Consider the following 144,179-nt stretch of genomic DNA (forward strand, 5'->3'; position numbering starts at 1 on the left):
ACCCTACCTCATACATGCCCTGTCTCAGTGCTGTTCTTCGCCGATTGTGCCGAATGGTGCTTGTCTTTTCTTCAGCAGTGTGGTGCCGTTGGATTTACCACGCGAAGTATAAGGTGGAGTTTGCAAAAAGGTTTCGTAACGATTTCACTTTATGCTTTTGGGTCTGATCGCAAAAAATAGGTTCGAAATAAGAAAAAAACTGTATATGAACACTGTTGCTTGTTTTGTGGTGCATGTGCCATTTATTACCGAGCTGAGGTTAAAATAGCATTCATCTGTATACAGGTATTCAAGAATTGGCATCTTAGGAGCTGGTTTGGTATGCTGCCTTGGGAAGCTACGGCAGCTGCACATATTTTGGACGACTGCAAACTAAGCAGATGAAAATTCCTGACAGTTGGTGTTCTTGAAATACAAATCTATTTTTTTTTAGTAAAATAGAGCATTGTTTGCAAATTGGTATTAATTTCAACAAAAGACTTTATCATGTTTTATAATCAACTTAAAACATATTTATGTTTGCTTTATAATGATTTATTTTTATATATTCTACAAGCTATATCAACTATATAATAGTATGTTTGATTTGGAATTGACTATGAAAATTGTAATAATTTGGTTGGATCTTTTTTGTAGCTCTTTTGTCGTTTATCATTCTTTTATGTAATATGTAAATTGCTAAACAGTAATTGACGTGTTTTGCGCAATAATCTCTGAACTTAATGAAATATTCAAAACAGAGTTTTTTTTTCATTCCTGAATAGGGTTTATTTCTAATTTCCGTCGTAGTATGGAAGGCCACTCTAATTTTCATCATTTTTTAGGGGGATTTAATGAATACTCCGAAAGTGCTTGTGCTTATTTGACTCAAACACACTTACCTTCCGATCCATGCACTTTGAATTCACTAAAAAGCGATTATTAAAGCATTTTATTGAAATTTCGCAACTGACTGTGTTTCCTAAATTCGTCGTACCGTTTTATAATCCGTCCATCAAAAATTTTCATCGTCCGAACTAAAAATCATAATAATGTTTACGAAGCTAGCGAGCGCGCATGTATTTGTGTAGGACGGCATGACAAATTTTATTGCAGATCATGCAAGTTTTCCCGGCTGCAGAATAACGACAATGCGTTGCGTGAGTTATTTTCATTTTATGAATGACGGAAATTGAGACGATTAGTCGACATGTTCTTCTTCGTCGCACGAAAAAACGTTGGAAATTTGGCTGCTAGGAACTCTTTAATGAAAAAAAGCATTTAAATAGATCTCAGCTCACTTTGATTGATCGCGTATGATAGTCAACAAACTGAAATATTAGGGAATAACTAATTTTGCATTGTGTGTCATAAAAACCGCTGATATTTTTAATAATTCGTGTTGGATAGGACGGGAATAGGTGATTACAACGAAGCAGCAACATACCCTATAGTCGAAAAGAATTTCTTTCAAATTTTCTTGTTTTAATTTACAGTAGGTAAACATTTCAGTATAGTGTTTTGTTAAATAATTTAATGTACTTTCATGAATTTTTCATTTCGGATTGCGGATTGGGAGAGAGGAGGCTCCCATATGAAAACAAAATTGTTGATATTAGTCTAAAGTGCAATGTTTAGAATGCAAAAAATACAAATCGATTCATCTTTCGGGTTATTGCGAAAAAAATGTTTGGAACTAGCTGATTGCCTGATCTTACTCGGGTCGCCTTTGTCTCATAGTCACTTGTACATTTGTCTTCTCCTTTTATCAACCCACCAGTGCTGATTCCCTTACATCAAAGAACATGTGTGCCAAATTTGGTGGAGAACGGTTACGACGGTCTGGAGTTATGGTGGAACATACAAACAACAAACTCACGCTCACTTTTATATAAATAGATAGATAGATGAGGCAAAAAATATGGTGTAAAAGGTACTACACTCAGTCCACAATAATGGGTCACACACAATAGTGGGTCATTTTAGCTTTATCTATTAATATGCATAAATATTATAATAATTAATTGATAAAATTATTACTCATAGGTAGCACCAGGGATGGCACGATCATTTTGACTCAATTCACATTAATTTGACAATGCCATCTCAGCCAAGCAAAATTTGACAAAGTTTTATATGGCACAAAGTCTTGTAGTTGACAAAGTTTTGTAGTTACGGCGCTGCATTGCTAGAAACTCATTAGTGACTAAATGAACGTTCACTTAGTCACTAAAGAAGTACTAGCATTGTAGCACCGTAAATACAAAAGATACAGCAATATTTTATTCAGAAAAGTTGTAGAGAATAACTAGTTCTTCAATCGTCCCATATATAAATTTTTCAAATTCTGCATGACTGAGACGGTATTGTCAAATGAATGTGAATTGAGTCGAGTCAAAGTGATTGTGCCATCCCTGGGTAGCACTATTAATTTGATCAATCATTAGGCGATATTTAAGCGGAAATTGGCAGTTAAAGCTAAAATGACCCATGGTTGTGGACTGACTGTCTGTATGTCTTCTTAAGTTCAAGTTTGAATTCAATTCTAATTTCATTTCAAATTTAAGTCTAGTTTCAAGCCCAATCTAAATACAATTTCAAGTGCAATTTAAAGTTCAATTCGTATCGATTTTAAAACGCAATTTTAAGGTGTGGTAGAAAACTCCAAAGAAAAGCCGGAAAATTATGTTATGTCACATGACAAGTTTTTGAATTTTTTGTTTGTTTGTCAAATTCTAAACTTTTAATGATAACACTTTTATTTTCGTAGAGCAGGCAATTTCTTATTCTTGGCACATTCACAGATGGAAAAAATGAGATAGAAGAAAACACGGAAAAGAGCACGAAGGAAAAAGTGACAAAATCTTATCAAACGGGACAGAAAAGGGAAAACACACGAGAAAAAAAAAAAGAATAAAAACTGAAATGAAGGAAAAACGAAGCAGACAGGGAAGGAAAATGAGAAAAATACAAGGAAACCGGACAGAAAAAGATGAAGAACGTTTCTTTTCAAAAAATGAACGAAAAGAAGGAAAACGAAGAATATGAGTATAAACTGGACTTGAATGTAGAAAAAAGGGCACAAAAAGGAGAAAAAATAAGATAGAAATGGAGAAACGAGAAAAAGATGAAAACGAGACAGAAAAAAATGAAAACGGAAGACAAAAGGGAAACGAAAAGAACAGAACGTGACAAAAAGGGTGGAAAAGCAGGACATAATAAGAAGAAGAACGGAACAGATGAAATTGAAAAACGGGATAAAAATCTATTGAAAGCGAAAATCGTGACCGAAAAAACTAAAAAAGTTGAAACGGGACAGAAAATGACAAAAAAGGAGTAAGGAAGAGAAAAAGCAGCCCCAAAAAAAAAAAAACGATGCAAGCCGGAAGAAAAAAGAATAAAAACGGAAAAAGGAAATCAGCACTCAGTAAAAGAGCAAAAAAACGTGACAGGCAAAGAAAACAGAAGCAGAGAAAGAGGAAACAGCGGCAGAAAAAAGGTAAACGGAGAGATGAAAAAACGGAAAACACGACAGGAGACACGAAAGAGAAATGGGACAAAAAAAAACAAAAAACGTGGAAGCGGGGGATCAAAAAGAGGAAAACTGGAACAGGCGAAGACCAAAAACGAGAAGTAAGGGAGACAAAAGAGTTAGAAAACGATGAAAACTTGATAGTAAAAAGAGAAAATAGCAAAAACCAACTGAATAACATGATTAAAAACAGGACTGAAAATAAGAAAAAATGGGACAGCAAACGAAGAAAAACGGAACAATCCAACAAAAAATGCGGGACAAAAACGGAGCAAAAAGTGGATAAACAGACCTGGAAAAGAAAAGCAAAACGTTACAGAAAAGAGATAAAACCTGTGAGAGCATAATACCACAGGCGTGAAATACCATTCCTAATTTCAAGTAAAACTTCTTGTCTGATTTCGTGACTAATTTCAAGTAAAACTTTGTGTCTAATTTCGTGACCGTATCCAGGTTGAAGCAAAACGTCAGCTTCAAATTAGTCTGAATGTGCTCTTTATGTAGCGCATCCAAATTTTTTGAAATATTGGTAAACAAAGAACTTTTTAGAGCTTCTTACATGCTTCCAGAGCAACACGGATTTTTTCCTGGTTAGTCTACTGTAACCAATCCATTCTCACCACTGTGCCTCACCTCTATGCAGGCTTCATTCTCGGTTTTTTGCTCAGTAGATGTTCATTTGACTGCAGCATCTCAACGAAGCAGAACTCGAAAAAGTAGTATAAAGGGCAATTGTAGAGCTAATTATTATCTACATTATTGTTGAAGAAAGTATAGTTCTATTTTTTGTATTTAAGGAGCTATGCGATTGCTACCCCCGTTGGTAGCCAATTGAGCGCTCTTTTTGCTACCAACGGGGTAGTAATCGCATAGCGCCGTAAATACAAAAGACATTACTATACTTTCTTCAACAATAATGTAGATAATAATTAGCTCTACAATTGCCCTTTGTACTACTTTTTCGAATTCTTTTTCGTTGAGGCGCTGCAGTCAAATGAGCATCTACTGAGCAAAAAACCGAGAATGAAGCCTGCCTCTATAGATTGAGAACTTCAAGTCGACGCTATACCCAAGTAACACACAAAACAAGTTAGAAAATAATCTTCATGGAAAGTAGTCGTTTAAGAGTACTATAAACGTACTTTGAAAGTATCTGTCGTTATTATTAAGGTTTTGAGATGTTTTGTGATGACATGAATTTATTTGACAGCTAATATCATGTGAATAATGTTTGTTTTCGTCAACATGTCAACACGAAGTTTTTATTATGTCTTAATTACTAAATTTAAACTACTGGAAGAACAAGTTGCAGCTTATGCTACATTAACGTTTTAAAATGGTATGTAATAACCTGATACATACTACTTTCAATTGTGGTTTCATTGGACTTAAATTTTTTGCGCTTTTCTAGTAATAGAGAAGTTCTGATGTATGTAATGTTATGCTATACTATAACAAGCTGTGTTGCTTGGGTATACACCGACCTGAAAGCAGCCTGTGATAGAGTCAACCACCATATTCTGCTTACCAAACTCGATCGTCTGGGTATCAAACCTTGTCTGGTGGTTCGAATCGTATCTGACTAATCGTCAGTTGTGCGTTAAATGAGGATCCACGGAATCAGATGAATTTCATAATCCCTCAGGTGTCCCACAAGACAGCAATTTCGGACCATTGTTGTTTATCATATTCTTTAATGACGTCTGCCATGTGTTACCGAAAGGTTGCAAACTTTTATATGCTGACGATCTCAAAATCTTCTGGACTATCAGTGCTCCACAGACTGTCAGTTATTGCAAAAAGTGATTGACATTGAAGTCATTACACGAGTGGTGGTTGAAACTATCAATGTTTCTCTGTTGAATACAATAGATGTCATTACTTTGTAACGCATATTGTACATTTCGGAAACAGGTGAATATTGCGCGACCATAAATTTACTCAACCCAAAAACTTTAGTCTCTCATGCATCTCAGTTTCTTTTGTGTTCATCACTAATCGCAATTGTATAACGTTTGACATCTGTACCAATAAATAGTTGGTAAATATTGTTTTTATTTATTGCGTTCATGTTGTGAAATTTAATTTTTTCGAATTGAAATGTCGCGAACATATTCAGCTCCTGGCTCTCGTACGGTATCAAATCACTTTTCCGGGCTCCCGGATGGATAGTAGTAAGATGCTATGGAGAGGTATAGGAAAAGTTTGTTTTTTTTATCAAAATTGGGCAGAAGTCTTCAAATTTATGTATAATAGAGTAACTGTACCGCAAATAAAATGAGATTAATGATTGTTTTTCAGTTAGGTAACATAGATAAGTGAGAAATTTTTATTTTACTACCACTAGAAAAGCGCCATCTTTTGAAAAGCAACAGCTTGGCGAACAGAATCGAAAAGCCCCTAAAAATTAAAATTGTTATTTAAGAATTATTATTGTAGAAAATAATCAAAAGGGGTATTGTAAGCTTCTTAGTAGAATCTCAAATAATAGTTAACGAGATTTTTTAAAATTGAACTATTGAATTTAAAGCTTTCTCTCTACGAATGTTTTGTGCACAAAATATTCACTATAAAATAATTTGTAGCGCAAATAGTTAGTGGGAGTTCATAATAGCTTCCTGAAGTTAAATAAAAAAGAAAACTTTCCAATAAAATTCTACTATTTATATTTACTCGTGACAAATATGTGATGAAGCCTGCAAGTCGTAGGTGAAATACGTATCTGTCACGAATAAATATAAATAGTAGAATATAATTGGAAAGTTTTCTTTTTTATTTATTTTCAGAATTCGTATTCTACCAAGACGCTTCACAAACCTCAGGAATAATAGTTTCACAAATATTCCGCAGACACGCATTTCGATTGTTTTACAATTACTTGGCGAAGATTCTCGAAGCATTCAGGAAAAGAACATATTGAGTAGGTAATTTTCGCTGAAACGGGGTTATGTTTATGATTTTATTTGAAAAATAGGGAATTGTTTGTTTCAAAATACTATATCTCGAGAACGGGACGGAACACCTCGTGGTTTTGAGTGATTCTTATATAAAAAGTCTGAGGAACACGATGGTGTTGAAATTTTTAAGTTCAAATTGTACCCATTGAGAGAAAAATACAAATTTAGTTTTCAGATCGAAAATAAAAGTATTTGGCAGTGCTGCCGCAAAAAAACTAATATTTTTTTCGGATTCCTCAGATGATTTCCCATTAAAATGTAGAACAAAGTTTTTTTTCTAAATTGAATATTTACGAAGATATAAGCAAAAGAAAATAAGCGAATTTGACGAAAATGATGCTTTTTCTAATAAAAGAGGGGGTTCCCAAAAATGGAGGGAAAGTCCAATCGGCACCACACTTGGGGATTTTGCTTCTGGACCCAAAACGAACAATCTGGCCGAGTTTGGTGAAAATCCGAGAAGGTCGATTACAAGTTTGTACTTTTTCTCGGTCACTTGACGTGGAATGACCCCTATATCATGTGATATTTCATAAATAACAACTGTTGGGAAGAATAAATGCTTAATGCGAGAAATGTAGATTCAGGCAAACTGAAAATTCTTGATATTAGGCCAAAAATATAGACTTAGCGAAGGTGATAACAACTAACAAATGGCCCGATTCTGTAATCCATTACGAGTGCGTAATAAAACATTCCCAGTCCCAGTCTCAGTCCCAGTCCCAGTTCCAGTTCCAGTTCCAGTTCCAGTTCCAGTCCCAGTCCCAGTCCCAGTCCCAGTCCCAGTCCCAGTCCCAGTCCCAGTCCCAGTCCCAGTCCCAGTCCCAGTCCCAGTCCCAGTCCCAGTCCCAGTCCCAGTCCCAGTCCCAGTCCCAGTCCCAGTCCCAGTCCCAGTCCCAGTCCCAGTCCCAATATTTCTTATAGCACTTTTTCTCGGCTTTCCGATGGTGGTCTTAAAATTAAAATCGGTTGAGGGGATCTTGACGAAAACGGCAATTTTTTGATAAAATCCAATCTGGCGACCAAATTCAAGATGGCCGCCAAAAAGTTTTTTACTCCATTTGAAAACCCTGTTCTTCTTTACAGAACCGGGCCATTTGTTAGTTGCTTCATGGCAAATTTATGAAATATCACATGATGTAGATTTCAAGGTTGGCTCAAAATTCAACTTTTTTTGAACCTGTTAGGCCTCTTGGCGAACGAGGGGTCCACTATTTCGAGGTATCAAAAGTGTAATTCTTATTTTTTTAACCATTTTCAATCAATTAAGCGCAAAAGTTCCAATATTTGAAGACGTCGTGGCAGCAGTTGCCCCGAAACTGATATAGTTTTATTAGTGTTTTGCAAAACATAATGTCCAATCGATTAGGGGTATTAGGGGCATAATGAGCACCCTAACTTGTTGGCTGATTTAAGCACCAAAAATGACTGAATTTTTAAAGGGTCGTCATTGCAAAACATACATTCACTATCGATAATTAAAGGCATACTGTCGACAAATTGAAAAATAATTGATTTGATGACGAAAATTGCAATTTAAACTTATGCGTCAAAAACTAAAAATCGGTCAGTGTGTGGGGCAAAATGAGCACCCCCTGGGGCATAATGAGCACCCTTATAAACACATGCTTGAAGGGTGTATATAAGTACAACTACACACACACACTCACACACATGCATATACACATACATACACACATACATATACATATACACATACACACACACACACCCATACATACACAAACATAAAACGTGTCAAAACGTCGAAAAAACTATTGACCGTAAGCCGCTTGAAGTCAATTGAGCCGCGGAGGTTGCCTCTGGAGCACACAAAGAATGTTTCGGATGACGCTAAAGCTAGCTGTGTTTTAGTGTTGAAGACATATGCTTTTCCATTTCCCTTTGCCAGCTGGTATACGAGGATTCTGATTTCACGGGTAGTAATACCGTAGCATCGAACCTCCATTTACAAAATATGGACCACCAGTTCTTGTTCTGCAGCGGGAGTGAAAACAGACAGTTTTGAAGGAATCAATTTGGTCTACCTCCTGCCCCGAGATTGCCCTTTCGTATGGCCTCACATACCGAGCTAACGTCTGCCGCAGAATGCCGTGGAACTTGGCGACATATTTTGTGGATATTCCGATTCGCCTTATAGTGGTCAAGGTCGCTTGCAAGGCCTTTTTTGACCAATTATGTCTTCTGGATTCTCTTGGCATATTCATACCATCACTGTAAACAAGCATAGACACGATAAACAAAGAAACTGACAGGTTAGTTAATGCGACATAGTGCTCGTTTCACCCCACCTAAGGGTGCTCATTTCGCCCCCAGTCAAGTAGTTAAAGTAAAAATAGGTTTTAACACTAATTATAGTATAAAATCAAAACTTCAAAAAAGGTGAAATTTGAGATACAATGTATACATCATGTCGCAGTGTGCACTTGATAGTTTAAGATATTTAAATGATCGTAAAAGCTTATTTGGTAGTGCACCAAAATTATAATTTTTTCAGCGTCTGAGAACCAAGTTGAGTTTTTTAATATAACTCCGTGTTTTAAAAGCAGCGATCACTCATTTTTTGATAAATAGATACTGTAGTACCTACAGCAGTGTTTCGCATGCCGTATGATATTACAAAATACGTACTTTCGTAGAAAGGAGGGGTGCCCATTTCGCCCCGTGTGCTCATTATGCCCCTAATCCCCCTATTTGTAACTCCATGGTTCTCTATAACCTTTTCTAAGCCTGGAATTTCGAAAAAAAAACTTTATTTTATTTAATGTTTTATTCAAATCGGAGAGAGTTACACAAGATTTTTCATTTTTCTAGCAGATTTCCCTTGGAAATGCTCAGTAGGATTAAGCGAAATATTCTCATCACTTCCTCGTTGATGTTGCTGTTTCAGTGTCTTTGACCAATCAAGAGATACAAGTTTGACCATTAATTTTAGTAATGACATCAGCATTGTTATTTTCTAAATCACCACTAATACTGCGGTAAAGAAGTCCTTCATGCGCAAAACCCCAGGCCTGCAGTAAAAGATAAAATTAGCAAGAGCCATGTAAAGTAAATAAAATGTAAATCCCTTGAATCACACCGGTACAGACACATCCTAAGTAGAACCGGAGAGTAATACCTTTCGCTTTTCCAACACTATATCAATGTCAACCGAGCTGATTTGCTACCTAACATCTAAATTATCTGACTCCAGTATCACCGCAACTGAGGCTGAAAACTAATTACCCACCATGACAGGTCGAAAATTCCAGGAAATTAGAACCGGTCACAACACTCATCGCCGAGTGCACGAAGAACTTACACGAATGTGAGACAAAAACTTCCTTCCCGGCGCCGGCCGCAAGCCCTCGCCGCGGATCATGATCACCGTGAAGTCCCATCGAATAAATTGCCCCCGTCATATGATTGTGCATCGAAGACATCGCGCAACTCATCGCACAAGCTGATTCTATTTTTCCTATGCCATACCTGTAGTTTAAGCACCGTGCGGCTGCGGATGTCCTTGGCATCGATACGACGAAGGAAGGTACATTTATAATGATATTTATTATTCAACCAAGAAAAACCCGCCAGAAATCTTCGAGAATTGCAAGCAGTAACAATCTTACGCGCCAAGATGGAAGGCGAACCGCAGCGCAGGCATCCTCTTGCGTTCACTGGAGTAAGAAATCATACAGACTTGAAGCGGTTGATGATCAATCGAATCGCTCTCGGTGGTGGTTATAAAATGGAATTTAACGCTTTACTCTGCGAGCTGCGATTGCGGCGTTGCGCCGGGCACACTTGTGAACGCGATTCTTACTCCGATCGAATGACAAAGCACAAACTATGGAACTCCAATTAGTATGGCACAAAGATCTGTCGTCTAGCTCTGTGTTTAGCTATGTGCACAACAGCTCTGTGAATACGGGGATATTTTGCAACATGGGAAAACCCAGTCAATGATGGTTGATGGTTGAATGCGAAAAATTTACTGTGTTGAAGGATTATAAAGATTATCTAAACCTTGTGGTTCAGTTGTTTTCGAAGGAGAAATGTAGCCCACTCATAACACGCCGATCTAGATTCAGTTCCACTATTTACATATTTACATCCACAAAATTTTATTGGTGGTTGAGAGGATGCTGCCAACAAACAAACTGAATTCAAATTTATTTTATTACTGCTTTAATTTATTACAAATCTCGTCCGAGATGCACCCTTATCGGTTTCGACGAAAAACACTAAACCGTAGTTGCGCCACCGCAGTTAATTAGCATCAATTTTGTCGTTGACCTTGCACCGCACAATCGATGACTGGTTTTCACTTTGGAACTGTAGCATAGCATACAGTACGGTAACAGGCTAGTGCAAGGCCATTCGAACTCTGAAAGTTGCGTTTTAGGCAAAGAGCAGCAACGAGATAAATCAATGTCGGCATTGGGCGTAAGCGCAGCGCTGCCAGAGCACAGCAAACGAACAAACGAAAGCTTGCACCCAAAGTGACGCCCGCAGATCGACCGTGACATTTGGTACGATCTACTAAACATCTAGAAAGAAGATCACAACTGCATATGTATCTACTCGCCCCAAGGGTAAAACTATTGCATGTTTCTTGCTCAAACTAGAACTGACCGTCGTTCTTGCCGATGCTTTGAAGATATGCTAATTTGTTGCGATATGCTTTGTTCAGAGTACTGACTGTTGAAGTGAGCCATCGTATTTATTCAAACTTTTTTTTAGATCCACCAAGTGATGGCAGAACTATCATCGGACTAGTTTGATTCGGAATAGAAAGGAATAGTAAATTATTCAAATCGTTTCTAAATCACCAAGTTGAACTTGAATTGAAAGCATCTGTAGAAAAAGAATCTATTATTCAAATTCGTTAATTTAAATATTGAAACTTGTATTAAGGATTAGCAGGCGTCAGCATGACAAGCCACAACGCTTGTTGACAAAGCAAAGCACACCATTCACTTTTCAATTTTATTGCAATTGTGGTTGAAAGAAATCATTTTTCTTTCACTCCACACGTCACTTTATTTCTTTGCAAATACCTACTAATCGAATCGCGATTGTGCTGCATTTTCCTTTTTATTGACTACAATTTGTAACAGTGCCGCCAGGGCACCATAATACCAATGGCTCGCTAAAAGCTTACATTTCACAATGAAAGCATGTATAACTTGAAAAGAGACAATACCGATAGATCAATGTCAGAGTCTTACAAACGTCAGTGAATAACCTTTATCGCGCCAGACATCATACCATGCCATTGACTTTGATGCTACAGCGAGGAGAGTGTAAATTTGATCCTAATTAATTCGCATCAATTTCATAACTGCCTGCAAAAATGCAGCTCATTGTGAAGGTTTACCGGCGCCGCACACACAAATTATGGGACGAAAATTCGATAACGCGATAGCACATTGTCTGGCAGAAAATCTCAAGGATAACTTCTGCAAGATAATGAGTGATCTTGTGATTTCGAAAAATGCGTTCAAACCACAAGGTGACTGGTGAATATTCACTGGAAAAACTACTTTTGCTTAGTTTAAGGGGCTGAGTATACTCGTGATTAAAAAATTGAGTTTATGTGTTTTATTTAAAACTTTCTGAAATTTTTTACCAATAATGTTTTAAAATTCAAAAATCAAGATATTATGAAAATGGAAATTTATGAATTTTACGGATTAGATGTTTACCCTACGTCAAGTTCCGGGAGCACAACTTGGCAGATTTATCATCTGTTTGTGGACTTTAAGACAGCATACGATTCAGTCAAACGAAGAACGTGGTTTTCCGACGAAACTAGTTAAGCAGATTCGTGCGACGCTGGATGGGTTAAAATCATGCGTCAGAACAGCGGGTGAGACCGTTGGATGCAAGAAACCGTGCGAAAACAGACACTGATGAAGCCTGCAAGTGACGAAATACGTATCTGTTAGGAATAAATATAAATAGTAGAAATAAATTTGGAAAAAGGTTTCTTCTTTTCTTTAATTTCAGGTTGGAATGTATAATACGAAGAGCAAGTGTTGAAAGAAATGGCACTATCATCACGAAAACTCTCATGCATCTTGGTTTTGCGGGTGATGTCGATATCATCGGGATAAACCGCAGGGCAATATAAGAGGCTTTTAAGACTTTTATATTAGCAGCAGCGCGATTGGGACATACCATTAACAGTTTCAAAATGAAGTACATGGTTGCTTCTCGATCGTGGGAGTCCAAGTGGTGTTGATAATGTGGTGGAGCTGGGTGGGGTACGATACAAAGTAGTGTAGGAATTCATATTCCTAGGTACGCTCGAGACATTTGACAAACGATGTACAGTCAATCCACAATCATGGGTCATTTTATTTTTTGCTGCTAATTTCCGTTTAAATGTGACTTAATAATTGATTAAATTTTTAGTGCTTCCTATGAGTAACAATTTTGTAAATTAATTAGTATAACATGCATGCATTAATCGGTATTTAAAGTTAAAATGACTCATAATTGTGTGTGACTCATGATTGTGGACTGACTGTAAGCCGCGAAACGGACTTTCTACGTAATCCAGCCAGCTCAAGTCCCGTAGTTTAAAAATTCACTCAAAACAGATGCTCAATAAAATACTAATTTTCTCGGCGACCAAGGACATGATTCATGGATGCTGAAGGAAGCTGATCCAGGAAAAGGGTGTAGACCTCGGGTCAAAAGTTTGAAAGTCCAGATTGTCGGTAGCAACTTTCCACGAAGCGTAGTGTCTTGTGCAATAAGTCTTTTTTTTGTTATTTATTATTTATTAGGGTATTTCATCTGACTATAAACTATCTACACGAATAAAATTGATTACAGATTATAGCAAATTGGATCTTATCTTTTGCCCGAATAGGTGCGAAGGCAAACCGAAGTCAAACAGTTCTTCGACGTTTGAGAACATCCTGCTGCATTCCGTGATCGGTTTTTTTTAGCTCCAAACCTGGTCCGATGAAGCGGTATTTGCAACCGTTTGCAACTTAGTTTGCAACTAGTTAACCGTAATGTCTGCTGCGATGCTCGGAAGTTTAGCATAGATAGCAATTTTGGAGAATCTATTTCGCCGTTGATGAGTTTAGCCAGGAATATAGCGTGATGCATTTTGTGTCTGTGTTCGAGTATATCGAGGCCAAGTAGATGATACATATTCGGGCAAGCTGGCAGGTTATCACCCCAACGTTTAGGATGAGCTAGTCATCCGCAAAACCATATTGCGGATAGTCTAGATTATTGAGTTCCCTCAATAGGCTATTTGCACAATTTTTCATAAAAGAGGTGGTCACCTTGTGGACATCCACGAACATTTTGCTTCCAAATGCCTGCTTACCGTAACGACGAACAAAGCAATCGGTTACTAAGCATTTGTTATATGCAATTTATGATTATTGAATGTACACTATGAAGACGAACAGACTTCAAAATGAAGGCCAAATATATGTTATCAAAAGCGTCTACAATATCCAAAAAAGCCCCTAAGCAATTTTATTCACTTCAGTAAGCAATAAAGTGGTTGTAGACTTGCCACTTTGATAAGCATGTTTTTTTGTTTGAATTTTTTTTTAAAGAAACGTTTTAGAGGATAAGCATGTTGTGCTGAATGAAGAGGAACTTCTACTAAGCTTGTTTTGCGGGTATGATGGTCAACAATTCACTCAAGCAAGGATGATCTTACACTGATTGGTCTAAAACCTTTTGCTTGCTCGTATGTCGCGCGTCCGCTATTAGGAACAAACATCAAGGATGGTCCGATCACTTTAACTCAGTTTTGATTCATTTGACAGTACCGTCTCAGCCGAGCAAAATTTGTTAAAGTGATATATTGTACATTTGTAGAACTTGTTATTATCTAAAATTTTGCTGAATACAGTTCATCTAGTCACTAAAGAGTTACTAGCATTGTAGCGCTGTAACTACAAAAGATACAGCAAAACTTAGGCTATTAGGCTTTTTTTATGGTGAAAGAATATAGTGAAGCATTTTGAGATGCTGACGGTAAGCAGCAATCGAGCACCAATCTTCAAATTTGTCCACAAAGTGCTGCAGCTCAATGCAGTCGCAGTCTGTTTTAATTACCCTGAAGATTTTTACATCGTCAGCATTAAATATCGACAACCTGGTGCCAAAAAAGCAAAGCCTTGGGCTTAAACGTCTTTCTAAGACTTGACTCTTCCTATCGACATATTACGGAGCCATGCTGTTGGAGTACAGGATAGTTACGGGGCAGGTGCAACGATGCTACTGACTCTATTTAGCAGCACCGCCTAGCCGAGATTCGAACATACGATGACTGGCTTGTTAGACCTGCATCGTACTTCAAAGCTAGCTGGGCGGTCCACCTGGTGCCAGGTGAGCTGATAGTTCATTTATAAAAAGAGAAAACAGCAAGGGTCCAAGGTTGCTGCCCTATGGTACACCAAAAATGTTGCTGGACGAGTCGGAAAGCTCGGATCCGATCTTCACACTCAGCCTACGGTGTATTAGGTACGAGTGCAGCCACTTGCAGAACGGTACGCAGATTCCCAGCTTCTCCAGCCTAGCAAGGAAGATACCGTGATCCACCCGATCAAACGCTGTTTTCAGGTCCGTGTCACTGCATCAATTTGCACCCTTCATTCAAGTTGCGCAGGCAGAACGAGACGAAATCAACGAGATTCGTGGAGACTGAATGTTTTGGTTGATTTTAGTAGTGTTGATAGCTAGCGAATAAAGCGTTCACGATTATCTCGTGCACTTTAGAACTGGAGCAAAACGATGAGATCTCTCGATAGTTTTGAACGTCACGCTTTTCACCTTTCTTGTGTACAGGGAACATGGAACTGGATAGAAGCATTGAATAATACTGAAAGAGGTTTAGCGAGAACAGTAGAACACTTTTTCAGGATGAAAGAGGGAATACCGTCCGGTCCAGCCGTTAATGAATATTTTAATTTTTAACTGCATATCTGTTAGTCAATTGGCATCTAGATTTCTATTTTAATTCTTTTTTTGTTGGAATTAGTTCAGGTATCAGGTATCAGCATCTTTGGCAAGAGCAGCACGTTTCTCATAATCATGTGGAAGATTTGTGCCTTGCCCATCTTGCCCGTGTCATCATTTACCTGATGAGGACGGGAAGGAAAACAGGAGGAATAGGAAGGGCGAGATGAAAAATTTGGACAGACACAAACACATACATACCGAGAGATTTTTATACCCCCGAGGGGATACTGCAATGCTTGGTAGTTAACTTATCAATAGTAGACCCCCAGGGGGGTATACTCATCTATATATACAAGAGCCTTGTCTGTAGCTAAAACCAGGGGTGCGATATGTATTTTCGTGGTAATAATCGCCCACATTAAGCAAAGACTCAAACCAATCATACCAGATTGCATTCAAGACGAGCAAAAGTAACGTAGTTGCATTTCATAGAGTTACATAACGTTAGAGTTACATAGCGTACCTCCAATTTGCTCTCAATTAAACGCGAGGCGACGCGCGCGGGTTACAGCTGGTGATAAATAAGAGCCTATAGAATAAAAGATATAGAGCAAATGCCCCCTACGATTTAAACGGAAAAACCGAAGCAAACTGTTTTATTCATACGGCCTTATAGCTCAATACCGCTTTCCTAAAATCCGCTTCATTTAAAACGTAGGATCCATATGACGCAATTGTGCTACTGTAGGACAGTTGCAAATTACGCGTAATTCACATAAATTACAAGCCATATGGTAATTAAGTTTGCAGTGACCAGTCAGTGATCTGACAAGAATACTTCAAGTTACCTTAGAGTGCTGCAAAAGAAATTTCGCAACCTTCTCACAAGGCATAACAATGAAACTTTTCGTTTGACGACAAGTTTCAAGATTTTCCCAATAACTTTCATGTTCAGATGAAAACCAAGATCGAATCTTTTGTTTTATCCAACATGCCGCAATTGGTAAAGCAGATTCCGGTCCGAAAACCGACTTTTCTGCTCCAGATCTTGCCAGTTCATCAGCCCATTCATTTCCGGTTATACCAGAATGGCCAGAATCAGATGAACGGCATTCAGAATGCTTAGTTCTTCTAATTGAGTGTAGCAGGCGATGACTGCTTTAGATTTTGAATTAGCCGCACAAAGTGCTTTTATTGCGGCTTGACTATCAGAACAGAAGTAGTTAATCTTGCCTATCAGTTCTTTCTGAAATGCAAAGTGAGCTCCGCACATAATTGCAAAGATTTCAGCTTGAAAAACGGTGCAGTAACTACCCAATTAATAGGATTCTTCCAATTCCAGCTCACGGGAGTAAACACCAGCACCCGCGCGACCTTCCTACAAGGAACCATCGGTGTAACAGACCATATAGTCGGAAATTTTCCTTTCCATGTAGCCTGACATCCACTCCTCTCTAGGAGGAAAGTCACTTGAGAAATTCCTATATGGAAAAGTACGCATGAGCGTTACATCGCTAGGAGCACTGTAGAGGTTTGAAGTGGAAGTGTAGAGGTTTAATATTGAAAATAGCTTCTAGGACGGCAGTAGTAGGAGTTGTAGTAAATGCACCAGACAGAATCCGTAAATCCTTTGAAGATTTAGTTTTGTCTGGACAGTCACAACTTCCCATCTCTGCCACCATACAAGCATGTGCCAGTATTGGTCTAACAACGACCGTGTACAACCAGTGTATGTATTTGGGTTTAACCCCCCAGAGTTGCCAATTGCTCGTCAACATTGCCCAAAGGACTTGCACGCTTTTTTAATTCGGAAATCAATATTTGTGGACCAGTCAAGCTTGGAGTACCTCCCAGTTGGCCTCGAGGTTAGACGCTGGTCTAATTAGCCAGTCGTCGTATGTTCGAATCTCGGCTGGGAGAGGCTGTTAGAGTCAATAGGATCGTAGTACTGACCCCGCCTTGTCTGTATTCTAACAGCTGGTTGCGAAGTCTGTCGTATAAAAACAGAAGCTCAAATTTCGATAACGGAATTAGCGCCCAGGCTTTGCTTTGCAAGCTTGGAGTTGGGAATCGACCCCACGTACTTCACCTCGTTCACAACATCAACATCCGAATCGTAGAAGAGCAGAGTGTGAGCTCCCTTGTTATTTCTACATCTTGAAAATAAGACGATAGATGTTTTGCTCGGATTTACCGAAAGTGTAGTTTCTCGGCACCAAGTTTCCACGACGCGTAATGCCTGCTGCATTAAGTCAAATAATGTGCTTATGTACTTTCCAATTACTAGGATTAGATAGTCATCCGCAAAACCATCTGACGGATAGCCCAAACCATTGAGTTTCTTTAGTAGGCCATCCGCCACAAGGTTCCATAAAAGAGGCGAGAGAACGCCACCTTGTGGACATCCACAAACACTTTGCTTCCAAATGCTTCCTTGCCGTAACAACGAAAAAAGCAATCAGTTGCTAAGAATTTGTTCTATCCAATTTATGATTATTGAAGGCATATTATGATAACGACCAGCCTTCAAAATGGAAGCGAAAGATACGTTATCAAACGCGCCTTCAATATCCAATATATAGTTCTTAAGCAAGATTCCTTTCGTGAAAAAGCAACCTCAATTTTATTCACCAGAACTTGTAATAAAGTGGTTGAAGACTTGCCAGTTTGATAAGCATGTTGTGCTGAATTAAGAGGAACTTCTACTAAGCTTGTTTCGCGGATGTGGTGATCAACAAACCCATGAGTCTACGCCACCTAAAACGATTTCTTGATCGTTTCGAACTTCAGGTTCCACACAGCCTGGAAAGTGACTATAAAAGAGACATTCCAGGATTTCATTATCATTCGAACAGTATTCGCCGTTCGAACTTCGAATGTTATTAACCTTATAATCATTCGCTTTTGAGTTTGACAGTATTTTATTAAGTCGACTTACCTCGCCGAAACTGGAAACGTTGCTGCAGAACCTGTGCCAGCTCGTGCGTGCTGAAGATCGTAAAGCCTTTGCATAGGCTTTCCGGGCCTCTTTGTAAGGCGCCACGCTACAAGAAGGTTAGCAGTAAAGTAACCGTATACCGTGGACCGTGGTAATATGTAATGTAGAATCTTCTTACCACCAGAAGGTTAATCGTCATCATCACTATCATAGAGCTCATACCGTTTTAAGCAGTCGTCTCCATCCAACTAGATCGTCGTCAATTTCCCATTCGTCTCAGAATTCGCTCTGGTCGAACCATCTTGTGCGTAGAGCTCCTCTGTTCCTGATGCCGGAGGAGTGGTGAAGTGTATCCTTTCAACGTGTCTAGCCCACCGTAGCCTACAGACTTTCGCCAGATGTACGATGGGAATATATCCAAGCAGTGCATGTAGCTCGTGATTCATACGTCACCGCCACTCTTCGCTTTCAGTTTGTACTCCGCGTCAACTCCTTCCGCTCGAACACGGCAAGGGCACGTAGTGCGTCACGGTTTCAAGTCCGTAAAGAACTACCAGCTTCGTCAGCTTCGTACGGTGGTGTATGCTTCTTGATCGTAGCGTTTTGCGAAAGGTAAAGTAGGTCCGATTTCTCGCTTGAATGCTCTGTTGGATCTCCTTACTTGTGTTGTTGTCCGCGTTGAACAGCGATCTTAGGGCTGTACACCTTGTAGTTTTAAGCCCAATCCTCATAGACTCCGCTTTCAGCCTGGCTTAGATTGTTTCCGCCATTGCAAAGTTCCTAGGAGTTGAGTACCTTTAGTGAAAATCGTGCATTTCGTTTCGATTCCCGCTCGTCGGATCACAGGTTAAGTCGCATCAGTTTGTCCGGAAAATTGAGCTCGTGCATTATCAGCCATAAATGGTCTCGATGGACTGTGTCGTATATTGCTTGCAAATCAATAAAGACAAGATGCGGACGGGTAAAATTTGGTTCGTAGTGGCGTGAACCCCCGTGAAACCCGTCTGGTAATTCCCTACGAAACCTTGAGCCTCTTGACTAAAAGGGAGGTACGTGGGCAAGTGGGCAAACAAGGAAGGAAAAGGAGAAATTAGATGCCATACTGAATGCCGTAAACGTATTCTGACGACCTTGTCATTAGGGAAAATTTGGCATAAAAATTCAAAGAACTAATTTTGCAATTCTTGTTCGGGTTCATTCTTTGATCTTGTTGCGCCTCTACTAACTAATGGTTGATTAAGCCTAAAATTTGCATAGGGGTTTTTTGAAGCAACATTATGCATAGCGAAATGTTCATTTTAAGTGTCGTCCTAGCGAAAATTATATAACTTGATGATATAATGCGTGGCTAACTACTAATCCTTAGCTGAATGTGAGTAGTCGTTGTCGTGGAGGTAAGAACAGAAATGGGGTGAACAGGGTAAAAAGGTTTCTCCTCATACGATAATATACGATAATACTGAAAAAGTAATCAAACATTCCAGTGATTTTCGGCAAATTTAACCCTAACATCGACCAGACAGACAATTTTTTGATTTGCCACTTTGTTGAAGACAGCATATCATGGCAGTTCTTTCTGTTTGAAGGATTGAGTAGAACCAGAATCTGTAGTACCTACTGACTTGATCCCTGTAAAATATAAGAATAGCGGAGAACTCGAATTGTGTGTTATCAAACGTTCGATATTATCTGTTACGAAATTTCCGCGTCTGGGACTAGATGAAATATAATTCTTTCAAATATATTCACAAATATATGAATATTTGTGCTAACAATCTAAACTAGTAACGGCTATACCTAGCATAAATGTCTAGGTTCGCCAGGTGACAGTGACATTTATCCGCCACGGATGAACCATAACCGGCTTCCATGGAACACTGACTCAGATTGCCACTCACGGAGACGTCACCAATGAATATGCATATCAGCAAGTAATAATTTAGCCTGATATTATATTACCAGCCATTTGACATTCTCCGGTCCGAATAGATTTGCAACTAATCTCACTTTCATATAGACCCAAATACCAAACTATTTCGTAGGCGTTCGTGATGCCTTGGCGACCCAATTTGGGGTGCCCAGGATTTGACAGAAAATTCCGCACCGCCACAGATCATATATGCTTATCGTGCGGCCGGTCGTCGTAACAGCCAACTTACACAGCGATCATTAACATCGATTATGCGAGAGCTCTCCAGCTCAGCGGCTCAGCGACGCGCGCGGACGTCTTGATTGGTGTCCATACGTAAGAAAAGTGATTACACTGCGTGTGCTCGGACTGCGATCACCGGATGCGACACCTGCATATCGGTCCATGCCCCGCTGCTGCTGCTGCTTCGGCAGAAGGAAACTGCGGTTGGCTCGATGATATCAGCAGCTACCTGCATGCATCTGAAGCCCGTGAGTTATAGATCGAACCGCGCGATTACCCAATTGATTGTGAGCCACTCCGAAAGCATGTGGGCAGTCAGTCGGTCGGTCGGTTGGTCTGTCGGCCGCCGGTCGGATGGGTGCAACGGGTAGGAGGTAGTCAAATTGAGCTAAATGAGCTTGTTTACTGTTTGTTTCCTTTGATGTTATGGACAATTACATAAAACCGCCAGGAGTCTTATCGGCGCGCTGCGAATGGGCGGAGAGTTTTGTTTCTTTCGAAAGCTGTGACGGAACACGAGGAAATTAATCATTGAAAATTGCCGGGAAATTAGCCGTTTTGATACGTTATGAGCTGGTGCACTTTATGCCATTTTTAGTTATTCTTATCTAAGAAGTTAGTTCCACGCTGGTGATTATGGGGACGGGTTGCGCAAGTACTTATCGGCAGGATGAGTGCTTTGGAATGTTTTACCAATCAGCTGATCGGTTCATTTGCGGGATCTTTTATGAATTAATTTAGAAAGCTCGATGCTACTGTTTAGGAAAATATGTGTTTGAGAAAATGTTCGAATAATATGATATTTATGTCAATTAATATGATATATCGGAAGATGATTGCTGAATCGGTCACCCAACTCATTCCCGAGTGTATGCTTTCGACTAAAATGAACACCACTTTGCTAGAAAACCCTACGAACTGATCGGCAGTGCGATACGAGGATAGCATAATACTTTCCCCGGTTTGCCATAAAACATGGTAGGTACTGTTAGTCAGTCAAACCGTCATCAATCCAATGTTTAGTTTCCTGCTTTTTCGAATGTGCTGAATTTTTTTTATTGTTGCTCCCTGGCCTTTTTTTATTTTTTATTAATGGCGCATCAATTACCTCTGCCCCTACACCAAACGGCTTGTGACCGGATATGTGACTAGTAAAATGCATAAGGAACGCGAAACACTTACGGTTGCGCTATCACGAGGGCTAATGTATTCGTACACTGAAATTGAATGTGGCGGTATAATTTGCTTGAAAATTAATTTTTCAAACAGGGAACAAATTAAAATTATATTTATTTGAAGTCGGTGGTGGTTGGACCCTGCCGACATACAGAAAATTTAGATGTTAAGCCATATGTCACTGCGTCGTTTTTATAGTTCTCATTAGTTTTGACAGTTCTGTAATGGAAACACAAACAAATATTTATAATTCACATTTCAACAAATGAAGCTCGTAAATTTTTTGATTTGAATCTGTACGAGAGACCATTTCGAAAAAAAATATAATCATAAACCTATCAGCTGGATTGCGGGCGACCTGAAAAAAAAGTCATCTTTACCAACTTCCCTCAGTGTGGCAAGCTGACGGATTGGTTGCACTGTGACAAAAAGAAAGCGGAAACCTGGGATTCCGGTATCGGTTGTTGGCTGCTGTGCCGATTGGTCGGTCAGTTGATTACGACAACAATCTTAGTGAACCAGGCCAAAGCACCTCGGCTTGGCCTGGCCTGGCCTGGCACATGGCATACCTACGTACGGACACAAACACGGAGCAGACACACACTCTCTCTCTGCTCGCTCGGTCGGCCGGTCGACGCATTTGCACCCTACAGCACAAGACGGGCTCGATCACCGCCGAGCGACACAGCCCCGATAGGCCTGGCAACAGACGCGCGCGCGGCCATTTGCGATAAACAACGCATTTCTCCCCGCGCGAGCGCATGGGATTATGCAATGTGATTAATTTAAATGATTACAGCATCGGATATATCTCGGTTACGGATCGGATTGCTCGGAGAGTTCGAACCGGGCACTCACCGGGCCTCGGATAGGCGATAGTGCAGAGAAAAGTGGACACGTCGTCATTTTTGGTCTTTTATTTGGGTCGATTCGCGTAGTACTGGGTCAGCTGTGGTCGCTGCTTGTGTAATGCAATAGTTATCATTTTTTGTATGCAAAGTTGGCCTACAGTCCATCGGTATGATGAGTCGGGTAACATTTTTTCCAACTTAACCCTTGTTTTTGCAAACAGTGGATCTGAAAGTTATTCGTAGCCACTAGCGTGCCCAGACATAAACAATAGGACCTTTCAGAAGAATGTTTTGGCCTGAAACATTGAGAAAAATTGAACACTCCGAACTTTCGAGTGCAAGAGTTTAGACTAAAAAAATTAGAGTTAACATTAGACTTGAAATCGGACCTAAAATTGGATTTGAAATAGGACTTAAATTTGGAGTAATTTGGGCTGGAAGTTTTGCTTGGAATTAGACCTGATATCGGACTTAAAAGAGAATTTGAAGTTTTTATTTGAAATTGGAGTTGTTTTTGCAATTGAAATAAACTTGGAATTGGATTTGAAATTAAAGTTGAAATCGGACTTGAAAATGAATTTGAAATTGCTCGAAAATTAAATTAAAAGTAGAACTGAAATTAGACGTGGATTTAGATTGGACTTGAGATTAAGTTTGCAATTACATTTGAAATTAGGCTTCAAATTGGATTTTTTTTATTAGATTATATTCACTTTAACGGCTTGGGTCATTCGTGACTTCTGCGGATTCTCGGCGTGAGAGGCGTAGATGCTTACCACTACACCGGGACTGACCCCTAAATTGGAATCATTATTTTACTAGAAATTGGACCTGAAATCAGTTTTAAGGCGACATAATACTTTTTCATTTCTAAAAAATCAATTTTTTTATTGTTTATATCGAAAGATTATTTTTATCATACGTTTTTGAAACCGTTTGAAAGAATTCGAAAAATTGACAAAGTTACAGCTATTTGTAACTTCGACGCCGGCCTTGAAATCAGGTCTTCAAGTCGGTACCATAAATATCTCAAGAACGGCTCAAGCAATTCACTTGATTTTTTTTGTTTGAAAACTCATAAAATTATCTAGTCTTTGACCCATCATTTGTTCGATATTGCAATTTATGTATTTTTTAGAAACGTTTAAAATCAATTTTACGACTAAAGCATAGTATACAGTTCCAAGCGAAGTGAAAATCGAAGCAAGTGAAAAAGCGTGTCTTTTCGCTCGCGGGAAATAGAGATTGTGGATCTCTTCATAATTTCATGTGCTTTCGGTTTACAGTTCATGCGAAGTGAATTGAAGGGTTTACAGTTCGAGCGAAGTGAAAATAAATTTAAAGTCAATGCGGTATTTACAAGTGGGGCAATGGTGCTACAGTAATTAAGTGTAGCGCAAAACATTATCATTACGTTTTTAAAACCAAAAAACCAGTAATAACGGTTTGGCGTGACGTCTAATTCTACAAAAAATCCGTATTGCTCGTTGCGGTATGTTTTTGGAGTCATGAAGTTTTTTTTGCCAATATTAATAAATATTTTCCTTTTCCACACCTCTACACACTCATTGGCTTGAAATGTCAAGTTTTCGCTAGCTGCAGCCTTGTTCACGAACGTAGACACGCGCGAAAGAAAAGTACCCAAGTGAAGAAGATGTCATCCACAATCTTTAATTTCGGTGGATCACGTTTGTTTACAGTTCCGAGTGAAGCGAAATGCAGTTTTTGCGCTAGTGAAAAAGTTGAACGTTTTGTATGGGATTTTCACTTCGCTCGGAACTCTATACAGGGCTTAACAACTGACTTTTATGTTTGACTCTCCGCCATTTTGTTATGTGTTCGAATTTAAAAAAAAGGATGGGTCAAGGACAAAATAATTTAATATACTTTCATGCCATTTTGGAATTTTTCGTTTCGGATGAGCCCCCTAGCGCCAATCCATAGTACCGCAATTCATGTTTGTTTTCGAATGATCATGCTCAAGAAGCCGTAGGGGAGGGGGGGGGAAGAGGTTCCTATATGTAAACAAAATTGCAAATATTAGTATAAAATGCATTGCTCAGAATGCAAAAAACCCGAATTGATTCGCCTTTCGTGCTGTCGAAAAAAAAATTTTGAGATAAGGCAATAAGGCCATTACAAATATTTTTTAAAGTTTTTGTCCTTCCGATGCTAGACAACTGAAGGGGGGGGGGGGGGGCAAAAAAACAAAAAGATTTTTTTAATCAAGCGAAAAAAATAAAATTTTTAAAAATTTTTGCTTGAAGTTTAATCGTGAAACCCGAATTTATTCTTGCTTTTGATATATACGTTGTTATTTTCTATGAAAAAATCTTCCAAAATAAAGTCAAAATCGAAAAAAAAATTTTTTGCCGGTTTTCGGAAGCTACATTATTTGTACTTCCATTTTTGTTTCGTGCTAGAAACGTTAACACTCCCCGTACACTCTTTTTTCGAGTTTTTAGGCTGTAAAACCCACAGATAAATGATTTTATACAAAAATTTTTTACTCAAGTTTTACAATTTTTTTTGACCCACCCCCCCCCCATTTTAAGAGTCAATTTTGAAGGGCGGGAGAAAAACTTTGAAAATAATTTGCAATGGCCTAAATATGGTGTAAAAGGCTGATATGAAATTGGGTTTACAATTGGATTTGAAACTGAACTTGACATTGGACATTAAATTAGACTTTAATTTGGATATGGATACGGATCCCGTTTTTCCACTTTTGTCTCGTTTTGTCAGCTTTTATGTACTGTTGTTATGGTTTTGGCTCTGGGTTATCACTTTTTTCTTTTTCTTTCCGTTTTTCACTTTATCTGTTTTTTTATTGTTCCGTGTTTTCTGTTTCATTGTTCCGTTTTTTGCTCCCTTTTTAATTTTTTGCTCATTACCAGTCATATTTCTTCTTGTTTTTACTATTTTTTGTCATTTTCTTTCACGGTGTCCGCCTTTTCTCTTCCCTTTTTTCGTTTCTAGTTTTTGTTTTGTTTTTTCTAATTCTGTTTGTTCTGGTTTTTCCCCTTCAGTTATTCCGTTTTTCCTCTCTCTCTTTTTTTATCTTTCCATTCGCGTTTATTCTGTTTCCTTCCTTTTTCCCTGCGCTTTCTGGTTTATCTTTTTTATTTCCCGTTTTTTGTCTTTTCTCTACAATTTTACTCTTCTGTGGTCAGTGTTTCCTATGTTGTTTTCTTCTTTTTCTATCCCATTCCCCATTCTTATTTCCCATTTTATCCACTCCATTCCCATGTTGTCCCATGTTTCTCGTTTTATTTCCTGTTTCCCCGTTTTCCCAGTCTTCGATTTCTTCTCCAGCTATTCTTCTGTTCCTTTTTGGTTTTCCCTTTCTTGTTTCGTTTTTCGTCTTCTTATTTTTCATTTTCCAACCTTTTCAGTCACGTTTTTTTTCTTTTTCTGTCCCTCTTCCCCCTATTTGTCTCGTTTTCCTTTTTATTTCTCTTATTTTTCCTGTTTTCTACCCGCTCTTTCCTCTTCCTTTTCTTTTCCTGACTTGTTTTTCGACCTTTTGAGTCTCGATTTTCCTCTTGTTTTTATTTTTCGTCCTATTTTTATCTTTGTCTTTCATTTTACAGGCCCGTTTTTATTCTTTTCTCTTTTTCTGTCCCGGTAACTCTTTTTCTAGTTTTTGTTTTCGTCAGTTCCATCTTTCTCTTAGTATGCTTTGCTCTACCTCGTTTCCTGTCACATTCTGGTTTTCGTTTAACGCCGTTTATTTTGCGTTATTATTTTTTTCTATTTTAGCTTTTCAATTTTCCGGTTTCCGTGTTTTCTTTTTTTCTATCCCGCTTTTTTTCTTTTGGTTTCGTTTTTATCCTTTTCTGCCCAGTTTCTTATCTTTTTTTCTCGTTTACTATTCAAAAATGGAAAAGGAGCCATTTTTCTTCCAATTTTTTTTACGTTCAGTTTTCCCTCCTATTGTATCACCATTTTTCTTTCGTTCCTCTTTTTTATGCCAGTTTTTCTTCTGTTTTTCTCTCGTGTTGTCCTCTTTTCATATGAAGCCCGATTTCATATGAAATTACAGGTAAAGTATAGTTTGATGTCTGATCTCAAGTTTAATTTATTTCCAATTTTGAATTGACTTTTCAGTTTGACAATTGAATTTCGAATTCACGCTAGATTCGTAAATTTCGACTAGAAGCTTCTGTTTTTGAGTTTTGAATTTAGGGTTTTCAATTTTTACTTTTACCTCTTTCCATTTTTCATTTCTGACTTGAGCAAAATTTTGATTTGACTTTTGGTTTTTAACTTTTGGATTTTGACTTTTGCTTTGGCTTTTGACTTAGACTTGACTTTGATTATAACTTTTGGCTCTAAATTTCTGACTTCTGATCTTTGACTTGTGACTTTTGACACATTCCAGCGTTACGAGACACCATGAGCAACCGTTTTTTCGTAGCAAAATTGTTCATATTTTACCAACAGCCTGACGAAAATCTTTCAAAATAGGTGTTTTGAGCTGCTATTTAGTAGTACTTTCTCAATACGAGGGCAAAATATTTATTATAATAAGCATCATTGAATAGTGGCGGAATACTTTTCGTTGCGGGACACCATCGCAGAAAATGCGTATTCTGAACATGATTCAAACATTTGCAAAACTCTGCTCTGTTTCAAGTTTTTCAAAGTCGACATGTTCCAAAAATTTTTAGCGGAAGGCAGCCTGAAACTCAAAATGTAAAGGTATATTCAGGTTTTGTGTTTAGTTTTTAAGATATAATAAAAATCATTTCGTTACGGGACACAATGCGCTGTTGGGCAAACGGTATTCTGCAAATGGTGTCCCGTAACAAAAAAGTAAACTGCATTATATGGTTTATTTTCTCTAGATTTCTGTTCAGGCCGTCATATTTTCTGTGTCTGGTCTATATTCACTATATTTTGTAACAATAGTGTACTGATTTGGTGTGTTATAGTCTGGTAATAAGACATACGTAACGAAGTATATGTAAGGTAAAGTTTACTTTCAGGTAAAAAGAAATACCCATGGGAGAACTATACTGAAGTATCATAATGAAATGCTTGCCTAATCTTAGGGTTTGGACACATTAGTAATTAAAATGTAGGGGCTGTGCATTAATTATGTAACGAGTTTTCCCCATTGTTGACTAATCGCCCCCTCCCCCTATGTAAGATTTTGCATGATTTTGGCCAAAATAACAAAATTCAAAAATTTTATTTGAAAAAATTTAAAACGGTAAATAAGGTTCGTCTTGATGCGAAAGGTATGCTTTATTTGCGCTGCACGCCAAAATAGTATTAAATAGCAAATATTCGAAAAATTAGGTATTTTGTTTTACTTCAGACGTATCAGTTAACGTATCATAACGCATAAATTTAAAAGTTTTTAAGCAACTCTACTATTTCATGCAACATTAACAACTCATGTTGCGAACTATAACGATAACATAAGTTGCTATAAAAGACTAAGTTTGCCTATTCTTTAAAATAACTTTGTTGAGAACTTGCAAATTATTATACAGTCATAAAACAGTTAAATAAAATATAAAAAAAAATAAAACAGTTGAAAAGGGTCATGAAAACTTTCAAAAAAGAAACGCTATAAAAAGTAGCTGAAAATGATGCCGTTCGAAGTACGACACTTACTATGCATCTTGCAAGCTAAAAATTGTTCTCTGGGCTAGGCTTTCTTGCTAGTGTGCTTAGCGAAGCCACTATAATTGCTAAAAAAGCTGACTTTCAGAAACGGAATTCCAAATTTTTAGACTATTCAAGTATTTTAATGATAAAGTATTGAAGTAAGTCGAAATCGGCGTTAGGTATAAATATCTTTAAGGCTTAACCCTTCTTCTTTATCGAGAGACTTTCTTTCTTTTTTTTTGTTTTCGGGTACAGTGGGTTGTTAGCCTCAGGTCCCTATCTCACTGACGTGGCTGCCACCTTAAGGTGGGAGGAAGCCACTCTGTCCCCTTCACTGTTAGCCTACAGCAACCGAGATTGCGTACCCCAGCCGGCAACACGTGGACGTAGGATTAGAAGTTAGTAAACAGAGGTTATGGAATGCATATGTTCACCCTTTGCCTGGAGCCACCCTTTGTCGAGCAGCTAGTTATTAGAGTACAAAACAATTAGGTTGATTTGTCTATTTTGGATAGGCTTTACGCGTACTTTATTCTGGTCACTTCTATTTGATTTTGCCGTAAATGTCCAAAATAACGTACGCGCAACGTCTGCCCAAAATAGATAAATCACTCTACGGGGCTTGTTCAACGATCCTACTGACTTTGGCAGCACCATCCAGTCGAGATTCGAACATACGACGACTGGTATCATACCTTGTTAGCCATTACTCATCAGGCATTACACCTTTTTTTGCGGTGTCCACCTTTCATATAATGTGTCCGTTTTTCTGTACAATGTCTAAAAAATATGATTACTAGGTAATTTTTTTGATGTCAAAGCATAAGTTTTGAACAAAATTTAGTAGTATATGGCTATATCAAACAGAGATACTTGTGATGATATTGAATTTTAATCTTGAGGTGCCCGTCTTTACCGCACATTCTTTAATATTACAATATATTATTATATTGTAATAATATTTATACATACTTATAATAAATACATATTTACTTGCATTTGGTCATCAAAATAACAGATTTGTTATCGTCGATAAAGATTAGTTGAAATATGATGTGATAAGTGCTTTTTCATTCAATTACTTTTTGCGTTAAACAAAACGTTACGGGACACCATTTTGAAGCACCTATTTTATTTTACATAGAAATGCTTATCAAAAGTCAAGCACAGCGCGATTTTGATTGTACATATAGAATTAAAGAAAACCCATAGTTTCAAAAAATTCGGAATTATAATCTCTGGTATATGGAAATAAATGCAAAATTTTCGTTACGGGACACCATTATAAAAGTATCTGTTTTTAAAGGCCGCTTATCTGGAAAATGCTTTCATTTTTTAAAAAACTCTGTATGAACAAAATGTTACCCTAGTAATGAAACATGTTTTGACGATATACAGTTTTAAATTATTTTGGCTTAAAACTATTGACAGAGAATTAATTGCAGCCTTGCCTAAATGATGAAAAAATCTATATTGTTAACCTCCCACTTGTAAGGTGCATTTTAGCATGAATTGTCAATAAACAGTATGACAATTCAGGATTTTTGTAAGCTTTATAGTATGTTTGAACATACTACATACAAATATTTTTAATATTACTACTTTCAAAATTTGCTCTCATGGGATAGATGCGCTTGGAATGTGTCTTTTGATTTTCTGAGGTTCGAATTTTAAATTTTGAATTGACGTTGGTTTTTGAATCTGCTTGGAGTAACAGTAAACTGCGCAGATTGAAACGGCATCGTAACGCTAAACAGAGGCTACTTCGTAAGCAACGAACACCGCTAAATAAATGCGCTTTCAAAGATGCCAGTGACGCTTACCGTAGGTTGAATAGTTCTCTTTACAAATCCTATGTACTGCGGGTGCAATTTGGTTTGCGAAATAATCTTAAAAGCTTTTGGACATTCGTAACCTCCAAGAGGAAAAACTCTTCCATTCATTCCATTCCTAGTGTGATCCTGGGTGGAATGGAATCCTCGACAATTACCGAATCTTGCGGATTGTTTGCCGATCATTTTTCTTCTGTGTTCGCGAGTGGCTGTACTACACAATCTGATGCTGAAATAGCTGCGTCGGATGTCCCTGATGGTGCAGTTGATCTGGATGTTTTTGACATCACTCCAGATATGGTTATTGCTGGTGCCAAGAAACTGAAGAGCTCCTACCCAAGTAACACACAAAACATGTTAGAAAATAATATTCATGGAAAATAGTCGTTTAAGAGTACTATAAACGTACTTTGAAAACATATGTCGTTGTTATTAAGGTTTTGAGGTGTTTAGTGATAACATGAATTTATTTGACAGTTCATATCAAACGAATAATGTTTGTTTTGGTCAACATGTCAACATGAAGTTTTTATTATGTCAACATTACTAAATTTAAACTAGTGGAAGAACAAGTTTTAACTTATGCTATAATAACGTTTTAAATTGGTACGAAATAACCTGATACATACTTTTTTCAATTGTTGTTTCATTAGACTTCAATTTTTTGCGCTTTTCTGGTAATAGAGAAGTTCCGATATATATAATGCTATACTGTTTTATAACAAGCTGTGTTGCTTGGGTATTCACCTGGTTCCAATGGTATTCCAGCTATTATTCTCTGTCGCTGCGCTACTGCTCTTGCCCTGCCCTTCAGTCGGATTTTTAACAAATCGTTTGATCAGCGGAAGTTTCCTACGCTGTGGAAACAGTCCTATATGTTTCCCGTATTCAAGAAGGGAGGAAAGCGAGACGTAAGGAACTACAGAGGCATTACAAGTCTTTCTGCTGGATCAAAGCTTTTTGAAATCATCGTCAGTAGTGTAATCCTGAACAGCACCAGAAACTATATTTCAGTTGACCAGCATGGCATTATGCCGGGTCGTTCTGTGTCGACTAACTTGATCGAATTCACCAGTACCTGCATCTCACAAATGGAAGCCGGAACGCAAATCGATGCTGTGTACACATATATTAAGGCAGCGTTCGACACAGTAGATCATCAAATACTCTTGCACAAGCGCTCTAAATTGGGTGTTTCTGATAGACTGACTTCGTGGTTGAGCTCATATCTTACAGACCGTACTTTACGTGTCAAGCTGAATTCGACAGTGTCACGTGAATTTTGTAATACTTCTGGTGTCCCACAAGGTAGTAACTTGGGGCCTTTGCTTTTCGCCTTGTACTTTAACGATATTGCTATTCTGCTGGGTTCGGAAGCGTACTGGTATATGCCGATAACCTAAAGATCTATCTAGTTGTGAAATCTGTTGACGATTACTGCCGATTGCAAACACAGCTGGACATCTTCGCTGATTGGTGCAACAGAAACAAGCTAACAATCAGCATTGCCAAATGTGTTGCAATATCATTTCATCGTTGTACTGTGCCTATCTCATTTGACTATCAGATAAACGGAGATGTTCTACAACGCGTCGATCAGATTAATGATCTTAGAGTTCTGTTGGATAGCAAGCTCATGTTCAACCAACAATATGCTACTGTCATCTCAAGAGCTTCGCAACAACTGGGATTTATCACAAAAATCGCTCGTGACTTTAAAGATCCGCATTGCTTGAAAGCACTGTACTGCGCATTAATACGACCAATACTTGAAAACGCCTGTATCATCTGGAATCCCCATAACTTGTGCTGGACAGCTAGAATAGAACGTGTGCAACGAAGATTTGTCCGTATCGCTCTAAGACATTTGCCGTGGCGTCTACCTAATAATCTTCCCCGCTACGAAGACCGTTGCCAGCTTTTAGACTTGGATACGCTAGAGAGTCGTCAGAAGAATTAACAAGCGACTTTTGTAGCCAAGCTTCTCAATAATGAGCTTGATGCCCCGGTTTTACTGTCTCAAATTGATTTTAGAGCTACATGTAGACAGCTTCGTTCATTGAGTTTCCTAACAACTAGATTCCATCGGACCATGTACGGATTTTATGAACCATTGACGTCATGCACTCGCATCTTCACGTTAGTCGAAAACTTATTTGACTTCAGAAAGGTTACCTCTCGCGCTTTCAGTAGAAGAATAACAAGGTCCAGGATGCTGCATTAGGCTTAGTTTTAGATTTAATTTTCATGTAGATAATATCAATTGTCAGATGATTCGACCAATATACAATACAATATACAACTAAATTAGACATGAAATCGGATTAAAATAAAACATTAAATTGGCCTTGAGGACGGCGGCGTAACTGGAATTAAATTAGACTAGAAGTTGGCTTTAAAATGAAACATTGAAATTAGATCTCAATTGCACTTTGAGTTGCACTTAAAATAAGATTGGTCTTAAAATACGATATTAAATAGGACTTGGGATTGGACCTGAAATTGGAGATGAAATGGGAAGAAAAATTAATGTGAATTTAGACCTAAAATAAGACATTAAATTTAATTTTTGATTGCATATGAAAATGAATTTGAAGTTGAACCTCTAATTGTACTTGAAAATTGATTCAAAAACTTAAAATTGGGCTTGAGATTGAATCCATTTTTACGGAATTATTTTACTTATTGCTTATTTTGTAATAACGGGCTATTGGACTGACCACTCCGAATTGCGCGGTTGCACATTGAGAAATTTTTACAGAACGTGGAGCACGTGTCCCAGTGTGCCTCAGCCTGGGCACGCCAGTGCCTCGGACTCTCCCAGTTTGCCCAGGTGACACTAGTCTAACAAGACAGTAGTCGTATGTTCGAATCTCGACTGGGAGAGGCTGTAAGAGTCAATAGCATCGTAGCACGAAACGGAATGTAGCACCTAGGCTTTGCTTTGATTTTTTATGTCGGACTCGATTATTCGGAGATTCACATATCCAGGAATTCGGTTATCCGGATGAAAAGGGCAATGTTTTTAGTGATTCTTATTAACTGTAAATATCATTCCAGTTAATATACACTTTTCAGTTCACTTTTCAGGAAAATACCATGGATCATGAAAGTTTGGTGGCGAAGCTATTTCCGTTCACTCATTATCCTTGCTGTCTCATTGTTGACTACTCTTCCCTACAAATTACTTAAAAACTTTATTGCTGGTTATAGTACCAAAAGTCATGAATCTCCGGGGTACCATGGGACAGAGAGGGTTAATATCTAAATATCGTTCTGTAAAATAAAATTTATTGAAAAGGTACCAGTACCAAGTTTTTTGTCACTATTTAATATGTGATTTATGTCATCCGGAATTTTTAATGCACAACACAAAGTTTTTAATTTTTAGGAGAAGGCGTGCCACATGACCCAGTATGCTCCATCATGCCCCCCCCCTGATGCAGCGGTCGTACCGCAACAACACGCAGAGCGGATTGAACTTTCTAGGGAAACCCACCGTAAAAATGGGTTTCAATTGTTTGACGCTCAATAAAATATCTGTCGCTGGCCGTGGACTTGATTATAATATTGACTTCATGTGACCAACTAACCGTAACGAGTTTCCTACAAGTACAAGTAGCCGCAACGAATTTCCTGCAATATAATGCTACTGGTTGCTGATTAGATTTTTCATTTGATTTATGGTACTGGTCAATGTTTAGGGCTTTATTGTTATGCTAATTGTAATTCACCGACATGACGTATCACATTAAGTTTTGTAATTTATAATAATAATTCATCATGCTTGACAGTCAATTGTTTTTTCATTAATTTTAGCTCAGTGATTTTAATATGCTTATGACCATTTACGACTGTTGTTTATGGGTCGCGGTCTTGTTGGGTCACCATTACAAGCCACCTACCGTATACATATGAATTTGTCCGTCGGTCCATTCGGCCGAACGCATTAGCCGTCCATCGGCATTGTTGTGGATGTCTTTGGAGTGTGCACAAAATGTGTAATGAGCTGAGCTGACGACGGTCGGTGACAGTGTTGGCATTTCAGTTTGTGATTGCCTGCCGGTGACGGGTGGGCTGGGCACCTCTCACCACGGATGTGGCTGGAATGAATGTATTTATGACTACTGACTGGTAAGCACCCGGGTTGATGACCCGATAAAAGTGTGAAAAGCGTTCGTTACCGCAAACGGGCTAGAATGCAGCTGCTGTTGGAGCATATAATAATGTAGCCGTATTTGAACTTTTTTTGGAACTGTTAGGACTTAGTGAAAGTGAAAGTTATTATTTACTGTACAATATTTGCCTATGAAGATACATAATGGGTATGCGTATAAGCACCAGTTGAGTTTTCACTAATTAGAAAATTAAACACTATTAAACATGAGTTTGTTTTTATGATTAACGCGCTAAAATTTTCAGTCAAATTTTTAATTGTTATATGGCCATGCTTGTACATTTCTATTGCTGTCACCAAGAGTTTATCTCACTGTAACTGAAGGGCGTACTTCTCAAATACTCTGCTGCATAGTTGCAAACCATTGACGCAGTTTGTTAGGTATCAGGTATGCTCAACTGTAGCTTCAGTGTAGGTATAGATTTCAAGTCTATTTATAAACATACATATTTTATTTTGACTCGAGTGCTTGCTTACAGCATTAACAGTAAAGTTACGCGATGTGGCACAAAAAAATGGCGTCAGGACGGGACAGAGTGCCAGCCAGTGCCTGTCGTGTGTTGGCCCATTACGGTTGCCTGAAAGTGCATGCAGCACACTGCATACAGACGAGTACGACCGACGGCATAAAAAGGGTGTTTTGAATGAGTGCTGTGGCCGCTATAAATTTTTGATAAAGGAGATTTACTGGTAGGTACGACCTGGCAAAACTAAACTGCGTACATTCTTGTCCTGAACGTTCGAGCTCAATTTGTTGACTAACTTGCTTTGAGCCTATGACAGCTAGTTCGTACGGTTCGACTGGCTGCCGTAATAACGCAAACAAGTGGTCAACCAACAGCCGCGTGGTCGCTTGGAATTGGTTCATTCTATTGCATTGGATACTAACGGATTAGTGACCGGTGAGCTACAAATTACTGTCAGACGAGGAACACATGTCTTTGCGTGGAGTGGAGCGATTGCGGTCGATTCGGAGAATGTGGCTTGTTGACTAGTTACCGGTATGTGGAGGAATTCTATCAGATTGCTAATTCGCTGCGGTTGCTGCGTTTGTGGATGTGGGTTGATGGAATTCGTGTTTTTTCTGTATTTTGTTTTTTCTGTCTGCATTTTATTGACTACTTTCAAATATATTTTTGGTTTCTTCTTAGAAACTGAAAATTTCAACAGTAGGGGGAAAATTGCTTAAATAAAACTAATAAAATAAATAAGGTTAAAAGCATTTAAAAAGAAATACTAGATGTTTACCATACTTTGCAGAGTTTTGAATGTGGCGTTCTGGACGTTCCTTTATCGATCTGAACGTTGTCCAAAATTTTAGTCGGTTTATCTGCATGCGCCTTTTTTGTGTACATACTCATCACCGCTACCAAAATTTAGATCTATTGTGATATCACTCGGGTGTTTGCTGCATTTTGTTTTGCTATAACCACTATTAGTGATCTATGTGAGCTAATACTACTAACACTACTTAAAAATTTATCACCTTTCGTTAAAAGAAGCACCGCAGATAGTGACGCTTGGCATTTATATCTTCTTTTTAAAGAGGTCTTTACTAATTTAGTTTTGTGTGCGTTCCTGGTGGCGGTGGCAACTTCCGGCCAGCATTGCCTTTCAAAGCCTGGAAGCTGTTTCTGAAAGTTCCGGCAAACTAAAGCAACCGCTCACAGAGCAGAACGAAGATGACACCGAAGACAAATCCAGTGACGATGAAAGCTCCAGCGAATCCAAATGGCGGTAAAAAGCGGGGTGATAAAGAAACTACCCCTTTTCTCAGGAAAACTGGAGGTATAACCGCTGTTTTATATTTCTTTCCAAGTCTCCAACGAAGCGTGTGGGTTCAGCGACGTTGAAAACCTGGTTTGACTTCACGAGTACTTGAAGGGTTCGTTCTTGGAATTGGTCTGCGGAAAATTACTTTTGCCAAAATCCGTCCGAAGCATGTCGAGAAGTTACGTACTTTGAACGGTCGTTCGAAACAACCTCTCCAATGTTGTCTGGAGGAAGTGCGTTCTGCAGTGTGTATGCAAAGAGTTCAAAAAGTTGCCGTATGCTGACCGTATGAAGATAATCGATCGTTTTAAGCTATGTCAGGTATGCCTTAATGAGCACGGAACAGCTCAATGCAAGTTTAAGCCGCGTCGGCAAGTGCAGAAAAGTCCGCAATCCTCTCGTAAAACCGGTGCAGGGCGTAGTCAGCGATCGTATCCGGACCGGACAGTGTTCCGTTGTTTCGGATGATTCCTGTGAACCTTCACTGCGGCGAACGGACGATTACAATTCCAGCGTTCCATCAGTGACATCTGATATTAGTGGAGAAAAGCCTGGTTGATCGACTGGGAGCTGTCATCGTCGTGGAGAAGTCCACGATTAAATGGACGGCCGATATTGCACGAGTAAAAAAGAAATCCTGACGGTTGAATCTCTGGGCGTCGGCGCTAGGTGCGGATGAAAATTGTTGCTGAAAACCGTCCGTACGGTTGGGAAACTAATGCTGCTCCGACAAAAGCTAAATGCTAAAGAGCTGTTGGACCAGTACGTCTACATGCGCGGACTACCAATCTCGTCGTACAACGGACGGCTTATCGGGTGGAACAATATCCTCAAGTCCACCCCGATCGAAGTAAAGATCAGCTCCGTAGCGGATCCGATTGCAGTCCAGTTGCGGCTAAACAGTCTACGGTTCGAGGCTAGCAAACGCAGTTGAAGCAAGTACATCTTACCTAGCTTTTCACCATGAAGTCACCAACGAAAGCCTGCACGACATCCTCAAAAATCATTACGCGTTGAAGGAATTCATGGTTAGCGTGTCGTAAGAGTCAGCGGAAGACGAAAGTGCGCGCGAAATATTGGAGCCAACTACTAAACGAATCGTTGATCGTTTCGAGACCCGACTTCTGTGGAATGATCCGCAGTTTCCCGATAGTCATCTGATGGCCTTGAAGACACTGAAGCAACTGGAAAAAATACTGGAGAAGGACACGGGGCTAAGTCAAAACGTCTACGGACAAATCAACGAGTACCAGGAGATGGGGTACGCACACCTGGCAACGGCCAGGAGCCCACCAGATAGCGGAACTGGTTGTCCTAATCTCCCGAACTGCTGCACAGGCCGGGTGAGCTTAGTATAGCACCGTCGGTGCACTTCAGCCAGAATAAAACGATTAATTATTCTCCACGCAGCTTCATGATGAGTTTCTTTCATATTTACGTGAAGATAAACGGCCTACTAAACGAACCGTCCTCAGCTGCGTCATGAACTTTTTCGATTCGCTGGGCATGCTTTCACCGTTCATTATCCACGGGAAGTTCCTTGTCCAACAGCTATGGCGTGGCTGTGACTGGGAGGAAGAGATCGGGAGCGACTGCTGGGATATGTGGAAGCATTGGACCGCCCTGTTGTCGGACTTAGAGAACGTTCGCATTCCCTGATGCTATCTTGGACGGAGATTTTCTTTCCTCTATGGTAGGGTCAATCGAGCTGCATGTCTTCACCGATGCCGGCGAACACGTGCACGGACGTGTTGCGTACTTGCCTGTCGTAGTCGAGGGTGTGGTAGTGGTGTCGATCCAAGGTAGTCCCGCTGCAACGCCAGGCGGTTCTCCGGCTGGAGCTGATGGCCGCCGTCCTAGGTGCGCGGTTGAACGAAACCATCCTGACAACGCATATACTCAAAATCGATCGGTGTGTTTTCTGGACAGACTCCAGAACCGAGTGCAGTTGGATTCGCTCTGATCAGCACGAATTCAAGCAGTTCGATGCATTCAAGGTCGAAGAAATCTTGGGTGGCGGATTACTGCAGAGTGATAGTGAGTGGTACACCCGTCCATCTTTCCTGCACCAGTCCGAAGATCAACGGCCACCTACGAACACGCAGATCGGTGACACTGTCGAAAAAACAAGGGTGCTGGTGCTGTAGCTCCGCGAATGAGTCCGCTTCCGATTCAACGAATGACTCCCTGCCGTCGACCATTTAGCCCCATCGAAGTGATCGTCTTCCAGAAGAAGATAAAAAGGTGGGTCGTAGTTTTCACCTGCCTAGCCATACCCTCAGTACCCAGTCTTGCATGATGGTCATCCGGAAGTTTTGCCAGGCCCCTGCACAGATCTTTGCGGACAATGCCACGTGCAGTAGGCAGCGCATCGACAGCATGGCATTTCAATTCGCCAGTCACACCGCACATGGGTGGATTATGGGAGCGCATGGTGCGGTCGTTGAAGGTATGAAAGCATTGGACGATGGAATGAAGTCGCGAATGAAGAGCTGCTAACGCTCCTAGTGGACATGAAAGTAGAAAGTTTCATTGATGCTGCTGAAGCTCTATGAGACACCTACAAGCTGTCCCAGGATTTAGCTAATCACACTTGTGACAGGTAGATCAAGGGATCCAACCGTCAATAAGCGTACGAAGTGGTTTGAAGACCAGAAACCTTTGCAGGGAACGATCTGGTGTTCATCGTCGACGGGAAGAACCGGAAGGGATCATTCATCTCAACCGCGGCACCTTTTGGACGTAACCTGAAAAGAAAACATTAGTAAAATATACAAATAATCGATTCAGATAGCAGGTAAAAACAGTGCGTGGAGATTGTAGAATCGAGTTACCATTGAGGCTAATAAGCATTCATGCTGTTTCCAACGGTCACTACATTTGGCGACGACAGGAAAAATTTGTTAGAGAAAAGGAAGATTTTCACAGCGGAAAAAAATTTTTAAGCTCTGGTCGAGTTTTGTGGATTATAATGATATTTAATACGGTACGTATATCGTAATACGGAAAAAGGAAGATTGACTACTTCCTGAACTGCCCATAAATGCATAACAGTCCCACCTGAGTTTTCACCACTTTTGAGATAAACCTGGGAATCATCTTTAAATTAACTGTTCTTTCAATATTTCAAACAAAAAAGTTATGTTTGTTTCTAAGGCGGCATGCATTTAGTACGTCACGCCAAAATTTCACCAAAATCAACCCCCCCCTCTCCCCATTGTCACAGTTTGTCACACATTCATGACCCCCTCCCCCCTCTGAGAAAGTACGTCACGTCACGCAAACCCGTTCACAACAAAAAAAAATAAATATACATTCCAACCTTTTTACTTTAGCTTTAGCTATCAATATAATTAACTTCAATCAATTTATCAAACACCAAAAATGAATTTCAGCAAATAAAAAAAATTGTTTAAGCTTATAAGTCATCGATTCACGGATTTCGAAGATGACCTCCAATTGTTGTGATCGAATATGCTGATGTGTCGTGTCAATTAATGCATCGCGCATATCCACGTCATTTACATATATCCACTCAAATTCGTCTGATCTAGTTCAAAGAATCAGGACTTCCTGCTGACGTCTTGCAGCAACACGCGGAAGAACTTTTATGGCGGATTTTATCATTTTGTGTGTAGGGGAATTATGTATAACGTGCCCCCCGTGGCCAATGTGCCCCCCCTTCGTTTTTCGCTAAACAAGCGAAATTAAAATGCAAAACCACCCAGAAACCATAGTATTTGATGGAACTAGCCTACTATGCAAGTATGACAGTTGTCACATGGTGTAAAAACAAAACAAAAATAAATTTGTTTTTGAGCAGCTTCCGATGTAACTTTTGGCGTCATTTCCATAAGCTATTTTCTTGTCAAAATCTGTAAATAACCGGTTGTTGCGATTCGATTGCGTAAAGTGAACTTCAAAATGACATCCCTGCTAAAAATAACGAAATGAAACGCTTGACTTGCTTTAACATTTAATATTTTTTCAAATAAGTAAAAGCAGGCCAAAATGCCCCACTTGCGGTGGTGCAATTTGCCCCCCTTGCAAATGTGGCTTTAAAACTATGTAAACAGATCTAAGTTGAAGTCGATTGCCATTATTTAATTCAATTAGTATTGTAGAGTAACCGTGGTGGGAATAATTTATTACCAACGTCCAAATTCTAGGTAATTCAACTACCCGGTACAAAACGCCACAGCTGCGTATAATGTGCCCCATGCAGAAAAGAAAAAGTGCACCAGAAGGCCGAAACTAGGTTTATTTTACATAAAATAACGATATTTTGCAAAACAAAGGAAATAGTTTTACTTTCTACAAAATAGAGTTGGTCTGTCACTGGTAGGAATACTCAAATTACCGCATTGGGCATATTATACCGCAGGTGGGGCATTTTACCCCGCGCAGACGAGAAACACAACATTTAGGTGCTTTTATTAAATAATTCCTAGCATGTTTATTCCACAATACTAAATGAAATAAACAATTGCAATTGGTTGTCAGCTTAAGTACCAACATATACACGTAGTTGTAACGTTAATTTGGGGAAGTATAACGGAGATATATCCATTTATTCTTAGGGGGGGCACATTATACACTTTTCCCCTAATCCGGCAGTGGCACAAACTCTATCCTTCAGGGAGCTTTTGAGTGAGTATAGGTTATACAGAAGAACCCTAAAACCAGCCGTGGAACTGCGGTATGAGTTTATGTTCATCGAATGAGCTCAGCACGAATATCAAGGGGCAACATTGCCATTGGTCTTTGGTAGCTCCCGTAGTCCCTCAGGAGTTTGTGCGAATGCTATTTGCGGTTGCAAAAATGTTTTAGGCAGGACGGTACTCAAAGAGCTCTGCAGTGGTGCACAGCATATTACGTCAACCCCCCTCCCCCTATAAGCGTGACGTACTTTATGGATGGCCCCTAAGATATTGAAAAAAATATCAAACTATGTCAGTCCCATATTACAAATAATATCAATAAACTTTTGTTTTTTGGAAATGCCTGGACCGATTCGACTGCAGCAAACACCAAACGGAAGATTTTATGGCCTAGAAGAACACTATTTACGAGAATTTGGATCGGATGTACGATTCCGAAGTTACAGTGGGAACAAGCTCCGGAATATATGAGACTTGAACATAGAAGCACCTTGAATCACAACAAACCCATCAACAGACACCTATGAATACACGGATTTGCAAATCTAGATTATTGGTAGTCGTATAAAGTGTTCAAGACGTCATTGGCCACATCTAAACATGTCCGTGAATGTTACAGATACCTCTACGGGGATCAGCTTCTGAATTTAACTAAAATACAACATGTGACATCTCTAAGTCGGCACTCGAAATTGCAAAACTAGTTTGAAATAGTTCACTTGTTGTCACATATAGTGTCCAGGATGACATTGGTCATACTCGGACACGTTCTGGGAGTGTTCCGGACACACAGGAAAGCGACCAGCTTCTGAGTCAAACAAACTCCATCATGCGACCTTACTATAAACTCAAGATAACAAATTACAATAAAAAGGAGAAATTGCCAGGAACAGATTTAAGTCAAAAAGGACATTTTGAACAATTGAATTGAATGAGCACATGAATTATCAAAACAACAATGACACGTGGTCTTGAAAATACTGCCGAGTCACCGACAACGCAAGGATCAAGGCATGCTGTGACTGTTATGCGATTATTCTTTCTCATTCAAGCACGTCAGTAAAGTCGTCCACAAAAGAAGAAGCGATTTGTTCGCGAAATCAGTGAAAGTGAGACTCATCAAAATGAAGAGAAACATCTATTCGTTTTGTTTCACCTTAGTTCACGAAAGCGGTTTGTGTCAGCAACAGTAGGTGGAGTTTATTAAGAATGATTTATTGATACTGTGGCTGACGACGACATACTCAGTGAAAATGATTGGTAAAAGCTGAAATCTACAAGATTAGAAGCATACAATAAAGGAAGCAATAAATTGTTCAGCGCCTAATGAGCAGAATCTCCTTTGGAAGTCCTCGGTGAAGTAAATACGGATGTTGCCTTTGAAAGGAAAATTATAGATATAACGTTGTATCTCATCCGAAGAGAAAAGTGTCTGGACCGGAATTGAAGCCAATATTGAAATCAATGAAGGGTGTCCCACATCAAATTGCACCACGAAAGAAACGGAAGAAACGTAAGAAAAGAAGGGATCGAGTTACCATTGAAGCTAACAAACATTCATGCTGTTTCCAACGGTTGTCTTATAGCGTTTTTGTTTTTGTTCAGGTCCAATCTAGGTTCGCCCTAGTTCCAATCGAACGGCTGTCAAAACGTTTGTTTTTTCACTCTGGTTGGATTTAGTTTCATTCTAGGTTGAACTTTTTAGACTTCAGGTTCGCCCTGGGTCTTTCTACAGTTTCAACCCCGCTATTAGCAATAAACTGACAACCCGAAAACGTTTGTTTATTCTCCCGAAAATGTTTGTTTATTCAGTGGTCGGATTGGAACTAACCCAGGTTAAAAAACAAAAACGGTATTAGTCACTACAGAGATAGGAAAATTTCGGACGAGCAAAGTTTGGTAGAGAAATCGTCAGTGTACGGAGGGAGAAACACGAGCGAAAACTATTTACTGTAAGTTGTAAAAAGTTCGCGGAGATCTTCTACCACTGTAGAAGATGCTCTAAGTAGCTATACGTAAATATAAGTTTAAGTTGTATGAAAATGAACTTTTTCATAGCTCAAATTTGCAACTTCTAGAAAATGTGACTCAGATTTGCCACCGTAGGAGAGATCAGAGAGTATGAGTGCCTAGGTTTTCTGACAAAATTTTATTTTGGGGCAGCCTATATCTGGCATCGCTGGCAGGGGCATCGTAGTTTAAGCGATACTCGCCATTCCTATGCAACCACCCGGTTACGATCTAAAGATCATTTTTTCATTAAGCACTGTAAACTTTTCGCGTTATATATGTTTAGATAACGTTCGGTTTTATCCTATTCCAAATAAATACCATAAAATCAATTAGTAAATTTAATAAAATGATATTCCAAAATGAAGTTATTAGACCGTACGATACGAGTATTCATTTCAATCAAATGGGCGGTACATCTCCTCCTACAGAATTTCATCAATTCATTAATTTGTGTCATGGTACTTGTGTCGTAAGTCAGCAGTTTGTAAATGTTTGTTATTTGGCTCTGTTAGTATGGTGTACGTTCAGTCAGGATAGAGCCTCTTTGTGTTAATTTGTCATGGTTACATTTGGTAAAATCAGTCCGAAGAATGCCTGCGCTGCCGAACATACCCAATAGATGCCATCAGCCGACCGACCGACCGACCGAGACGTTGAGAGCGCACGGTATAGATCACTTGAATCGTCGCCGATGACACCGGCGCGCCGCAACCGCTCGCTATATGCCAAGTTCGTGAGTTTGAAACTTTTTTAGTCAAACCCGCATGCAGGCTGTTTTGAAATACCGATTTGCTTGCCGTCCGATCGGCGGATGGATGGATCGATCGAACGATCGATCGATCACGATGCCGCTTTCAGTAGCGGTCATCCTGCTTCAGCGGCTATTGTAGCACAAGTGGTAATTTCTCGGTTTTGATAGTTGATTATCAACTTTTCATCGTCACCGTCGTCATCGTTGTCTTGATCGTCCTTCTCACCGGTGATGACATTTCGCAGGAATTTGCACAACTTTGACCTTTGCTCACAAATGAGGGTGGTTGGAGCGGGCGACTGAATTGATTTTACAGTTCCAGATAGGCAGGTTGCTCTTTTCGAACCAAACGAGCGCCAGCTTGTTACATTATATTTTGTGGCTCCGTCGTTTTCGTCGTTTTTTTATCGTACAAGCAACTGTATTTTTTTTTACAAAAATACAAACAGAAGTTAAAACACATCAGCATCGTTACTGAAACAAGTTACTTGTCTAAGCTAAGGACTTTGAACAGCGAAAAAAAAAGAAGGGCGACCGCTCGATTGGCGGCGCGACTACCGGAATATGAGCCTCATCGAATGCCTGTGATATTTTTTCCTGCCCCACATAACTTACACGGTCGGTCCACCAGGAAGTAGGACCGAATCGCTGAACCATTAGGGGACAACCTTTCATTCGGACCGGTCCCTCTAGCCATACCTTGCTTGAATGAATAAATTCGATCCATTCGTTGGCAGCCGCTATATTAGTAATTCCTTTTACAATTCTTTAACAAAACCAGTTCCCGCTCGCCGATAGAGAGCCGAAGCTTTTAGCACTTGTTAGCGTGCTAGAATTATAGGTAGGGTAGTTGATCCAATAGTTGTGGTAGTACCAATAGTTGCGCTACTATTCATTATTAATGCATATTTTCGTCACCGTAGCATTTTAGATGAAACAATTACATTCATTATATAAAACAGGTTTTTAGAAGTATTGGTAGTTAGACTACACCATTTAAAATTAAAGCATTATTTGCTAAAATGCCAATTTTCCAAAATCCAACGCGCAGTTGGAGCGCACAACTATAGGCGCTCATCTATAGTTTTGCTACGATGTTTTTTCACTTAGCAACCTAGCAATGTATATGGAATACCACAATTAAAGGAACATCAAACTTAATTAAGGAAACATTAGCGCAACTGTTGGTACAATATTATTGAATCGGAAAATTCATTATTTCTTTATAAAGCTTCTCGTACAATGAAAGCAATTGTCTTGCCTTGTGACAAGTACCTTGTATTTGATAAATTTATTACCCACAAGCATTAATTGAAGCATATACCTCAATAAACAAGCAAAATGAAGTTATATTGTGCTTAGTGGCGCAACTAATGGATCATCTACCCTATACATATTTTTTTCATTCAGTATCTCTTACTGTAAGAACTCGTACGTTCTCTAATCGGTCGGCCGCACCGGTAGTCCCCACTCGGCGATGGCAATCGCATCCACGGATCAATTAAGTCGTGCGCACATAACTGTGCTTGATGGCGTTATTATTATTTTTATTTTGTACATACAGTTATTATTGGGCTGACGATTCCGTTCGGTCGTTACACAATTGGTGAGGTTTTGATTACTCATTATGGATGTATGTACGCACTGTTCAGCGCGCTGGAGATTGGCATGGCGGATGTGTTTTTGTTTGCAGATTCGACGTTATTTGATTCAGTTTATAGTTGATCTACGAATCCGAGTGGAATATCATTTAAAAAATTATTCTTAAATTTGTTTTACCGAAGCTAGCATTTAGTGACGCGTTGAAGAAATATCAATGCGCTATTAACTATTAGACTAGATCTATGATTCATGATTCAGTAGAAGCACGACCTTTTTATTGACAGCATTCTACCGTTAATGTAAACTATCACGAGTTTGATCGTTCATCTTAATAGATTATGCAATTGTACCAAAAAATCGAGTTTAAAATCTTTTTGCATCCTTGCTAAAACATCTCATCTGTAGCTTTTGACATGCCGAAGAGTGACGTGCGAGGGGATGGCACACCTTACTGCCAAAAATTCTTTCCTGTGATATTCGTGAACGATGCAGAGAACATTCCTTTTTCTCTCAATTTAACCTGCATTGGACGTGGGCAGCTTTGTTATTCATTATCATAAAGGTTTGAATCATCAGCAAATACACATTGGGAAGGATCTCCTACTCGCAATAATAATTTTGCAGGTTCTTTGTGCATTTGCAGTTGACCTGGATCAGTCGCGGGCAATACACGGACGGAAATAATCGAATTTATTATTTTAATTTGTTCATAATTTCATGAAATTTCAAAAAATTTTTGCCCATTTTTACGGTAATTTTAAAAACTTTTCAATAGCATGAGCAAGAAAAAGATGACGCATGGTAATTTGTTGAACTAGGTTTGTAGCTTTGAAAGCATTCAAATCCTTTGTCATCCGAGCGGTACTGTGCGCTCGCATATTTACGAATAAAATGGAAACGCATGGTCATTTGAAAAGTTCTTACGATTTATAAATGAAACTTGCTTTTTCCATATTTTGTATATCGGTACAGCAATCCCCCGAATAAAACGGTTTCCAATAAAAACTTTTTCAATTTTTCAATGATTCCATCAAGGCGTTCGAACGTGCTTATTGGGGTTAGTTGGATTTTCTCGCTACGTGGCGCTAGTGCATATGTTATATTCTTGTATAACTATACATATCTTGCATCGTTACAGTCTTCGGGAAGCTCGTATAAAATATAAAACGTATAAAGCTGGTATAACAAATATTTTTTCATCGGGCGGCACTAGAGTAAGTGCGTATCCAGCTTTCCACGAGCGATAATGGCGGATATTGGGCACAAGTGGGCACAATTTTTTGACATTCATTGGAGGAGCGTCGAGTTCGCCCTGACGGAGTTACTATGGATACATTCATGATTGTTTGTTGTTCGAATGTAAAAATGTAAACATTGTTCAATTTTGCAGATCAGCTAAAGAAGAACATGATTGAACGGACAACAAGTTTCATGGATTGTGGCTTTCTAGTTTTCGCAAATTCCAGGGAGAATGTCCAAATATGCAACGGAAAGTTTCTTATCAAGTCGAGACGCTGTTCGAGAGCAACCTTGACAACGGCTCGACCAACATGAAGTTAATGTTTGCGTTAATGTGTAATGTTTCGAATGTTTAATTCGCACGATTGCCTTCAGCAAATTATGGCCACAAACCACTATAAAAGTTTGAATCCGTTTAGTTATGTTCCACTTCAGCTGATCTGCAAAATTAAACAATGTTTACATTTTTACACTCGAACAACAAACAATCATGAATGTATCCATAGTAACTCCGTCAGAGCGAACTCGACGCTTCTCCAATGAATGTCAAAAGATTGTGCCAATTGTGCTTAATATCCGCCATTATCGCTCGTGGAAAGCTGGTTACGTTAAGGCCCAGACACAATGCATACGGCTTTGAATACGTAGCGGCAATTTGACAGAAAATCCATGGAAAAACTATCAAATTTCCGCAACGTAGTAAAATCCGTATGCATTGTATCTGGGCCTTTATTGTTAATATGGTGCGATAATACGATCGCAGTAGGTGTCGATGTGTAACAAATGTTCATTAATTTTTTTTTCACTGTCAACTGAATAATTTGTTCTCAGGCTCTAACCAATTCGCAAGAGGTTCTAGATCCAGCCTCAGTGAAATAAAGTTTTAAGCTATTTAAACGAGCATCGTGTCTCCAACAACAAGTTCCTAGAAGATACTGCACCGTTGCGGATGTATAGTTCGTCAAGTCTGCCGTCCATTCTACTTCTGCTAGGCCGCGAGAACTGATCTACGTGATAATTTGTGGTCCAGACGTTTTTAGAACTGGAAGGTCTTTGGCAAGCAGTCAAGCCGAAGCTGAATGAAGACTAAGCTCCGACGGTCGTGGATGCATTGAAGAACCGAAAAGCAAAACAAAAATCATCCTTCTTCTGGATCCAGCGAATTACATACATGTGATTGAAGCTTCCTGTGCGAAGGACGCCTGGTCGAAGCGTTCGAGAACACCCGTGTAACCCGGAAAGTCGGTCTGATGAGAAAACTATCCGAGCAGGAGCGAAGAGCAAAATAATATAAAAACAATATCAAACTGTGTTATAATGGTATATTTTGTTATTGTATAGATATGGAGATACATTGATAACACATTTTGTTATTGAGTAGATATTTAAAACAGTGGTTGTAAGATGAGTTTAATAACTGATTTTGTTATCATATCTTATATATGTTATTCTAAAATATGTTATTCTAAACTCTGAGTACAGTCATGTTATTGCTTTGTTATTCAAATAACACAAATAGTTATTCTTTTGGCCTTAAAAGAGTAAAATTTTGATATTATTTTTTGTTATTTTACCAACTATGTCAGCCAAAACAAGACCAAATTTTGATATGAGGTATTCGATTTCCAATAACACATTTTGATATTATTTTGCTTTTCGCTCCTGCTCGGGTAATAACAATGTCCCTAATTACCAGCGACTCCATGGAAACGGTTTTACAATCAGCGATGAGTTAATCGGGACTCTACTACTGGCCGGATTGCCTGAAGAATACCGACCAATGATAATAGCGCTCGAGAATTCCGAAGTGGCAATTACCGGAGACATCTTGAAAACTACACTGCTACAGGTAATCCGAGTATCTTCGTCGTGAGCTGCATGCGCAAGTAACATGCCCTTAGCAGAAACCAGTCAAGCAAAATAAAGAACCGACTCCGTCATTGAGGATTGGGCCACAATGTAGGCGGTGCCATTAATTTGGCCACAATACGAAGGAATGTTTTTCATAAATATCTTAATTAGATAAATCCGCTCGTCCCGCTCAAACCGTTGTAGGGGTATGAGGTGGAACCATCATCATCATTATCATCATCAATCCTGTCAAAAAGGATAATGCGTGGTGTACATGTGTGGGCATCCGAGGAAGACGACAGCGACTGATATTTTGATTCAGGTGCTTCTAATCATTTTGTCAAGTCGGAACGGTTCTGGGAGATCTCCTCGAGTAATTGTGATACAATCTATGCCGCCAACAAAGGAACACTAAAGATAATCGCCAAAAGAAACAAAAAAATTGAAGCCCGAATGCTGTCCAGATGATATGAAAGTGGTGCACGATGTGCAGGTGATTCCGGAGTTTTCCCAAAAATTTGCTTTCGGTGAATCAGATCAGATCAGATGAGAAATTTTGAATCAGCCTATGGGTTCATTTATCATGCTCGGCATTGTCCCATTCCCTCTGTCACCTATTTATAGAGTTCGGCCCCGACTCTACAGGGTGCGTGACGAATTTTTGCAGTAAGTTTCAAATAGCAATTTCTCATGCTTGCGAACAAAATTCAGATATATCTGGCAGCACTGAATAGCTTATACTGTTGGGTATCAGATGTAAACAAACAGTGTCGAGTAAACTGAAAGATGTCAAAACAAGAAAATAATCGGTCAGCAGTTGTCGTTTTATCGCGCGGGAGCAAGCGTAAAGGAGAGAGTTCGGAAGGTAAAAGTGTCGGAAAGAACAGTGTACTATATAAAGAAGGCTTGGGAAAGTGATAAGCTATCTTACCCACCTACCCGGAAGGCATAAAAGGGCCGTTCCATTACCGCTGAACGGAACAGGGTCAAAAAAGTAGAAAGAATGATTAAAAAGAATCCAGCGAGGTCAATGAGGTCCATGGCTCGAGAAATCGGGTGTTCGGACTTCTCAATCTGGCGAGTTATGTCCAAAAACGTTGGTTATAAGTCGTATGCACTACGCAGAGGTCGATTTATGAATGCTGCGACTAAATCATGGCGATTGGAGAAAGCTAAAAAAATCAGAGGGGTTGTGCACAAGACACGACCGCATAAGTGACGTAGGACCACGTAAGTCTCTTTGTAGCGATAGTAGGATGTATCCATGTATGTAGTTGTTGTGAAACCTTAGTTCTTCGCAACAAAATTGCTTAAAATAATACATACATTTATATTATTTCGATTCTCATTTATATTCAATGCAAAATTATACCAAATGTAATTTCCTATATTTATAAATATTACGTTACGCACTTTGCGCACTACCCATAATGCCCACCAAACATCTACCAACTGTAACAAATTGAACAATTGAACAACTATCAAAATCACAACTGTGACAAAATGTATAACCCGATAGCAAAGGGAGTATATAAAAGTCAGTCGCACTGAACACAAGGAAAAACTCTCTCATCATTCGTTTCGCTTTTTCGATAAAAAGAATTCCGTTTGGATCGGTTCCGTTCCGTCTCTGTGGCCGCTGTAATACGTTCTCCCGGTAAACATTTTGGTGCCGAAACCCGGGACCGAAGTTGCAGTCATCGTTCGTCGTTCATCATTCGTCGGAGGTATATATTAACCTCAACCACCACGTGGTTTCCAAGTGCAAGTCGACCAAGTCCTTGCCCAGCGGTTCAACGGTTCCGAATCAATCTGGCACAACGCTGTAGTGGACACGGCCATTCACCGTAGTACTATACGGTCTCTTCGCATCGATCCGGATCAAATCCGGCAACAAGCATTCGTCGTTCGTTTAAGGTACTAACCTAAACCACCACGTGGATTCAGTTCATCGCAACCGGAATAGTTCCTTGCACAACGGTCCGGAGCACGTCCGGCAGAAAGCTACAAGTATCGTCGTTCGTCGAGGTGCTAATCTCCATCACCACGTGTCGTTCTGGTGTAAGTAGACAAGGTCCTTACCCACGTTCCGGAATTGATCCAGTAGAAGCTGTAGCGTCATCAGCAGCGGCAAGTTTGTGTTTCGACGAAGTTCACCAGTCGCTGCAAGCAATCGGCCAGTACAACAGCTGCAGTCTCGTGTTTTCCCGTCGGCAGTCATCTAGAACCGACAGCACCCAGAATACGGTTGAGGTTAGGTGGTAAGAAGCAGTAAACCAGGTAATTGCTTTATCTTTCTAAAACAATGACACCCAAGAAGAAGACACAGAAAATAACAAAATTGAAAATTTTGTACCGTCGGCGGACCAATATTTTGGGTTCCGCTAATTTGATTAAAATATTTGACGAGTCTTTCGATCCCACTAAAATCGATCAATTGCCCATTCGCATTCAACGTCTTGATGCATTATGGCGCGAGTTCGAAGAGACTCAAGACGAAATAGAAGTCCTAGAAGACACCGACGATGAATTTTCGCAAGAGAGGCTAGAATTTCAAACACTCTATTATGAGCTGAAAGGATCTTTGCAAAGCAAGATTCCTTTGCAGCAATCCCAACCACCACCACCTCCTCAAGTACAATCTGTTCCTTCATTCAATCCTGTTCAATCGAACATTCGTCTTCCTGAAATGAAATTGAAGGAATTTTCTGGGGATCTCGATGATTGGGTTACTTTTCGCGATCTTTTTGTCTCGCTTATTCATTCAAATCTGCAACTTACGGCAGTGCAAAAAATGCATTATTTGCGAGCTACACTTACAGGAGACGCGGCTCGTATTATATCCGCTCTCGAGATCTCGGCCAATAATTATCTCGTGGCGTGGAATTTATTAAAAGAACGATACGAGAACTCGAACATGTTAGTAAAGCGTCACACGGGTGCATTGTTGACTATTTCTCCTCTCAAAAAGGAATCTGCACAGGGGCTTGCAGACCTCGCTGACGAATTCGATCGTCACGTTCAATTGTTGGATAAACTCGAAGGGACTGAGAACCACTGGAATGCTTTTTTGGTAGAACGACTTAGTCAATGCTTAGACGCCGTTAGTCTTCGTGAGTGGGAAACCGACGTTTCCAGAACAGATGAAAATCCTACATATAAAAACCTTCTCGAGTTTATCCACAAAAGATCGCGAATTGTACAGACATTAAAGCTCTCCCAATCGGCAAACATTAACACCCAATCCGAGATCAAGTCATTTAAAGCACGATCTGCTGTCGCCCATGTTGCTTCCGATAATGCGCCAAGGTGCGCTAGCTGTAAGCAAGCTCACTTCTTGTTCCAGTGTGAGCAATTTAGAACATTGTCTCCTCAGCAACGATTCGAGTTCGTTAAGCAGCATGGGCTATGCATCAACTGCATAAAGGGAAAACACCAAGCGAAGAATTGCTCCAGCGGGTCCTGCAAAAGCTGCTTTAAGAAACATCATTCGATGCTGCATCTACCACCATTGCCGTCGGCCTCTGGTTCACAACCAATGATAACTAAACCATCGGTGTCATCAAGCAAACCCGCTGAAGCAAACTTTTCGCAATCGTATCAAGTATCGCAATTCGTGCCGAATCTTATCGCGACCGCGTCTGTCTCACCACCTGTCGTATCGTCGGGTCGTACGCAGTCGTCGCGCGGTATTACTCTCCCCTCATCGTCGTGTTCGTCGGATGGTATCGTTTACAGTCCTCCATCAACCTCTTTTCAAAGTGCAGAAGTGACCACACAACCTCGGCAGTCGACAGTGCTACTTTCGACGGTAGTGATTAAAGTGAAAGACGCTGATAACAATTACACCTTTGCTAGAGCCCTCTTGGACAGTGGATCAGAGCCAAACTTTATATCGGAAAACCTGTGTCAAAAGCTCCGCCTGAAGCGGACAAAGCTTAATTCACCGGTCAGTGGGATCGGGCAATCCGCCGTCAATGTTCGCTTCGGAGTAACACTGTCAATTGGCTCTCGTTTCGCAAACTACACAACCAATTTGGACTGTCTTGTGCTGCCGAAGCTTACCGTCTCGTTGCCGGGTCAACACCTCGACGTCACTCAATGGAAGTTACCACGTAATCTTCCACTCGCTGATCCACAGTTCAACGTAAGTCAATGTGTGGATATTATCGTCGGTGCTGAACTGTTTTTCAACCTTTTGGAGCATCAGCAATTCTCTCTTGGCCCGGGTTATCCAACCCTTCAGAAAACGGTTTTTGGATACGTCGTTTGTGGAAAACTACATTAGCCACCATCGATACGACAATTGCAACAATCCTGTCACATCTGTGTCGATGATAGGCTCGATTCCCAACTCCAACGCTTCTGGGAAATCGAAAGTTTCGAAGACGGTAAAGCACTCACTCCAGACGAACAGCACTGCGAAAATCACTTCACCTCCACCACTACACGCGACAAAACGGGTCGCTACGTCGTTCGGCTTCCGCTAAAGGAAAACGAATTGGAAATGCTCGGTGATTCATACACTTGTGCCCTCCGACGTTTCCAACAAATGGAAAGAAGGTTCGCCACCGATGAAAACCTTCGTCGTGATTATCACCAGTTTTTGGAGGAGTACGAGAGGTTGGGTCACATGGAGTTGACATCGCGCGCGTCGTGTAGCCCACAATTTTTCCTACCCCATCATGCCATCCAACGCCCAGAGAGTACGACTACCAAAATACGTGTAGTTTTCGACGGTTCTTGTCGGGGAACTACTAAGCTGTCTCTGAACGATGCATTGTTTGTGGGACCAACTGTTCAACCAGCTCTATTCTCGACCGTCGTCAATTTTCGTCTGCCTCAATTTGCCATTACGGCCGATGCTGAGAAAATGTTCAGGCAGATATGGATCCACCCAGACGACCGAAAATTCCAGCAAATTCTCTGGCGTAGGAATCCCACCGATCCCATACGGGCATATCAACTTAAAACGGTCACTTACGGTCTAGCAAGCTCACCATTCCACGCTGCTCGGGTTTTAAATCAGCTTGCTATCGATGAAGGACAACGCTTTCCTTTGGCAGTCCCAGTGATTCAAAGTGGAACCTACGTAGATGACATCATATTCGGACACGATCATCATGCTACGTTGACGGACACTTGTAAACAGTTGATGGAAATGTTTAAATCAGCCGGATTCGTACTTCGAAAATGGGCATCGAACGATAGGACGGTACTCAGTAATGTTCCTGAAGAGCTGTGGGAGACATCTGAAAATTTAGAACTCGATCGTTCGTCAGCAGTCAAAACCTTGGGGTTGCTGTGGTTCCCCCAAAGAGACATGTTCAAATTTAAGGTTCCTGTCCTACCGAATCTGACCGCCGTGACAAAACGGATTGTTGTTTCCGAAATGTCCCAGCTCTTCGATCCACTGGGACTTCTCGGACCAGTCGTCATGAACGCAAAAATGTTCATACAAACTCTATGGGCTGCAGATTGGTCGTGGGATTCTGAGCTGTCAGAAGAGTCAAGTACATGGTGGAGAAAGTATCGATCAGACATTAACCAACTTCAATCACTAGAGGTTCCTAGAAAGGTCGTATGGAATGCTCAACGCAAATATTCGCTTCACTGCTTCTGCGATGCCTCACAGAGAGGTTACGGTTGCTGTGTGTACGCCGTATCACCGGACGAACTCGGTCTGATGCATTCGCATTTAATAACATCGAAATCTCGCGTTGCACCTCTGCGTGGACAGTCGATTCCGCGCCTGGAACTTTGCGCAGCTCTCCTTGGCAGTCAATTGGTTCACAATTTACGGACTAATACTGGTTTCAACGGACAGGTTACATTTTGGTCCGACTCAACGATCGTACTTCACTGGATCAAGTCCAGATCGCACAACTGGAAGGTGTTTGTATCCAACCGTGTCGCAGAGATTCAGCGTCTTCTAAATGGATCGGAATGGAGACACGTACCGACAGAACTCAACCCGGCCGATCGAATTTCCAGAGGAATGCTTGCAGGTGAAATACTAATGGACAAACTTTGGTGGCATGGCCCATCGTTTCTCACCTCCCCTTTCGAGTGTTGGCCTGACTGCATACTTTCGCTCCCGACCAAGTCGGAACTGGAACCAGAATTGCGTCCACTAGTTTCTCTCCACTCGCATCAAAGCCAGTCATCCATTTTCAGCAAATTTTCGGACATAGCCAAGCTAACTCGATGTGTTGCTTATTGCTTCCGTTTTTGCAACAACTGCAAACTTACAGGAACTCAACGAATTTTCTCACCATTGTCACCAAGTGAAGTCGACTACGCATTGAAGGCTTTGATTCGTCTCGCCCAACGCGAGGCATTCCCAGCGGAAGTTCGTATATACAGCCGGGAAAGCACCAAGTATAACGCCGAACCCATTTCGAAATCGCCACTAAAGAATCTGAACTTATTTATGGATGAATTTGGCCTCTTACGGATAGATGGACGACTCAAGAATTTGAAAGCACCATTTGATACACGCCATCCTATTCTGGTTCCAGCTAATCACAAGCTAAGCTGGTTAATCGCCAGGTCGGTTCATCTTCGGACACTTCACGGTGGACCTTCACTAATTGTTGCTACCATTCGTCAACGCTTTTGGCCGCTGCGTGGTCGAGATTTAGCCCGAAAAATTGTTCGAGAATGCGTAACCTGTTTTCGGTGCAACCCAACACCAGCAAATCAAATAATGGCACCTCTACCATCGGTTCGCGTTACACCAGCTCGTCCGTTCTTGTTTTCTGGGATGGATTATTGTGGGCCGTTTTTCGTTCGTCCATTGAGTGGGAGAGGCGCGTCGATCAAAGTCTACGTCGGGCTATTCGTTTGTTTGGTGGTGAAGGCCGTGCATCTCGAGATTATCGCCGATCTATCTTCCGTCGCTTGTATCAATGCTATCAGACGATTTGTCGCGCGCCGCGGACGGGTTCTCGAGTTGCACTGCGACAACGCGACCGCATTCGTCGGGGCGGATCGCGAGTTACGTAAAATGCGACAAGATTTCCTGCAGCAGTTCAAGTCGAAGGAATGGGCCGATTACTGTTCTGGAAATGACATAATATTTCGTTTCATCCCTGCTCGCTCTCCACATTTCGGAGGCATATGGGAAGCCGGCATAAAATCCTTTAAGTACCATTTTAGACGCATTATGGGTCTGAAGGCCTTTTCTATGGACCAGCTTTTAACTGTCGTAACGCAAATTGAGTCTGTGCTAAACTCGCGTCCACTTTCACCAATTTCTGACTCACCGCATGACGTTTCTGCCTTGACTCCAGGGCATTTTCTCGTTGGGAGGCTCCCCTCCCCTCCCCTGTCAATCCCCGAGCCAGATTTGAGTGATTTGACACCTAATCGCCTAAACCGTTTGCAGGATATGAAACGCTCGATCCAAGACCTGTGGCGCTGCTGGTCTCGTGACTACGTGAGTCAGCTACACCAACGCACTAAATGGAAACGCCCATCAGTGGACATTCGTCAGGGACAACTAGTCCTTTTGAAGCTCGACAACTATCCACCACTACGATGGCCCCTTGGACGTGTTACCGAAGTCATCACTGGCCCAGATGGCCGAGTTCGAGTCGTGATCGTTAAAACTGCTGCTGGAGTATATAAACGGGCCATAACGGAGATTGCGGTCCTTCCAATCGAGTCTACAAATGAAAACCAAACTGTTCTTCCGAGATCATCACCCGTAATCGACGAAGTTGTTGGTTGAAACGGACGGTTTCAACGGCGGCCGGCATGTTGTGAAACCTTAGTTCTTCGCAACAAAATTGCTTAAAATAATACATACATTTATATTATTTCGATTCTCATTTATATTCAATGCAAAATTATACCAAATGTAATTTCCTATATTTATAAATATTACGTTACGCACTTTGCGCACTACCCATAATGCCCACCAAACATCTACCAACTGTAACAAATTGAACAATTGAACAACTATCAAAATCACAACTGTGACAAAATGTATAACCCGATAGCAAAGGGAGTATATAAAAGTCAGTCGCACTGAACACAAGGAAAAACTCTCTCATCATTCGTTTCGCTTTTTCGATAAAAAGAATTCCGTTTGGATCGGTTCCGTTCCGTCTCTGTGGCCGCTGTAATACGTTCTCCCGGTAAACAGTAGTAATACGATTCTTCATGTATACAACCTACATACGTAACGTTTATCAAAGTAGTAACATTGTATAGGTTCAATTCTCAACCGATTTTGGAGTTATATCCATGACTTGATTGAATCTATTTTATTAAAACGAAACCAAGTCAGTAACTAAACCAAACAGTAAATAAATTTTAGGGCTATAGGGTGTAAATTAAATACAGTCATAAGGAAGCTTAACCCATAGCTTATATCGTATATATTTCTGTCATCCGTGCTAGGGAAGCACTGACAAGGGAAGGCAAAAATATGAAAATAATGCAATTTTTCAATGACGCGCATTGAGAATCAATAGTTTTCTATATTTTCAATATTTTCCAAATCGATTTTCCGATCAATTGGTGTAAATAACTAGGAAATCTATTGAAAATTGACTGAATTATCAGCCGAAGCGTGAAAACGCATTTTTACTTTGATGACGTCATTTCCAACAACCAATTACAAAGCAAGAATTCTGGTAAAACATAGGTTCATTATTTTCAAGTTTTCAATAGTTCAACATCAAGAATCCATACTTTTCTTCATTTGGGTCAATTCTTAGAAGATTTCCCGATTGATTGGTGTAAGAATATTGAATATCGGTCGGAAAACCGCTGAGCTATTAGCGCTCAAAGCCTATCATTTTTCGCGACGCTCGTCTTTTTCGATTTTTTGGAATGACACCCTATCTCAAAACTTGCCGTAAGACGTAGTCCTACGTCAAAAAACTAAAATGTTTTTGGTTAAAGTTTTACATATTTTAAATTTTCTTCAATCATTTGGCTTAAAAATCAAAAATCATTAAATATCATTAAATTTAGCTTAAAAAAATCAAATGCTTTTCCATGTTTCACCTACCTTTTCACTCTTAGTTCAGTTGCTCCGGACCACGGACATATCTATATGGATCGTTTTCTGACTATGCATGTTAGTAGTCATTCAGTTCACAACCTGTTGCTCTTTGTGTTGTGGACTGCTGCTGTTGTAGAAGGTTAGAACCTGATGAGAGTGTTTGCATTGATGAACTAACAGGATCACCTTGAAGTGGAACGTGTGTTTGTTAGGTACTACTGGTAAAGAAAGCAACTTTTCACGTCCATAGACACCGACCGACGTCAGTGTTGCGGAAAGATACGGATTGGTTGAGCAAATAGTGTGGAACGGATGGCTAGGGTAGTATAAAACTGAAGTGGAACATTGTGATATGGCCAAAGGTTAAAAACCGGTTGCTTCAATTTAACGTAACTTTATTGATCGTTACTAGTACTAAGAAGTACATATTATAAACGCGATTTTTTTTTGTTCGAAACTGCTGAACCATAAAAAATTTCAATTCTTCTATATGGTTTACTCTATTCCTACACTTCTTTCTATTCATTGTATTTTTTTTCTTTCAAGGTCGTGTCGAATCGTCTGTGAAATTGTAATTTTCCGACAGTTTGGTTTTTTCTTCTGCCAATTGACGAAAGCAAAATTTTCTCTACTATCTCATTTCATACCGTCAATGTGCTAATAAAATGTTGTCTCTTTTTTTTTCTTGTCATAATCATGTTCTTCGTTTTCTTCCATCAGACGGTCACTTAAGCTTAAGCGGTTGCACAGTATTTACATTTTACACAAATCAATGGTCCTGTGTTTTCGAATAATTGAAACAGTAAAAGTTACAAAGTCGTTAGAAAGATAATTACGTTTAAAAAATATAAACAATAAGTTCCTGTCAGCTACACATTTTTTCACTTTTGTTTGTTTTAAATTAAATTATAGTGACACGAATATATCCACAGCATCTTTTTGTTTTCTCTCAATCTCTTGTTCTCATCGTTTGTTGCATTCATTAGCGTTCATTCCACGATACTGTTCACGCATGGATGTGATTGTTATTTTTTTCTTCATTTTTCTTCGTCTTACATTTGAGTGGGAAATTTTCAGCGAGCCGACTGCTTGGCCGTTGCAAAGACGTTGGCGTTGCCTAGGTAACGCAAATGTTGATTTTTTTTACTCATGCTCGAACACATTTTAAACCTTCAACCTTCAAGGGGGGAGGGGGGTGAAGTTTTCAAGTCTTATTCTGATTTTAATAAATTTTAGAGAAAAAATTTCGAAAAAAGTAGTCGACCACAAGGCTGTAGATGATAAAACGATTTTAAAACAATTCAGGTGAAGGATTACGCACACAGATCAAAGTGCATAGTGACTATGAAGAGGAAAACAGCGAGCCAGATTGTTTTTTTTTTGCTAGAAAATGAATTGCTTACGGTGAAGTTTAGAAGAATCCATCACCGGTCGGATCGTTGACCCATGGGTAATTGTTGGGGCAACGCACGCAGGTTTGAAGGTTGATGGTTTCTCCGGGCACCTCCTTCGAGGTCAATTTGCAGGAGCTTGGCACCCAACAGGCTGGCTTGCCTTCGACAACGCACTTCTCCCTCCAGGGTTCGAAGTTCTTGACCTCGGAAACTGTGCGCGGATTCTGGATCCATTGAATAACCTGTGTCATCGTTACAAAGTAGACATCGTTGTGGTTGGACAAAATTTCATCAATCCAGTAGACGAACGCATCGAGGAATTCGGGATTGTTCTTCAACCAGGCAGCATGGAAGTACAGTCCGAGTGGAGCACGGTTCTGCTCGTAGTGACGGTCGAAATTGTGGTTCAGGAAGTTGTAGAACTGATCACCGGTAAGGATGTTGGAGCAGGAATCGACCATAGCGCAACCAGGAAGGTACTCGTCGTTGGTCGGATCTTCTCGTCGATCCAGTTCGTTCATGACCATTTCCCAGACGGCGTGCGAACGGGTTGGGCAGTTTTGCAGATTACCGTGACAGCGATGGGGCATACGGAAGTACATCGTGTATGGCCATAGCGGTGGGTTGGACAGCGGTGCCGTGATGGTAGAATCGTACAGGAACGCTTGCTCTTCCATCATGGTGAACTGATTGTTTCCTCCGACACGCAGATACGGGGCACGAACTCCGACGACCGAATTGTCCGTTAGGTTGGCGAACTTCTCGATGATGATTCGCATGCCGGCCATCTCTTTGGCCCAATCGTCGACCGTTGCATTGGACCAGAAGCGTTCCTCGTCGTTGTGACTGGGGAAGATAGAAAAAAGAGGGGGATTTGCGTTACCGGGAATGTTTCGTTTAATGCAGGTTGAATCGCGAGGAAACAATGAACGGATGAGTACGAGAGTATGTACAGATCAAGGTTTTGTTTTTTATTTCTCTTCAATATGGTCCCGATGTCGAAGCAGGTAGTTTAGTGGTAGAGAAGGTCATTGCTTGAAATGAGCTTAGAATTGGATGATCGTAAACGGCGTCCAAAATAGGAAATTTATCAAACATTTGGAAGAAGCGCTTGATAGTTAATGTCATGTGTGTTTAATGGTGGGTACTTTTTAGAAAGAACATGAGGCATGGACTTTGTTAAAACGACATTCTTGACGACCTGGAGCATTTTCTGTGGATCTGAAGCTGAAGCGCCTCTGGGAAAGGTGTTGAGGAATCCAAAGTATTAATTAATCTTGAAATTTCACCTTTCAGTACTGGAAAACATTCCAACAATCATCAAACAGGTAGAACGAGTAAACGATTCCAATTGATTCTAATTATAAGTCACTCCATCGATTCCATTACTGATGTTAATACATGGATTATAAATGATAGACGCCAGATGAATATGAAAGATGTCGCAGTTCAGCACAATGACACTTTACATACTCATTTTGATGAGTATAAAATCGAATGTCAATGCGTTGAAAGGAGTGAAAATGAAATTTTTTTTAATGAGTTTTGGTCATAAACCGAACATGCAACACTGTTTCCGATTAATTATGCCTGCTAGCGCCAGCATTCGCAGAGCGGGAAACTATATATTTCAAGAAAATGTTAATAGCTGAAATCCGGACCCCACAGTGCATATAGGGTGTTAGAATTAACGAGCAGCCGTGGACAGATCCCGAGACACGTAATGAAATAATCGAAATAAGTCAGACGCATTACCCTTACGAGGGGGTTGGGCGAAGGTGGTCCTTATTTGCCAATACAGGTCGTTTTAGTCGAGTCCGATACATGTGTTTTTCTAAAAAAGTACTTACTGTGTGGCTTTCCTGAAATTTAAAACGAAATTTTATTAAACCTGATCTTTTGTCAGCGTACCGAGTGTGAAGTCCAAATTTTTGGGTAGCCAGTAAGTTAGTTAATTTTTCTTTCTCCACTGATTCCGACGAATAAGAGGACGACCTGCCGCAGTGTTCAATTATTTAAGCGAGAAATTGTGTTCAGCTGTGAATTTTATTTCTGGTTGACTTTACCGTTAACAAAAAAAGAAAAATTTGCCCATTTGGTGTGACGAGGAGCTAGGGGTAATCTAAGAATTTCCAGCGCACTCCGGAAATGAATGCTGGCGAGGTTTGGTGAGGTTTATGGGCCAGATTTTTTTTTTCAAATATGAAGATGAAGCTCTATATGCCATGATTAAGAACGGCTCTACATGTCATATAAAATTTCATACACTTTTTGTAATTTTTGTGCATTCATTAGCAGCCCCATTAAAAAGGACATTTCCTTGTTGGATTTTTCTAAAGTTAGTCTATAGTCTATAGGATGACTGACTGTCGTTAAAAGTGTATTGAATTTGAATCACAGTAGGCATTTGATGTCAGCATAAGTTAAAAGTTAGGCACCGGACTGTCGCAAGAAACTATAATATAATAAAGCAGCTGTTAGAAAAACTCTCATGACGCTTAAAACATTTCGATCGGTAGTGGATTGCGCTGGCAGAGAGGCAGGAAACGCAAAAGGGATGAGCGAATCTTGCGCGAAGTCAGCGCGAAGTAAGGACCTGAAGGTTGCCATCAGGGAGATCCAAAACCCTTCGATTACCAGTTTCAGATCGAATTGGTCGACACCGAATCGAATCAATTTGAACTGTTTAATCGGGAAATGTGAGCCTAAAGAGGGCATTTCAGCCTAGTTTTCTCGATGTAGAAGTCCACATCGCCTAATTCCGCTAGAATAAAATTAATCTTTCGTCATAAATAAGCTATTCGAAAAGAAATCCGATGGTAGGGTAAGGCACATGTTTGTTTCTTAATGTTTTAGTAAAATAAGCAGGGTCTTACTCTAATTTTATCGATATAAAAAGGAATATCTCTGGATTCCGCTGGTCCTTTTTTATTATAAGAAAGATAGATTTATATGCTTTCCAATAGTTTGGTGTTTTTCACAGCACCTGTCTTGTAGTGTTGGCCAAATGAAGAACATTTTTATTACGCTAACTGAGAAAACTAGAGTAAAATGCCTAATTTTGCCGCAATTAAACACCTTTCCATCGGAATCTACATGAAGTTAGATTTCTTGTGGCGTAAAAAGATCGGTTTTATCCCACCGGATTCTGGAGTTATCGAACTATACATTTCTGTACTCCAAGAAAAGTATGGTAAAATACTCTTCTATTGACCCAAACTGCAAGGAACAGAGACATGCCGTAATCAAGGACTTCACTAGAAATGAAATCCTCATAAAAATATCTTTCTTTTGGCATCAAAAGATCAAAAAAGACCAGTGGTATTTGGAGATACAGTAGAATATCGTTTTTTGTAACCACACATTTTACATCACTTCCTTTTACGTTCACCTTTTTTGTGCGAAATTTTACTTAACGTCCCCGTTTTTACGTTCGAAGTTTTAATTAACGTCCTCGTCAAATACCATGAGGTTATCTCAGGAAATACCAAATAACGTCATTTCTTTTTACGTCCAAAATTCGAATAAACATTCTCTTTTTTACGTCCAAAAATTGAATTAACGTTCTCTTTTTTCGTCCAAAATTTGAATTAAGGTGAAGGTCGTCAGAGGCCAGGTGCTTTTTTACTGATTTTAGTACTTGTTGCCACTATCGTTTTGTTGAGAATAGTAAGAAACGTAGAATCGCGTATCTATTTTTGTTGTTGAACTAGATCGGACAGTAATTTTGTAGTTTACGGTGAATTTTATTATCGAATTTTTATCGAATTTTATAAGTCTATAATATACGACACTCTACGACCTTTAATTTAATAGCGAAAATAATTGGTCAATTTCATGCTTAAATGTTTACGTTGGCATCACTCCATATAAACGTCCGTTTCCTTGGCAACGTACAACAATGACAGTCGCGGATGCGGAATTGCAATCGAAACGAAGTGAAGTTTTTCCTTTCAATTCAAGTGAACAGTTTGGGCAAAATCGTTATAGTATCTTACTAAATAACTGTTCAGGTGGTAAATTAAAGTTTTCTGTGCCTCAAGTTGAGTTTCACGAGTGATGTGACGAATGGAACGGTCGAAAAAAAAATTAATGAAAAATCGACGGCGAAAAAATGAAAATATAGTGATGAATTTTAATTGGGCAGAAATCTCAATATTTAGTGTAATTTATGCCCCAAAAAGTAATAGAACCTATAGAATGCAATGTTTAGTGCCTTGAGTTGCAAGATCTCATTACGACTAGCAGGTTAGTTGAACTAGTTTTATTTTTTTGTTATGATTTCCCGAGTCTATGGGAGCGTGGTGGTACACTGAAGAAGGGAAGGGAAGGATGATATTCGGTGTCATACTGACTGCCATAAATGTACTCTGACGACTTTATCCTTAAAGTCCTGACTGTATTAAGATAAAGATTCTTTTTGCAAAAAAAAAATCCCTCGGTGCACGGAGAGACATGTAACGTAATGATTTGGGGGTGTTTTCCGCGGGTTGGAGAGGGTAGCTCGTGTCGAATTAAACTAATTTGTACCAATTTGGCTGAACTGGTAAACAATCCAAAATTCACGGTATGTGATGTCCGGAACAAACGTCTGACCATAGCCATCGCAACGAGAGGGTGCCCCATGGAATACGAAGTTTGCGTTCCATAAGGTAGCAGTTATTCCTTTTCTACTAAATGATCTAGCGTGCGTGGATTATTTGTTGATGATACTTCGTTATCGTACAAGGGTTCAACCGTAATAACAATTCGTCGACGAATGGAGGAAGATTTGGTTAGGCTCCGAGATTTTGACAATTCAAATCAGCCTGACATGGCGTGATCATGTGAATTCGCTGCAACGAAACATCATCTGTGGAACTGTTCCAAGGTTTCCAAGTTTCTAGCACCCAAAACATGAATAATTATGTAACACACATGATACAATCGAGACTTCAAACTGATCTCCATTTGGTGAAATGCAATAAGGTCCTTTGAAAACCGTCCAACGTGTATCATAACCAAAGTCTGGAACGACTATCACGCGGATATTTACTAAAGAGTCCTGCAATCACACATAAGAGTGGCGAATTGGTTTCATATTTTAGCAGGGATTGCTTGAATTCCTTACCTAGAGCACAGAAGTTCGTGCAGACTGCAGAATCGTAATACGGACACAGCGTTTCGCAGTTCTACATGCCCATGCATCACAGCTTTATTGATTTCAAAGCAGCATACGGTACAGTCGATCGAGACCAGCTATGGTAGATAATGCAATTTGCGACGGCGAAGGCCGGCCTCCAGGCTGAAAGCGAAGTCTAGTAGGATTTGACTAAAAATAAATGCGCCGAAGACCAAATACATAAAAGGAAGGGGTTCAAAGGAAACAAACGCGCGGCGCCTCCCATGGACGGTAACCGTTGACGGTGACGAACTAGAAGCGGTAGATGAATTCGTGTAGTTGGGATCGCACAAAACAAAACCCTAGTTCTTTATGGACTTGAAGCTGTGATGCTGCTCACGGAGGACTTACGCGCCATTGCCGTGTTCGAGCGGAAGGTGCTGCGTGCTGCGGACGATATTTGGAGTGGAGTGCAAACTGAAAGCGGAGAGTGGCGGAGGTGCACGAATCACAAGCTACAGGTCCTGCTTGAAGACATTGCCACCGTACATCTGGCAAAAGTCGGTAGGTTTCGGTGGGCTGGACACGTCTTAAGGATGTCGGATGGCAGTGCAACGAAAACAGTTCGCTTTAGCAACCCCACCGGCACCAGAAACAAAGGGGGGCTCAAAGTTCAAGTTGGTTCATTTGATTTGTGACTTCTGAGACGACTGGGAAATTGGCGACGAGTGGCCCAAGATCGAATTGAAAAGAGACGAGTGCTTGAATTCTCGCGAACCATCTCATCAGTTGTCGGAGTTCAACCGGGAGGCACGAAATTAGGCGCAATGAAAGCCACTATTGACTCTGACTATGACCCTCTGGACATCATAGCCGTACTGTTGTCGGAGTAATGGCTATGGCAGGGGTCTCAGCCGGTACCCACCATACCACCAGGCAAATACGTTTGATTTTGCAGACGAATTGTAACCTGCTCCCCCGCCTTCAGGTAGTAGCCCAAAGTTCATTGATTAGCTGCCGGAGCTCAGCCAAGACGTATTCAACAAGCCTCTCTTGATGAGTCCAAGAGAGTCTCTGTTGGCTCTGGCCCAGTGATCTAGGATCGATTCAGGTATATTGGGTTAGGGGTTGTCAAAAAGGGGGGGATGGGGGAAACGGTCGGTCCCTATGACTGCCAGGGGGGTCCAAATAAGTAAAGAGGGATGCGTTTCTCTTGCATTTAGCTTGCAGTTGTACAAATGACTGGAAGATAAGGCGAGGGGGTTAGTAAGGGGGGAGGGTCCCCCAATAGGAGATGTAGGGAAAAAAAACTATGTTTCTCTAGCGTATTACGGATTTTCAGAGCGCAAACAGATGCATAATCGACTGCGAAGGAGCCATCAACAAAAGGGGAGGTGAATGTGAGTAAAAATGTATGTCCCGCCACAACTCCGGTACGCCTGGACGGTTCTTCATCTAATTTGACACTACTGTTTTTGGCATAAAAGAATCAGCGCAGGGGATTATCAAAAGGGGGAGGTGGCCTCTTACAAGAGGGGAGGAAACTTCAAATGAACTAAGTGGTGCGTTTTTCTTACATTTGGGACGATAGCAGTTGTACAGGTGGCTGGACGATAAGAGGGTATTCTGAAAGGGGGAATAGGTTGGCAATTGACAGCTTTGTCTCGCTTTCTAGGGGTTACCGAAAACAAAACAGATTTAGAAGTGGTTGGGAGACAACAGAAGGGGAGCTGAAAAAGGGAGTAGACACATTCAAATGAAGAAAAATAGTTTTGTTTCTTGCCTTATGAGAATTTTTCTTACAATAACAGATGTACAAAAGGCTAAGGGACAAAGGAGCTAGTATCTTATAATCAGTAGAAGCAGTATTGAGAACTTTCTGTATCAACAACAAAACTTGTGAATTTTTGAAGAATTGACATAGAATAAGGAGGGGTAAAAGTGCGATGCGGGTAAAAGTGCGATTCAACGATTTATCGGTGCAGATTCCGAGTAAGTTGACTACATTGGCACGGATGGATGACTACTTTGACAGCTTGAATCTAACGTAAACTTTGGTTGCTTACAAAGTTGCAGTAGTTACTGAGTTATGTGCAAATGTTATTTTAGGGCGGTTTTGATGTAATTTTTCGTTATACGGCAAAAACGATATCAACAGGAGGATATTGCCTGTTGAACATTTATAGCAGCGTTTTACATCAGTCACATATCTGTTTTGAAAATACGGCGAAAACAATTTACAAAATATATTTCGCTTTTCCGTAATTTAATCTAACCCCGTCAACCGCCTAGCGGGGTAAAAGTTCGATTCACGGACGGGGCAAAAGTGCGATTCATGGACGAGGCACAAAGGTTTAGCTAATTATATACAGCTTTAGGTACTATATTACAGATACTAGAAACGAAAGATCTGCAGAAAACTGTGTGCTCTACAGATGTTGGCCGAAGGAAAACAATGTTTTTCCGCTGATGAAACAAAAAACAAACGTTTGGAAAAGTTTCGATCTAACGGAGGCTGCAATACACCAGCGCAAAATAGGAAAGGTGCAAGTTGAGAATATTCCTTACTGAAACATAACGCAGATTAAAGATAATATGGTTTTGTTAGCTACTGTTGTGCTAATTTCATAGGTTCGAGTTTCGCACTTTTGCCCCGCGGTATTCGCACTTTAGCCCCGCTAGTGGGGTAAAAGTGCGAGTCGGCACTGGATCAGAAGAAAGAAGAATTTATTTTGCAAAACACTATTTCCGCAGATGATTTATAGTTGAATGTGAAGACATTGAGTTACTGCATCACTATAAAATATATTATTTTGTTGTCCTTCATTATATCTCACGAAAATTGATGACAACTTCATACATCCTAAGTGCCCCGCCCTACTCTATGAGTAGTTTTAGAGTAAAACAAAAATACGATTGGAATTAAATCTGTAACGATTTTACTGCATGTTTTATTTTTATTTAAGATGTAAGAAGCGCAGAGGCAATTTGTTTACTGTTTCAGGATTTATCTATGGATACAAGAAAAATGACAGTAGGATTGAAATTTGTTCTTTTGCGTTCAAGGAGAGCTAAAACAAATTCGGTGGACCCGCGAAGAGAAAATCTTACGCGCTTTCTACAGGTGGACAAAAACCCTTTCTAAAGTAGACATCTGGTTGCAATATAGGGGAAATGTGTATAATGTGCCCCCCCTAAGAATAAATGGATATATCTCCGTTATACTTCCCCAAATTAACGTTACAACTACGTGTATATGTTGGTATTTAAGCTGACAACCAATTGCAATTGTTTATTTCATTTAGTATTGTGGAATAAACATGCTAGGAATTATTTAATAAAAGCACCTAAATGTTGTGTTTCTCGTCTGCTCGGGGTAAAATGCCCCACCTGCGGTATAATATGCCCAATGCGGTAATTTGAGTATTTCTACCAGTGACAGACCAACTCTATTTTGTAGAAAGTAAAACTATTTCCTTTGTTTTGCAAAATATCGTTATTTTATGTAAAATAAACCTAGTTTCGGCCTTCTGGTGCACTTTTTCTTTTCTGCATGGGGCACATTATACTGCAGCTGTGGCGTTTTGTACCGGATAGTTGAATTACCTAGAATTTGGACGTTGGTAATAAATTATTCCCACCACGGTTGCTCTACAATACTAATTGAATTAAATAATGTCAATTGGCTTTAACTTAGATCTGTTTACCTATGTTTATAGCCACATTTGCAAGGGGGGCAAATTGCACCACCGCAAGTGGGGCATATTGGCCTGCTTTTACTTATTTGAAAAAATATTAAATGCTAAAGCAAATCAAGCGTTTCATACCGTTATTTTTGGCAGGGATGTCTTTTTGAAGTTCACTTTACGCAATCGAATCGCAACAACCGGTTATTTACAGATTTTGACAAGAAAATAGCTTATGGAAATGACGCCAAAAGTTACATCGGAAGCTGCTCAAAAACAAATTTATTTTTGTTTTGTTTTTACAGCATGTGACAACTGTCATACTTGCATAGTAGGCTAGTTCCATCAAATACTATGGTTTCTGGGTGGTTTTGCATTTTGATTTCGCTTGTTTAGCGAAAAACGAAGGGGGGGCACATTGGCCAGGGGGGGCACATTATACACAATTCCCCTAATTGATTTCGCCGTATCTTCAATTCACGTACAGTAATGTTCCGATTTTGCCATCCCAATGTTGAATTTTGGGCTGATAAAATAGGGAAACTGACAAAATCGGGATTTTTTTTTCGAATTTCTTTTCAAAATTCAAGACTTAAGACCTTGCAATATCGAAGACTTTTACTAAAAATTAAATTTTAACCCTCAATTGGTCAACCGAAAGCTCAATGACCCGGGCACAGCACACTGGTCCAGAACTTTTTTCGGTGCGCATTAGCTTTGAGCGGGAAAACTTGGTTTCAGGTTTATGGAACCTTTTGAAGAGTTTCTTAAAATTAAATGTTCTATCGTTCATCAGAATTAAATTTTTGATTAATCCCCCTAGAAGTGTAATAAAAAATTTAGTTTTTGTTCAGTTTCAATATAATACATTGATGTGTTCTGCAAAGTTTTACAGCATATTATTACAAGAAATTTTGCTGAAGACAGTAACCTTCTATCTCTTTAGCAAAAGATTGAAAAATCCTATTTCTCATAAATGAAAAATCGTTAAAATCAGTTTTTCTATTTTAGCTATTTTTGTAGTTATTGTATGACTTTTTCCTGTTTTACATAGTGGTACAAATAGTAAAAATACACAACATTACTGAATATAGTATACCTCTATCTTTGCTTGTCTAGGAACTATAGAACATTTACTTTAAAAAAAACCCTAATTTTAACACCAAATTACTGGCAAGAAGGCATCATTTTATTCAAAAACTCTCCCCAGAGAATCAAAATAGTTTCAAGTAGGCTGAAAAGTTTTATAAATCATGTTTAAAAGCACAAAAATGAAACAAAATTTATAGGCTAACAAAATCGGTATAAAAGCTGATAAAATCGGGGGCGGATAAAATGGATCGGGAGCTGACAAAATCGCTACATTACTGTAATTTTAACATAATACTAGATCGAGAAAAAACTGAGATCGAAACAAAATTTGCAGTCAACGGAAGATTATGTCTTTTAAGCGATGACGCAACGTGAAGCAGAGTAATCTGGGAAAAGCTCACTGTTCTGGTGGGCTTCAAAAATTACCAATAGAGAAAGAAAAGTTGACTAACTTTTTGGTTCTGTAAGTGATCCGGGTCGTCGGATCGAATCGTCGTGCATCTAACAGGGGAAACAATTCTGTCGTTCGAAAACCCGAAGAAGATACTCACGTGATCGAGTGCACTGCAATTTCGTGTCCCTTCCGGTGGGTTTCCTGCACCGCCGAATAGTTGGAGTACTTGTGCGAGACGAAGTACGTCGCCTTGATGTCGCACCCGTTCGGATTCTTGCGTTTGCCGTTGAAGATCTCCTTGTACAGATCGATGTTGTTGTTGTTGATGGCATCGTCGAAGGTAATCGTAATCATCATCGGGACGTCCTTGGCCGGCAGATCACCGGGAATGGTGGTACCGTCCTCCGAGCAGAAACAGTCGGGCAGCACACAGACGACCGGGTCGCATGGGGGCGCACGGTTTGGATCACTTTCAATGTCTGTGAAAAATAAGAGTGAAGGAAAAAAAATGCGCTGCGTTAGTGGGTACGATGAACAAGCCTTTTGTGGGAGTGCAGGTTTGCGGTTCAAGGTCCGCACCAGCGAACAACATGAAAGATTGACAGGCGTGTGTATTTGAATTAACTATCTTGTTTCAAATTTCGAAGGGGTCGCACCACGCAACAATTGGCGATGATGATTTATCGAAAAAAATGTTCGTATCGAGAATGAGGAGGTTTCCCACCAATAAAGCAGTCGTTCGAAGTGGCTGCCTACGGCTGCCTGAGGCAACTTGAAAATAAAAAATACCAATTTACCACTTGAGGCGTTGTCGCGCAAAGAGTTATTGCGCAAAAGCGCACCTCTAGGCAGTGCCGGCAAACGAAACGAAATGGCGAGACGACATGCGATCGTGCATGCTTCGGTATCGTCAAAACCTTCCCCGTGTGCCTCACCAATTCGGTCGGCTTTCGGTTCTTGCAAAGCCGTCGGGGTTGATGTTTCGAAAGGTTCTTTAACGTTGCATTCCTACAATTAGTAATGAGTATGTTCAGTTGATATAACCTATTATGCACACTGCAACGTGACTATGCCGTTGGAGTTGATGAAGCTTCCGCAGGGTAAATAATAATAGTTACCACTTGTCAAGGGTTGGGCTTTCGTTCGGACTAAGTTCATGGAGTACGTATACGGTGTCCTTGTCGCAGTTGGATAAGTTGAAAACATTTGTTCAACGCAGCTCTAACGAGCCTGTTTAATGTTGCGATAATTTGATTAATGACAAAGAACAATCACATTTCGCAGTGAGTCTGCGTAAATTTCCACCTTACAGGTGCGCTTTGACAAACCGGATCCCTACAACAATACTGTCATTACACTTACCGGGGCGTAACCAAACTGTGACCATCTAAGTGTTTCGCCGAGAAATATCCTTTTAATCGACCAAACACTGTTATTGATTGAATTAACTATCGATAAACTGCCTCATAGGGCCCCGAGGCATGTGTTTACCCGGGTCAGATACCCACAATTATCGACCATTTTGTTCGTAGACAACGGATCAATCGGTTACACCTCATTAATAAACTAATCGTGACAAACTGCCGTCTCTTTCCTACCCAATTCAGTACACGCGGCTTACCACCGAGCGGCGGCTGCTCAACATGCAAAACATGACGTGTGAATAGACAGAGTCGTATTGATATTATTATGAAACTCCCGTTAAATGACGGCAGGTATCACAACGTCGCATTCCAAGTGGTTCTCCGTTCGGTTGGTTCGGCTGCATTGTATTTAATTACTGCACCTCCTTCCTATTGCCACCTACATCGTCCCGGTGCCGGTTTTAGCTACCAACGCGTTCGGAGCTCAGCTCGGTGTATGCTTTCCTTAACCAAACGTGTAACGGTATTCGAATTTGCATAAATTACAACATTTATATAGACAGTCGCACGGATTTTTACTAAAGTTCCATCGGAGGAGCCTTTTACTACTTCACCGAAAAGAATATTTCAATCCTCCTTCTGCACTTTTACCTCGCGGAAGGGTTGAGCTCAGTTCCTGTTGTTTGAGCGATGAAATATTTGAGTGTCAATTAACTTCGTATCACAGGTTGCTGCAGCATCCGGTAGCAGCAGAATGGTAAACCAAACGACAACCGTCAGGTACTTTGGTTTATTATACAACCTGCACTTTTCTTTTTACCTTTTTTTTCAACTTTCAATAGTACACTTTGTGTACCGATGGAAAATGATCAATGAGTTTGCGAAATTGCACTTCTTGCCAATGAAGCATGCAAAATGTGAAAGCCCCTTTCGTTCGTCGTCTTTCAAGTGCTGCCTGATGGCAGATGGACTAGCAGCGTCTGGATGTTCGACCCGTGCGGTGCCGCGTGGTGGGTGGGTTGTGGCTTGGCCGAGGCGGTGGTGTTGCTGATGGTGATCTTTATGGCACCCGGCTTTCGGCCTCGCGTTCGTCGGCGGTCAATAGCATGTGAAAGGGAAAGCATTGTGCGGTGGTGCCGTCATGTCATGCCCTACGAAGCTCCTCTCTTACATCAGCTTAATTACGTAAAGTGTGACCCGGGTTGGGGCGATACATTTGTAATGTAACACGTTCATGGTCCCATCCATCCGTCCGTGGTTTCGATGTGGTCAGGTTTAAGGTTGAACCAACTGCAGTGTTTAATAATATATGCCGATTTGTTCCACGTTGTTGATTTGTGTGCCGCCAAGTAGTCACACCTTTCGGTTATCAATACAACAATCGTATATTGTTTCCGGGTTTAAGAAGTTACTGAAGCTTCACGCAGTAATCACAATGCTATCCGATCACAATATAATTGTTTACGTTTTCTGCATCAAATGACGTACCTTATTACGAAATTCAGATCCATGTGTGACTCAACAATAGATTGCTACCGCACACTTGAATCGCATCGTGTCTGAACATAGCATGTCATGATTCGAAAGTGTGCCATAATTTTCACAAGTGTCGCGATTTGGCAGCGTCCAATCGAACTTCAGTTAACACTGTGTTAATTCACAGTGAAAGGGATTTCAGCTTGAACAGTAGGGTAGATGATCCATTAGTTGCGCCACTAAGCACAATATAACTTCATTTTTCTTGTTTATTGAGGTACATGCTTCAATTAATGCTTGTGGGACATAAATTTATCAAAAACAAGGTATTTGTCATAAGGCAAGACAATTGCTTTCGTTGTACGAGAAGCTTTATAAAGAAAAAATGAATTTTCCGATTCAATTATATTGTACCAACAGTTGCGGAAATGTTTCGTTAGTTAAGTTTGATGTTCCTTTAATTGTGGTATTCCATATACATTGCTAGGTTGCTAAGTGAAAAAACATCGTAGCAAAGCTATAGATGAGCGCCTATAGTTGTGCGCTCCAACTGCGCGTTGGATTTTGGAAAATTGGCATTTTAGCCAATAATGCTTTAATTTTAAATGGTGTAGTCTAACTACCAATACTTCTAAAAACCTGTTTTATATAATGAATGTAATTGTTTTATCTAAAATGCTATGGTGACGAAAATATGCATTAATAATGAATAGTAGCGCAACTATTGGTACTACCACAACTATTGGATCAACTACCCTATGTAAATTATAGATATTGAAAGTGGTGCTGGTGATGGCTGAGTGGTTCTGAAATTGGTGTGCCCTAGGTATTGCAAAATGACTAGGAAGTGTTCCTAAAACAAGTTGAGCAAAGTTACAACTTGTTTGCTTTAAAAAGGCACAGATACTATAAAATGTTACACATCCGTACATGACAACAGTGAAATAAATAACTGTACTTACGCAATTTAGAGTAAAATTGCAGGTATCAAATAAAAATAATGAGTAACCCTAAGGAGCATCAATGTGCAATCCACTAAGATCATTCCTGTGCGAACTATTTATGGCAAACGTCGAAGATAAGCTGGAAGTAAACCGGTAACTGCTAGAAAAATGGTGGCGATACGTCGATGACGTTTTCAGAATTGTAAAAAAGGAAAATTGAAGTCAATTTAAATAATAAATGCCATAAATAATACGCACAGGGATACTTAACTTACTCCCTTTGATGACAGTATTGTAATAATATATCCCAAGACTTTGAAAACCGAGTTATCCCCAGCAAATCCAACCATTCCACTGTGGTCCAGAAAGCCAATTTAGGTGAAATAAATTGTTTACTCAGTAGTCGTTGATTTTAGACTATTTACGTGTCAGCGACAAAATCTTAATTTAGGATGCCGCTTTTTTGGCATGAACTATTTTAGGGTGACCTTTAAATTAACCAAGATCCAGAAATTATCTTCCAAACGAAACAAGATAGAGCGATATTCACTTCAGCAATTTTATAGCTTGAAGTATTTTGAGTAATATTGCAGAAGACGAAATACCTCTATCTCGAACTGTTTCCATATTAGGGCGATTTTCCTGTGTCAAGTTAGGGTGACCCTGCTATTTTGCGATTTTTCTCCATAACTTTTTTATTTTGCATTTCTCGCGAAACACTTCTTCAGATGACTTTTGGGGCTCAATAAGACGCAACTTTTGGTGAAAAAAGAAATTGGCTATCCACTTTACTTCTACACTTATATTAAATTTTGTGATAACAATAGACCGTTTTCAAATGTTAGTATCTTAGAAAGATGCAAGCAGAATTAAAATCGGTTGATTGCGCTTGAAAGATCGTGATTTTTTGTGCATAATATCAAAGTGGAGAGTGGATTTTTGGCTATCTCAAATAAATCAACTTTGAATATGTGGGGTTTTAACAGATTTAAATATATAAAAGTAAACGAGTTGCGTCATCATTCCGGAACGCCTTGACTGTTCTTCAGCTAACTTGGCGTACATGATTCTTGATACAAGTGAATCAGCACAGGTGGTTGACAAAAAGGGGGTGGTCCCCAAAAAAAGGGGGGGGGGGAGTCCAAATATGTGAAAGTGGCTGCGAACATCTTTCATTAAGGGGCGGGCCGAAAACCTCTCAAATATAGAATAATAATAATAATATCTTGCATTTGGACCGTTAGAAGTTCTACAAGTGGCTGGGAGATAAGATGAAGAGCGTGTGAAAAGATGGGAGGGTCAAAGCTACGGGAGTAGAACAATATAAGGAAGGCTTTGTTTCTCTTTCATTATCTTCGGAGAGACGTACGAGTTGCTGTAGACAAAAGGGCCGCTGACCGAGGAGAGCTAATCAGGGGTAGGGGTAGATATGTCTAAATGAGGAAAAAAGCTTTGTTTTTTGTATTATGAGATGGATGATATTATGGATAGCTCGTGAGCTTTGGATTCGCGGGCGGGACGTGTAGAAAATTGCTATGAGGCTGTACACTCGCGAGTGTGTAGGTAGCAGAATGTATGCACACAGTACCAGCAGCTGTTTGTCGTAGGCTTGCGTCAGTGGACCAAGCTTTGGATGCTTTCACACTCGCTCGGCTGAGACTTTCAACCTTATCGAAAATAGATGTAAAGGTGGCTGAAAGACAAAAGGATGGTGGGCTCTGATGAAAGGGGAGGTGCGAATCACGGAAATCCCCGTCGAGGGTAGAAAATTATTTAAATTTCTCATTTGGTAGTTCCACTGCTTGATACTATGAAACACATATGATTACATTTATTTGTCTACCATTCCCTCTGTTTATTGGAAAGTCTACCGTTTTTAATGTCTAACCTCATTATATAGTTCAAGTCAACAAACTAGAGGTTAAGTTTATACATTCTCTTCTAGGTTTGGACCACTCACACTGCTTATAACGGTCTAAATACAAGATAATTACAGCCACTTTTACTTATTTGTACCTCCCCCTCCTCTTTTTAGCGACCACCCCGCTTTTGTCATCCCCCTGTGCTGGTTTGCTTATGTCAAGAAACATGTACGCCAAGTTTAATCAAGAACAGTCAAGGCGTTCCGGAGTTATGGCGTAACTCGTTTACTTTTATATACCTAAATCTCTAAAACCCTACATATCCAAAGTTGATTTATTTGAGATAGACAAAAATCCACTCTCCAATTTTTTGATACTATACACAAAAAATCACGATCTTTCAAACGCAATCAACCGATTTTAATTCTGCTTGCATCTTTCTAAGAAACTAACATTTGAAAACGGCCTATTTTTATCACAAAATTTAATATAAGTGTAGAAGTAAAGTAGATAGCCAATTTCGTTTCTCACCAAAAGTTGCGTCTTATTGAGCCTCAAAAGTCATCTGAAGAAGTATTTTGCGAGAAATGCAAAATAAAAAAGTTATGGAGAAAAATCGCAAAATAGCAGGGTCACCCTAACTTGACACAGGAAAATCGCCCTAATATGAAAACGGTTCGAGATGGGGGGATTTCGCCTTCTGCAATATTACTCAAAATACTTCAAGCTATAAAATTGCTGAAGTGAATATCGCTCTATCTTGTTTCGTTTGGAAGATAATTTCTGGATCTTGGTTAATTTAAGGGTCACCCTCAAATAGTTCATGCCAAAAAAAGCGGCATTCTATGTCAAGATTTTGTTGCTAACGCGTAAATAGTCTAAAATCAACGACTACTGAGTAAACAATTTTTTCTACCTAATTTGGCTTTCTGGACCATAGTGCATTCGTATCAACAAAAATAAAATGCAGCAGCGAAATAAAATGGAGTATTTATAAATTGAAAACAACGGGAAACTATTATCTCCGAGCAAATGACATAAAAATATTAGAGATTGTGCACAACAATGGCTCCAATGACGCAAGAATTAAGGAAAGCTTGGAAAGTTGGACACAAAATGTGTATCTGCCAAAATAATCAATTAGTAGTGGAATTAAGCGGAAAATATAGTTCTTTGAAAAAAAAAACACTAATTTACAAATAACATATCTTCATGTTCCTAGCATTTTAAAGCTAGCCTCAGAGTTGCGGACAGATACAGATTAACAGACAGTTACGCGGATTTTTAACCAACAATTTACCATTTTTACCGACCTACCAACGCTTATTAAACATATTTCAAGTCATTTGGCGTAACTAATATGAAAATTTTCTCAATGATTGTTTTTTTTTTCTCGTGGAAAAATAATACAAAACTAATATCAATAGACTTTCTTTTACACGAAGGTTCACTGGCGTGCCCAGAACAGGACTTGAACAGGGATCGCAAGTTGACTGTGACTGCGTGAATGCGTACGTTTTCTGCACTAAACTTGCGCTTCGAAAGCGAAAGCGTGTAGGGCGCTATATCTCTGCATATTAGCGTTGGTAAGAGGAAATGCTTATCGGCTCGTTTCATTATGCCTGAGTTTTGTTTTCAGGTGTAATAATTTTCTTAATAAGGTATAATAAGTATAACAATTCCTTTCCCGAAATACTTGTGAAGATGCAGAGGATTCCCTGGTCTTTAGTAGCAACAAGTATTGTACTAACATTCCTTCCCATCCCACCAGGACCCGCATTCGGACGTAGCCGGCGTCGGTATTGATCAGCATACAGGGACCTGATAAGGATGCACAATGAGGAATAGGCTGCTGTCCCAAGTATGCTTTTTCCAGGCATCATTTTGCAATTTTCATGTGCTTATGCTTATGGTTATGCTAAACTTGCACTTCGAAAGCGATCATTTGACTGCTTTTAGAATCAAGTCAATCTGTCGGTTTGCGTTAATATTGAAGAGTGTAAACTGCAAACTGACTGGGAGCGTAAGGTAAAGTATTTTTTTCGTTTCTCTTTTTGTCTCCAAATCATCTACAGTAAATGTTTGTCACCCGGTGTCGGTCCGATGCAAGCAAAATGTTCGTTAGTGTTGGACGGCGTCCGACTGACTTCTGTACATGGAGTGGTGGTTTTTTTGTAGTATTTGATCGAAACGAACATGAAAAAAAAAAGATCAGAACGCATTCGTTCTAATGTACAACTGGAGGTATGACAGTGCGAACTGTTCATTGTATTATGCATAGCATTCGTATTCCACCACTAAATGGACCACTAAATGGATGCTGTGAATTTGATGCGCGGTGGTGTGGTTGCAGTAGAAAAAAAGGATCGGTCAAAGCTCCGGCCCAGACTTCACTAGAATGTGGAGCACCGACCTTTCAGAAGCATGTTTCGACCAGCAAAAAAAATCAAGTAATCGTAGGAAGGCGGATCTATTCATTCGCAATTATAATTGGAATGAAATGGAATTTAAATTTGCGCCAACGTAGATTTGAGGCCTCACCCCAAATTAGACCATAAAGTTGGACTTTAGCTTGAGCCCAGAAATGGATTTGTGTTAGTACTTCCAAATTCAATTTAAAATCAATCAAAATTGAACTTAAAATAGAACTGAAATTGGACTTGAAATTGCGCACAAAATTTCAATTACTATTTAGCATAAAATCGCGCTCAAAATTGAATTTGAAATTTTACTTGAAACTGAATTTGAAAACTGAAATTAACTTTGAAATTTTATCTAACGTTGGACTTGGAATTCGATGTGAAATTGGGCTTCATAGTGGACTTGAAATGGGAACTGAAATTGTACTTAGAATTACACTTCTGGATTATAAATTGAACTTAAAATTGTACTACTTGAAATCGGATTTGAATTTGAACTCCATTTGAAGTTCTTGAATTAAATACCTATAAAAAAGAACTTAAAATGGAACATGAAGTAATTTGAAATTGACATTAAAATAAATTTGAAATTTTGCTATAATTTAAAATTGAAATTAGCTTTACATTAGAGTTGAAATTGGCATCAAATTTGATTTTAATTTGGCCCAATTTAGACATGAATTTGGACATAAGTTTGAATTAATTTTTAACTAGAAACTAGAAGCTTTACTCCGAATTGAATTGAAATTTGAACTTTAAATCAAAAGTAGAATTGAACTCGAAATTCACATGAACGTTTTGAGACAATGCGGGTCATTAAAATCACGTCCTATTTTGGCAGTAATTCCTAGCTGACAGATTGTTTTGGAAATAGTCAAATTCGATTCGGCGATTCGATACGGTGGAATCTAATTACCATACTAATTACCGATCGCCAAGCAGTTTAGTTTGCACCAATTCACAAATGTGACCAAAAGTATTTGAAGACGACGACAGTCCTCAATGCAACGAATCATCAAGTGTATTTTATGTGTTCTAATTTTACTATTCAGCATATGCCAGTCTGACGCCAGTGCAAAGAGTAGAAGCAGCGGGGTTAAAGAATAAAATAAGTAAACGTGGTTCCAAGCCGCTGCCTTGGGGTACACCAGACTTATTTGTGAATAGGAACGATAGTTTTGACCCGAGAATTTAAATTAGACTTAAAATTGTCTTAGAATTATTAGAAAATTAGACTTAAAAAACATTAATTTGGACTTTTAATAGGACTTGAAATTAGGCATGAAATACGGACTGAAATGGGGCATGAAAGTGGAGATGAAATAGTTTTTAAAATTGAATTTGAAGTTTTACTTGAAATTATGCATGGAATTTGGACTTGAAATTGAACTTGAAACTTGAATTGAAATTAAAATTAAAGCTTTACTTGAAATTGGGCCTAAAACTCAGTTTGCTTCGAGGTACGATGCTGGTCTAACAAGCCAATCGACGTCTATTCGAAGGTCAGCTGAGCGGTGCTGTTGGATACAGTCAGTAGGATCGTTACACTAGCCCCGTAGTTGTTCTGTACTCTGATAACCGGCTGTGAAAACTGTTGATGCAGAAGGGTCAAGTCTTAGATAGAAGTTTAAGACGACGACAATCCTCAATGCAACGAATCATCAAGTATATTTTAAGATATTCAGCATATGCCAATCTGCAGCCAGTGCAAAGAGTAGAGGCAGCAGGGTAAAAGAATAAAATAAATAAAAGTGGCCCCAAGCCACTGCCTTGGGGTACACCAGATTAATTTGCGCATGGGAACGATAGTTTTGACCCGAGAATTGAAATTAGATTTTAAGCGGGTATAGTTTTCACTGAAATAATTTTAAGCGGGTATACTTTTCATTGGAAATCCTCCTCTATGCAGGAATTTCTCAATAGTGGGGCACCTCTTTTGTATCTAGTTTATTGTTATCCTTCGATTGTCCACAGATTTCGCAAACAAGAAACCCTGTAAACACTTCTAACATTTCCTAACCATCGTTAAACAGGTGAACCTGTCCGATCTGCTATCTGGCTGGTTGGGTACGTAGAGCTTTGCTCTTAGCTTTTAGTAAGCGTACAACAACAGAAAAAAAAACTAGTCAACCCGGTTCGCGTCAATGCTGCCCCGGGGGTGAATTTCGTTTTTGTGTACCTACGAACTAACAGCCAGCCAGGGCCGGAGACTCTAGTGACTAGAGCGACGCGACGGTGTGGTGCCGAGTCGCAGACACCGTCAGACTTGTTGACTGCTTAGAAAAATAAGAGCTATGCATGTAGTACAGTAAGTAATTTCAAGCCGCTAGACAGCTGACCCACTCCGAGACTTGTTTGTCGAACATGTGGCCGGTGTGTAGTGCGCGATCGCAAGACATCAGGAACAGACTGTATTCGGTCGTATAATTTTAGCAACACTTACACTAAAGGCCATACCATTCGGACGGAGGACCTTGTACTGAATAGAAAAATCGAATTGTATGCACGGTTACCTACCACATGAGTTCTCATCCGAACCGTCATTGCAGTCCTTTTCGCCGTTACAGAACAGCCCCCGTTCCATGCAGGTTCCGTCGCCGCACGCCAGATAGCCATCCTGACACAAGGGTTCATCGGTGATCAACAGTGGCTTGACCTTTCGCTCTCGGTTTTTGCTCTTGCAGTTTTTGACGGCATCTTTCCAGTCGCACGTCTGTTTCTCAATGTCGAAGTACAGACCGGCTGGACACCGAATGGCTTGCAGACCCTGTTCAATAAAAAAAAGTGCAGCAATAATATAACATTAATGTTGGTGGATCTTTTACAGCTGGTTACTCAATAAAAAAAATATAATAATCGGCTTTCTGCTGTGCATACACGGTTTACATCGTCAATCGTGTTGGTAACCGATCGTAATTGGTAATAAACTAGTTGTCTAGTTAAATAAAATAAAAAACACATGATTGAAACAACTTTCGAAGTGATGTATAGTTTTGACGAAGATTGCCGGAAACATCAAAAGCCAATTTGATTTAGCGGTGTTTGATTTTCGTCACAAGCCAATTATAGTTCCTCGTCGCCGTCCGTCGTCGGGCTTATGCCGGACAAATCCATTAAAGTAGCGCGAAGCGTATCGTAGCGCACTGAATTAAAAATCACCGCCGCACCAGTCTCTGTGCTTACTGGTCGGTTACTTGGTTAGTTGGCTGTGAAGATTGCTTGCCGGCTTGCAGCAGCGTGCTACGGTCTGCCAACACTGTTTACACGCGCGTAGGTACTGTGTCGATGCGATGGAGATAAAGGCGCGATGCGCATCGAAGGTCGTCGCCGAATGCATAGGGAGCCGGCTAGTTAAATGCGCTATGGTTTTGCACAAACAAAGTATGCTGGTTTTTTTTCTGTAGCGGTGGCAAGCATTTCAGAAGGAGCGCATGTGAAACTAATTTGCAATTTCATGGGAGAGTTTGGAAGTATGGTGCCAAGGAAAAGTGGCAAATTACGGCACTTTTAGCCTAGGCATTCAGCGTTCTCACATTTAAGCGGCCGTATCCAATGGAACCGATTGGTAATAGGGAGCCTGTTAGATGTTAATTGTATGACTGAAAAAAATGGCTTGTGATTGTGCTGCTAAAAAGTGTAAAAAGTGTACGTTTAACTCTGCTGGAAAGATACAGTATTGGGCGAAGATTTTTTACATTTAAGAATTTCCTTCGCTTCTGTTGGGTACTGAACCACTGCGTCCATTAATTTGAACTATTGTGAACTCATTCGTCTCCATACCGCAGTGGCCACGAACTTAGTACAGGTTTGCTGAGTTTACCTGGATTAGCTGTCGTCAGAAGCAAATGCCATCACAAAATTTTTTTTGAGGGACTCTTAAATGATCGAAGTGTTTTGTAGGGAGTGTTTCTGAGCTATCACTGACAATTTGTATACTAAAGTTCGCCCCCAACGAACAATTCGGCTTGTACATTTCGTTTGCAATTCAGCTTTTTACGAGCCATAATGGCGGACGGCATAATCCTTGTTCGGACGATACATTACTGAAAGGTGAAAAATGCTGGTCCAATATTACGAACACGGATTGTGCCATCCGTCATTATGGCTCGTAAAAAGCTGGATTTCAAACGAAATGTACAAACCAAATTGAGAAATACGAAATCATGTTCGAATTTAATTCGTGAAAAAGCATATTCACAGATGGATTACCGACGGATCTAGAGGTAGTTCAGGTTCGTCTCCTGCTGCTCTCCAGAGAATGAAGCGAAAAAGGAAAAATTGAGACAGAAGGAGAAAAACGGGAAAGAGCACGAAGACGTGACAAAAACTGAACAAACAGGTTAGAAAAAAAAGAATCAACGCGAGAGAGAAATGACTAAAAATTAGCATGAAAAATAGAAAAGCGAAAGAAGACAGATTAGGAGGAAAACGGGACAATAAAATGAAAAAAAGTGGAAACAAGAAAACAGGAGAGAAAAAGAGGAAAAACAAACCAGAAAAGAAAATAAAATGGGAAGAAATAATGAAAACAAGACAAAAGGGATAAAACGGGAAAGAAAAACAGAACGTGACACAGAAAAAGAGGAAAAGCAGGACTTAATAAGAGAATAAACGGAACAGACGAAAGAAAAAAAGGAATAAAATAGAGAAAAAAGACAAAAACCAGGACTAAAAAGGAGAAAAAGGGGAAAAGGGGTAGACACTTACAAAGAACGAGACAGGAAACGAGGAGAAACGGGCCTGAAAATGGGGTGAAACGGAAGTAGAAAGCCGGAAATGGAACAGAGGACATTTAGGACTCAGGAAAAAGCAGGAAAAGAAGAAAAAGGGAACAGCAAAAGAAGTGGAAATGAACGGAGAAAGAAAAAAACGCGGGCAGAAAAAAGGAGAGACAAAAAGAGGAAAAACGAGACAAAAAAATGCGGAACAGAAAACAAGGGAAACCAGAAGGGAAAAACAGAATTATGAAAGTGAAAAACGAGACCCGATAAGGAAATGGAAAAAAGAGCTCACGCGGGAAAAAGAAATGTGGAATAAAAAACGAAAAAAACGGGATAAAAAAGAAAAGTAAAACAATAATAGACTTAAGAAAAAAGTATAGCGGAGAAGAAAAAGACAAAAAACGGGAGATAAAAAAAACCAGAGAGAAAAGAGAAAAAGGGCGCGAAAACCAGAATAGATGGAAAACCGGATTCCTTAAAAAGAGGAATACGACACAGACGAAGACGAAATACGAGAAGGAAAGGAGATAAAAAGAACTAGAAAAATACGGAACATAAAAAATCGGGAAAAGAGAAGAGGAAAATGGGAAGGAAAATAACAAAAAACTACAAGGTATACAGCCCTAAGGGTTGTACGAAAGGGTGACGTAGGACTATATCAGATCGTCAGATCAAAGTCTAATGTAAACTGCATTTCTGGCATATGTATTTTTATAGGAATCTGTGAGTGCGAAATATTCAGATTCAATTCTTCATTTAAAGCAATGGTGGTTTTGAAAATACGTGGACGGGGGTTCATAAGTACAACGCCTGCCACCTTTGAGACATAGAAATTTCCTTTAAAAATCACTTGTGTGCATCATAAAGGTTGAAATGGTAATGGATGACCAATTTCTGTTTTATTTGTATGAGAGTCCTTATCCTCCTACCACAGGGTTGAGGGGTCTCAAACCATCATAAAATAAATAAATTCAAAATAAATTCATGCCTTCAAAAACCCCCACTTGCCAAATTTGGTGCCATTTGCTTGATTAGTTCTCGAGTTATGAAGAAATTTGTGTTTCATTTGTATGGGATTGTCTCCCTTTCTTAAAGAAAGTAAAGGTTCTAATCCACCAAAGAAAAATCCCCCCTGTTAAAAGACGGATGGGTCTCATTATACCATGGAAAAATTTCCTGCCTTCTAACACCCCCACTTGCCAATTTTGGTTCCTTTTGCTTGATTAGTTCTCGAGTTATGAGGAAATTTGTATACTATTTGTATGGAAGCCCCCCCCCCCCCCTTCTAAAGAGGAGAGGAGTCTCAATTTACCATAGAAAAAATTCTTGCCTTCTGAAACCCCTACATTCCAAATTTGGTTCCATTCGCTTGATTAGCTCTAGAGTTTGGAGGAAACTTGTATTTTATTTGTATGGGAGCCCTCCTCTTATAAGAAGAAAAGGTCTCAGTACACCGTAGAAAAAAATCCTGCCTTCTGAAACCTCCAAATGCCAAATTTGGTTCCATTTGCTTGATTAGTTCTCGAGTTTTGAGGAAATTTGTGCTTCATCTGTATAGGAGCCCCCCCCCCTCTTACGTCCTCCTTAAAATTGCGCTCTTACGCCCCTATATAATTGCTGGTCATTTTATCTATCCAACGATATATAAATTGTTCAGTTTCGTTCAGTAGTTTAGTAGTTATCAGCATTTGAAATCTTTCATTCAAACGTTACACTTCTATTTTCGTTTTCACGAAGTGCTACCCAGTTCCAGTATAGTAAACAAAGACGTAGTCCTACGTCAAAAACGAGTGAAAAGGGTATGGAAAAAGAGGACTAAAAATAAGAAAAAATGGAACAGGATACGAAAAAAACGGAGCAAATACGTGACAGATGAAAGGGTAACGTGCGAAAAAGAGGAAAACCGATGGAAAGTGTTGGTAGAAACCTAGAAAACGAAGTAAAGGAGAAGAAATGGAACAAAAAGTGAAACAACGCGTCAAGAAAAAAGAAAAAGCGGAGCAGAAAAGAGGTACGACGTGTGAGAGAATAAGACGAAGCTTGAAATCAAACAAAAAGAAAACTATTCCAATTAAATTCTACTATCGATATTTATTCGCGACAGACACTATTTCGCCTACGACTTGCAGACTTCCTCAGTGTCTCTTTTCGAAAGTAGCGGCCAAAGTCCGCGTGGTAGCTGTTGAATTTGATATAGCAGTAACAGTAGTAGTGATAATAATAGCAAAGCGTTAGCGAAAGTTTTATTAAGATGTTTGAAGTGAGAACCAACGTCTACCTATTCGGACACTAGGATCCCTCAAGATGTTTGGTGCCGACATAATCTGCCCACCAACTTTCGAAATTTCCATCCCTAGTCTGACAGCTGCGAACTCGTCCTCGTCCTAATGGTAAGACTCGAAGTTTTCTTTTTCAATTCCAGATGAAGTTTTTATCGACACTACTCTAATCTGTCCGTCAGGCCCTGGGAAAGCCTCTACGACGCGACCTATAGGTCACTGCTTCGGTTTTTCGTCATCCTTGTCAAGCAAGACAAAGGCTCCAATTGGGATGTTTCTGGCCGATTGTTGCCATTTTGTTATACGTTGACAGTGACAGTGAGCTGATTTGACGTTCTAACATGTTGATCTCGGGAACCGTTGTGAGGACCTTTCCAACCAAGGTGTGGCCAGGCGTTAGGGCCTGCAGTTCATGTATATTATCCGAAATTGGCGAAACCGGACGGAAGTTCATTGTAGCTGTGACCTGACCAAGAAAGGTTGCCAATTCCTCATAGGTAAAAGCTTAATTACACGCAATCTTCGAGAGTAACTGTTTCGCGGACTTAATTGCAGACTCCCACAGTCCACCGTAATGTGCTGAACGAGCTGGTATGAAATACCATTCAACCCCTTTATCAGCCAGAAAAAGGACCCACCTGGCGATTGTGTTCAGAGGTATTGATGCTTTGATACACGTCACGAGGATAATTGCAAGCAGAGCGAAAGTTGGTAGCATTATCCGATACCATTTTTGAAGGTAAGCCATAACGGCAGGAGAAGCGAGTGAATGCTGCTAAAAATGCTTCTATGCTCAAACTTGATGCAGCTTCTATATGTACCGATTTCGTAGAAAAACAAATGAATAATGCGAACTAGTTCGGAAACAGACACTGAGGAAGCCGTAGGCGAAATACAAGTCGTAGGCGAAATACGTATCTGTCGTGAATAAATGAAGATAGTAGAATTTAATTGGAATAGTTTTCTTTTGATTTAACTTTAGGTTTCCTCTTCTACTAAGACGCTCCGAAAACTTGAGACGAAAAAGATCTATTTTACTTTCAAGAAAAATTTCGCGTCTAATTTCGTGTCTAAGTTCAGTTCAAAGCATTTCAAATTCAAGTCTAATTTAATATCCAATGTCAAGTTCAATTGCCTAGTCGTCTTAGAAGTCCCAAATCGCTTTCGACCTGGTCGAGCCATCTTGCACGTTGCTCCCCCCCCCAGTTCCTGGCGCCGGTGGGGTTGTTGAAGAGGACTATTTTCGTCGCACTGTCGTCCGGCATCCTTACGACGTGTCCGGCCCACCGTAGCCGGCTAACTTTCGCTAGATGTACGATGGGATGGGCTCTCCCCAAGCAGTCAGTGCCTTTAGCTCGTGATTCATACGCCTCCGTCACACTCCGCTTTCAGTTTGTACTCCGCCAAATATCGTCCGCAGTACTTTCCGCTCGAACACGGTATCTAGTCTAGAAAGTCTAGACGTTGGCTATCCTACGTAAAAAGTTCCAGTTCAAAAGTTCTCTGGTCATGTACTCAAGGACTGCCTGAACTAATGTGGAGTTGAATGGAGTGTAGATCACTGGCGTGTTCAGACCGAAACAGATGGAGGGGCACCGACCTTTCAAAAGCAAGTTTTGGACAGAAAAATAGCAAGCAATCGGTGAAATAACCAAGTGAATGAACTAAAAATAAGACTTAAAACTTGAGTTGAATTGGAAGCAGCAATCGAACATAAATTGGAATTAAATTAGACTAAATGATGAGCTCGAATTGAGCCTAAAATTGGACTTGAAAGCAGACTTGAATCAGAATTGATTACGACTTGAAATTGGACTGGACAACGGATATAAAATTGGACTTGAAATTAGACTTCAAATCGGAGTTGAAATTGGATTTAATTTAGACCTGAAATTGCACTTAATATCAGACATTAGATTAGACTTAAATTGGACCTGAAATCGGAGATGAAATTGGAACTAAATTAGACTCGAAATTAGAATTAACATGGAACTTTAAATTGAACATGAAATCAGAACAAAATTGGACTTTGAAATTGAACTTGAAATTTGATTTGAAATTAGACTGGGAGTTGGATATGAAATTAGACTTGAATTAGAGGAGAATTGGCTTTAATGGCCTCAGACCCAGATAAACCTGCTTGTAGAACTGTGAAGGACACATTCAATTCAATCAAACGGAGAACTTCAGTGTCATCATTCATCGCATTGAAGAAGGAGTAAACTTCGACGTCATCGCCAAATGAGGAGAAAATCAAAACAGTCCTTTTCAAGACTACGAATTAAGATATTTAAAATGTTGAGTTTATGGATTGCTGTTCTATCTAATGGCACTATTCCAGGCTGGGGCCCACCTCCTCTGAAAGTCAATTTCATGTCCAGTTTAATGCCGATTTCAAGTTAAATTTAAAGTCCACTTGAAACTCCAATTTCAAGTTCTGTTTCAAGCCTAATTTAAAGCAGTGTTGCAAAGCCTGCACTCGTGTGGTCTAATTTTCTGACACACGCGTATTCGTTATAACAAACAGACTGATATGAGGCTCTCTTTCGGACTCGCTTTCTTATGTTTTCACGCCCTACGACGAGTTTTTGCGAGTGTGTATTTAGCTATCAGCCACGGAGCAGTTGACACCTAACGCTTACGATGGCCCGCACTCGTATCCGCGACTTAAGCGAGGGCGTAAGATGAAAAGACGAAAAGAAGAAGTAAAGCAAAATCTGCAACCATACAATCTACTCACGCTTGCGGGCTGTTGACAGCTCACGAGCTGTTGGTTTCGCGAGCGGCCTGTGCAGAACGACGCGACGAGGCTGTGCGTTCGCGGTTGTGTCGGTAGCAGATTGTATGCACACAGCAACAGCGTTTGCTTGTCGTACGCTTGCGTCAGTGGAGTAAGCGTTGGATGCTATACTTCTCACACTCCCTCGCGTACGGGTCGGCAGCATGTTTTCCGCCTTGTCCATAGAATTTAATGTAAAAAAATCTCGTAAACGAATTCGAAAGGCTGCAGTCCCGACCAAAGACAGTGTAATTTAGCTGCTCGATGGACAAGAACATATTTACTTTCGGAAAATAGAGCATAAAAGTAGAGACTGGCTACATAAGCAAAAACCAGCGATGTCATTTTACCAAAGCCTTGATGTCATATAATGGGGTCAATGTTTATGGTACTTATGGCTCTGTTCATTTGCATACAATAACAGTACTCTATTCGTAAACGTACATTACACTTGAGATCGACGTTTTAAACTAGATCATTACGTGCCAATTAGGCTAATCGGTTCCGTCTCAAATTGGGTCTTAAAAATAGAGTCTTCGCTTCGCATTCACACAACTTACCGATGATGTGCACTGGATGACATCACGACAGCTGTCACCCTCGCCGGGCACTAGCCGAAACCATTCACCGGCATCTTTGTCCTTGCAAAGTTCTTTCTCGAATGACTCTTCCTTTTTGGTCTCCTCTGCCTGTCGTTTCGTTCGCACTGTGGCATTGGCTGAAATAACAAAAGGAGAAACAAGAAGAAAAAAACACGGATAATGAGTAATCGGGGATAAACACTATAATGAAACAATCAAAATATTGAATTCGATGATGAGTATCGTTTCGGTATGTATGTTAAGTAGCTAGTTATTTTTTTGCCGAATCAATTTGCTTGGTCGTCCGGCAAACTATTAGTTTCATATCACCCGGCATGCGGTCTCTTACTGGTTTGATTCACATCTTCTACTGAATCATTCTTGTTTTGATTTCTGTTTTTATGATGGCATAATTATTCTTAAATCTGTTTAACGAGCCATCATTACTGTTAAAAAAAAATTAATGAACTAAGGATAAAGTGCTTATTTGTGGTGTTTTGCAATAATTGTGTGAAATCATGGTCATTTTGGCCATGTTGAATATCCTAAAATATAAGTATGAGAGAAGTCTTCATTCTTGTTTCATGTGTTTCGTAGAATTATGACCACATGAACGCTACTCTGCTTAGTTTCGTCCCCTGGCTTTCACTGATTCAAGTAATACTATCCACTACAGTATAAATTTGAAGTATCAATTTCAACATGATAGTGCACAATAATACAAAGCTTCAAATGTCACCCGACCGGAGGAGTATGGCTTCGCGAAGCGAAGACTAACTACATACTTCAAGATCGATTTCGCAACTAGATTTTTCTTTCTCATAGGTTGATTCTGACATGAACTTGAGGCACGACATTTCCCTTTGTTTTTTATTCCTCAAGTGGAATAAACAACACTTTTTTCAAGGCACGACTTTCTGATTCCAGCGAAACCGTTTGCAGCAGGATGATGCAATGCATCTGGGTGCAAGTAGGTTATCAATTTAGATAATTATGTTGCCGTTGTGACATATGATCTGTGGTGCAGTTGTTGAGCTAACTGAAAATTACTTCGCGACATTTATCCTGTACTCTCCCTCTAAACCTGAACCCAACATCATAGCGCAATAAAGCCGTTAGCGGCAAAATATGATCACTTCGAAGCTGTACAGTATACAGCTCTAGGCGGGAGAATGCTTCACACCCATCACCGTCATTGGTGCTTAGTAGAAGTAGCGCCGCGCGCGTCTCGCTATAGTGGAAAAAAGAGGATTGGTACCCATCAATATTTGCAACGGATCGTGTCTTGATTTTGCCATTAATCGTAAACATACCGTGAACAAAGGTTGTATTTATATCTAAGACGCAGCGCAGCGCAGCGGTTTCGAAATCATCCTGCTCGCTCGCGTGTACGGACGATCGTAAAAGGTGCCCAAATCAACATGCAACATTGTCGGATCGAGGATCGAGGATCGAGCACCTTCGAGGCGTGCGGTCGCAGTCACAGTCGCAACCGAAGGAGCCGCCGGTTGTGGCAGGCAGAGCAAGTATGTCATGTTTTCTCCGCCACAAAGGTCGAAGCACACGGCTTGATTCGACGGGAGATAATGCGACTGGTTTTTTTTGGCTCGAAGTCTTTTATAGGTGGAGATGTATTTGGTATGGTTATTTCAAACAACTTGGCATGGTTTTTGCTCCGAATGAAATGGAATGTTGAGGATAAAACTTTTTTGTTTTTCAATGATTCAACCAATTTGTGGTTGAAAAAATTTCATCCAAGTAGGTTACAAAAGTGGCTTCAATTTCAATACTGACAAGGAATCATAAAAATCGGCACTGCTAATATAGATGGGCGTATCCTGAAGAAATTTTTGAGCCTTTATGAGAAAATATGCGAAAAATCTAAACGTTTAAGTTTTTCGATACTATTCAACCAATTTATCCGTTCCTAATCAAACGTACTCGAAACTTTTTTAAAGCTTTTTGATCAGTTTTATACATTGCGTTTTTGATTTAAAAGTTATGCTAACAAAGTGTGTCAATGGAGGCGCGTGGTAAATAATAAAACCGCAAAGCAAAGCTAGTAGATTGAGATTCTTGCCAAGTTCGATGTGTCCAGAAGGTGGTAGAACAAGATGAATACTGTGGTTTCAATAGTTGATTATTGCATCGTGGTTTTTGAAAAACAAGTTAGGTGATTTATACACTCAATCAGTAGGAATAATTTCTAATTAGGTACATGGTATTGATGGTAGAGACACTGAGTTGGAGGATTCCTGTAAAGTGAATGCTATATCATCACTTTCTTTCCCTTTTTCCTAGCACAATTTTCCACTTTGAAAGCGTTTCTAAAATTCCATAAATAGATAAAGCTACAGCAGTTTGCACTAAGCGTAAAACTTTTATTGAGTTTCACTTTGTTAGTACTAATCAGTTATATGAAGAGCAGTTCAATCAATGCACTTGCTCTTTTCTTTGTTTAAAAGGATTCAAAACTATTCTTACAATATTCCGATTTGTATTTAATTAGAGAAGGTTAAAACAATTTATTTTAACTAAAAATCTGATTTTACGCTCAAATGCCCGCCACTTTGTGTTGTTTTTGAATTTTTAAAATAGGCTGGCTCAAACAGGAAATAACCCAAGTAATAATTTTAAATTTTGAAACGCACTTGGAGGGGGGGATGTAGCGACCTGTTACCGGCAACCCACCATACAAAATAGCGTTGCATTGGTGACCGAGGATGGTAAAAATCATTAAAATCAAATATTATATTTCTCCACAACATGAAATGAAGGACGATTTGGATCGAATTTTTGCATTGTGACTTGTTAATTTGCATTTATAACTTAACTTTATTTCTTCACTGATTAGCAAGATTCTTGCATTAATCGATCGAAAATTTTTTATGAGATAATTTACGTGAAAAAAAAACGATCGCAGATCAAGACAAAAATAAGTTAAATAGATTTTTGGGAAGATGGTAGTCCCGATCTTCGTCCAGGCTCGAAAGTTTTCTATACAGATGGTTTAAAAATGGACAATCAAATGAGAGCAGGAGTGACTGGCCCAGGAATAAACATGTCAATTTCTATGAGCAGATGGCCAAGTGTATTCCAAGCTGAAATACAAGTAATTCTAGAATGTACGACTGTGTGCTTGCGCAGGAACTATAGACATTCAAATATATGCATCATGTCCGACAGCCAAGCAGCTCTAAACGCTACAAAGTCGGCGACATGCACATCAAAACTTGTCTGGGAATGTATTCAATCACTCCAAAAATTGTCTTATCGTAACCAAAACAACCTGTGCTGGGTCCCAGGTCACTGTGAAATCGATGGAAATGAAAGAGCCGATGCACTTGCAAGACTCGGATCATCTAATCTAATCTGCTTCTGCTTAAAAATGGAGATGAAAGCATGGGAATGTTCGAAAGTGGAATCAAATTGGAATAACACTTTCAATGCTAGGCAGTCGAAACAGTTTATCTCTCCAAACGTTTCAAGGACTCGCAAAATCCTAGAGCTTTCGAAGAAAGATCTAAGCTTTTATGTTGGTCCTATAACAGGACATTGTTTGAGCCGAAATCATCTGAAGCTAATGGGAAAACTTCAAGATAATATATGTCGCTTCTGTGGCATAGAAAAAGATTGGATATGATGAATATTTGGAGAACAACGCCCAGCTCAGTAGTGCACTTCATCCGAAGTGCATCACCGGGCTGGACAAATGCTATTAGTCAAACAATGACGATCACTTCTGATAGTGATACGTCATCTTGCCCAAGCTGCACAATTTACGCATTTATGGTTGTAGAAACTTAAATACAACTGAAATTAGTCATAATTTAGTTGCCACAACTGGTTTGTAACAACTGTGCTAATAGGGTGACAACATAGCTATAATAATACGGGGAATATATCACAATAGATCAAACAAATGGTCGCAGTGATAAAAATTCCCAGCTTGGAAAAAAAGTGGAACAGACAAAAATAGGGGAGAAAATGGAAATTCTCCGTACATTTTTTCAACTTCTCAAACACAGACGACACATGCACGAATATACGAACCAACTATTGAGGAATAGCGTTGTCAGACTTTACTGAAGCGAAATAGCAGTCCGTAGTCTTACTGTCTGTGTTTTATCTGTGTCTGTGTAGTAAGGGTTATAATTTTGCTTCAAAATTGAAAAATGGAAAATTTAGTCAAAATTTGAATCAAATTTAATTCAAATGAAAGTTCAATCGGCAATTGAAAGTTTATGTGTACTGTTTTCTAATAACGAGAGGTTTTTTTACATAGATGATCGCCGATTCCGCAGTTTCTGGCTAGACGCGTGAAAAGTCTAGTAGAGTATGCTGCTGCTTTGTTGTAATTGCCTATTCCTATCCTATCAAACACAAATTAATAAAAATATACGCATTTTTATGACGCACAATGCAAAACTAGTTACTCCCTAATATTTTAGTTTGTTGTCTATCATACGCTATACGTCTATCATATCATATCATCATATCTATTTAAATGATTTTTATCATTAGAGAAGTCCTACCAGCCAAATTTGCTACGTTTTTTCGTGCGACGAAGTAGAAAATGTCGACTAATCGTTTTAATTTCCGTCATTCATAAATGAAAATAACTCACGCAAGGCATTGTCGTTGTTCTACAGTCAGGAAAACTTGCCTGACCTGCAGAAATTTTGCAGAATAACATTTGTCATGCCATCCTACTCAAATACATGCGCGTTAGCTTCGTAAACATTGTTGTGATTTTTAGTTCGGACGATGAAAAATTTGGATGGACGGATTTTAAAACGGTACGACGGATTTAGGAAATAAAGTCAGTTGCGTAATTTCAATAATATGCTTTAATAATCACTTTTCAGTGATTTCAAAGTTCACGGATCGGAAGGCAAGTGTGTTTTAGTCAAACCATCACAAGATCTTTTGGAGTATTCATTAAATCCATCCTACAAATGATGAAAATTAGAACGACTAGAATGAAAATTAGAATGGAATTGGAAGTAAATCCTACATTTTTAATAATTCTTTTTAAGTTCGAAAACAGACACTGAGGAAGCCTGCAAGTCGTAGGCGAAATATGTATCTGTCAAGAGTAAATTGAATTAATTTACTTTTTATTTAATTCCAAATTTTTTTGTGTGTTGATTTTTCATCATTAACTTTTGCCTTTGTTTTTTCTGCTTTCATTTTTCGTTGTTTGAGTTTTTCATGTTTTGTCTTAAATATTTCACACTCTGAAAGCATGCTGAATGTTGTCTTATCATTTTCTTTCGTTGCTTTTTTTATCGTCTGTTCGTCGTTTTTCGTTCTTTTGAGGATCTGGCGTTCTGGCATCTTTACATCGTCTTTTTGTCTCTTTTCAGCAATAATAACAAACTATCTTTTTATTGTCTTTTGTGCCGTTTTTGGTTGCTTTTGATGGCGTATTTTTGTCGACATTTGTAGCCTTTTTTAGCATTCAGGCAAAACAGTGTCATAACTGTTTTGCTGTCTTTTTATCGTTTGTTCATCGCCTTTTCATATTTTTTGTTTTTTGTATTTTGCAGCATTCTATGACACCTTTATTGGTCTTTTCATCGTCTTTTATTATTTTTATTGTTGGTTCTTTCGTTGCTTTTTTGCCATATCTTCGTCGTCTGGTTTGTTGTCAAGACAACAAAAATGCTGTCTTTTTATCGTCTTTTCATCGCTTTTCCGTCATTTTTTTTTGAAACAGAAAGTACTAAACATGTTACACAGTTCAGTTTATACAATTTTTGCTGAATTTAATGGTTAATGTCTTAAAATCGATATTTTCAACAAGGTAGGGTCCATTTTATGATTAACAATGCGAAATGTCGCCATTAGTGGACCCTCTCCATGCAAAATACACTACAATTCCTATAATGGACTCGGTCGCTATCCTATTGTAAATCACAAGGTCCATTAAAGGAAAAAGGACATTCCAATCTGTTTTAAAAATTGTGTTGAATATAGAGATTTACAACATAAATTGATATTTTTTTGGGCTTAACCGAAAGTTACTCGTATTGTAAGAGCCATCGGTTGCGTGTTTAGCGTTACCAGTTTAAAATAATTCGTGGAAGAGAACTGCTCAAGTACTAACTGGTCCACTAGTGGTTAATTTACGCTATATGGCTCTAGGCGATTATTGAAAGACTCAAAACACATGTTTTTGCAGAAGGTTGCAAATCTCTGACCTTTTCTTACAAAGTTATCGCTTATTTAAGATTTATTTTTCGTGAACTTCACGAGCCAAAAGCGATAACTTTGAAAGGAAAGCTCCTAGAGATTTGCAATCTTCTGCAAAACCGTGTATTTTCAGTCCTTCAATAATCGCCTAGTACCATATATTCCTTTAAAATGCAACCAACATAAGCTAAGTATGAAAAACTTATTTTTAATGAATTCCCAAGGAAAATGCTCTATAGCTCTGCACTCGATAGGAATAGAAATGTCATTCCTTTAGCAAAGTTGTTTACCTTTATATTTTCCATGACTTTGCCGAAAAAACCATGTGTCTATCTACTAACACAAAAAAAAAATGGACGTGTATCGAGCCTTCAGCGAGCGCGAAACACATAAAACGCAGTGTTCTCATTTGGGTGGTTGGGGACAAGCGGAACCCATACAAGTTTGTAGTACTCGACTTAAGCTTTAAAAGGAAGCACTGATTTCATAAATCCACTTGTCCCATTTTACCCCAAAGGAAATTTAAAGTTTGAATGTATGATAACTTATAAAGTATAAGTCCCAGAGATTTGCGGTCTTCTGCAAAAACGTGTGTTTTGAGAGCTACAATACTAGAACATTGTATTTTTGTAAAATGCAACTAACAAAAGCTAAGAATGAAAAACTAATTTTAAATTTTTTTTAAAGAATATGCCCTATAGTTCAGCAAACGATAAAGACAGAAATTTTATTTCTTCAGTAAAGTTGCTCGTTTTCACGATATTTACAACTTTGCCGAAGAAAGTATGTCAATATTTCCTAACTCAAAAGAGTTATTTTATTTACAGTAATAGTTATTTACAGTAAGTAATGATTAACTTTTGACAGTTTTAGGGGATATGTGCTGAAGACCGTAAATGATAAAATGAAATCAAAAGAAAAAAAACTAGAAAAAAGTTCTGCTTTTCGCCCTTTTCATGATATTTTTGCCATCTTTTCATCATATTTTCACCGTCTGTTCCACGTTTTTTGACGTCTGTTCTTGCCTTTTTTTCGTGTTTTTCTATGACTTTTTGCTATTTTTGCCAACTTTTGGGTTACTAACGTTATTTTATCGTCTTTTAGTCGACTTTTGGTCATCTTTTCGTCGTCCTTCGTCGTTTTTATGTATTTTTCAATTTTTTTTGTACCTTTGTTGGCGTTTTTTCGTCGTCTTTGCATCGTACATTTGTCATCTCGCATTTTTTCATCGCCTATTCTCATACTTTTCATCACTTTTTCGTCGTCTTTTGTCGGTTGTCGATATGTTATTGTTGCCTTGTCGACATCTTTTTGTCATCGCCCTGTCATATTTTCATGGTCTTTTTGCCATCTTTTCGTCGTTTGATCTTGGTTTTTGACATCTGGTTTTGCCATTTTTTTCGCTTTTTGGCGGCTTTCTGCCAGTTTTATAGACTTTTTTGTTGCTCTTTTGGTGTAACTTTGTGGTCTTTTCTTTTTGGTCATCTGCTGTCACCTTTTGTCATTTGCTGTTTCTTTCTGTTACTTTTTCGCCATTTTTTCGTCGTCCTGTTTGTTGTTAAGACAACGAAAATGTTGTTTAATTATTGTTAAGCGTCTTAGTGGAATACGAAGACTGAAATTTAAAAAAAAAAAAACTTTTTATCGATTGAATCCCTTTTGTAATTTTCTTCACGATACTGATAAAGTCTACGAGTCGTAGGCGAAATTCGTATTTGTCGCGAATGAAATTAATAGTAGAATTCAATCGAGAAAAAGTTTTCTTTAATTTCAATCAAAAATGTTGTCTTTTTACAGTTTTTCATCGATCTTTCGTTATCTTTTTCTTATGTTTTTTACAGATGTTTTTTGTATGTTTTTTGTCTTTAAGACCTTTATTATAGTTGTGTTTGTTTTTAATTTTTGTCGCTATTCTAAAATCTTTTCATTGACTTCTTTCATCTACTCTTTGCCGCATGTTTGCCGTTTTCCGCTTCATCACTTTGTCTTTTTGGCGTGCCTTCGTTGCGTTGTTGTGTCGTATTTTAGTCAACTTCACATCACCTTTTTGTTTTGAATTATTGCTTTAAAAGTGTAAAGCTAATTATTGCAAATAGGACAAAGATTCCAATTGGTTATAAAAAATAAACTTATTTGCTTGACAGTCGTTAAGTATTGTGAGCTTCTATTGATCTACAGAAATCATACTATAAACTGTCAAAATGTGTAAAGAAATAGAAATGTGTAAATTTCGTCTTTTTCCCGTACTTCAGCCATATCAGAACGTACATCAGCCACGGCCAGAACAAGACGTGAAGTGGAAAAAGCGGAAAATTAGTTGAGGGAAGGTCATTGAAGCAAGGCTTAAGAAGTTGTGTACCGCTCATCTTTGCCCAAGCTGGAGGATTCGCTGTTCGAACCAAACTATAATCGCTAAAGTTCGTATTGACAGCATAATTGGAAGCATCAACGTAAGTCTTCCTTTTTTAATTCATCATTTATAAGAGTAAACTCTTTTCACTGTTCTGTTCATTTCCTTCTCTCAGTAGCACTATACAAGAGACTTTCATATTGGATCTTAAATCATAAAGTTCACTGGTCGGAAATGAGAGAGCATATAGAATAAACTACGTTCGGATGGGACGGAACAGAATTGGACAGCATCAAAATGACGAGATTGGTTTTTAAGATCCTAGCTAATGCGAATTAATGTACGCGTCGTTGATTTCTGCGATTTTAAATCCCTACCAGAACATATTGAATATGAAAAAAGCACTTCCAAAATCCGGTTGAAAATTCAACGCAGCATGCAAACTTTTGCACGCCTCATAAAATGGGACACCACGCTCCACTTTCCACTGGGCCCGTTTTGTGGGACGACGCAACTCGCCCAAATCTAAATTCAAAGGTTACTTCTGATCTTACGTCAACGGCCGGGTGGTGCGGAGGTGCGGTGCGGTGGTGTGTCCTTCTTCAGTATCAGTCCGGGCCAGTTATTCAAATCTGCGAACCGGTCGGTATTCGTGTGTATAATTAATCAACTGCATATTCGTGAAGCCCAAATTGTGCAAAAAAAATTACCAACCCGTATCGACGGCCATCATCGGCGCGGCGACCGACAAGGCTGCTGCTTTCGATATGCAGCAGCAGCAGCAGCGCCAACCTGCCGGCATGACCGCTCCCAAAGTCGGTATGTACAGAAAAAAAAACAAGTGGGAGTCGTCAAACCAGAGGCGAGTGCACGGATTCGTACATGTGTTAATAATTATTTTTTGGGGCTCGCGTCTGGCGTCCGAAGCTGAAGAAATGTGCCAATCGTATTATACCGAATATTCAGGTATGAATATCGGTCTTGGTCCAGAGGTAGCGCGCGTGTTATACAACACAGCAGCAACGTTTTCAGTTCATGTGTACCCAAATATCGAAACCGAATGGTCCGAAAGCGTCACGCTTTTTTTTACGGATGCTTCCTATTGCAATGTGTTATGAAATATGTGAAGAAAGGTGTAAACCGTGATGATGACAAAGAAGACGAAGTCGGTGTGGCAAAACAAGATTTCTGCTATTTGTGGATGAAACCGGTCTTGGTGTGGTGACAACTACCAGATGCGATGACCAAATGTGTTCTGCAGTACCAGGACAGGACAGGTCTCCAAAAGCACTGCAGTTGCCTTGTTTGTGGCAAAGTTATATCACGCCTGGGGTTATAGATGATCGGATAGAAGGAATGCGATGCACTTCTCAAATCGAATAGCTAAAAACTTGGTGGTTTTTGGACTGTGATTTTCTAAGTGCTTTGCACTTTGCACCAGGTAAAAAGGTAATTTTGCAAAAACCAGAATCGTAGAATGGAAAGGTTCCACGTAAACACGAAACCGAAACCGGCTACCGTGCCACAAAGCGGAACTCGACGGCATGGAGCCGCCACAAGGTCCAAAATTAATGAAGAAGAAAAAAAAAATCACGCCAAAAGTGGTAGAAGAAAAACAACTTTCAAAAGTGGTAAACAGGCAGAAAAAGAGCGATTGTGTTTGTGTGTAAATAGCACATATTCACGGTTGAAATAGGTAATTATTAATGGTACAACGTGAGCGGTGTCTTGAAGCACACAGTTTCGACGGGTAGGTACACGATTTGGCACACGGAGACTGTCGAGAGTCCAGCAGGGCAGATGCTTGAGTCAGTAACAGGTTAGAAATTTATCTAGCCTATTAGTGCAAAAAAAAACTCCACTTTTAGCAGTGTAGTTTTAATTTTTATTAGTTTAGTTTAACTTCTCTCGGTGCTTCTAAAATAATCCTTTCAAGGCAATTAATGTTCAAACCGGTAATAGAGAGATCTCTGGTTTCGAACGTAGTCCTACGTCAAGCACGCGTTCATTCCCATAGACACGGATGTTTTTTCCACGTTTTCTTCTAAATCACACATACGATAGTTCTTAGTTTGAAATCTTCGGAGCTCAGCTTAAAAATCGGAACTCACGGGAACTAACCGCGCTTGCTTTTGCACTCCGCCTGAACGCTAAATAAGAGCTACGGGACATATTCTACCCCGGGACCCAAATTCAACCGATTGAGGAATCTTACGGATAATTTGTTTTGAACCCTTTACTAATTGTTGAAAGTTACCTTTTCAAGACATTTTACGATTACGACTCAAAACAGGTAAAGCTAAAGATGCTGGTCTCTGCAACACATGTTCGACAACTTTCAACTTATACTTTTACTATTGATATCACATTAACTAACAATAGTCGTGGCTATCCGCATGATCCGAACTAAAGTATCACGCACTTTAATGCTCATCATTAGATGGCTTGAAGGACTGCACAACTTCCTCACTTTTATCGCCCAGCTTTCGAAGATATACAAAAACGAAAGCACAATTAGGTTACTCTAATTACGCTGTTTATGCCATCAAAACTAAATTAGGGAAAATGCGTGCATTGCTTTCTCATATGAATCTAGTATTCAAATCCAATGTTCCCTTCACTGCACACTGAAAAACACGTCTCGAATGGCATTGATAATTCTTTACTCCATTATGAACACATGTTTGTTTAAAGCTTTGAACTGAATTGAATTGAAAAAAGCCAGTAGCGATCAACTGTTCAATAGTGATGTTCAAAGGGAGGGAAACAAAAGTACTCAAACGCAGCTGGTAGTAAAATCAAGAGCCTTAGGATTATTAGCTTTCCCATAAAGGGAATAAGCTTTCATATATAACACTCGCGCATCCAGTTAGTGATTGTTAGTTAGATTGAGAGGTTTACCTTTCAAATGCCATTAAAAAACGTTGGATCCAGTTCAATCGTTACTGAGTACACAAATTGCACACGCATTTAGATATAACTATTTGTGCGAATATGTTCAGCTTATGTTAATTAGGCCATTTCAACTCAGCGAACCCCTCCCCTTTTTTTGATATTGGTTTTAAAAACTTCTTTTTAATGTAAAATGAGTTGACTATAGAGCCTACAATAGCTTCGAAGAGCTCGAAAAATGTGTCTATACGAAGTCCAGGGACCGCGAAATAGAAGTGAAAGCTCAAACAATGCGATGACCGAAAAGTGGTAAAAAAATTTCTTTTGCTTTGTCTCTGTTTTGGTAGGTTTTAGCATGTTAAGCCAAAGTATGGGTAAGCAAAACAAGAACAATCTAATTGTTTTATTCCCCGATTTTGAATTATTTCAAAATTCGATCTACGACCAGTAACTTAGCTGTGATGCCACATCACATGATGTCCGATGAGCGTTACCTAGGTTACGCATAAACAAACAGGTGTCGTGGATTTGCAATCATGATTTAAATCAGTTGAAGTGTTTCTTTTTCAAGTGCACACCACAGACAAAGTCATTCATTAATTCATTCTAAAAACCAGTGGAATTTGAAGCTCAAACAGCGGGGTGACCTAAAACTCCTACTATTTAGTGCTTTGAGTTGCAAAATCTTCCTGCAGCCAACAGGTTAGTTGACTTAATTTTGATTTTGATTGATGATAGGGTATGTTGCTACATCGTCGTAATTGCCTATTCCCGTCCTATCCAACACAAATTATTAAAAATATCAGCATGTTTATGACACACAATGCAAAACTAGTTATTCCCTACTATTTTAGTTGGTTGTCTATCATACGCGATCAATCAAAGTGAGCTGAGATCTATTTAAATGCTTTTTATCATTAAAGAAGTCCTACCAGCCAAATTTCCTACGTTTTTTCGTGCGACGATGAAGACAATGTCGACTAATCGTTTTAATTTCCGTCATTCATAAATTAAAATAACTTACGCAAGGCATTGTCGTTATTCTACAGCCAGAAAAACTTGCCTGACCTGCAGAAATTTTGTAGAATAACATTTGTCATGCCGTCCTACACAAATACATGCGCGTTAGCTTCGTAAACATTGTTGTTATTTTTAGTTCGGACGATGAAAAATTTTGATGGACGGATTTTAAAACGGTACGACGAATTTTAGCAATGAAGTCAGTTGCGTAATTTCAAAAATATGCTTTAATAGTCGCTTTTCAGTGATTTCAAAGTTCACGGATCGGAAGGTAAGTGTGTTTTAGTCAAATCAGCACAAGAACTTTTGGAGTATTCATTAAATCCATCCAGCAAATGATGAAAATTAGAATGGCTTTCCTTATTACGACGGGAATTAGAAAAAGACCCTATTTCGTGAGGCAGTGACAGTATGTTTTGGGAAGAGGGCAAAAAGAAGAGTCATTAGTTTTCGTCAGTGGGCATTTTTTGTAATGTCAGTTATACAAAGTGTGAATATTTTTTGCCGAAAGTGTCATTTTTTGGTGCTGCTACATTCAAAGAATCAAAACTCAAAGCTCAAATACATTGGCATCAGCTAGAGATTTATTTCCCGCACCATAAAAGGTCTTTTTTCTATTTGTTGAAAGGTTAGCACCACCGTGACCATTATTTTGATCTATTGTGATATACTTCTTCTTTTGTCTAGGTGTTTGTTTCCGACAAAACACTATTGATGGAAGTGTTCGTCTTTGTCAATTTGCCTCCTCGCCCAGTCCGGCATAGCACTTTTTATAAAGTTTATTACTTGATTGGGATTTGCAGAACGGATTTCGAAAGGCTCTCTTACCGAAGGTTCTTAGTCTTCGGTAAATGGTTAGTGGCACTGCACTGGTAGAGCAGATGTTCTACTGTTTCGGCCTTTCGAATCCGCAGACTTGGCAACAAGTTTCATTGTCCAACCAACCAACTAGTTAGAGATGGCGTTGGTTCGGACAATGACGGGTAAACAGTCCTATTATTATGCTTAGTTCGCTTTTGTTTAACCAGTCAAAGACATAGACCTGTGTTCACGGTTCATCTGAAACCATAGTAAAACATGTTAGGCAGCGATACGTTCGCCGGGCAGGGTCCGATCCAAGCGATCAATAACCAAGGATTTGAATGTGTCGCAATCGTCGATCAGTAAGTAATGGGCTCACGGATTAACAGTGAAGTAGAACCAGCCTAGAGTGCTTCAAAAATATTTTTGTTACAAGATGCTTACAACCTTCAAAATTGTTATATATATGTAGCAAAGCGTAGTGAGATTTACAAAGATAAGTTATCTGTCTAGTTATTTCAAACTGTGGTAAAAGTTGAAATTCACAACAAGAGTGGTGTCGTCAGAATTTACCGCTTCTTTTATCTTAACCAGACTGGCTGGATATTTTAGCTTGGTAAAAAAAGTAAGGAGGTCTGTGACTAGAGGCACGAGCGAGCGGGTTCACGTAGAACTACGAGTGCGGGTATAATTAGACAATGTTTGACAATGTTGAAATTTTCAGTTAAGTTTAAATGTCTTAAATGACTATACTCTGTATATCATTTTTATAAGTTTGTTTGAGTTTGTAGTTCCACTAAGAGTTGAACCATCAGGCCACAATTACTCATCTTCTATTGCGTAGCACTAGTCAACGTTAAGTAACTGGTTTGAAACTGGAATGCAGTTGACGAGGTTAGCTTACTTAAGGAGCTTGCTTACAACTACGTTTAAACCGGACAAATAAATAACTACATATTCGGTGTTACCATGTACAACGCTGATTCACATTCGTCAATTTCCACGAAATTGTTGATAACACCATTCATTGTCATAGATTTATTTAAGGCAGAATTATCTTACAACTAATACATATGTGAACAGCCAGGTAAAATATCAATTAGCTTACGTCCTCTGCAACTTACTAGTTCCTTTCGCGGCTCTACTTCATAGCTATTTGCATACTTGACAGAAATGCAATTAAACTATGTAAAGAATTGCGAGCAACTAACGGATGCAAAGCAGCAAATGAAACGCTCAAAAATTATTCTCGCATAAGACAGTCGCTGATTTTCCTCGCTTTCAGAATTGCTGCGTCACGTCACATGCACAAATATCCCTTCAGCGCTGTTTCCGTGCAAGACAACAGTTCCGAACAAATTCTTGCAGTATATGAATGCAATCTGACAAAAGGAAAGGATGACCGCTCACTGCTTGCTATGACGTTTCTTTCTTTTAGGTTTAGGACATCGAATTCGACTAGATTTTAGGTTTAAACGATAACATCGGTTGAAGGAAAGGGGTGGTTTAGCACTCTGGCGTACTTCCCAAGCACAGATATAAAGTTGGTATAGGTTTAAACGTGTCGTAAAGAATTTTCGACCTGGGGAAATTTGACCTTGAAACTTTTTGTTAGTTTTCACCATTTGGTGATCCATTCAAAATTGGTAGAGCTATTAGCGTTTAAAATCTTTCATTTTTTCGTGACGTTCGCATTTCTCGATTGTTTGGAATTATCTCCTGTACCAGCTACCTTCCTGAGAGACGTAGTCTAACGTGAAAAGTAACGAACTATAAACCGTGTGGGTGCAACTGATGCAACTGTGACCCTCTCTTATATAATGTACCGTTCTTCACATCCTTCACAACTTGTTACGTCCTAGGGATACTATATTAGGAGAATATTACCTTTGAGAATGATAAAAGATTGTTGATAATGGAGCTCTTGATTTAATTTGGTGATTTGGTTTAATTTGATTTAATTTGGTTAAAAAATTAAAGGTTTAGCTCATTATCTGAGATTTCTTCTATTGATTTTATTTAGATTCACTTACTCCTGTGGCATTGTTAAACTTTTAATTCGTATTCTTGAATGATTTAGTCTCAATTTTTATTTTCAAGGTGAGTGGTAACAACTGTCAGTGTTTTTTGAACGTATTAAATTAAAAATGGGTTGATTAAATTTCGTTTAGAGTGTATTCAAATTTCAACACAGCTGGCAAGTTTGTTTTGAATTTTCATGCGTTTAAGAGTCGTGGTAATGATGGACGCAAAAAGGGAACTTGTAATAAGTGTGATAAGTGTTTTTGAAATTTTTTTGACCATGTGATATTTTAAAGAAGCTGAAGCGACTCAAAATAAACGAAAGATTAATCTTTTGCTCCATCGAGCGATACAAGGAAATCGGTTCTTGAATTATACTTTCCTTCCAAGCCTATCCGTAAACGCACTGTAAGGACACCGGAAGCCATCACATGAGTAAGAGAGCGAATTCGATGGAAACCAGATCAGTCAAGAAGTAAGATGAGATTTTCAATCAACTATGAAGAATATTCTTAAGCATGATCTTCGATTGATTCCATACAAAAAACAATTGAAAAGCAAAATGTAGGCAGCTGCCAAAGCGGCACGACGATTGTGATGAGGAATTCTATTTTCGGACGAAAAAATGTTCCTGCTACAGGATCACCACAATCAGCAAAATGATCGGATGTAAACACATCTTTCTGATATTTTTCGGAACAAACTGGCTGATCAAAGGCTCTAGAATGTTTCCAGCGTGATGGTACGGGGATGTTTCTCCAAAATTTTAAAGGTTCCATTGCGGTTCCATTGCTGAACCTGGTGTTTAAATCAGCACTAAATATTGCATCGATAATTTTTTGAAGAACCATTTGCTTCCCATCGTCAAAAAACACTCACTACAAGAATGCATCATACTGCTTCCAACGAGATTCTGTACCGTCTCACCGAGCGAAAGCTACACAGGCTTGGTGTGAGGACAATTTTCCTGACCGCAAGTTTTCGGAAGAGTGGCCTGCCGGAAGAGTGGATACTTTCAAGCAACATTTGGAGAAGATTTGGGATAAAATGCCTCAAGATATCGTGCGTGCCAACTGTAATGCTGTTTAACAACGATTGCGGCTTGCAATTAAAGTAAAGGGAGAAAGATTTGAATTAGACTAGTTTAAGACAAATGTTATTAGTGGGCTGGCGCCGAATGGCCGAAACACAAATGGCCGAAGTCCCGAATGGCTGAAATTCAACAACAGTCACAGAAGGCCGAATCTCGCCGAATTCAATAAAAAACATAAATTCCCAAGAAGCTAATAAATAACTTTAATCAAACAGAAAACAAAACATATTCGTGACCCTATTTACTATAGAGTATAGATAGTAGTATAGTAGTAGTAGTATAGATATAGAGTCTTTGCTTCCCTAAGCGCAAATGAATTTCGTTCATTATAAAGTGCGAGACCTGTTTCCTAGATGATTTTTCTAGTTTTACTGACTAGTAGGGGGTTATCTTCTACTAGTTAAGTCCGAACGAGTGGCAGCGAGTAAGGACGGCATGTACCCAACGTTTTAGCCGGTTGAAGGCCGTGAATATTTTCGGCCGAATATGACGTTCGGTCATTCGTGTTTCGGCCTTTTGTGATTCGGCCATTAGAAGTACTATGCCATTTGTAATTTCGGCTATTTGTATTTCGACCATTCGCAGGTAATCCTTATGAGTAGATTTTACATGAAATACATTTAAAATTAAAATTGACGCAAGTGTCTTATTGTTGTGACCATTTACTTCATTGATAGTTATTACTACTCACTCTATAGTTTAGTCCCATTTTCAGTTTTAATCAAATTTGTTTAGCGATGTCATGAATCACATTTGAATCAAATTTTTTTTTTTCATTCGCATTCGCTTTTAAATTTTGCGTGAACCTTACTTTTTTTATATTACGGTTTTTATTGTTTTATAATTTTTGCCATTGTTTTTTAGTTTCTGAAATAGAGCTCAGCTTTATCTCAATATTTTTATCATTGAAATTATTTGTGAGTCCACTATGTTTAACTTTAGTGTAATTTTTTTTTTTAATTTATTTTGTTTCAATATTCTCGCCTGTGCTTAACTTATATGTTGAGTTTTCTTCCAGTTCAGTTTGCATATAGAGTGCGTAATTTACAGCGAAAAATCAAAAAAACAATCCAGAAATATTCATTGGAAAATAACTTTGTACAAACAAGACGTAAATCTGATTAATATTCAAATAAGAGATAAAATTGACAGTTGTAAAACCAATTTAACAGAAAAGCAAGCAAATCATTGAAATTAATTTTGAATTTAGACAAATTTAAAGTATCAAGACATAATTTAGTCAAAGCTATTCAGTAACATTTAAAATAATTCACTCGAAATTAAGAAAAACAAGCTTCTAAATTAAAATGTAATTGACCGTGATAAAGCCATAAAAAGAAATATGTAAAATTGCAGTATGTTTGATAGAGAAAATTGAAACTAACAAATCATATGGTGAAAAGTAAGGAAATGCTGGTAATAAAGACAAAATTAACAAACGAACTAAGGCAAAGTTACCATTATGTTTAAATTGGCATAACACGGAAAAAATGGAAAGTGATTAAAAATAATGTGGAAGTACATTAAAAGTGAATCGAAATCTGCACAGTATCAGAGTACTACCAAAAAACATACTCAATTGGTTGTGGTTTTTAAAAGTAAATTTAATTTTTGTGTTGGAAACATAATAATTTATGCTTCGAAGTTAACAATTAAAAGAAATCATTTTTTCTAAACCTCACAAAAAGTTAACTGCAAATATCACTTTTCGCTGCATTTTTCTTAGTAAATTACTAAAATTCCTTGCTCAACTGACAAAGCTAAGGATCCTCGCTTGAGTGCCTCAAAAATCAATAGCTTAACTTCGTAATTAATGCATTCTCTGCGAGTACTCACCGGAAGCCACCAGAGCCAGAATGCCAATTAAGGCAAGAGACGGTTTGACCATATTCGACACTGCCTGCCTGCCTGCTCGGTGTGATTGCGCTGGCACACTACTCGTGGCGTGGCGGATAGCACTACCGAACCAAACGAAACCGATCAAAGTCTTGAATCCTTTCGCGGGGTGCAGCGGAAGAAACTTTTTCTTCCGGACTTACACACCTACGACTTCACCACAACCGTGCGTAGTAAAATCGCGCACTCCGTTTGCTGTCGGTCGCAACACCACACCGTCGTCGGTCGGACCGGACGGAGGTGATCCCCTTGATCGCCGCGTTTGTCGTTAGAACTTGGCACAATTCGCGCGCGGTTCCCCGTGCACTTAATACACTAACTAACTGGCAAACTAGACACTTTGGAAGTTCTCACAACACCGCAGTTCAGTCCTAGGGGCAAATTCGTCGCCGAGAGAGCTACTGGCTGGCGCTGGCGTTGAGGCACTGTTTCACACTGACAGCAAACTGGCACTGGCAGGGCACTGTGGTTGCCTTTTTGGATCGAACCAGTCCGTGGTGAGCGTGGAGAGTTTTGGTTCGGGTCTGTTTTTTTTTCTACTACGGACACCTCGACGGGCGAGTTGAAATAGGAAAATAAATCAACGATACGACAAAAATGCGCTGAGGAACTTGATTGTGTTGCTGGTTTAAGCCCGCGAGAGGGGAGGGGTTAAACGGTCAGGCTCTTTTGAAGGAGCAACAGACCTCTGTGCACAACCGGGACAAAACAATGCGACGTTCGTTTCGACGCCGATCTTAAGTAAACGCAAAAGAGTGTCCGGCGAGAAGCGCGCTTTTATACGGCGCGCAATTTTCGATTCGCTCTGGGTGCGCACGGCACTTCGGCCTGGGGAAAAGGATCTCACCGGGCGAGTGCTGCTGCTGAGAGTGAGTTCTCTTTGGGTGTCGATTTCCCCAGGCCGCTACGCGGCTAAGGTAACATTGAACTTAGCCTGGGCATCCTAAATTCATGTGGTTACTAAATTCCGCCAGGTTTGTCGAGGACTTCACGCTAAATTTATCTGAATTGCTTTATAAGCTAATTTTTGTGAAAGTCTGACACCTTTAAAATTTTTCACCATTCGAAACTGAAATTCAATATTCTGAGTAACAATTCGCAGTGCGCAGTTATCTGATACGGTATGTTATGTATTTGATTATCCTGTTGAACTTTTTCGAAATTCACCCAATCCACTGTGATGTGAAAGAAAACTCGAATTTTGGACAAAACAACTGTTCACCACCCGCCGCGGTGGTGCTTCACCGCCGCGCCGGGGTGGATTGCGTATGATGATGGTATTATTGGGTTGGCGTTAGTGCTTCATCGTGTTTTTGCATAACAAACAGATGCACGTTGCACCCGCCTGATGACGATCGAATCGTGTGCGCTGCAGCACAGCCAAAAATGGATAGTACATTGATGGAACGTCGTCGGTCGCTACCGTCCTGTACCACACATGTAACTTCCTATGGTGTGCCGCAGCCGCAGCCGCAATCGTTCAACGTGATCGCGACGTGAGTGGATTTGGAGATGTACTTTCGACTGTTTGTTGTTTTCAGGTGCGCGCTGTTTTAGCAGTTTCTGTACATCGTCCGCAAGTAATTGTCGAAAGTAAGATATCAACCGCAGCGATCGTTCGCGAAAGCCAAAAACGTAAAATTTCAAATACAGCACGTTTCGAACATTTGCCATCACTAGTCGAACGATTTGTGGGTGCATGCCGTTCATGGAAGCTTATGTTGAAAGATTTTTTTTTTTTCAAATGACGAACACAGGTTGACTTTGACTCCATGGCGCATTGAAATGTCACTAGAAGCCTACCGGCGACAGTCTGTGGCATCTTTTAAATTAATTAGCATAATAAATTCAAGGTGAACTATTTTCCAAACATTCACTCTCCAGCGACGGTGTTGCCTTGTCGGACGGGCGTACCGATTCGTTTCAACCTGTTTCTAAGGACATTCAGTGCGAAGCCGGGGCTATAACCGGCTGTCGACAAGCTTTACACTCACCGCCCGGCGCGGTTCGAGGAACTTCGACATGGAGCAAGAATCAAGTATTTATATGATGCATGTTTGGCAGGTTCTAGTTGATGGGGAATAATGGCTTCCTGATTCCTACATAGTAGACGGTAGATCAGTTTTGTAAAAACGGTGGAACCGTTGGCAGGAGGGAATTGGGGGGATCTGTCACTCCTCGAACAGCATTTTTGCTTCCCAAAAAAGGTCATCACATTTCAAAATGCCAACCGTGCATAGCTTCAAATTCCCGCTTCGGATGAAATGTTATCTATGCTGGCTATGTAAAATTGCTGATGACATGGACGCCACTTGGTCGGGGTTTGGTGAAGGTGCAAATGAGACCTGGGAATTGGATACGTTAGCTGTGCTCAATTTATTGCTGGCATATAAGCGTATCAGTAAAATAATATTTCGCAGACTTTATTTATTTTTTTTATATAAGTGTTTTGTTTGTTTTCTGTAAGAAATCTTTTCATAAACATAGATTTATGTTGCAACTCACTCTTCAAGAGATATTACCGTTATCAAGTGGTCTAATGTGAATCGGTGGTTGATGAGACATAAAAGTGTAACCTTTCGTAGAAATGTTCCTCTTAAATAAATTTTGAAGAATTTTTAACAATTCCATTTTCACTTGACTGATGTGAAAATTCAGTATGGGCGTGCCAAGAATGGTGCCCCACCTTCTGTGTAAAATTTAATTAATTACGCTGTTCCGGTTTGAAGTTCAATTAAAAATTAAACTTTATTAGTTAATTAGTTTCAAGACCAATTTAAGCTCAATTTGAAGTTTAAGTTTCGACCACCCAGTTAGCTTCGAGGTACGATGCAGGTCTAACAAATCAGTCGTCGTATGTTCGAATCTCGGCTGGGCAGTAATTCTGGAGTGAGTAGGGTCGTTGAGCTACTAGCACCGCAATTGTTCTATAGTCAACTCTAATAGCCTTGTTTTGTTCTTGTTTGTTGATTTAATTCATCTTTTAAGATAAAATTTTGGTGAATGACCCTTTGGGTTGAAACCACTCTAAAAAAAAATTTTCATAATAACATTTTTTGTTGTTCCTAAGTTATAACTGAAAAATTCGGTTTTTCTGAATATTTACCGCATTCAGAAATTCATATCACATGCATCAAACAACGTAGAGCAAACAGTTTGTTATTAAAAAGTTAGGAAAGAGAAAAAACGGAAAATAACACGACGGAAAACAATACAAAAACTACGCAAACGGGATAGAAAAAAAAAGAAAAACTAGGTTATATAGCAGGGCAGAATGCTGTCTGTTCAGAATTCAGAAAACTGCGGATACATTCCATTGGCCAGTGTTTGCGAAGTTGTTTAATCTTTGTATTAGTTCTTTGAGTTCTTGTATTGCATAATATAGCTCTAAGACAGCGGTTCCCAACCTTTTTTTTTGTCCGCGAACCCCCTGACGATAATTCACAAAAAAATGAACCCCTGCAAAAAAATCAATTCATATGACTTTATGTGTAACATTTTATTGAAGAACATTGACCAAAATAGGTTATCAGGAATTCCTTACTTTGAAAACCATAAACAAATGCCATCGTCATCGTCCGCGTAGAGCCGAGGTGGCTCGTGATATTTGAAACAATCGTCTTCATTCGACTCGATTCTGGGTCACCAATTTCCTATGGGTCTCACTCTGGTTCTGGTGACCATCCAGAGGTCGCCTAGTCTCGCCGTCGCAAGTCGCTTTCGATTTGGTCAAGCTATCTTGTACGGTGGGTCCCTCTGTTGCTGGTGCCGCGGCCGGCCGTGCCGGTGGGGTTGTTGAAGAGAATTTTTTTCTTCCACTGTCGTTCGGCATCATTCCTGGCTATGACACCAAAGTCATCTGCGAAGTCTAGGAGTGGACTACCTTTACAAAAAATCGTGCCTCTCGTTTCGATGCCCGCTCTTCGGACCATCAAGAGTGATGTTGTAAAGCACACAGGATAAGCCGTCATCTTGTCTCACTCAACCTTCGCCGCATCTCGCAGGGACTCTAGAATGCCCCCGAGATGTGCATGAAACACATTTACTCAAAATGTAAGCAACTGCTTACATCTCATACAAATTCTTCATCGAGTGAGCTGTCACAAGAGAACTCAATCAATTTCGTTCACTCCTCTTTTCAAGGTATGCCCGATCTACTTTCATCTATGCTCCCGCATTTCTGTTTGTATTTAGCGCTAGTGACATCAGCGATGGAGCTTTGATTTAAGCGCATAACATTTCGAAGACTCACAATGGCACCACTGGACTGGTCCATGTGTTTTTAGTCTTGGTAAACTTCCCTCCTTCAACTGGTTGTTCAACTACTGCGAAATTGGAGGGATTATTAGTGTCGATTTAGCAACGTTGACTATGAGATATGCTGCCTTGGAGCTATCGGAGAAGTCAAGCTGGTTCTTTATATCAGATCGCAGTTGGGACAGTATATCGTCGTCGTCATTGTTGCATTGTCAAAGGGTTTCAGGGTAATCTACAATTCGACATACTATTAATGGTTACAATTAAAAATGTGCCCCAGGTGCTTTCAAGATTTACTTTTTGATATCAATAAACAGGCCATGGAAGTCCTGAAATCCTTTGATTTTCTCCAACATAATACGGAGCGTCGTGATATGATCCACCCATGATCGGTCAGCACGGAATCTAACTAGCTGCCACCAGAGAGTAGCGTAAATTTTCTTCTGAGTGCAATTAAGACCTTGCAGATTATTTTGAAAGTGGTACAAAGCAACATGCTGCTGTATCAGTAAGATGCCCTGCTTACACTCTGATCAGCTGGTGCACATTTGTACCGATAATACCATCATGCTTTACTGGACTTCATACTTATTATTTCTGCTTCAATTTTAGCTAACGATGACGCCTCAGAGTTTACGCGAATTTTTCTCCAGTTCGTTCCATCGTTGACGGGCTGATACTTTAGCCACTCTGGCTAGCGCCCTCTCAATGCTGACTTTCGCATATCTCCGCTTAGCGATTATCCCCAATGTTTTATCTGAAATGCTGCTGGTGAATGCAGCAATGACTCCAAACTGATTGGTATCTTACTTGCACTGGTTTGGCATCTCTCATCTCGCACATCCAATCGAATCGTCCGCCATTACTGCCAAATTTTTCGCGAACCCCTTAAAACTTTTGGCGAACCCCTTTTTGGGAACCGCTGCTCTAAGATGTTGTACATAAAAGAGTCATAGCCGGAAACTGAAACAAATAGTTTTTTATGGTCGTATTGGATTTTATTTAACTGAATAAAAACATTATCTCCACTGTGCTGATTCTATAGGCGAGCAATATGGCTCTTTACTGTGAGTGGCTCTGAACCGCAAACCGATTCACACACTCAAAATATTCTGCACATAACTAATAGTAAATTTCCATATGAAATTCCATTATCATTTGCCGCATATAAACACAATCCTCCCAGAAATACTCATAAAAATGATACGCATATGAATAGTATGTGCAAATTTTGTGCGCGTGCACATAAATGATAACTGTTTGGCACATAAAAATCATTTACTGCACTCTTAAATGAGTTTACCCGTAAATTGGTTGAATTTAGCTAAAACTTGGTTAAAACTACTTAAAATGCCCTTAAAGTGTACAAACTCAGATTTTGAGTAGTTTTTCAACCAAAAAATTGGTAGTAAGAACTTGAAAGTGCGTTATTTGTCACAGACAATAATTCAATTACACTCCCTCCACAATTATGGATCACTTTTGTGTTTCAAGTTAAATAACTCAGTTAAACAAACTGTTTTAAGGTATGAAGCATTTTTGCAACAAAATATACCCTATTAACTAGCTTTTAACACATAAAACATCCTTTGAATCCCGACATTGATGCTTTTTCAATGGGCGTACAAAGTTGTTATCGATAATCTATCAAAATGTCTGTCGTTTTTTCAATCAGCATAAGCACTAAGTTCCTCATTCATAAGGTTGCTATGTGACATAATCATCAATTTTGGAGCAAAAAATGTCTCGTACATAAAGATTAAGCTAAGTTCTTTACGATTCAGCGAAATATTGGTGGTTGCCAATGATTTTCCTGTAAAAAATAAGTAATTTTCAAAGTGATCCATAATAGGGACCAAAACAAGGTAATTTTTCACAATTATGGATCACTTTGATTCCAATGTAATTTTTACAAATTCAAACAGTTTAGCACCTATTACAAACATTTTTTAAGCAGAATCGAAAGCTGCACAGAGCTGAGTTTTGGAAAATGCTGTTTCTGAATTACGCAGGACAGGAAAGCTACGTAAGGCAGTAAAACGCTATGATGGCACTTATGCAACGGTTCATCGCAAAAGTTAAGGGGACATGAACGACTAAAATTTTTAAAAAAATCATTATATTTTATTTCAGATTTTGATTCTGCAGTCTTTTTCGCTTATTTTGATACTAATTTTGTAATGATCCGACCACGGAAAGTAGCCGAAAAACGATCATACACATAAGCGTTGAGCAACTTCAGCGGATTAAAATTCGTTTTTCTCTGGCTGTGCTACGTTTACAAACCTTAAAAGTTATAAAAGTCTTTACCAAGCTACTACCAATAAAACAAAAAAAGTTTGTTCCAATACGTTGTGTAATTTCTGAGAAAAAGGTACATAAAGTTTGAACATCGTAGTTTTCCACGAGCGGTGTTTTATTTCGCCAGATCATTACTAATTTAGTATCAAAATAAGCAAAATCTGACATTAAAATATGATTTTTTCAAAAATTTTAGTCGTTCATGTCCCCTTAAGCAAATGTTAGCTCTCATGCAACAATCTAAAATGTTATTTTTTTCCTTAACTTTTTAGAGAGTTTGAATTTTCCGGTTTTTAGAGCTATCGGTCACATACGCGCGATTTCCTTGTTTATTTTTCATTTTTTCGGTTTATTGTCGCCTTTCCACTGTTTCAAGCAGAAAAAAGAAAACCGGTTTCAGTTAGCAGGATTACATCGTAGTTGCAGTCATTAGTTGCAAGGAATAGGTCGTCCACTTTCGTCCTTAAACCTCGCACATTCTGATAGTATGCACAAATACCATCCACGCCATTGGCGTGTGCAGAAAGCTCCGACACAAAACTCTCTGCACGTGGAGATTCCAAGCTGGAAGCGGGAAATACATCAGCGGAAGGAATGTCCGGATTACAAGTGCACTTGCCTGCATAACTGGGTTGGAAGACCCTGTCACCACACCAGCACACAGGGCAGGGACGACTGCTGGTCGCTGGCAGGAATTGCACGACTGTGGCTGAGGGATCGAGGGCTTCCATAATACCAACTTCAATGCGTCCCGCGTGACCTTCAGGTGATAATCGACGAGGGCAAACTGGTTGAGACAAATTAGAAGCAATCGACGGATAAGGAGAAGTCAAGTTCAAAACAGCATCATACTTGCCCGAGATTGATTGTCAGGAGATCCCGTCACCAAGCACGACCGAAGGGCCAGGACGACTTTGATGGCAGGATCTATCAGAAGATTGCCGAATATGTAGAAATGAACTATCTGCAAGCACGATTTTGTCGGGTGGCTGAGGGACTCAAGCAATCGAGTCAAGCAGTTGGGTCGAGCAGTCGAGTCGAACAGTCAAGTCGAGCAGTCAAATAAAGCTGTTCAGTCTGCTTGAGCAGTCAAGTCGTGCAGTTTAATCGTGCAATTAAGTCGAGTAGTCCAGTCAAGCAGTAGAATCGAGTAGTCTAGTCGCGCAGTTGAGTCGAGCGCTCGAATCGAACAGTTTAGTCAAGCAGTCGGGTCAAGCGGTTCAGTCTAGCAGTTAAGTCGAACAGTTGACTCAAGCAGTTCAGTCGAGTAGTCCAGACGAGCAGATGAATTGAGCGGTTAAGTCGAGCTGTCGAATCAATCATGCTGTCAGTTGAGTCGAGCAATCAAATCGAATAGTCTAGTCGAGCAATCGGGTTGAGCAGTTGAGTCGAGCCTCCGATCCGAATAGTCCAATCGAGGCCAAGCAGTTTATTCGAGCAGTCAAGTCGAGTAGTTGAGTTGAGTAGTCCAGTCGAGCAGTGGAATCAGACAGTTTATTCGAGCAGTTGAGTCGAGCGTCGAATCGAACAGTTGAGTAGAGCAGTTTAGTCGAGCAGTTCAATCGTGCAGTTAAGTCGAGCAGTCGGGTTGAGTAGTAAGTCAAGCAGTCGAATCGAGTAGTCAAGTCGTGTAGTCCACTCGAGCAGTGAAATTGAGCTGTTCAGTCAAGCAGTCAAGTCGATCTGTCTAATCAAGCAGTTGAGTCGAGTGGTCGAATCGAACAGTTTAGTCGAGCAGTTCAGTTAAGCAGTCCAGTCGAGCAATTAAATCGAGCAATCTAATCGAGCAGTCTAGTCAACCAGTTGAGCAATCGAGCAGTCCAGCAGTTGACCTGTGAGGTGACTGAGAATACAACCCATTGCTACGAAACCATGATGTCCTGTCAGGGACCTGTTTTTAGTTACCGTTAAGCCTCTTATGACGTCCTGTCAGAGACCTGATTTTCGGTACAGACATAAGCCTCTTATATAAATAAGATTTGATATAATATGTGAAATGTATAGAGCGATTTTTTTTACAACTTTTGTTATTGTGACCAACTATTGACGAGACCAAGTCAGACCAAGACAGAACGCAAAGGAGATTTTGTTATAAAAACTTGTTATTTAAAATCATCCTGTTAAATATATGCTATTTTCATTTGATCGGACGGTCATAAATAAGATGAAAAACGAAAGAGAAAAGAATAAAAATGAGAGAAAAGAAGGAGAAGCAATTAAGAAAACGAGAAAGAAAGAGCGGATAAGAACAGGACGGAAAAAGAAAAAAAATGGAACGAAAAATAGAATATGGGGTCAGAAAAAAGAAGTAACAAGAACAGAACAAGAGGAAAAACGGAACGGAAAAGGAAAAAATGGGGAGAGAAATAAATGAAAACGGTTGACCAGAGGGATAAAACGGCAAAGAAAAACAGAACGTGACTAAAAAGGTGGAAAACAACACACGAAAGCGAAAAACGGGATAGAAAACGAAAAGCGAGAAAAACGAAAACCTGAACCGTGAAAAAAAAGACGAGAGAAGACAGAAAACGACAAAAAAGCTGAAGAAGAAAGACGAAAAGTGAAAACGCGGGAAGGAAAAGTTAGAATTGAGCCAAAGGGAAAGGAATAGAGAAAAAGAAAACGGCGGGCAGAAAAAGAAAACCGATAGAGAAAACGAGAAGAACGGGAAAAAGGAGTTCAAACGGGATATAATCAAAGAAAGATGACTGAAGTTTATTGGAGCGTCTTAGTTCAATGAAACAAAGATGAGATATATGACGGGGCAATGGAACAGAAAAAGAAAAATAAACAGACGAAAAACGGGAGCTAAAACAGGAAAAACAGAGAGGAATGGGAGAAAGGAAGTTAGAAACAGAATAAACGAGACAGAAAAGGCGAAAAAACGGGGCATCGAATAGCGGAAAACGGAACAGACGAAGACGAAATATGAGAAAGAAAAGAAAATGAAAACAGTTAGAAAAGGACGAAAACTGAAAATGTAAAAATGGGAAAAGAAAAAAACGGAGAACAGGAATGAAAATAACAAAAAACGATTGAAAAACATTAAGAAAGACAGGATACAAAAATGGGACAGGAAATAAAGTAAACCGGAATGATGGAACTAGAAACACGGACCAGAAAGAAGGAAAACGAGAGGAAAAGAGGAAAAACGGAAGGAAAATAGAGTAAAAACAAAAGAGAAAAACGGTTCTGAAAAGGAGAAAAAACGGAAAAAAACGGTAAAAACGGAACCGAAAAAGAGAAAAAACGGAATCGAGAAGGGATAAAACATGTGAGAGAATAAGACGAAAAATATCCGTCTTAGTAGAATACGAAATCAGAAAAGACGAGAACTTTTTCCAAATGGAATTCTACTATTAATATTTATTCCCGACTGATGAAGTTTGCAAGCCGTAGGCGAAATACGTATCTGTTGGAAATAAATATTAATAGTAGAATTTAATTTGGAAAAAGTTTACTTCTTTCCTTGAATTTTACGAAAAATATCAATTTTAATTTCAAGTAAAACTTTGAGTCTGATTTAGTGTTAATGTACGGTTTGAAGAAAAACAAGTTCAAATTGAAGTCCAATTTAATTCCAATTTAGGATCAACTTTAAGTCAAAGTGGTGCAGAATAGCTATGCCAGCGTTGAGTGCCTGTCTCCAGGTTCGACATGTGCCTGTCCAGGGCGGTGACATTGATTGATCCGGAGTAGGCCAGCTACACCCAAGATGGCAGACTTGTCTACAAGACTAGGTATTGCAGCCCAAATAAGACGGCACGGTTAAAACATTCATACAACGAAAAAATGAGGAAAAAAGTTCATTTTACCCCCAGTTACCCTAAAAGCTTATGAGAAAAGCATGTTTTTCTACATGTGGAATAAGATCGTAGATGGATGGATAAATATATGAATATAAATATCTACATATTTGTAAAATTTGAAAACAGACAAAGTACTGCGTTGATATAAATTGAATGTGTTTTATTTATTTTATTCGGTTCAATTTCACTGTATGCCCAGCCGAAGCCAGAATATTTATTTTATTCTATTATGTTTATAAAAAAATCAATCAAGATCGATTTGTTTATCTGGATGAGAACCATTAAAATATGCTTCCGGTGTTCTTTCGATTCCAGCCTAATTATCTCCGAGCATTTTACCGTTCGATGAGGTATCTTTCAAATGTGAGGTCACAGCGTGCATATCCGCGGTCAGTTTCGACATCGTTTGCGAATTAGCTGCCATCATCTGCCTCATCTCGACAATATGGCGTACAGTTTTAGCATAAGATGCATTCAAATAATCTATTTTGTGCTCTAAGGCCTTCCTATCATTCCTGTCAAGGTCTTGGTAAACTTTTTGGGCAATTTCTTCTACATTGTTGACATGGCGGTTTCCAATGGGGTCAGCTTGAACTTCAACAGATGGCATCATTCTTTTTGCGTCAGTGAGATGCTTCACAATTGTTGCCATAACGTTCGACGGATTATCCTTGATGTCATCCATTATAGATTTGTAGGCCGCTGCCAATTCCGGGAACTTACTTTCTGTTCTTGATACGCTATACAGCAAACACAAATGTTTGAATTGTTGTTCACTGATTCGCTCTGGGACATTCTTGGTGAGAAAACCATCAATCCAGCCGGTAGGTAATCCAAGATGCTTTGCCAACTCGGCGGTAGATGGCTCATGAGTTGGATACAATTTTGCTATGTGCGCATCTAGGTAAGAAGCATCAAAATGCGTTTCCTGTCTTCTTTCTACCACAGCCTGATCCACTCTTGGTATTATAACGGATGATGGTGTACCTTGCAAGTGCGACATCATCGCGTTCATATCTGCAGCCAGCTTCGACATAGTTTGAGAATTAGCTTCGATTATCTTCCTCATCTCGATATTATGATGTTCCATTTCCACAACTCTGCTTGATAGTTTCCGCATGATACTGGTGCCTTCATCACATACGCCCTGTTTCTCATGTAACACGATCTGTGGATCTTGAATATCATCTGGAAAAGTGGTTGAAAGGGTGTTTTCAGCACTCGGAGTGTCTGTCTTATTTGCAGTGCCGGATGTGGATTCTAACTGGGTCTGCTTTGCGCTATCCATGCTGGTATCTTGAATTGTTGCAAGCGCTGGGTTTAAACTATTCACTTTCGGCAATTCGAAAAAACTAAATGAATAATGCTTTCAGAATACCTATTTTATGGCACAATCGGTTATAACTGCCTCTTCCCTGCTATTTAGGTAAACGGCAGGTGGCGGTGTGTGAAGAGTAAAGTTCTATGAGTTTACCCGTTTGTATCAACTGGGACTCGACTACCTGGTTCTAGCAACGAGATTGGTAATGCAGAAGCAGTAAAAGGAACAAACATACAACCTCACACTTAGCCTCTCGCCAGGGCGAGTTACAAGCATGGTACTTGCACTCCAGGTAGGCGAATGAAGTGGAAGGTTGCTACAGAGACTCTACCGCCTGTTGACGTAGTACTGTGGCAAAGCTGTTATTTATAAATATATAATTTCACTACGTTCTTGGGGTGCACTTTTTGATACGAAAAATAAATGATTACTTAACGAAAAGTTGATACGTTTTATACGCTCATAACTCAACCGTTTTCTAAAAGACCTTAGCAATTAAATTAGTCATGGGTTTTCGTTTCGTTTGAAAAATTACCTGATGTTTTCTGTTGTATTTCAGTGTGTCTAGAAGGACTCGGCATAAAAAGAAAAACTGGGGAATTTTGTGCTAAAATACCCAATATTTAATAAAATGGCAATGATTATACTGATAGCTTATAAAAATGATGGGTTCCACTCCCACATCCACCTGATAAATGCAATAGAAGTAACAAGTTCATACCCGGAAATGCTCAAACGTGATTGGCTGGAAACTTATTTATAAATTCACTAAAATTGTTCGACATTATGTAAAAATTCCAGCAGTTTGCTGTAAAGATAATTTTTTTTTTGAAAACCACTCAAAAAAAACCCACGTTTCGTGAATCGATTGGTTTGTAATCCAGCAAAATCTGATCACTGTTCAAAATCTATCACTTTCTCGTGTCACGATCATGTTTGTTTTCGCTGCATGCCACCCTATTAAAGTAAGACGTAGTCCTACGTCAAATTTTTTTTGAACGTAGAAATTAAAGTTATTTTGGTGAGCGTGTAGGGCGCTATATCTCTGCATATTTGTGTTGGCAAGAGGAAACGCTTATCAAACAGGGACTATATGCTCCTAGAAGCAGGGTTTATTTCTAATTCCCGTCGTAGTAAGTAAAGCCTTTCTAATTTTCATCGTTAGTTAGATGGGTTTAATGAATACTCCAACAGTTCTTGTGCTAATTTGACTAAAACACACTTATCTTCCGATCCGGTCAAGGTCAATGTTTTTTTAATTTAATTTTGTTTTGATCATTCACGAAGCTAATTATTATTCTTAGTTTTCGTAGGGGGAAGTCCTCTATGGCCGGACACTAGGATTTCTCAAAAACAAAGCGTTATCAAAATATTCGGCGAGCATGTGACAATAGTAAATTGCAAAATTCCATGGTGTCCCAATTATGACATCTCCCAGCTAGCACCAACTCGTACATCAATGTACGAAAACGATCGTAAATATCTCCTAACAAACTCGAAATCGTAACTAAAGCTGGATAAAGTGAGATAAAGTTGATTTTCTGTCGTATATAATGATAATGACTGACATACATACGATTTTCAGCGCAAAATCGTAGAGTAGTACGGAGCGACTCGCACTTAATCGGATATTATCGTATATAAATACTTATATAGTCGTAATGCTCAAAATTATTCGTAATTACGTATATCGCCTCCAAAATAGTACGGATATGCCAATTTTGCGCATGAAATATGATTTATTAGCATGTATAGCTGTACGTAATGCTGATTTTTACCTTTTTTGTACATATGAAAATGCTAGCTAGGCTTTGTTTTAAAAGGTAAACAAATGAGAACTGTCGAACGGTTCAACCAATAAAACAAAGTGAATCGAGTATATTTCATAAGTGCAGTTGCAAATATTTTTAATAAAAAAAAATGCCATATTTCTGAATGCTGGCTTGATAAGGGTATGAAATGGGGAAGGCAAATGAGGAGCGTCCAATATAGCTCTAGCCATCCCAAGCCCCTACCTAGCACCTCCACGTGGCCCTACCTGGTAATGCTCTATTGAGTAGCCAAGCTAGGAGATGCTGGCTGGTTCACGGCTGCCTGGTCTCAAAACCGTGGTTTTGAGCAGACGACGGAGTCACACGGCCTAGCTAATAGGTAAGCCTAATAAGTTATTTGAATTATTTTTTTCGTTTTAGCTTACGAAGCATCTTCTGCATCCAAAACGAGTTTTAATACTGCACATGGATACCAGAATGAAAAATTAAATTAACTATTAGAAGCACTTATGGAACCTCAAAGGACGCTACTCTATTCCATACGAAGGACTGCTGGTGAGATTGTTCTATTTTTACCATATATACCACATTTCATTTTAATATCATGTTATTAACAGTATTATTATTGATATCATAAATGTGGAAGGCTGGATGACGGAGTGGATTGCCAACCTGAATCCTTAAGGTCTGAAGCAAATATGGCCCTTCTCAATTCAAAACAAACTGATCATTACGTGGGTTAAAGTTAGTACAGCGAAATGAACTATTACATAGAAGGATCCTAATGCGGGAAGGCGACTCTTATAACCCCGGAATGCGCACAAGTGCCTCTGCTTGTGGGTCCGCCCAATCCCTTTTGGCCCTTCTGTAACATTAGTGTGAAATTCATTTGATAATCAAATTTGGATCTACTGTAATTCTACCCGCATACGTTGGCAAGTCCTTGAACTGATGGTGGCTTTCCCCTACTACTACTATTTCTGAAGGCTAGCTTGATAAAGTTGTTTTCCGAAACAGTGTAAATTTGGCATAAAAATACAAGATTTTTAACGAAGTGATTTTGATCAAAGAATCGCTGTATCTTTGATTCCTATGTGAAATAAAATTAGTTAAACAATGCAAAAGGTAGATAAAATCCGAAAAAATTGCAGCAAAATATCAGTTTGATGTCAATCTATCAACGTGCCTTGTAAATGGAGTTGTTCACGTGCATTTCGCATTAGGGGAACTGTGGGTAAAACCGACACCCTAACAATTTTCGCAGAAATTCCATATTTGTACGTCAATTATTGTCCAACAAACCTCCCAGAATCTTAGTTTAACTCTAAATCCTTCATACCACGAGGTCTGTGTGATTCATATTTTGAATGATTTTGATAGAGTAGGGCGGGGCATAACTGCGACGTTTGAAGTTGTCATCAATTTTCATAAGATACAAATAAGCACAACAATAAAATATATTTTATATTGATGCAATGACTCAATATCTTCATATTCAAATCATCTGGTGTAATAGTTTTCTGCAAAATAAATTCTTCATTTTTCTGATCGAATTCCGAATCGCACTTTTACCCCACTAGCGGGGGAAAATGTGCCATTACCGCGGGACAAAGGTGCGAAGCGTGATTCCATGAAATTAGCACAGCAGTAATTAACAAAACTATAATATCTTCAATCTGCGATATGTTTCGGAAAGGAATATTCTCAGTTTGCATCTTTCCTATTTTCTGCTCGTGTACTTCTGCCTCCGCCAGGTCGAAACTTTACCAAACGATTTTTTTTGTTTCATTAGCAGATAGACACTGTTTTCCTTCGGCTAGCATCTGTAGAGCACACAGTTCTGCAGATCTTTCATTTCTAATTTCTGTAATACAGTGCTGAGAACTGTGTATAATTACCTATGCATTTTTGCCTCGTCCATGAATCGCACTTTTGCCCCGCTAGGCGTTTGACGGGGTTTGATCAAATTATGGAAAAGTGAAATGTATTTTGCGAACTTTATCGCATTTTCAAAAGACCATCGTAGACAACAAATGTTTACGACAGAGTCAAGCTGTTAAAGTAGTTACCCATCCATACCAATGTAATCTATTTACTCGGAATCTGTACAATCATTGAATCGCACTTTTACCTCCATCGCACTCTTGCCCTTCCTTACTCTAATGAAAAAAAATCTGTGTCTTCAGGCGTAACAAGTAGCAGTGCGGGTAAACTCGACACCCTGTCAGGGTTAAATTGATACCTCCTAAATATAATATGCCTAGCGACAGCGAGCAAGAATCAACCTAATCCCCTCCTTCCCCCTGATTTTTTATTTATCCTTCAATTCGTCTTTTTTAATTCAACAGTCAATAGCACTTTCGACTTTTTTCACTTATTTTTCGACCCAGACTATCAGTTTTATACCAAAACATAAAAGTAAACGCATTAAACTTAAAAAACATGCTATCTAGAAGCACAAAGCCAAAAAAAAAGCCTTGAGCATAACCGTCTTTAGACATTACCCTTCTTTATCGACAGACTTCGCAGCCGGCTGTTAGAGTACAGGACAGTTACGGGGGCTAGTGCAATAATCCTACTGACTCTATCTAGCAGCACCGCCTAGCCGAGATTCGAACATACGACGACTGGTTTGTTAGACCCGCATCGTACCTCGAAGCTAACTGGGCGGTTGAGAAGCACAAAGCCTGTGTCTGTTTTATCCTGACTAGGTGTCGATTTTACCCCGAATTGACACAAAATTTCAGAACAATGGTTAAGACCAGCAATAAACCATTGCTGAATAAATAGATGTAATAAACCCGGTATGTTTTGAGTTTTATCTTAAAAATCTAAAGTGTCCGAGCATAGAGGACTTCCCCCTAAATGGGGCTGAGTTGTTCAGGTTCTGAGTACTTTATTGCAAAGGTTCAACATTGCTTGCTTTCGTGCCTCGCAAAAACTTTGACAACAAGACTTTTCTGAAGCCGTGACAATTACGCAGTTTTAAATTTGAACTGGCAGCTTTGAATAGTATGATATGATTTCGTCGAATCATATCATCTACCAAGATGAACCCTGATCTGTACCTTATGTTACTAACACAGATGCAGTGATCAGTGCTTAGAAATCTCGTATTAAATTTAGGCAATGCGTCTGAATTAATGCAAAATACTGCTCATTCGCAACATACTGCTCATGCAAATGAAATGAAACCAATGATTCGAGCGATTCACTTGCGTTCATGTTTGTGTTGCTCACTACATTCATTCATTCTCGATAATAGTGAATGAAATCAAATGTGCATCATTCATTCATTTTGAACAATCGATAACGGCAAATGAAAGTACAATAAACGTAAACATTGCTCCGAAGTTTTATCTAATTTCCTTCAGTCAGGTTTTGGTGGATTTTAAGAAGCAGGCAGTTAGATCTTAAACTAAATTTTGAATTATTGGGACGAACCAACTGTCGGTTGAAAGCCCCATTGAAAAAGTAAATAACTAAATAAATAACTTTGTGACAGGGAGAAGGGTAGAAAACTGAGAGAGACAAACCATGTTAGCAGACCAGTAGTCATGTCTATTGGTTGACAGATAAAAGAATACTACCAGGGTTTTATATTCGCCTTCATGCAGGGCTGTTAATTTTTTCGAGGACTGACCTAGAATCTGCTACAGGGTTGCCATGGTAAGCTGCGGGCCTGGAAATGCTTCCAGTGTCAATGGCTCATAATACCTTAAAGTTTGATACTCATATTGATATGGTTTGCGTCATGTCCTAAAATGGTCAGAGCAATAGATGTTACTACTAGTGATTTCACTGAAATGGACGTAACTTGATTAATATTTTTTTGAAACGATGGTTCTACAATTGATGAAGGGACGGTAGGGAAAGAAATGAAATTTTTTTGGTGAAGGTGGGAAAACTTGAGATTAGTCTATTACATAGGAACGGGGCCTTCCCTCGAAAACCCGCGCCGAGAAACGCGGCTAACACAAGCTGACAGACGAACAACGTCACGTGCAGTACCTTGTAAGTCGTAAGGGCCGGCACAGTGTCGTCGTCCTGAAAGTAAACAGTAGTTAGATTAAAACTTCTCGCTCGGTGGTAATCTGCAATTGATGTAGGAAGCGGCACAATATGTGTCGATAACCCAACCTAACGCGTCGCTATCCTTGAGAAGTGGATTTTGCGGTCTCCTTTTGTCCAGCGCCTCTATGGTTAGTCGTAACTTGATTGTTTCTCAATGGATTTTCGTTTTCTTATCACACTAATCGACTGAAAATGAAGTCTGGTTTTGGGACAAAACATGAATATTGTTAAATTTCCATGACAGAAACAGATACAAGCGTAGAAAAAAAATTTTTTTTTGATGTTTCTCCAGACCACAGGAATATCTCCGGTATCCATCACTGACTACTGCGGATCTTGAAGTATTTCAGAAAAGCTAGAAAAATTTCCCCGTCGAATGCATTTGCATGCATCCGAAAATATCTTACTTGGTAGAAGTTATGGCCGTTTGAATTTCCTCAAAATTTTGTCTGACCCGATCATTTTGTCTAACCACTGTACTTGGGTTCGACGCATTGACTTGTAATCCAACCTTCCTAACATCCATTTTTAGTCTGACGTAGATTACTTTCGCCGTCCCAAAATTTCTAGGAATAATTCCAAGATCATCTACGAAGGCTAGACATTTCGTTCGAACGTTCGAAGAAAACTAATCACCGGAAGTCGCTATCTCAATCTCTATTCACTGCAGCACAATGGCGAAATTATTGGTTGTCACTGTGTCAGCAATATTAAAAATACTCAAATACAAACGCAAATATCAATCACTGCAAAACTGAGGTACATTTTTTAAATTAATTTACAAAATCCAGAAAGGTATTTTTTGATTTTTTCTTTAAAGTCAACTGTTTGATCTTGGCATCTAAATTTTGCACCATTTAACATACAAGTCACAAGATTTTTCAGAAGCAGACGCTTCTGCGACATGTCCTGTACGTTACGTGATTTGGATCGTTTTCTTGCACACCCTGTCACTGAAATTATAGTAATTTATAGTTATTTACAAATTAAGTTCATTTCTTTTGAATACTTTTGAAAATCAATTTTAAACTTACTATTTGATGCATTTTACATTATTTAAAAATGCTTAAATATTACCGAAGCCATTTCTCCAAACAAAAAATTAAAGAAAAATAATGGAACGATTGTCTGACCAGTTTTCACTTAACAACGAAAGGAAAAGCTTTATCTAGAATCTATCTACATAACAACGTTCTCCGAAGCTAAGGCTAAGCTTAGAATTATAATCGAAAGTGATATTAGCATTTTTATACTCTTACTAAGGCATACAAAATATGTAAATTCAAATGTGGGTCAGTCTTCCTTGATCTTCGTGATTTTGTTTGTCGAATATGCCGAATATTCGTGGTTCTCTTGTGCCAAGCTTGCTTACTATTTATGTTAAGCCAATCATAAGTGTGCAAACCAGTTCGTTGCGAGTGAGTGCGGTCGGCGAGATCGCAAAGACCGGAGTTCCTGGTCGTAGAAGGTCATCCGAGAATCATAAAATTTCCCGGACCGGTCTTTTACTGCCGTCTGCTTGACAACAACAGCAGCAGCAGCAGCCGAAGCAGCCGTTTTGGTCCCGAAATGGTTTATTCTTGGGCCGAGAATTTCGGCATTCTATCAAGATGTCGGTCGCTCGTGCGGGTTTTAAAATCGGTGCCACCGCACGCAGCTACATATATGTACGATTCGTAGGAGAGCATCGACTGGTTCCCTGACATCAATTGATATGTGTGTCATTGATCAGTGGAGAACTAGTTCTCCGACCTTGAGATTCATCTTATCCCCGTTTGGTATTTTGATAAAATTTACACGCTAACAGCTAGATTTTTTGAACGAAAAAATTTAATAGTTAAGTCGCATGCGCAATTTATTGTACGAAATACTTAAAAAATAAATATTTCAGTGCCAATGCAGTAGAATTGAATCTAGAAAACAAAAGCTTTTTTAGTTAAACTTAAGATTTTATTAAGACGTCCAGAAATATATTATTCAAATCGATGAACGTTTCAAAGCACGCGCTACAAGTAAAACGAACCGCTGCTTAGCATTTCATTTCTATAATCAGTTGCATAATCTACCCTCAGAGTAAAAAAGCAATAATCTGAACAGGATATTAGATCAAACACGAGCGTTTACTAGATCTATCTGCCACTTAACAACCCTTCCAACAAGCGATATCAGTTGTATGGGACGAACTGCAAAAAAATCGTGCCAGGCATTGGTAAACTGCATGAAATGCAAATTCAGACTCCGAGCGATTCGTTATGAGTTCGGTTATTCCTCATGATTAGGTGCGCTAAACACGGTGGGTATGATGTAGCTTCAAGCCTTCGACGGGGAAGATACGATGACATTTTCCGTAGGCAGGTAGCTACATAGCTAGCTAGTTTACGAGTAGACAAGACAAGCAAGCCCGCCGGTTGCCCGGGCCTGATCAGCAGGACCACTTTCTGCTGTATACCATCCAAGTAGAAGAAGAAGAAATCCAAAGAATCTCGTCGCTTTCGGCAAGATATGCCCAAGCTGGGATGGAACACATTTGTGTCAACTTGCGACACATTGAAAATGTTAATCATTTCGGTTTAACTTGCCTTATTTGCATGATGTGAGCTTAGCCTGCGACGGCGGGCATAGTTAGTTTGTCTTAATGGGGGACGATTACTGGTAGCAAATATTATTTCAGCAAGCTTATTTAGCAGTCTCGCAGTCAATATAAATTCATTTTTTGATCGTTTTATTGGCACTGCAATTTAGCATGAAACGGGTGAGGCAAAAAAACCTATTTTCATTCAACAATCATACTTGTACTTGATGGGTTTGCACTTTAATTTAAATTGCAACATATATTTCTAATAACTGGTGACGTAGAATGTATCACGGTATTATCGCTTATTGGAATTCGCAATCAAAACTTAATTTTTTATTACAAATTTTGTTTAGAATATTCGAGACTCAATTTACAAAAGAAAAGAAAATTTTTAATATCTTTCATTTCAGCATCAACATCGAGAGCTATGATGATTCAATTACATTCGATCGTAAGCTTATCAACTATTTTATTCTGTAAATAATAAAAAATGTCAGTGTATAAGCTGCACTTTACCCTACAATTTTGCGAAAGACTGATTTAAAATTCATTTAAAGGCTTTCAAGATGCGAATTTTTAAAATTGCAGCATTTTTAGATATTTAATTCTAAATATCCATCTTTTGCTTCGTTCTTACTTCATTTGAATAATATTTTGATTTTGGTAAAATTAACCAAAACTATCGTAATAAACAAACAGGAAAACCAAAGAAAAATATTACAAACAGGTTTTAACAACTCTGTCACAAGAAGAAAAGGTAATTTTATTTACTTTAAAATATATAAAATAGAACACGAAATGAAATAACTGGTTAAAAAGCAATCGGTTAGTCTAACAATATTTAAGTCTTGTGTATTTCTTCACAATGACAAACTCTGAAATAAATTCTTTCATGCTTTGGATAATGCAATAGCATCATTAGCATATACGTTGAATACGAATAGTTTTGAGCTTTGTACAGCATGCTGCAGCATCCAAATAGAAACTGGAAAAAATGAATAAAGCTTCCAGCTGTTGCTATAAAGCTACTTTCCGTGAGGTCTAAAGCTCTCTTAAATTGTTTCGCTCTCCCGCACAAGCTTTTTTTTCACTAGGGTGGTGTACACAATGCTTTTGGTTCTACTGCATAATTTCCGTAACGTTGAAGATGTGGAGACAAAGCTTTAGCTAAATTAAAGAACCACTTTTTCACTAATGATACCACATTAAATTTTCAACAAATTGATGGCTTCTGAATCTAGTTTGTGTATTTATGTGAAAATACCCACGATATCGTCAATCTTGCTCAATTCAATTTAGGGTTATAGTTTTGTAAATTGGTTGGAAAAGAGTACAAGAAACCAGAATTCGTTAATCTTATCTTATCTTATCTTATCTCACACTAACGCAGCCAATACTTGAAGGCATCCTGGAAAATGCCGATTGCTTAAATCGGTCATTTTTCTTGTCAACGGCCAGGCCAACTGCGCAGCATGTACCGCAGAGAGAATTCCAAAGAATTAAGTGGAATTAAAAATGATACTTAATTCCATTCAACTCATTGAAATCAAGGGGAAGGAAGAAAGCGTGGACCTCCCGTACCAAACGCTTCCCTTGAAGATATTGATTAATTTACAGATTACAAATTGTAGTCGTTGGGAGTATCTTTGCTAATAAAGGTTAAGTGATACTCCGGACCCTCGGGGATGAACTTATGGCATTAACCATAGTCTGGCTGCAATAGGCCAAGGTTATAGCGCCTTTTTATCGCTCTCTGAAAATTGAAAAATTCCGTCTACCTGGCGCTGGCATCATTTTAATTACTTAGTAAAAGAATAAAATTTAGAAATAATAAAATATATGAATGCAGGAAAATCAAATAGATAAACGAGTGAAGTTATGAAACGACCTCACCGGCATTTGTTTCTTCGTGCATTCCATTAAATCCCGCCACTGAACAGCATCTTCGATTAAACCTGAAACAGTCCAAAGTCTCATTCGAAAGCCAGGTTTTGGGTGCCTCCGGGGCAGAACCCCACAAACCGCAAAAGTCACTACCGTATGCACAAGCGTAAATTCGGACCGCTTCCAGTAACAGTTGCCTCCAGTAATTCCGTCTGCATCCAAACATGTAACTTGCTTGTCACTATCTTCAAGGCACATGCCAATTCTATATCTGCTGCCGCTGGCCGAAAAACTAATCTGTTTGACTATTTCCAACTTCCCAACTCGTACAGAACCGATAATTCGTTTTATTAAATATTGCTTCACAAACTGTAGGAAAAATTTTGACAGCGAAAAATTTTGCTGCCGTCCACACCGTAAAAGAAACCAGAATTCGTTAACAACGAAAACTGAACTCACTTGAAATGCCCCAAACACAACATAAAAATTTGTCGAAAATGCATTTCATTCATTGATCAAATGTCGTTCGCACTCACTCAAGTTATCGACGATGCTAACGAAAATTTGCTGGGAAATATAAAAAGAAATGAAGTTTGAAAACAGAGAAAATTAATTTCCATTTCTGCTAACTCGCACAAATATCACCTTCCACAGGTTTGGCGCCATTTTGATTCAAGACTCATGTTTAAAAAGGGCGTATTTATTTTCAAGTGTATCATGTTTGAAAGATTTTATCTCGAAAACTATCAATTTTACAAAAATTATGTCTACGCAAAAGTTGTAGAAAATTGATTTCTGAACATGAAAAAAATATGCACTGAAAAAACATTTTACCAATTTTTCTAAATTTGAAAATAAAACTTAAAATCAAGATTTTAAAAAATATAGGGTATGTTGCTGCTTCGTCGTAATTACTTATTCCCGTCCTATTCAACACAAATTATTGAAAATATTAGAATTTTTATGACAAACAACGCAAAACCAGTTATTCCCTAATATTTTAGTTTGTTGTCTATCATACGCGTTCAATCAAAGTGAGCTGAGATCTATTTAAATGCTTTTTATCATTAAAGAAGTCCTACTAGCCAAATTTCCTACGTTTTTACGTGCGACGAAGAAGAAAGTGTCGACTAATCGTTTTAATTTTCGTCATTCATAAATGAAAATAACTCACGCAAGGTATTGTCGTTATTCTACAGCCAGGAAAACTTGCCTGACCTGCAGAAATTTTGCAGAATAACATTTGTCATGCCGTCCTACACAAATACATGCGCGATAGATTCGTAAACATTGTTGTGATTTTTAGTTCGGACGATGAAAAATTTTGATGGACGGATTTTAAAACGGTACGACGAATTCAAGAAATAAAGTCAGTTGCGTAATTTCAATAATTTGCTTTAATAATCGCTTTTCAGTGATTTCAAAGTTCACGGATCGGAAGGTAAGTGTATTTTAGTCATATCTTTTGGAGTATTCATTAAATCCATCCAACAAATGATGAAAATTAGAATGGCTTCACTTACTACGACGGGAATTAGAAATAAACCCTACCCTACGTATTCTTCTTTTGTACATTCTCAGGAACTGAAAATTTAAAGGTGGCAACATAGTATTCCTGTTCCGGTATTGGTCTGGTGCGTTTTATCATTCATCACAATAGAGAACCATTTTGTGAACAGCTTCCTTCCGCGAGTTTTGGCCAACGTGTTCTGTTTGTCACTCTAGTTCGGCGCTATCCGAACTCTGTACACGTGCACGTGCAGTACATAACGTGTCATTGTTTTTTGCACAAAATAAACCGAAAATTTAACCTGTTTTGGCCACAGCCTGAATCGAAATATTGGGTTGTGCTTGAATGCGCAACTACCATGCTGGCATTCGTCGGGTCTGTGGTGCCGCGTTTCATACCGCTGTCATCATTCCGTTTGGTAGTCTGATGCTTCTTGAACGTCTAATTAATCTACTTGGGATACGGTTGAGTGTTCGATTCTGTGCAGTTTACTGCTCCGTTGATGAGAAGCATTTGGCTTTTCGAAGAAAGTTTTTTTTGCGTACTTTCTCTAGTTTCAAAAATATCATTGTATTCTCTTCTGTATCTATTTTGGTAAAACTCTACCGATATAAACAAAATACTTTCAACTATTTTTAGTCAAAATTTATGTTATGTTTACTCACGCGGTAAAAAGTTACTAACTAATCAGCGTTTCCAGTTTTTTTTAATACAGTTTTCAAAATATGTACCCACAACTCAAAAGCGAAAGGTTGAATCAATAAGGTGAATTCGGATAAGTTGTAGAAAATTAAATGTAGTTATTAGAAATGTTATAGAAACAATAGAGCAACTGGAGTAATATATGAAAAAGACGTGTTTAACAAAAAAAAAAAAACAAAAATATATCCAACTTTTTCTCCGAATATCTTGAAAACGGCTGCACTTAGAATAATAATTATTATGACAAATTTTATTGTTAATGACATAAACAATTGTTATTTGTATTACAAATTCATATATTACTTGAAAATCCCAAGTTGGAAAAAAATCATGAAAGTCGTTGTCCTACGAAGTCCGTCTATGAAAGTTGATCCACCTCAGAATAACTTTTAAAAGGTTGCAAATTAGGCCATTACGAATATTTTATAAAGTTTTTGTCCTTCCGGTGTTCGGCTACTGAAGGGGGGGAGGCGAAAAAAAACAAAGTGAATTTTTTAAACTGCTCGTTTAAACATGTTAAAAAAACATGGATTTTGAGAATTTTTATTTAAGGTTTAAACGTGAAAACCGAATCTATTCATGCTTATAATATATACGTTATTATTTTCTATGCAAAAATATACGAAAAAAGACAAAAACGAAGGAAAATTCTTTTGGATGATTTTCGGAAATTCCATTGTTTGAATTTCCATTTCTGTTTCGTGCTAGAAGCGTTAATTCAACTCGGATACTCATTTTTCGAGTTTTTCAGACTGTAGAGCCCACAGACAATTGATTTTATAAAAAAAAATTGATTCATATCCTACAAATTATTTTTTTGCCCCCCGATTTTTCAAGCCAATTTCCAAGGGGGGGGGGGGGGGGTGACAAAAACTTTAAACATGATTTGCAATGGCCTTACTTCTATTTTTTCCAAGAAAAAAATTAAAATGTTAAAAAATGGTATATTTTTGATATTTTGACTTTAAGTTTTATTTTCAAATTTTTGAAAAATTGGTAAAATGTTTTAGTTTTAGAGATACAATCTTTCAAACATAATACACATGAAAACAAATACGCCATTTTTAAAAATTAGTCTTGAATCAAAATGGCGCCAAAACCTGTGAAGGTGTATATTTCCTCCTATCAAACATGTTTGTACAGTTTCATCTAAATCAGAAAGGTTAAAATGTTGTCATTTACCTATTTCACGTGGAACTGCTCAATTGCAATGTGATAAATTTGTTCAATTTTTCATTTCAACTTTCGTGGATTCACTGTAAAAAACATTAGCAATAACATCAATTAGTTTAATATTTTTTTGATATTTTTTTTGAAACGATGGTTCTCCAATTGATGAAGGGACGGTAGGGGAAAGAAATGAAAATTTTTTGGTGAAGGAGGAGAAGAGCGGAAAGGAAGGGGGGGGTATTGGTAGCTATGCTTGACAAGTAGTCATTTTGACTCCTACCTTTTGTCCAATGCTGGAAGGTGCATGAGTCGAACCAAGCTGTAATCTGAGATTACAACCGGATTCGAACCCACAACACCCGCCAGGGCATGTGGTTCGCTGGTACTTGTACCTTTGAACCATAGAGGCCCGGACAAAAGGATCAATCAATTAGTTTCCATGTTTTAGTTCTTGAAAATTTTAAAAGTGCTTTTACTTTTGTTATACGATAACTAAGGAATTTTCTTATTTATCAATTTATTTTCTTCTAGTGACGAACAATTCCCGATGCCAGTTTTGTTATTCTAGAGTTATGGTTAAAATTCGATTTTGCTAAACATTTATTTACTTCAAGTATTTATGTCTCAGGAATCAAGCATCGCAGAGTAAATATTTCTTTTTATAAAAATGAAAATGATTTTTCTTAGCTATAAAAAGTTGTTTGGAAAAATTGTTCCACAAAAATTTTCACAGTTTGGAAAGTATGTCTTTGAGTCTGTGGAATTATTAACACTTTTTTCCACCTTTGCCAATTTATTATGCTTTAGTGGCAAGAATTTCGCGATAGTGCTATTTTTTGTTCCAAAGTTATCGGCAAAAAAACAAATAACGAAGGCACGTTCTTTAGGTTGTATTACTGCCTGGTTCATGATAGTCCCTTAATGCTAAAATTTCTGCCCATCGAATATTCAGCATTTTATCGTTTAACTGCTGAGATTTTAAATATTTTTATTTTCAACACTTCCGCTCATCGAAGTCCTCTCAAAAGTTTACTTCATGTATAAATCTGATTTTACCCTCAACTTATTTTTAAATAGAAACATTCGCGTCGATTCCACATTCCGATCGGGTCCGTTCTGATCAGAAACATCCCGATCGGCGTGTGTTATAGCATACGTTGTATTCTGATCGAAGCGAAATTTCCGATCGGTTCCGGACCCGATCGGTATGTAGAATAGCACGCAACGCTCTTGGATATGAAGAGAAGTCTAACCAAATAACTAAGCCTGAAATTGAATTTTTCCGCTTGAAGATTGAAGATCGCTGAGCGTCGGAAATATACTACACTGAAATCGTTTTTTACGCCGTTTTTATGCGATTATTTTTACGTGAGTTTCGGAATTTGCGCGATCTTTAAGCAAATTTCGGAATTTACGCTTTTTTTATGCGAATTTTAGAATCAACGTGGTTTTTCATCCCCGATTTTCGTAATGTACACGAATGTGCTAGTCTATGTGAGTTTATGTTTACGCGTAGTTTTGGAATTCACGAGGTTTTTTAAAGCGAATTTTGGAATTTACAATTCTAAGTTTTATTACGTTTCACAGTGGTCCAGAATTGCAAAAAAGCGGGATTCAGCAATTGAGTAAAAAATGCGTAATTTTTCAAGGCTGGTGTCTTTGAAGAAGTTTATTAATAAAATAAAACGCAACTTTCTGAAGTATTAGAGTGACCGTGAATTCACCTATTTAGGTGATATAAACTTTTGTTTTTTTGTAAATTAAAAAAAAATTCGTCCAAAAAGTTGTAGAACATACGAAAAATAAGCAACTTTGCTGAATATAGTAACTATCTATCTCTTACTGGTTGCGAAATATAATTATGTGTTTATGAGGTACCTTTTCCTAAGGTTTAAAAAAGGTAAATCAATTATGCTTAATAATTTTGCACACGATTTTTTATTGCTTTCAAAAATACACATTTTATGTGAAGACTGTTTTTCACTAATATGCATATTTAATCTATACCTATAAAAAAGGATTTCTGTCTGTCTGTCTGGCAGTACCTTGCAAGTCGTAAGGGCCGGCATAGTGTCGTCGTCCGGCCAGTAAAAACCAGTTAGATTTAAAACTTCTCGCTCGGTGGTAATCTGCAATTGATGTAGGAAGAGGCACAATATGTGTCGATAACCCAACCAAACGCGTCGCTGTCTTGGTAAGTGGATTTTGTGGTCTCCTTTTGTCCAGCGCCTCTATAGTTCAAAGGTACAAGTACCAGCGAACCACATGCCCTGGCGGGTGTTGTGGGTTCAAATCCGGTTATAATCTCAGATTATAGCTTGGTTCGACTCATGCACCTTCCAGTATTGGACAAAAGGTAGGAGTCAAAATGACTACTTGTCAAGCGTAGCTACCAATATCCCCCCCCCCTTTCCTTTCCGGTCTTCCCCTCCTTCACCAAAAAAATTTTCATTTCTTTCCCCTACCGTCCCTTCATCAATTGTAGAACCATCGTTTCAAAAAATATTAATATATATGTATGACCGCATTTCAAGGTCAAGACTAAAAACTTGAGATTAGTCTACTGTCTGTCTGTCCGTATGTTCCTTATAGAATCGAAAACTACTGATCCGATCGGCGTGAAAATTTGCATATAGAGGTTTTTGGGGCCAGGGAAGGTTCTTATGATGGTTAGAGATCTCTCCCTCCACTAAGAAGGGGGGCTCCCACACAAATGAAACACAAGTTTCTGCATAACGCGAGAACTAATCAAGCAAATGGAACCAAATTTTACATGTGGGTGTTTTTGGAGACAAGAATGTTTTCTATGGTGAATTGAAACCTCTCCCTGCTTTTGGAGGGGAGGGGGCTCCTATACAAATGAAATACAAATTTCCTCATAACTCTAGAAGTAATCAAGCAAATGGAACCAAATTTGGCATGTGGGGGGTTTTGGAGGCAGGAATTTTTTTAATGATGGTTTGAGACCCCTCACCCCTGTGGTAGGGTGATAAGGACTTTCATACAAATAAAACAGAAATTTTTGCGTAACTCAAAAACTAATCAAACTCGAGAAATTTTAGACTCATAAAACATTAATCAATAACAAGACCACCAAAAACTATCAATAGTAACTTTAGATAATTCAGCGCGAGTCGGCCATAGGTCGCGAGTGTTGCCGGTGACCTGCCGTCGGAAGTGCCGGCCACTGGCGGGGGGCAGCCTCCCGTAGAGATCACCTCTATCTAGGTTCATTTATTTTGCTAGATCTACTGACCTCTATTACTTTCCTTCAGTTAGGTCACCCCTGCGAAATAATACTTTCTACGAAAAGATTTTCCGTGAAATGGTACATCCCGCGTAAGGTTTTTCGCGAAATGGTATTCTGCGAAACTCTATATTCCGCGTTATGGTCAACCGAGAATCGGTGTTCCGTAAAATGGTATTCCGAGAAATGGTTTGTAAAAATGGCGAATATTTAAATGCTATCCGCTTTATTTTATCAGGCTAAGCAAAGGGGGGAGTTGTTTTCTATTTTACTGTGAGGAAAATTTGTATATTAAAACATCCGTGAACTCCTCAGAAACTAGCAAAATTCGAGATTGTGATAAAGATCATCCGAGATTCAAGATTTATGTACAACACAGTTTAATTTGTGGCAATACGAAGTTTGTCGGGTCAGCTTGTAGCTGATATTGATCATCACGAAAATCAACTTCAATACCCAGTCATGATGTTATTAAATCGTATAATCATTATTCTGTGCAAAGTCTAAGTTACAGCCACATATAATCTTGTGAGGTAACAAAGAAGTTCGAAGCATTTGCACTATGGGTAAAATCGAGCCAAAATACGGACGCATTGGTCGGTAAATTTTGCGATAAGCAAATTAATTGCGTGAAAACAGATTTGTTACTGTACAGTTACTTGATTTTTACTATCCGAAACATGCCTTTAAAAACTAAGTGCCTCACCTTGTGTTTATATCTGGGGAAGTCACTCTATGTACTCTGTATGTAAAATATAACATGTCCCATGCAGTAATAATTGAGTGGGAGGAAATAACTGAAAGAAAATGATCAGTTAAGTTTTACCTCTTTTATTACTGTGTGAGCTACTTAGAAAGATCATTAGTCTGTAGACATAAATTAAATAAAGTTTTTATAAATCTATTGATGTAAGACCGTAATAACTTAGGCAAGATTTGTAGAACGAATACTCTGTACAATCTGTTATTGAACCATTTTCCCTGGTTTTATCTAAAAATATCTAGAAACGAGAAGATGTGGTTCAATACTTTAATTTGTTCAGTACTTTCATCTCACTCCCAGCTAAAGCACGCTTCATTGAATACATGAAAGGTACAAAATGCCAAAAGTTTATCATGAAAAATGTGTCTGCTCGCAATATTCATCGTGCCGTATCGTTGTTAGTAACGTACAGTCTCTTTGGCAGATGAACCGAAACAAGTCACGTTGGTGCAAAAGAGTAGGAAAATGAGATGCTGTGAAATTAATTGATATTATCACTCCATCTCTCATCCATAAGCTATAAAAGAGCGTTTACCGTTTAGTTTTTCATTAGAATCGCTACGAGCGATTAAAAAAATATTTAACGAGAATGGACAATTCCTTGTTAAAGTGAGCTAACTCCGGAGTCGATATGTTAATTTTCCCCTGGGGAGTTTGATGCTCAAGCATCATAGAATTTGGCCGCTGACATTCCCTAAACTCTAGATTCCATGTAGCATAATATTCAACCGCAATAGTATTTTCATCTGCTCTGCGGACTTACCTCACGCTCCACATGCCACCCACCACATCGTCCTGACGCGCGCGGGGGGTGATTGCGGAGACTGTGCAGAAGTGTAGTCCCAAAGAGATAAGCTTCAAACGGTCATGACCGAAATAAAAAAAACACTGCCAACCCGTACGGCCGCGGCAGGTTCCGTTCCGTCGTCATCAACAGCTGAGTAGGGCCACCACCACCGCGCGCGCCACCGAAGTGGGTGAAACTTTTCGTGAGCGAAACCCGAGCCAGCAGGGCGAGCTTTTTACGCACGGCACAGCTGGTTTTTTTGTGTCTGTGGTGGTGAGAAACTCCGGCGCTCTGTTGCACATTTCCTGTTTTGGCTCTTTTCAGAGACTGATGTATCTGTATGCTCAGACAGAGCTTCTGCTGCTCATCCTGCTGTCACTGCGTTTTTTCGAGCTTTCAGTGCTCGGGGTAATGCTGATTGTTTCACGATAGAGCAAGCAGTATTCAGTAGGCGGCTGACGGGGATCCATGAACGTGTTGATCCAGCTGTTATCTGTTGGTTCGGCCTGGACTTACGACTAGAAGAATGAAAAGTATTCGTTTTTTTTTATTTTATCAGTCGATAGTAGACTTTTTATTTTGGAGGATTTTTTCTTGGCATTTTTAATGATGGAAGTCTTTTTCAGAATTCCAAATGCTGATTGCGATAAAGCATTAAAATATCACAATTATCGCTGTGTTTAGAATACATTTTAAAAGGCTTTCATCTCAACGTTCGACAACCGTCAATTATCTATGCAATGTTATCCCCTTGAATTGAAAATCGCTGTCAGCTTGCAGAAATAAAAGATAATCCTCGAGTTTCACTTCAAATAATCACTACACGAAGCTTCGTGGATATACCATCAACAGTGTGATTGCTAAAATTTTGTAATAATAGTTCGCTTCCTGATGCCGGCACATTGCTTCTGGTTACTCGGCTCCTTTCCGGTGAACGCTCCGTAGGTACACGACGGAAACGAACGAAAACATAAGGTTCCACCGAGAGAAGGCAGACACAATCTGCTTCAATTTGTCAACCGATCGTTGTTGAATGAACTATATAGTATGTAAAGTGTACTGTACACGTATACCTACACAGCCCCTTTCAGTGCATTGCGAGCAATCACAATGTGAGGAAAATAATGCAATTGCAGACGCCTTAGCTTCTACGAGAGGTACACTACGAACTGATGGCACATGAAAACATAAGCCCCGGAGGCGACGTTTACGGACAAAGTTCACGAGCTGGCACTTGGGAAGACAACACTGTCGAAGCATGGCACAACGAAACAATTGAATGTGGGAAGGAACAGTGCATATTTGTCTAGATTTTGCTTCGGTGGCCACCGAAGAAATCATCAACATTTAAAAAGGGATTTTTACAATGTGATAACAACAGGAAATAAATCAGAATAAAATGCATTAATTTGCAGAAATGTACGAATTGGAATAAAAAATATTCGAATGCAAGACAAAGGACATTCATATCTTTCTCGCAGTGTCCATCCTCCGCGCTCCGCTGGCTGTTACCATCAGCAATACATGGCTAACCTTCGCAGGACGCTGGATCGCTATCTAACATAGAGCGACACTGACAGATTTATTGCCTTGAAACAATCGAGAAAATGAATCCCCCGGCTAGCAAACGACAACAGTGTCAGAACTTTGATTTTTTTGTGCACTCATGCGATGGACAAAAATGCAGGTCATGGCGGGTACATGACACGCTTCCTTCCCATCCCACAGGAAGCCACTTCCACAATATAAATAATAATCTACAAGTGGCATTCGAGCGTGATGGCGGCGAAATACTTTTGCGTTGGCCAGTTCCGTTGTTAATGAAACACAACAACCTGTTTGTTATAGAACAAGGAATGTAAACACAACATAAATTACCGTAATCCTTTCAGCGTGTCAATCCCTGAGGTCTGAGTAGTTTCAATGTATTGTACAATTATAGTCAGCATCCGCTTTCCCAAAACAATTTTCACTCCGTCACATCATTTGCACTTGATGTGCATGCAACAATCCGGGATAAAAATAACTAAATCACTTCGTCCTTCCATGTGACAACTTTTCATAAAAATAGTGCAAATCAGTCTATTTACTACTTAGCTATGTGTTTACGATGCACAATGTTTACCTTCCAAACATCAGCCTGTGTCAGTTTACCATCCTAGTAGTCGCTGCTGAGTTGCTGGCTGCCATGTTGCGTGACTAGGCTGCACAAACCATAAAACCGTTTCGTCCGTTTTTTTCTGTTCCCCACCACGCCATTTTCGGTCGTACACCGCCACCACCAGTCTCTCTCAAGTGGTAGCCCATTAGGGCGGTATTTTCACACTGAAATGCAATCGTTGTTGGGGCCGTGTACGGATATGCTAATTTCATTTTCTCCTCATTCTCCCTCTCTCTCTTGGTGGAATGCATTTTCACCAGCCCTGCTTCATTGCTGATACCTGGGATCTATGTAGGTACAAGCAATAGTCGAGCTATATTCGATTTTTTCCTGCCTAAATTGACTCCCGGATTGGCGGATGGGGTTCGAATTGAGGTATGGCAATTATACACGCGATTTTTTTTGTCGTTCTTTCTGACCAGAGGGTATGAAATGAAGTAAAATTTGGTCGGTTAGAGCTTGCCGTTGAGGGTAGGTGAAAAATGGCTTTTCTTCTTTTTTAAGGTTATTCATCTTTGACCTGCGATTAATCGAGTTTTGTAATTATTGGGTATACGGTTCTAGCCGCTTAACGTCCATTATAGGGCGAACAGTGTTGTAGGGATAGAAAATATGCTACCAAGAAGAATTATGGTCCCGTTTAAAATACGGCTTTCGATGGATTTGAGTCACTTAAATTGGTAAATGGTGTGAATCTAGTAATTACTCTGAAACATAATCAAATGTTTCAGGTCAAGGAATGACGCTAGCGAAAAATAGCTTTCGGTGTGCATTAAGTGGCGAATAAAATTGATATTGCTGTTTAATTTGACGAACAGATTTCCCGATTTAATCCAGCCAAACTTGACTTGACCAAGCCAAACAGCCCAAACTTGAACCCCGTACTCTAGGATGCACTGTAGCAGGTAGCAATACAACAATTTTAAGCAGTATATGTTGCTGAATTGCTGAGTGTTGCACTTGATGAAACCTAACACAGCGAATGCTTTGGCCACACATGATGAGATATGCTCCGGAAAGGTTAACTTACTGTCCAATGTAATACTCAAAACATTTGACGGTCTCATTCTGTCCAGGTCAGTTGATACTATTCAGTAATTGAAAACGACTGGATGGCACTGGAGAGTAAACGATGTGACGCTTCTTAAAGTTAGCTTCCATTCTATTTCTTTTACACCCTTCCAGAAGCAGAACAATGTCTTTCTGGAGTGTTAATCAATCAATAGACAACAGCTGAAATACCAAGCTGGAGATTATCAGCGAACCAAAATTTCGGTGCTTCGAGCAAGTTGCATAAGTCATTGACGCACAACACAAAAAGGGAAAGCAGACGGTAGAGCAGATATTAAATGGCTGCGATGAGGTGCTTCTGATTCGCACCATCGTGCTTCGGTTATACGAGTGCGAAGAAATCCACATTGTCAACCAATCGGGAAAAGCGCTCCGTTTCAACTTTTCCACGACGAGTCTATACGCTACTCGGTAAAAGGCCTTTGAGAAGTCCACATAGACAGCGTCGACTTGCACTCTTTTTTCGACGCTATGTACAAGTGAGGACACATACGACATCAACCTAGCCCATGGAAGAAAGTAATGTAATGATCTCCAAGAAGTCAAACGAGAAATCGGGTTGTTGGTTGAAGACCAACAAAGTCGCTGGCAAGGACTGCCTACCGGCAGAGCTTTATAACCATGGCCGAGAAATGCTGACAATGGCTCTACACTGGGTCATTTCCAAGATTTGGGAGGAGGAGAAGCTACTTGAAAAAATGGATGAAAGAACCAGCTCGATTGCTGCAACTATCGCGTCATAACACTGGTAAACGTTGCCTTCGAGGTTCTCTCTCAGACCCTATTATGCCGGCTATCACCAATAGCACAGGTTTTATTAGGAAATTACCAGGTGCGCTTCATGGGGGCTCGCGCAACTACGGAGCAGATTTTTACCATCTGATCTGATCTTGGTCGGGAGCTTAACGTTCCCACGCATGACATCTTTATTGATTTCAAAGCAGCATACGATACAGTCGATCGACGCCAGTTATGGCACATAATGCACGAACACCTGGTGACCACGGACAACAACAATAGCAACGAGATTTAGCCCGTCGCAAAACGCTACCATCAGGATGCATACGCCGCAGCACGAAGCTGACAATGTACGAAACCCTTGTTAGACCGATAGTTCTTTATGGACTTGAAGCCGTCACGGTGCTCACGGACGATATACGCGCCCTCTGCCATATTCGAGCGGAAAGTATTCCAGACTATATTTGGTGGAGTACAAACTGAAAGCGGAGAGTACCGGAGGCGTATGAATCACGAGCTACATGCACTGCTTAGAGAGATTCCCACTGTACAACTGGCGAAAGTCGATAGAATAGGGTGAGCCGGACACGTCGCAAGGAGGGCCAGACGACAGTGGAACGAAAACGGTTCTCTTCAACAACCCCTCCGGTACCAGGAACAGGGGCGCTCAACGTGCAAGATGGCTCGACCAGGTTGACAGTAATTTACGACTTCTGAGACGACAGGGAAATTTATGACAAGTGGCCCGATAGAGCTTTTTGTTGTTCCTTATGGCTGAAAAAATCGGTTTTCCTGAGACCCAGTATCGCCAAGTAATTGTTTAATGTAAAATTTAATGTAAAATATTTTTAAGTGTACAGGGTGAGCAGTAAAAACTGTCGGTGTTTTTGAACGGGTTTAATGAAAAATGGGTTAATCAATGCCTATTTTTTTGTTTAGAGTGTATAGAAATGTAAAAATGTTTATGTGGAATTTTCATTCGTTTAAGAGTTGTGGTAATCATGGACACAAAAAGAGACCTTATGATAAGACCACTGGCGTGCCTAGACTGGGACACGTGCCCCAGCCTTGTCTACACAAGTTGATATAAAACAAAATAATTCGTTCAACTGTGCAGTTCGCAGTTTTAAATTGAATCGGCAGCTATAATTGCGACAAGTAAATAGCTTGTACAAAATACAAAGTTCCAGCTTTAGGTCAGATTTCAAGTCCAGTTTCATGTCTAATTTCAAATCTAATTTCAAATCCTATTCAAAGTCTAATTTTAAGTTCCGTTTAAAACCAGTTTATGTTGAATTCCAATTCCAGCTTAAATTTCAGTCTGATTTAAAATCTAATACCAAGTACAATTTCGAGCCCAATTTAAATACAACTTTAATTCCTATTATAAGTTTAATTTCAAGCTATTTTATAGTTTCATAGAGTTTATTTCTAATTCCCGTCGTAGTAAGAAAGCCACTCTAATTTTCATCATTTCTTAGGTGGGTTTATTGAATACTCCAAAAGTTCTAAAAAGCGATTAGTAAATTATTGAAATTATGCAACTGAGTTTATTTCTAAAATTCGTCGTATCGTTTTAAAATCCGTCCATCAAAATTTTTCATCGTCCGAACTAAACGCATAATAATGTTTACGAAGCTAGCGCGCATGTATTTGTGTAGGACGGCATGACAGATGTTTTTCTGCAACATTTCTGCTGGTCAGGCACGTTTTCCCGGCTGCAAAATAACGACAATGCGTTGCGTGAGTTATTTTCATTTATGAATGACAGAAATTGAAAAGATTAGTCGACATTTTCTTCTTCGTCGCACGAAAAAACCTAGGAAATTTGGCTGCTAGGAATTCTTTAATGAAAAAAGCATTTAAATAGAACTCAGCTCACTTTGATTGATCGCATATGATAGTCAACAAACTAAAATATTAGGGAATAACTAATTTTGCATTGTGTGTCATAAAAATCGTTGATATTTTTAATAATTTGTGTTGGATAGGACGGGAATAGGCAATTACGACGAAGCAGCAACATACTCTATCTAATTTCCAGTCTGATTTAAAGTATCAGCATCTTTGGCTCGATCAGCACGTTCCTCAAAATCGTGTGGAAGATTTGTGCCTTTAAAGTAAAATTTCAAATCCAAATTATTCCAAATGCAGGATCAATTGCTAGTCCAATTTAAAGTGCAATTTTAATTCCAATTTCAGTTCAATTTGCTATAATGCTTCAAGTCCAAATTAGTAAAACAAAAGTTTAGTTTCGAATCCTATTTAAGTCCAATTGCAACTTTAAATCTAGACCCAATTTAAAATATAATTTCAAGACTAATTTCAATTGCAATTTTATGTTCAATTTCCAGTTGAACTTGGAGTCTAATTTCGTAACCTATTTCAAGTCCAGATTTACATCCAACTTCAAGTCCAATTTACCCTTTGATTTGAAATCCAATTGTACCCGAAAGTGCGATAAGTAAACTAAATCCGCCATTTTACGAATACTTGATTTTCCATGCCAGAACATAGTGCTGAAAGGTTCCGAACCTTCTGTTTATGTCCGGGCACGCTAGTGGATAAGACTGTTTTGAAAAATTTTCGACCGTCTGATATTTTACAGCAGCTGAAGCCACTTGAAACTTAAACAAGGAAACCGGTTCTTGGAAAATACTTCCCAAACCTGGCCGTAAACGCACTGTCACACACACCGGAAACCATCAAACAAGTAAGAGAACGAATTCGACAGAAAACAAATCATTCTAGACGTAATATAGCGAAAGAATTGCGAAATTCACAGTCAATAATAATGAAGAATAGTTTAAAAGATGATCTTCGATCGTTGCTGTACAAAAAACAACGGGCGCACGGCTTGACTGAAAAGCAGAAAGTTGCAGGAGGTCTGTTTTCGGACGAAAAACTGCTCCTGCTACACAGTGATGCCAGGTTTTACTGAAGAAAAATCCGTAGTTTTACCATCAGTGTTTTGATTACAGAGGAAAGGGTTTTAAATTATAAAATAACTAATTTTAAAACTACAATTAATAGTAAAAGTAAGATTTCAAATCAAACTTTTAATTTGTAGTTTGACCGACATTTGTTTTTCATTTAAATGTTTGTTGGTATAGTGTTTCTCAGTTTTGCTGAAAAGTGATAGAATTGACAGTTTTCATCGCATAGGTATTGTTCTTGATTGTATTTGAAAGAAATGAATACTTTTTTAAATCAAAACAGTGCATGATATATTTCAAACTTTCTCTGTATTGTTCAACATGGCATACTCTTGATTTTCGCCATTCGCCTTTTGCCTATGCTTTTTCGTACTTCATCTTTTGTTTTTCGTCGTTTGGTTTATTGTGTAATTTGTCGCCTATTCCTGTCATTTTCTTGTCGTTTTTTTTTTTATTTTAATTTGATTATAGTCACATTAACTGCTTGGGTCATTCGTGATTTCTGCGGTACTGCCATTTGAACCCGAGTCCTCGGCGTGGGAGGCGTGACTGCACCGTGTTGACCCCTCGTTCTTGTTGTTTTTTAACGTTTGGTTTGGATATTATGTTTAACACCTGGTATTTTGTCGTATTCTTTTTGTCTCTTTTCAACAATTTTTTTGTCATTTTTTATTGCTTTTTGTGGTGTTTTTGGTTTGAAGGTGTCATAATTAGTGAATATTTTGGCATAGCTTGTCACAGTTTTACTGACTTGTCTCTTCAGCCAAAGGCAATTTATACTTATAGTCTTTTTGTCGTTTTGTATTGCTGTTTTTTTAGCATTTTCGTCGCTGTTTTTAAGGGTTTCTGGTGTCTCTTAACCGTATTTTCATCGTTTGTCTTTTTGCATACTTGTCTTCACTTCCTCATCAAATCTTTTCGCTGACATTTCACTGCTTGTTCATCGTTTATTTTCTATCTTCCCGTCATTCTTTAATCGTCTTTTCGTCACCTTTTCGTTGCCTGTTCGTCATATTATCGTTGCTTTTCCGGAACCTTTCCGTCGTCTTATTGTCATCTCTTTGTTGCCTTTTCTCCATATTCGGCGTCTCATTATCATTTCTCTGTTGTATATTTATTGTGGTAAAAGGGTCTTGTGCCATCTTTCTATCGTATTTTGGTTTTTTGGCATTTTGCTGGCCTTTGTTCGTTATATTGTCATCTTTTCATTATCTTTCGTCCTGCTTGTTGCCAAAGCAACCAAAATGTTGACTTTTCCTTGCCTTTTCGTTAGTTTTTTGACGTTTTTTTTGACAACGTATATGTGTCATCTTTTCCTTGTCTATTTTGCATGTTTTATTACCTGTTTGACTGTTTTGAAATGTCTCGTTTTTCTACCAGTTTTTGTCGCAGTTTTAGCAGTCTTTCGTCGGCTTACGATAAAAATTTTTGACATCTTTTTATCATTGTTCCATTGACTTTGAATCACATTTTCGTCAACATTCCGCTGTCTTTCGCCGTCTCTGCATTGTTTTTTCTAAATAGTTTAGTCATCTTTTCATCGCTTTTTGAAGGTTTAAATGTCAAAGAGATTTCATTTATCGCGTAAAAAGATCATTTTAAACATTAGTACATATAGAACAAGGATTCCTTCTACAATCTTATTCGTTTGGTTTTGAAGTT

At 39.1% G+C, this 144,179-nt stretch overlaps 2 protein-coding genes across 2 annotated transcripts; one reads left to right on the forward strand and one right to left on the reverse strand.

Annotated features, from left to right (window-relative positions):
• Positions 1 to 50,360: 50,360 nt before the first annotated feature.
• LOC128735296 (uncharacterized) lies at positions 50,361 to 55,790 on the forward strand. The gene is made up of 3 exons (XM_053829787.1): positions 50,361 to 52,202; positions 52,344 to 54,011; positions 55,446 to 55,790. Exons 1-3 carry the CDS (start codon positions 50,361 to 50,363, stop codon positions 55,788 to 55,790), a joined length of 3,855 nt encoding a protein of 1,284 aa, XP_053685762.1.
• A 2,550-nt stretch (positions 55,791 to 58,340) lies between these two features.
• On the reverse strand, positions 58,341 to 105,476 carry LOC128738219 (chitin deacetylase 1). The gene is made up of 5 exons (XM_053833197.1): positions 105,380 to 105,476; positions 87,147 to 87,304; positions 79,325 to 79,574; positions 68,899 to 69,220; positions 58,341 to 59,314 (listed from the first exon to the last, which is right to left on the reverse strand). Exons 1-5 carry the CDS (start codon positions 105,429 to 105,431, stop codon positions 58,486 to 58,488), a joined length of 1,611 nt encoding a protein of 536 aa, XP_053689172.1. The 5' UTR covers positions 105,432 to 105,476; the 3' UTR covers positions 58,341 to 58,485.
• Positions 105,477 to 144,179: the final 38,703 nt, after the last annotated feature.

This window comes from Sabethes cyaneus, chromosome 2 (genome assembly GCF_943734655.1).
Source record: "Sabethes cyaneus chromosome 2, idSabCyanKW18_F2, whole genome shotgun sequence".
Taxonomy (NCBI): Eukaryota; Metazoa; Arthropoda; class Insecta; order Diptera; family Culicidae; genus Sabethes; species Sabethes cyaneus.

Bases quoted from the DNA above. Each gene is read 5' to 3' on its own strand.
- LOC128735296 (XM_053829787.1), top strand. From the start codon at position 50,361: ATGACACCCAAGAAGAAGACACAGAAAATAACAAAATTGAAAATTTTG. The intron at 52,203-52,343 runs GTAAGTCAATGT...AAACTACATTAG, and splicing joins TCGCTGATCCACAGTTCAAC to CCACCATCGATACGACAATT. The intron at 54,012-55,445 runs GTACCGACAGAA...AACCGTTTGCAG, and splicing joins ATGGATCGGAATGGAGACAC to GATATGAAACGCTCGATCCA.
- LOC128738219 (XM_053833197.1), bottom strand. From the start codon at position 105,431: ATGGTCAAACCGTCTCTTGCCTTAATTGGCATTCTGGCTCTGGTGGCT. The intron at 69,221-79,324 runs GTAGGTAACCGT...TATTTTTCACAG, and splicing joins TTCGGATGAGAACTCATGTG to ACATTGAAAGTGATCCAAAC. The intron at 59,315-68,898 runs GTGAGTATCTTC...TATCTTCCCCAG, and splicing joins ATTGCAGTGCACTCGATCAC to TCACAACGACGAGGAACGCT.